This window comes from Eublepharis macularius, chromosome 18 (genome assembly GCF_028583425.1).
Source record: "Eublepharis macularius isolate TG4126 chromosome 18, MPM_Emac_v1.0, whole genome shotgun sequence".
Lineage (NCBI taxonomy): Eukaryota > Metazoa > Chordata > Lepidosauria > Squamata > Eublepharidae > Eublepharis > Eublepharis macularius.
In genome coordinates, this window is record NC_072807.1 from 20,570,880 (window position 1) to 20,715,058 (window position 144,179).

Here is a 144,179-nt window from a genome sequence, read left to right on the forward strand (position 1 = left end):
CCATTACTGACAGAATGCTGGATAAGTGTCCTAACTGTTGAACAGCCTTAAATAAGCCTTATTATTAAGAAGCTCTGGAATTAAAGCCTTTTTTAAAAAGCCTTTTTAAAAGGCACCTTGCAAATCTTAGCGGCAAAGAGTGCGTGAGAGAAAGAGAGGCAGGAGGAAGGGGCTAATTCAGAAGGGGCAGCCTAGCCATTAGAGTGAGGGCTTGGTGATTTGGGGTGGGTTTAAGCAGAAGCAGAGACGAACTCTTGCGGAATGAAACCAAGTAATGGAGCAGAAGAAATGTACACAGCAGAGTTTAGCATTACCAGGTCTATCTGGATTCCTGAAAGCCCACAAATCAGCTAAGAACACTTCTTTTTTAAGAGTCAAAACAATTTCCAAAAGCAGGGTATAGCATTAATGCCACAGTCAAAGCTGAAAGTCTGTCAAAAGAGGGAAGCTATTTGATTTTTTTTAAAAAGGAGTCAATGGAATAGATCTGGTAGATCTCATTCTGCAAACTATGTACCTTACAGGGTTGTTGGGAAAATACAATGGAGGAGAGGAGAATGATATTAGCCACTTTGGGTCCTCACTGGAGAGAATGTCGGGGTATAAATGAAGAAAATAAATTAATAAAGCGGGGCCACCAATGAAAAAGTTCCGCTCCTTGTAGACATTGGAAGCACCTTCAGTGGCCTCATCTCTACCAGGACTCAGCCAAATAATGTATTTCAGTAGTTCTGTTGGAATGGTAGATTCAATATTGGCCTGCCCAGGATAAAATGGTCCTAAAAATATTCTGGTTCATGCTCTCCCACTGAGGCAGGAACCTTCAGATTCAGGCAATTCCCTTTATATCAAAACTCGAGAATCATACAAAGTAACCGGATGAAACCCACTTCTAACACATTACAAAACAGAGAATAAGGAGAACAATTGTAAATCCCTTCTGGAGGGCAATACCATGTTTCTTCTCTCGTGTCCCTGTTTTCCGGTGGGAAAGAGTACAAAGAAAGTAAGACATAAAAAGGGAGTACATCCGAGCATGTAAATAATGCATTCTCCTCCTTGCCAATTCATTGAAGCTCATTGGAACTGGGGGAGGAAGGGGCGTTCCTATTCACATTATTTATTTATTTTTATTTTGCTTCATTTGAACCTCACCTTTCTCTGTAAAGGAGACCCAAGGTGGCTTGCATAATTCTCATTTTATCCTCACAACAACCCTGTAAGGTAGATTAGGCTGAGTGGGTGTGACTGGCCTAAGGTCACCCAGCGAGTGTCCATGGCAGAGTAAGGATTTGAGCCTGGTTCTCCCAGATCCTAGTCTGACACTGTAACCACTACACAAAACTGCCTCTCATGTTGTGGCTTGTAGGATAGACTTTGGTCCCAGCATCTATCTTTAGAAAGGTACACCAGCGGAGAGGGCATGAAATAACTGGGTCAGCTTTGTGAGTTTCGCCATTGCTCCATGCTATGTTAGAAATGCTAGTCAATATGATTCTCTGACAGCTTGAAGAGCTTGGAAATTAAGCGAGCTCTGTTATGGTTAGGCCACCAAGGAAAACTGGGGTTGCTATGCAGAGGAGGCCATGGCAAACCATCTCTGCTCATCTCTTGACTTGAAAACCCCATGAGAGGTTGCCATAAGTGGGTTGCGACTTGATGGCATTTAATCAGGGGTCATTTCGTAGAAAAAGAGCTGGAGGAACTTATTAGCATAACTCATTAGCATAACTCATCCGCATGTGCCTCACCTCTTGCCATCACCGGAAGTGTGTCATTAGTGTAACTGATTTGCGTGTGCCACACCCCCTGACATCACCTATTCTGGCTGTTTTGGACCCAATCCTGGCCATTCAGGGCCAAAATTGGGCCCAAAATGGCAAAAAGGGGCTGAAAATGGCTGAAAAGGGGCCCAAAATGGTCAGGATCGGGCCGCTGCTCAGTGGGAGAGTGATCCACTCCCTGGCAGAGGCCCTATCCAGGCCGTTTTGGCCCCAATCCAGGCCAAAACGGGCCCAAAATGGCTGAGAGTCAGGTGGGCAGGGCCACCTGACATGTGACCTCTTTGGGGAACTGTGTTCCCCCTCGAAATGAGCCCTGCATTTAATTATTATGATGATTCTCCGCTATAAATGCCTTGGACGCTGCTTGGCTGTGAGAATGAACCAGAATAGCTTGAAGCCCTATCCAGGCAGCCAACTGGAACAACCAGTTTAGCAGAACTGGGAAAATAAGCTCCAAGAATAGAAAGCCCTTATAATATGGCATTGATGAAAGTCTGGGGCTTTAAACGAAAGCTCAGAGCTCAGGCAGATGGATGGACTGGAGCTCAGCCTCTTTGAACAGGTTGTGCTGAACTTGGTCAGAAGAAGGGACAATCCAATTTCGAAACTATAAATCTAGCCTTGCGTCAGTAATGAAGGGTCCCCTTTCAATTATGGAGCCAGGGCCAGAGATTGTGTGCCGGAGTAAGGAAATAAACAGGGCCAATACATTACCAGCAATGAACATAAACCACATGTTGCGGGCCTGGAGTGAGATCAATAGAAGCAGCATAATGCAATTTAATGGGGGTGGGGGGTGCTTTATTACAGATTATGTTCTGGGAACTCTGGTGTCGAGCGCAGTTAATAAAATGATTGGCTTAAGTATTTGGGAGATGCCCTTGCCCGCTGGTGGTTTTTTCCATTGGCTCAGAACAGACTGCTCTCTGCGGCTTTAGACTTTTCTAGCTTCAGGCAGCTCTCAAGGGAGCCCTGCATACTGGCCTGGGAAACCCTGCTTATAGCCAATGATTCTGGGCAGGATTTTAGGGCGGCTTATTCTATGCAGGGATGATGCTGGCCAGGACTGGCATTGAGAGCAGTTCAGGAGGGCCTGTGGCTTTGCGATGGCCTCACATTGTGCCCTAGTGATCGCATCCTGCCCCCACTGAGGGATCCTCAGTCTTGTTGAACTGCTTAGAGATGGGCACGAACCAAAATACAAACCAAAATTCATGACAAACCAGGCTGGTTCGTGATTCGCGAACCAGTGGTTCGTCAGATCCCGTTTCTAACAAACTGCCACAAACTTTAGGCTGGTTCGTTTGGTTGGTTTTTTGGTCCATCACAGCAGACAGCTTGGTGCCGATCAATCAGTTTCCTAGGCAACAGAGGATAGATTTCCTGCAGACCTTCTGCTGACCTGGAAGTGACCTTCTGCTGGCCCAGAAGTGACGATTTTCTGACCTGGATGTGACGTTTTCATGAACCAAAGGATCCAGTTCGCAAACCGGGGGGGGGGGGGGGAGGTTTGTGAAATTTGACGAACCACGAACCACATGGTTCGTTTTTTTCCTGGTTTGTGCCCATCTCTAGGCGGCATCACAAAATGGCTGCTGTGGGCTGCTGGAGCCAATCGCAAAAAGATTGGGAGGTTGCAAGTCAAGAATCCTCCTCTGATAGAGGCAGCTGTTTCTGAACAGGTGCTCCCCAAAGACGTTTCTGAACATTTTCTGAAGCACCTCCTGCCCCACTGAGGCATAGGAAAGCCAGCGCTAGCTCTTGTCTTTGGAGGAGAAGCCAAGATGGGTCAGAAAACCCATCTCTCAGCTGCCAATGGGCATCACTGATATATACAGAATCAGAGCGTTGCTTTAATTATCCCAGTGCTGCCTTCTCTGTCAGGTTTCAGGCAGAGAAGGGTCTTTTTCAACAACTGTTTCCTGACAACCTTTTGCTGGAAATGCCACAACTTGAACATGGGACTTTCTATGCACAAAGGACGTGTTCCCTTTGTGGAGCTATGGACCCTCTAAAAGGGTGGTGGTGGTGGTCTAAACATTGACCTGGAACTAGGAATGGGGTTAAAGGGTGCATGCCAAATGGGGACGCTCCTGCACTTTTCATCTTGCACCCGTGACATTCACACAAGCGCACACTGAGTGTGAAAGAGGTGCAAAGGTGTTTTTCAAGCCATATGGGGAAACATTCTCAGTGTCGAGCGTGTGATTAGCAAGAATCCAGGTGTGTTTGTGAGTGTTTAAAAATAACATGGAGTCCTCATTTCCCCTCTTTTTTGGGAGGAAAGCAAGCACCTGAGTGGCAGTGCATTGTTCACCAAGCTCTTAACAGGCATTGCCACCTATTGAGCAAATCAAGAACTGCTCCAGCATAAAATCCCATATTTGTTTTCCCCCCAAAATGTGGATGATAAACCATTCCAGTTTGATTCCTTTTTTTAAAAAAATTTTTTATTGGGTTAGAACATTAATATTTTTACATTACATTACATTCAATTTTTCCCTAATTTTCCGTTTCTAACCCCCTCCCTTTCCCCCCCTTTTGTTGACTTCCAACAGCTTTCCCACCCACTGTCCCTTTTCCCTTACTTCTATTAGTTTCCTCTGTCTAAAACATATCTATATTCTCCATTATATTAAGCAGTACATCTTTAACTCTTTTACTTATTATACATCCAAACTACACTTCTTTAGATAAACAATTTATCCCATTTTCCAATTTTGAATATTTCTATATATCATAAACCATAAAAATTTCCCACATTTAAATCAAACAATTTGATTTGTTCTCTATATATTAATCATTTCTTCTTTTTATAGTATTTCTATATAGCTCATCACATAATCAGTCGTTTTAACTCTTCTATACATTCAGTTTGGTGCATATAAGTCTTATCAAAAAAAAAATATTGTTAATTACTCAATCCTTATGTTTAAACCATTAATTATTCTCTATCAATATTCTATCAATTAACCTTTACATATCTATGTATATATCTCAATCAATTAATTAATCTAACTGCTTATAAATTCACATTTCTCTTCCTCCCCCGGTAAAGTCACCCCTCTCTTTTATACTTTTATTGTACTTCAGTAGTTCTCAAACTGCCACAGTTTTCCTCCCACCTCCCACTTCTTCTCCAGATATTGTTTCAGCTTCTCCCAGTCTGTGTTAAACTGCCCTGAGTCCAGATCTCTCAGTTTTCTTGTCATCTTGTCCATTTCAGCCATATACAGCAATTTGTAGATCCAATCTTCAATAGTTGGCACTTCTTGTACTTTCCATTTCTGCGCATACAAAAGTCTAGCTGCTGCAGTCATATAAAATATCAACGTCCTATGATGGGCTGGAATTCCCTCCATTCCCAGGTTTAGCAGCAGGAGTTCTGGGTTCTTATTTATTTGAAACTGTAAAATTTCACTCATTTCTCTTATTATTTCCCCCCAGAACTGCCTAGCTACCTCACACGACCACCACATATGATAGAGGGAGCCCTCATGCTTCCTACATTTCCAGCATTTATTAGAAGTATTCAAGTTCCCTAGCGCAATCTTCTTTGGTGTCATGTACCAACGATAGATCATTTTGAAAATGTTCTCTTTGATATTAATACATGTCGTTGTCTTCATTGTAGTTTTCCACAAGTATTCCCATGCCTCCATTGTTATTTCTTTATTAAAGTTTATAGCCCATTTCACCATTTGTGTTTTAACTATCTCATCCTCGGTATACCATTTCAACAGTACTTGGTATACCTTGGATATTCTTTTCTTATCTTCTTTAAGAAGGGTCTGCTCTAGTTCCGAGTTCTCTGTTCGTATGCCCCCTTTTGCAGAGTCCGAATTAAATAAGTCTCTAATCTGTCTGTACTGGAACCAATCATAGTTAGGTGATAGTTCCTCTTGCGTCTTTATTCTAAGTTTAGATACTTCAGTTTTAGTTATTTCTTTGTACGTTAAACATTGTTGTTCATTATCAACAGCTCTCGGATCTATCACCTCATATGGAACCACCCACAAGGGGGTTCCTTCCTGTAGATAAATTCTGTACTTCTTCCAGATTATATATAAACTTCTCCTTACAAAATGATGCAGGAACATCGAGTTGACCTTTACTTTGTCATGCCATAAGTATGCGTGCCATCCAAAAAATTTTTTATATCCCTCTAGGGCTAATAGTTTCTTGTTCTTTAATGTCATCCACTCTTTTAACCAAACTAGGCAGATTGCATCATGGTAAAGTCTCAGGTTGGGCAGTTGCATTCCGCCTCTTTCCTTTGCATCTTGTAGAACTTTTACTTTCACTCGCGGCTTCTTGCCTGCCCAAACAAAATCTGATATTTTCCTCTGCCATTTTTCAAATTGCTTAGAGTCTCTGATGATTGGTATTGTCTGTAGCAAAAACATTACTCTTGGTAACACATTCATCTTAACTGCTGCAATCCTGCCCAACCATAACAAATTCAGTCTATTCCATTTGATCAAGTCTCTCTCTATCTGAGTCCATAATTTTTCATAATTATTCTTGAACAAATCTATATTTTTTGCAGTCAGCTCAACTCCCAAATATTTCACCTTACTAGTTACTTCACAGTCCGTTGTTTCCATTAACAATTGTTGTTTCTGCTTAGTCATGTTTTTACATAATATCTTTGACTTCTTTTTGTTAATGAAGAAACCTGCCAAGTCTCCAAACTCCTTGATCTTATCTATCACTTTTGGCATGTTCTCCAATGGATCTTCTACAATTAACATTATGTCATCTGCAAATGCTCTAACCTTATATGAATAGTCCTTTATTTTTATTCCTCGTATTTCCTCATCTTGTCGTATTTGTATCATCAGAATCTCCAATACTAAAATGAACAACAATGGAGATAACGGGCAACCTTGTCTTGTTCCTTTGCTTATCGTCAATTTCTTGGTCAATTCATCATTCACCACAATTGCTGCAGTCTGGTCTCTATAAATTTCCTTAATTGCTCTGATGAATCTTTCTCCCAATTGTAGCTTTTCCATAGTGGCAAACATAAAGTCCCAGTTTAAGTTGTCAAACGCTTTTTCAGCGTCAACAAAGAAGAAACCAACCTCTTTGTCACAACGCTTGTCATAATATTCAATAGCATTGATCACTGTCCTTAAGTTGTCTCTTATTTGTCTGTCTGGCAAAAAGCCTGCTTGTTCCTCCTCTATAACTTCCGAGAGCCACCCCTTCAATCTCTCCGCCAATATCTTCGCAAAAATTTTGTAGTCATTGTTGAGTAGCGATATAGGTCTATAATTTTTCACATTAGTCAGGTCTTGGCCCTCTTTTGGGATCAATGATATATTCGCTTCGCTCCAAGTGTCTGGAATTCTTTGATCCCTGAAAACTCCGTTCATCACCTCTTTTAGGAATGGTGCCAGTTCATTGGCCATTGTCTTATAAAATTTAGCCGTAAGTCCATCTGGCCCTGGCGCCTTTCCTAGATTTGCGGATTGTATTGCCTTACTTATTTCCTCATCAGTTACTTCACTGTTCAACTTATTTCTCCAAGCTTCCGAGATCTCTGGAAGTTTGGTTTTCTCCAAATATGATGCTATTGATTCTTTGGTTACTTCTTTTTTATTATACAGCTTAGCATAGAATTTATAAAAGGCTCTACTAATGGTAGTTTGCTCCAGGTACGTTTTATTTTCTTCACAAATTTTATTTATTATTTTCTTTTCCCTTTTCTTCTTCAATTGCCATGCCAAATATTTCCCAGGTTTATTAGCACCCTCAAAAGCTTTTTGATTCAGTCTTTTAAGGTTCCACTCCAATTCTTTATTACTCATTGCTGTTAACTGTTCTTGAAGAATTTTGATTTCCTGATGTATTTTCTTTTTCCCTGGTCTCTTTTTTAACTGTACTTCTTTGGCCTTTATTTTCTCCTCAATCTCTTGTCTTTTCTCCTCTTTCTTTTTCCTTGCTCTGCCATTTAAGTCCATTAGTATGCCCCTTACAACCGCCTTATACGCGTCCCAAACTTTACTGGTTGGTACTTCTTTATTCACGTTGTATTGTATAAAAAACTTTGTCTCTCTTCTCAATATTTCCATATTCTCACTTTCCTGTAACAAGTCCTCATTTATTCTCCAGGCTTTCCTTTTTCTCCTTTTTCCAAATTTCCACATGATTGGATTGTGATCTGAGCCTACCATCGGCATTATTTCCACCTCCTTAGTCCATAACGCTAAGTCCTTTGAGGCCCAGATCATATCAATTCTTGATAATGTAAGATGCCTTGCAGAATAAAAAGTAAACTGTTTGGTTTTAGGATATTCTCTCCTCCATACGTCTTCGAGAGTCTCTTGTTGAATCAACTCAAAGAAAAGCTTTGGCAATAGTCCTCTTTTCTTTTGTGCTGTTGTAGTCTTTTTGTCTAGTTCCAAATCTGTCACTCCATTGAAATCTCCAGCAAGAATTATCTGGTCATATACAAGATCGTCTAAATGCTTCCTTAAATCCTCAAAGAAGCTTTCCTTTGCACCGTTAGGTGCATAAAGTCCGACTACCAACACTCTCTTTAAATTCCAATTACATTCCACTGCTACAAATCTAGCTTCCACATCTCTCATAACAAATTTTGGCTGCAGCTCCTCTTTTATGTACAACACCACTCCTCTTTTTTTCTTGTTAGAGGCCGCTACAAATTCTTTGCCCAATTTTCCAGATTTCAAATATTTTACATCCTGTTTTCTAATATGGGTCTCCTGCAAACAAACAATATCACATTTTTGTTTTAGTAGCCAATGAAAAATATTTTTCCTCTTATTCGGTGAGTTTAGTCCATTTACATTCCAAGATAATACTTTACACTCCATATTCATGGTTTTGTTGGTAAGTCTTTTTCATTGTCCTTGATAAATCTCTCCATCTCCCGCTCAGATCTGATGCGTTTTTTTGCCCCTCCAAACTCAAAGGACACTCCTTCCGGTAACTCCCATCTGTATCTGATATTCATGTCCTTCAAAGTCTGAATTAGCACTCTATATTTTTTCCTGTCCATTAACACTGATCTGGGCAGTTCCTTCATTATGATAATCGTCTTGCCATCAATCTCCAATGGATCTTGGAATTGTTTTGTCACAATCCTCTCTTTCATGTTTCTAGTTGTAAACTGCACAATCACATCCCTTGGTAATTTCCTCTGGGTTGCAATTCTCGAATTCACACGGTACGCCACATCTAGGATAGCCACAATTTCCTCCTCCTCCTTCCCCAGGTAATCAGCCAACACCTCAGTCATCTGTTCTTGCGCTGACTTCCCTTCCACTTCTGGCAGACCACGAAAACGAAGCTGCTTCTCCATGTGTTTAGTTTCTGCAACTGAAATCCTCCCCTTCACCAGTCTCATCTCTGTTTGTTGCGTGTCTATTAAATTCTCCATCGCGTCTTCTACTGTTTTAACTCTCTGCTGCGTTCCTTGTAATTCACTACTAATCGTTTCCACGCCTTTTTTCACTTCTGACAGCTCCGACTTTACTGTCTGTGTAACTTCTTTGACCTCTTTAATAAGCTCCAATTTCGTGTCCTTAAGTTCTTTCATCATGTCTATAAGTTTTTTGTCCAAATTTTCTATTGCCGATTGCCACTCTTTTTTCGACATCATGGGGCTTGCTTTAGCTCGCTCCCACGAATCTGCTCTCTTCCTTAGCTCCGTGGCGTATATTTAAACGTTTTCCTTTTTTTCAAATGTCCCAATCTTTGCCGAAATTGATTTTTTGTATCCAAAATGTCGGGCGTCTTTTCTCTATGGTTTCTCTATGTTATTGTAATCCAAGATGGCCTACTTCCTCTTCCGCTGAAGCCGCGACCCTTCCCCTTTCAAAAATGGCGATTCCCTACTTCCTGTCCATCGGCAAGGGCCGCTTCCCTCCAGCCACTCTATTGTTGTTACGCACTTCCTGTCTCCCGTCTTCCCACAGTAGGTCTCGCGATGGTGTCTTTTTCCCACAGCTCCAAAACCACAGGTATTCAAAACAATAGTCCGATTTTTGCAATAACTTCTTTAAATTTGATCTCTTTTAAAGTACAACTCCTGCCGAGTCTTCACCTCCTTTTCACTAGTCTGTTGCAGTTTAAAAATCTACTTTCTTTCCTCTCTGTTTTTATCAATCTGTCCCGTTTCAAGAGAGAGCGATCTTTACCTTCTCTTCAACTTTCTCGGGTTGTAATCGCTGTTTCGATCTTAAATTCTCCTCTCGACTTCCCTCCCCGATCGAAGCTTGGGTATGTAGGTCTTATGCCAGCCGAATTGGCCCCAAAACTGCCGCAGAGATTATAGCCGACCCGTCGCAAGGTGGGACCTCAAGGATCGGGGGGAGACTCCTTGTGTAGAGCCCCCCCTCGTCCGAGATCTAGCTCACCCTAGGGTCTTGAGCGTTCTTTGCCTGCTCCCCGCCTGAGAGCAGTCGGCCGCGGGTTATTTTCACCCCTCCGGCCGGTTTAAAACGGCAGTCCGGTCAGCTCCGCAAATGGAGCTGCGTTAGACCTCCATGAATCCCAAACCGGAAGTCCATTCCAGTTTGATTCCTCATGTCTTTTGAGCAGCAAAACAGCTGGCAAGATAAGGAACCCCTTTCCTTTCCCATCATTTCTCCACTAAAACTCATTGCCTCGAAGCTTTTGTTTTGCTTGGTGGGGAAATTTAGTGATACATTATAAGCAAAGCCAGTATCATCCAGGTTGGCTCTGATTGGGAGCAGTAGTTTAAAAACACAGAAAGAAGGAAGTGGACTTCTGTGAACTGATACGCACATATGTAAAAAAAAAACACTAGAATAAAATAAAGTTCTGAAACAGCCAGATGTTCATAATATATAAAGATTGTTCTTGTGGTTTTGTGCAGCAATCATTCTCAACCCTGTGCATTATTAGATTTATTCAGTGGTGTTTTTTGTTGTTGTTGTTGTTAAAAAGTTGCTTCTGGTACTAAAATATAAGGTTGCGCCAATGTCTACAGATCAGGGCTTGGGAGAGCCCCTTCCCCCAAAGGTTCCTATACTCAGTAATGGTGAGTTCTAATACAAAAAAAAAGTCCTGGATTTATTTACTTTATATTCAGAACCCAGGAATAAATTCCTGGCCAGGATCCTAATTACTCTACACTTTCTTGTCGATTCTTTTTTTTTTCTCAGCCAGGTACAGTATATTTTTTATTCTTTTGACAGATTTTCCAACAGGATACCACAACATTCCCCTCTCTCTTAAAAACATGATCAGGATAATATTTGTAATATCAGTAAAACATCTGCAGAAAGTTCTGGAAACATGTTATGAATGATTATAGCTGATGGTGATACTTTCTTCATTGGAGAAAAGTTTTGGTTCTCTTTATGTTCCATCTGTATACAAGACAGTTTTTAGCTGTAGTTATTTTATAAGAGGTTATATACTGAATGTGAAGCTTTGTGGAGATATTTTTAAATCTTAATGGCTAAGAAAATGCATTAGAGATCTGGTGTATTTTGAGTTCAACCAACGTCTACTATAGTAACCATCCACCTCTTTCTTTTGGTCAAGATGAAACATGTTCAAGAGTTGCTATTGGAAATGTTTCACTGTCTGGGCTGTTGAATACTCTCTTATTCGTGTCATGCACTAAACACTTACTTTTGCTTACAGTTTCCAATAGTGCTCTTGTAAAACAAAAATATTGGTTATTAGCAGGGTTTTTTTCTGGGAAAAGAGGTGGTTGAAGTCTCAAGAGGGAAATGAAGAAGAAACACATGGATTTCTTTGAAATAATATTATTTTCAAGCACTATTGCCGAGTATTTTCAAGAGGTGCTGGAACTCCGTTCCACCACATTCCCCCTGAAAAAAAGCCCTGATTATTAGCCATATGACTGCCTCTTTGCCAATGGTTAATTCTTGCAGATTCTGATAAATTAGTTTACATGCTATCCGATGTGGATTCTTCTGTTTCCTATAAGATGGCACTTTTTGCCTTGGCCGCCAGGAAAATTAGAGCATGTTTGGTTTCCAAGAAAGCATTCAATAGAACTGAATGGTAAATTGTGGATTTGATTGAGAATTGAGAAATTTTGAAAATGTCTGTAACCCAGAATTTTAAATTTTTGGTTGTATGTTTTAACTTGTTAAGGCCAATGGCCATATACAAAAAAAATTCTACCTACCTATTTACTAAATAGCTTGCCCTTCCAGCCTATTACAAGATTTCCAGAGGCAGCTTGCAACAAAAACTTAAAACCCCCTACGTTCTCTCCACAAATGAATTTGCTCTGGATTTGCTTTGTAATTATAGTGACTTTCTCTATAGGCCGTTCTGCAGCTGGGTGCATTCCTGTAATCTTTTAATAGCTGTGGATTTTTACAGCTCCCCACAGTTCAGAATTGGGGGTGAGTGGGTGGCAGCAGAGAACCAAATATCTTAAAGCTATACAAAAGTTTTTTTGCAACACCTTGAGAAACCCACATGAAAGGCCCACCAGTGGGTGCGAGTCCTTCTGTCTCAGACCTAATACAGGAATGTGAAATGTTACACACCACCGTCAAACATTCCATATGACACCCGCTTGCCTTTTTAAAGATCCTCCGTTCAAACAAGCAAGATATTTAAGTCTACCTAACAAGGCTGTTTATAGCTGAAATCATTCTATACACCTGGGGCCTACGGACAGCGGTCTTTACATCTAGCTTTACAAGAATCTTTTTGGGGTGGAAATTGTTCTTTATTTTCCGCAAACTGCTCTTCCACTGCTGACCATGTGAGCTGCAATGTAAATTGCAAGGCCAGGAACATTAAGTTACTTGTACCTTTAAACAGAAAGCAATTGTAGGATAAACCCCACCGATTTGGGAGCGTAGGAATCCCTTAGCTAAACTGGCCAATGAGTTTGGTACTCTGAGCAATTACCAAAAAAAAAAAACCCTATGTGTTCTGATTATATATATATATTGTGGGGTATGGAGTGATCCCTGATTGTATGAATTATATTAGAACATGGCCAGAAATCAGAAGGAATTAAGTGCATTAGCAAGACTGAAAAGAAAAATAACCCTATGGAAATATCTTTCCGTTAATCTATGGTGAAGCTACGTTTTAAAGTCTGTGTTACAGTTCTGTTAACCCAATCTTAAGAAGAGATATCGCAGAGCTGGAAAATGTGTGGAAAAGAGCAACCAAAATGATCAAAGGGTTGAAATTCTTTCCAATGAGAGAAGGGTGTAGATTTTGGGGCTTTTGGGTGCAGGAAAAAAAGGGGTGGTGATAAAGCTATAGAAAAGGATGCATATTACTGAGAGAGTGAAGGGATAGGACCTTTTCTCTCTCTCCCATAATGATCAGATTTGAACATACTCATGGAATTTAATGGGTTGTTGATTCAGGACAGGCAAAAGGCATAACTGAAATTCTCTGCCTCAAAGCATATGGCTGCTAGCTTAAACAAACTCATGGAGAAGAAATCCATCAACAGTTATTAGCCATGGTGGCTAAATGAAACCTTCATTCCCAGAAGCAGTATACCTTTGAAATCAAAGGTTCTGGTTTTATAGATCTCAACACTTTTGAGGAAGAATTAAGCGCATTTGTACGTGCAGTTCATATTGGTGACAGAGAGTGCCCTCAAGTCATAGCTGACTTATAGCAACCCCTGGTGGGGTTTTAATGGCAAGAGACTAACAGAGGTGGTTTGCCATTGCCTGCCTCCACAACCCTGGTCTTTGCTGGAGGACGCCCATCCAATTACTAACCAAGGCCGACCCTGCTTAGCTTCTGAGATCTGATGAGATCAGGCTCACCTGGGCTAGCCAGGTCAGGGTGCAATTCATATTACTGATGTTTTAATTTTGGATATACTGTGTGCAAATGTCTGTATGTTTTATACATATTTTTGAAATAGCAATCAGCTGTATCTTTTAGGGAAAATGTTTAGTTGACCACTGATGAAGTCTGTTTTATCAAAACACATTTGGTTCTTTATCTCATATTTGACGCTATGAGAGTTTTGTATGTTATAATGTTTCTGTGTTATAATGTCCTCATTACTGTAGATTTATTAAGTATATTTATGTATTTTGTTTCAAATTTATTGGGTTTACAGCATATATGTATCTTTGTGTACACACACACATCTCAAATTTTCCTGTTTTTAATTTTGGGGAGCTGATTATAGGTTTTTTTCTCCCCTTTTTTTCAATGCCTCGTAGATCTGAGAACAAGAACAGAAGATGGGAAACAATAATAACAACAACATCAACCAAAAGCCTGGGGGAAATGAAACGTTTCCGGGAATCTGCAATAAAAGCAGCAATAGAAAAATAAATCAGGACCACGTGAGAGAATCATCCTCCAGTGTTGCCAAAGGCCCTCTGGAATAACACAGTTTTTACAGATCTCGAAGGCAAGGAGGAGAAACATATTTCTTGGGACAGGGAGTCCCAGCGTCTGGGGGAGGGCACAGCTGAGAAATGTCCTCAAGAGCCCCCTCTCAAATGATTTCTGCTGCAATGTACTGGCTTGTGGAGAAGCTCCTATGGGTCTTGCAACTCCCATGTGTCTGCAAATAATTTTTGATCATTCTGTTACACAGTGTTTCTACGATAAACGAGTCATTTCCAAAATTCTGTCGCACTGTTCGGATAGTCCTCCCTCCTTCCCGTGTCAGCAAACTGCTCTGCTGCTACTCCACCTTAGCAAAAATTCTGATTGTAAAATGAGGGTGAACAGAACGCTCCATCTAGAGGCAGACACAGAATTCGCAGGAAACCTTGTTAAAAACACACAAACACCTGGGATGATACAGCAGCAGAGTATAGCAAAATAACCACTTTAAAAAAGACATCCTTTCAGCATGATTTTTTTTAAAAAAAATACAGATATTAATTAGATTTCTGTGTTCTTCTGGGGCAGAACATAGGGAACTGATGAGATTTTCTGTCTAGATCAGGCAATCAATATATTGGTTGCAAGTCCCAACTTAAGACCTCTTATTCTGTACCCCAGGGGCTTTCTTGGGCATTAGTCAAGACTCACAAAAGGCTCTGGAACTCTAGACCTCTTCAAGTTCTCCCCTTTTGCACCTCTCTATGAGCGGAACTACAAGTGACAAAAGGCGCAGACTGGACATTTGTCAGCTTCCCTCAAGTTTTGATGGGAAATGTAGGCAGCTTGGCGGAATGTTGGACAAGTGACAGTTGAAAAGTCCATTGGACAGCAGTCGGAGAGCCAAGCTGCAAGACCAGGATGCCTACATTTCCCATCAAAACTTGAGGGAAGCTGACAAGTGTCCAATCTGTGCCTTTTGTCACTTGTAGTTCCGCTCTATTATTTACTCGACAGCTTGTTTTCCCCAGGAACCAGGCCACAGGAAAAAACCAAACACGCTACGCTTTTCTTACACATCTCCTTTTAACACATACACTGGGCCATTCACGTGTTAACACTGGCAATATTTATTTACTTATTTATATTTGACTTTTCTGCCCAGTCAGGGCCACCCAGGCTCCTAGCAGAATATTCTAAAATAATCATAAAACCAATGTAAAATCGTAAGTAAGATATGCATATAAAAACTTTAAACACTTAAAACAGAGCAGAAAAGAGAGTCATTAAAAGAATACCAGATGAGACAAAAAAAGTCTTAACCCACCAGCCGAAAACAGTGATAGAAGAGGACAGATGGATAACCCAAGTGAGGCCGTTTCCTAGTCTTGGTGCCATGACCAAGAAGGCTGTCTCTTGGGTTGCCGCCCATCTAACCTAAGAAGGTGGGGTACCCAAAGCAGGTAGGGTTGCCAACTCTGGGTTAGGGGATTCCTAGAGATTTGGGGGTGGAGCCCGGGAAGGGTAGGGTGTAGGAAGAGACCTCAGTGGAGTCTCTCTACATGAGAGAGACATTAAATCTCTCTACACGAGACATCTTACACGAGGATGCTCAAATGTTCGGAGATGCAATGTTAGCAGGGAAGTGTAGTTAAAAAGACAGAGCTGGTAGAGATCACTCCGCAGAGGGTTTGTTAATTTCATTTTTGCATCCCCCCAAAGGGTGAAATTGACAGAGACGCCTCTCCAGGGGAACTTATCTCTCTAGTCTGGAAATCAGTTATAATTCTGGGAGTGGTCCAGGCCTCAGAATATAATTGGAGTGGTGAGGTAGGTTTATAAGGTAGGAGGTAGTCCTTAAGGCATGCTGGCTCCAAAAGGTATAGGGCTTTAAAGATCAGCACCGACCCCTTGAATTGGGCTTGGAAACAAACTGGGAGCTGGTGTAGGTAGACCAAGACTGGTCTGATATGGTGTGTGCTCTAGTCACTAGTGCTTACTGCTGAACAGAAATGCCCTCCCCCTTTTACCATCTTGTTTGCAGGCTGCATTGTGGGGATTTTAATGATTTTAATCATGTAAAGGAGGCTACATGCTCAGCCCACTTACCAGTGCCAGCCATTATGTTCCCCTCTGTTGCTTGGTGGCCTCTAATTTAATTTAATTCTAATTTACCAAAAATTTGCTTCCTGTCCCAATGACTGATGTGGCTTCTTGATGGTATCCATTGCCAGTGAATGACAACAGAAGCCAAACCATAGTGAGTACAGGAAGCAAAAAGAAAACAAAATGTTAAAATAGCAGTGGGGGACTACCATTCCTAGCAGTGCCAGAACCTGTTCTTATATGGTAAGAAGTAAGTTGTGGGATCCTCCAGGGATCTGTATTGGCACCAGTGCTGCTTAACTCGTTCATCAACTATTTGGAGTAAGGGCAGGCGATGACGTAGCCAAGTATGTGGACGTCACCCGATTTTTTCAGGATAGTGAAAATCCAAGGACATTGTAAAGAACTCCAGATGGCTTTTTCCAAATTGGGTAAATGGGAAGCAATATGGCAAAATGATGTACAATATGGTAAAGGGATGGATACTGGGGCACAAAGTCACAACGGATAGGGTCTGAATTGGCTGTTTCTCTCCAGGGAAAAAGATTGTCGGTTGTGGAGGATAGTTGAACAAGTACATGGATTCAATGTGCAAATAGTAGAGTCCAATAGCACCTTTAAGACTAACCAACTGCATTGTAGCATAAGCTTTCGAGAACCACAGCTCTCTTCGTCATAAGCATCTGATGAAGAGAGCTGTGGTTCTTGAAAGCTTATGTTACAATAAAGTTGGCTAGTCTTAAAGGTGCTACTGGACTCTTTACTATTTTACAAAGTGATTGTAGATCTTTTCTGGTGGAAGAACACTCGCCATACTTCTGAAGAGGAAGGTTCCTTCGATCTTGATTGGTCAGAGGGGTAGGATATAATCTGCTATTCCTAGAGTTGCCAACCTCAGAGTGGGGCCTGGAGTTCTTTTGGAATTATAACTGATCTCTAGACTGCAGAGTTTAGTTCCCCCGGAGAAAATGGCAGCTTTGGAGAATGGATTCTATGGCAACTTGTAGAATTTTCTGCCCCAAATTATGTGATAGTTATTGGCTTTAAAAGAGATACCAAGTCCTGGAGGATAGGTCTACCTATGACTATTGACCACAATAACTAAATGGAACATCCATGGTCAAGGGCAGTATACCTGTTGCGGCCTTCCTGCTTATGGGCTATATTGGAAATAAATGTTAGCTCCTTGGTCTGATTCAACATGGCTCTTCTTTTGTTTTTAAAGGTTTTGTGACCAAATTACCTTAAATTGGAGGGGGTGGGGGGAAACAGTATGTAAGCTTTTGAGTTCTCCAGAACTGTTCATCATGCTGGAAGTTTAGAAAAAACAACAACAAATGAATGGCAGGAAGAGACCACCTTTATTTCAAGGGTAGTTTGGCTCAGGAAAGCTCAGGTTGGAATAAACAGCGTCAGTCTTCTAAGTGACCACAAGATTTCTGTTTTCCTTTGCTGCTCCAATGTCCATGGCTACTCATCCAAAACCATTGTGAATAGAACACAGACACTTTTTTCCTTCCCCCAAGTATTCCCAAACAATGGTGGAAGGGGAATTTGGGTGTTTAGGAAGAATTGCCAACCTCCAGGGGGCTGGCTGGCAAGCTCCCGAAATTACAACTGATCTCCAGACGACAGAGATCAGTTCCCCTGGAGGAAATGACTGCTTCAGAGGGTGGAGTGCATGGTGTTACACCCCATTCAGGTCCCTCCCCTGCCCAACCTCATCCTCCTAGACTCCACCCCCCAAATCTCCAGTTTTCCAACCTGGAGTTGGCAATTCTATCAGACACCCAAACATCTAGTGAGGCCTTATTTCCTCCACAATCCCAGCCTAACAGATCTCACAGGGTTGTACGAATAGCATTGAAGGAGAGGAGAACACTGTAAGTCACTTTGGGTAGAAAGGCAGGGTGTTAAGGTTGCCAGCTAGGAGTTAGGACATTCCTGGAGTTTGGGGAGTGGCACCTGGAGAAGGCAAGGTACAATGTCATAAAGTCCACCCTACAAACGAGCAAGAGCCCAGTAGCACCTATAAGACTACCAAAATTAGTGGTATGCTATGAGGTTTCATGAGTCACAGCTTGCTTCTCACAAAAAGCTCAGACCCTACCACCAATTTTGTTAGTCTTCTAGGTGCTACTGGACTCTTGCTCTTTTCTACTGCTACAGAGAGACCAACAGGGCTACCCATCTTGATTTATCACCCTACAAAATTGGAAAGAGTCCAGTAGCACCTTCAAGACTAACCAACTTTACTGTAGCATAAGCTTTTGAGAATCACAGTTCTCTTCGCATCTGATTAAGAGAACTGTGATTCTCAAGAGCTTATGCTACAGTAAAGTTGGTTAGTCTTAAAGGTGCTACTGGACTCTCTTCGATTTTGCTACTACAGACTAACACGGCTAACTCCTCTGGATCAATCACCCTATAGAGCAGCATCAAAAAGAGTCCAGTAGCACCTTTAAGACTAACCAATTTTATTATAGCATAAGCTTTCGAGAATCAAGTTCTCTTCGTCAGATGCCTGATCAAAACTGGGCAGATACAGAAGAGGAGGGGGAAAGAGAGAGAAAAAAGGGAGGGGGCATAAATCACAAGAAGGCAGAATGCAATTAGCATGGAGGCTATCAAAACATTCCTTTGCTTGGAAATGTAAACATTTCCTTTTGGTGTGCAGTCAGTTTGTAGCAGTGAAGGTATCCAATTCCTATGTAGTATAAGCCTTCGATGACCACAGCTCTCCCTGCCAGCTGCATCTGACAAAGAGAACTGTGGTCCCCGAAAGCCCACACCAGGCGTCACTGGGCTCCCCCAGATCACGCCTCTGTAAAGAGAATCTGTTACCTGTGGTAATGTGATAACCATTCATAGTCTCTATTCAGTCCCCGCTTGACAGAGTCAAATTTGCATATGAATTCCAATTCAGCAGCCTCCCGTTGGATTTTGTTTTTGAAAGGTTTCTGTTGAACCACAGCGACCTTTAAGTCTTTGGTGGAATGTCCTGGTAGATTGAAGTGTTCTCCCACTGGTTTCTGGACGTTTCCATTTCTAATGTCAGATTTGTGTCCATTTATTCTTTTGCGTAGAGGTTGGCTGGTTTGTCCAATGTACAGAGCAGAGGGACATTGTTGGCACATGAGGGCATATATCAGGTTGGAGGATGAGCAGCTGTAAGAGCCAGAGACAGTGTAGTTGATGCCATTGGGTCCTGTAATTGTATTCCCTGGGTAGATATAGGGGCAGAGCTGGCATCTGGGTCTGTTGCAGGGCTTGGTACCTGTGCTGGTGACTCTGCTGGCCGATTCATGATTGTAAGTGAGAAGTCGTTTAAGATTGGGGGGCTGTCTGTAGGCAAGGAAAGGTCTTCCACCCAGGGCTTCTGAGAGAGAGGTATCATTTCCGTAACTCCTCATTGGACTTTTACATTGAATGCTTCCGTAGACGGGCTCAGGCTGAGATAATTGACAAACAACAACACCTAAAGCAGAACCTCAGCCGTGGAGAAAGAGAGGCCATAAACAGCCTCCAAAATAATTCTGGCATCGTAATCAAGGAAGCTGACAAAGGCGGAGCAGTTGTCATCATGGATAAACAAAATTATATACAAGAAGCAGAAAGACAACTCTCCAACACAACATTCTATAAAATACTACCTTCTGACCCCACTGAACAATACAAAAGGGAACTCAATAAAATATTAAAAACACTCCCCATGGACATACAAGAATGCATCCATACAGACACACCCCAGGAACCACGACCAGGAAGATTCTACCTACTACCCAAAATCCACAAAGCGGGTAACCCAGGACGCCCAATTGTTGCAGGAAAATGCACCATCACAGTAGGAGTCTCGGGATACATGGACTCTATCCTCAGGCCCTATGCCACCAGCACACCCAGCTATTTACGGGACACCACTGACTTCCTCAGGAAAATACAATCCATTGACAACCTACCAGATGACACCATCCTAGCAACCATGGATGTGGAGGCCTTGTACACCAATATCCCACATGCAGATGGATTGCAAGCCATACGGAATATTATCCCGGACAAAACCACAGCAAACCTCGCCACTGAACTTTGTCACTTCGTGCTCACTCACAATTACTTCGAATTTGGTGACAACTTATATCTACAGGTTAATGGCACAGCCATGGGCACACGCATGGCACCACAATATGCTAACATATTCATGGCGGACTTAGAGCAACGCTTCCTCAGCTCCCATCCACTGGAACCACTACTATACTTAAGATTCCTGGATGACATCTTCATCATTTGGACCCATGGGAAGGAAGCCCTTGAGAGATTTCATCAGGACTTCAATAACTTTCACCCTACTATCAACTTAAGCCTGGACCACTCTACACAACAGGTACACTTCCTGGACACCACTGTACAACTACATAATGGACGAATAAATACCACCTTATACCGGAAACCAACAGACCGATACTCATATCTACATGCCTCCAGCTTCCACCCTAAACATACCACTCGGTCTATTGTCTACAGCCAAGCCTTACGTTACAACCGTATCTGCTCCAATGCTCTCGACCGAGACTCACACTTAAGAGATTTACAACAAGCATTTTTGGGACTACAGTACCCACCAAATGAAGTGAAGAAACAAATTAACAGGGCCAGACTAGTACCCAGAAACAGTCTGCTCCAGGACAAACCTAAAGGAACTAACAACAGAACACCACTGGTTGTCACCTATAGCTCCCAGCTCAAACCGATCCAACGTATCATCAGTGAGCTACAACCCATCCTGGAAAATGATACCTCTCTCTCAGAAGCCCTGGGTGGAAGACCTTTCCTTGCCTACAGACAGCCCCCCAATCTTAAACGACTTCTCACTTACAATCATGAATCGGCCAGCAGAGTCACCAGCACAGGTACCAAGCCCTGCAACAGACCCAGATGCCAGCTCTGCCCCTATATCTACCCAGGGAATACAATTACAGGACCCAATGGCATCAACTACACTGTCTCTGGCTCTTACAGCTGCTCATCCTCCAACCTGATATATGCCCTCATGTGCCAACAATGTCCCTCTGCTCTGTACATTGGACAAACCAGCCAACCTCTACGCAAAAGAATAAATGGACACAAATCTGACATTAGAAATGGAAACGTCCAGAAACCAGTGGGAGAACACTTCAATCTACCAGGACATTCCACCAAAGACTTAAAGGTCGCTGTGGTTCAACAGAAACCTTTCAAAAACAAAATCCAACGGGAGGCTGCTGAATTGGAATTCATATGCAAATTTGACTCTGTCAAGCGGGGACTGAATAGAGACTATGAATGGTTATCACATTACCACAGGTAACAGATTCTCTTTACAGAGGCGTGATCTGGGGGAGCCCAGTGACGCCTGGTGTGGGCTTTCGGGGACCACAGTTCTCTTTGTCAGATGCAGCTGGCAGGGAGAGCTGTGGTCATCGAAGGCTTATACTACATAGGAATTGGATACCTTCACTGCTACAAACTGACTGCACACCAAAAGGAAATGTTTACATTTCCAAGCAAAGGAATGTTTTGATAGCCTCCATGCTAATTGCATTCTGCCTTCTTGTGATTTATGCCCCCTCCCTTTTTTCTCTCTCTTTCCCCCTCCTCTTCTGTATCTGCCCAGTTTTGATCAGGCATCTGACGAAGAGAACTTGATTCTCGAAAGCTTATGCTATAATAAAATTGGTTAGTCTTAAAGGTGCTACTGGACTCTTTTTGATTTTGCTACTACAGACTAACACGGCTAACTCCTCTGGATCTATGACCTATAGAGCAGCTGTTTCCTCCAGGGTAGCTGATTTCTATGGTGTGGAGAGCACTTGCAAGTGGGGGAGATCTCCAGGTATAACCTGGAGGTTGGCCACCCCAGGGGTGTCAATGTCCATCGAGCAAGGAAGGGACTTTTTCTTTGCGTGTCCAGCAGGGGCCGCCCTCGGGCTAGCTGGGGCCGCGCGGCTTCTCCACCGCCCCCAGCCGGCGCCCAGCCGGCGAAGTGGGCGCGCCCCGGCGAGCGCGCCCGGAGAGGCAGCAGCGCCGCGGCCAGTGTCGCCGCGGCCAGGCTGGGGCGAGGCGGCGTCGGGCGAGCCGCAGCCATGCAGCGCGCCGAGTGGGACGAGCAGAGCGAGCTGCGCGAGCTGAACTGCCGCCTGCGCGACTACGTGCTGCGGGTGCGGGCGCTGGAGGAGGAGAACGGGCGCCTGGCGCGGGAGCTGGCGGCGCTGCGCGGAGAGGAGCACCGCGCGGAGCGCCTGCGGGCGCGCGAGGAGGAGGTGGCCGAGCTGCGGCGGGCGGTGGCCGAGCTGCGGCGGGCCGGCGGGGAGGCCGAGCTGGAGCGGGAGGCGCTGCGGCGGGAGCGGGCGCGCTTGGAGGCGCTGGGCGCGCAGGTGCGGGAGCTGCGCCTCCGCCGCCTGGAGCCCGAGGCGGGCGAGCTGCGGCGGGAGCTGGAGCGCCTGGCCGCCGACTGCGCCGCCCTGGAGGCGCTGCTGGAGCGCCTGCGGGCCGAGCACCGGCGCCTGCGAGAGGAGCAGCGGCAGCAGCAGCAGCAGCAAGTAAGGCACCGGCACCCCTCGAGGCTCCTCGCCCTGCCGCCGCCGCCCGCCCCGAGCCAGCGGGAGCTGGAGGACTCCTTCGCGCTGGTGCTAAGCTGGAGCTGCGAGCAGAGCCTGGAGCGCTACGAGGCCGAGCTGCGGGCGCTGCAGGAGCTTGAACAGCGCCTGGGCGCCGGGAAGGAGGCCGAGCAGCTGCGCCTTCACAGCGAGCGGAGCCGCCGCCACCTGGAGGAGCTCTGGCGGCAGGGGCAGGAGCTGGCCGCGCTGGGCGAGCGGCTGGAGCAGGAGCGGCTGGCGCAGGTGGAGCGCCACGGCGCCCAGCGCGGCGAGTACCAGGTAGGCGGAGGGAACGCGGGGCTGCAGTCTGGCTCATGGAGTGTCCTGGAACAGCGCGTTGGCTTGCGTTCACGCGGGTCGGGTAATGCGCGTTCGGTGCGCATTAGTCGCCCCGCGCAACCCATCGCTCTTGAGAACGATCGCTAAAGTAGTGTTGAAAGTGCTTTAGCTAATGTGTGTGAAGGCCGGAAGCCGGATGCTGGCTTCCAGATGGCTCTTGACCTTGTGTTTCTGAAGTATTTTTAATCGCCTTGTGGTTATCACAGCAGCCTGGCTAATTATGCCGGTAGTATTATCACTATGTTGTGGGGGCTGCGGCCATGCAATTAACTTGTTCGATGCTTTTGGCTAAATATGCTGCTAAACTGTGTAATCCTTTGGAGTGTTAACTTCAGTTTAAATAGATGGGTTTCAATGGGGTAGCTGAAGTAGGGCTGTACTGTAAAGAGGGTAGTTGGTTGCTGCCACCCTTTCTTTCCTGGAGGAGCTCTTCTTCCTTCAGCTAATCTGAAGCAACTGCATAACAATTTGTTATTTATTACTTCATTTATACCCCACTTTTCTCCTCATTGGTTAACTGAATTAGTTTGTATTGTACAATTTTACATTTTATCCTTCCAACAACCTTGTGAGGTAGGTTAGGCTGAGTGTGACTGGCTTACGGTCACCTAACGAGCTTCCATGGCAGAGCGGAGATTCGAACCTGGCTCTCCCAGATCCAGGTCCGATATCCTAACCACTGCTCTGCAGTGGCACGATATTAAGCTAAGTGTATAACAATTTAGCATTTACTTAGTGTTTTAGATATTTCTAAGTACTTTAACGCTCACTATCTCAGAAAGCCTTGTAGCAACCCTGCAAGTTTGTGGTTCAGATTATATTTGAATGGCTGGCTTTCCCAGTGACCTTCCAAGCATCTCCAGTGAACTAACTTTAACAGGTATCGGGTTCTTTTTCCTGCTGTGTGACAGGAGGGCACTTTACCTATTATACCTGCTTGTCAAGGTCAATGGAAGCTGCCTTCTTGTTCGAAGAGAGTGACCTCCTACACTAGTGTAAACTTGCAAAGGAGTCAGCCCCACTGAAATCAGCGGGACTTCCTTTTGAGTAAGCGCACATAGGATTGGGCTGCATGTTAATGGAGCTCAGGCATCAACTGCTGTTTCCAGATCGGTTTTCCTTGGGTAATAGTTAAATGTGATGTTTAGGGAGTGCGTAGTAGGTTATTATAGTTTATTATAAAATTCTCATTAGCATTCTTTTAAGAAAACCTCTTTGGTGTGGTTGGCGCTGCCCTGTTTTCCTTGGGCAAGCAGAACTGCATAATATTTCTGGACAGTGTAAAAAAAAAATCAGGTTCCTGTTTTATTTTTCTACTAAAACGAACGTTTGGAATCCTCAGCCACAAGGAACTGAACCTGTTGTTCTGTCCTAGGGAGCATCTTTTCCGACCATAGTGGCTTTTCAAATTCACACAGGAAAATGGTGTCTCCTTGGCAGATCGAGCCTTGATGGTCCAGTAAAACACACAAAAGAAGATTCCACAATAGTTCACACTTGGTTTTCACTGCTCAAGCAAAGAAAATGATGTCCTTGCTGGAGAGGGAAAATAAGATTAGTTGAGCGCCACCATCCCACACCTAATAACGGCACTGTCACGTCTGAATCTCGCATGGTGGCAGCCTGCCCTGTTGTTCCTTCAGGGCTTGTCACTACAATGAAAGTATGTGCTGACAGCAGGGCAGAATGGCCACCTGTGGCATTGTGCCATGTGGAAAGCTGGGGCAGGGCATTTATCCAATCAACTAAAAAGTGGGACACCAGGGGGTGTGGCTTTGGTTCCTGTGGGACCTTACAGAGGTCCCACAGGCACCCTTTCGGTGCTGTTAAATCCACCTAACGGGGAGTTGATGGTCACCACGCTTGAAAGGGTCACTCTTCAGGGGTTGGTTGGTTCACACAGGCATGGCCATCTTTACCCTTGATGGCAGCATGAATGTATGGATGGGCTCCCATTACAAAGGTGATGGGAGAACATGATTTGCAATGGTTCAGTCACTTATTGGCCTGAACACACATGTGTGAATTCAGGACACGGGGATTTGGGGCTGCACTCAAGAGATGCATCTCCCCCGCCTCCATTCTCTGCTCTGCAAATGTACAAAGGCAAAACTGTGCCTGTAAAATGTTAGGGCTCCCCCCCCTCTGAATATTGTAAAAGGCCAGAGTCTCTTTTCCTTTTGGACTGCGAATTGAATTTATTGTATATGGCCACAGGCCTTCGCAATCCAAAACCGTTCATTAAAAAACAACAAAAAATACAAGAATGCAAATATAAGTACATGCATATAAATAAAATTACTATAAAATGCATTTTACCTAAAATGTAGCAGTAGCAGTAGGTTTAATTGTATATGGCCAAAGGCCGTCACAATACAAAGTTTAACTTGGTACTGTGACCTAAAATGTAAACGTTAAACAACATTAAAACCAAATGGGTTCTAGCAGCTTATAGGACAACAATCTATTTCAGGTGTTTACTCTCCTGGTTACCACATTTGCCCTTATTTTCCTAGCAGCCAGGGCGTAGAGAGCCACCCTATTCGAAATAAAAGGGTCTGACCTTTTGGATCGTGGTCGCCTTACTTTGCCGTGCTTTGCAACTATGAGACGGAGGAGAGAAAATCAGGAACATATGAGCCCTCTAAATAAGACTGGAGCGGAACATCCTCCCCTCCTTGTTTGGCAGGTATTTGAAGCCCGTGGTATGAGGAGCGGAGGAGGCTGGGAGCATCCGAGCTAGCCAGATTAGATCTGAGCATCTGCTCGTCCCCTCTTTATAGGCATTTGAAGCCTCAGATAGACCTTTGACTTTCCACTCTGGGTGTCCTTGTAGCCCATTACCTGTTTTAAGATAGTACGCGGGGTGGGTGTATATTTTTCTTTACATGGTTATTTTTATATACATTATAAGCCTCTTTGAGCCTCCCTCAGTGTGGGAGAAAAGCAGGGTAAAAATAGCTTTAAAATAAATAAATATCCTTTAGGTTTAAAATATTGCCCCGTGATTACACACCACACACTGCCTGCTCAGTTATACAGGCAGCCTAAGTAACTGCCTAGGGCAGCCCCTGCTAAAGAGTGCTTTTCATTTCAGAAGCAGGCCTTTGTTCTCGTGTGTGAATGCTCTGCAGAAATTGAGAGGCTCTGTACACGAGATGCCTCAGCACATGTTCGTCAAATGTAGGGAGAGACAATGTTAGCCAGGAAGTGTAGTTTAAAAAGATGGACCTGGCAGAGATCGCTCCTCAAAGTTTGTCAATTTCATCTTTGTCTCTCTCAATTTCACCTCTCCAGTCTAAAACTGTGTGGGATCGCAACCAGAGGGCGGTGAGGAATGGAAATGGGCTGGAGCTGCCTTCCAGAGCCACGCTTGGACCTGGAGAGGTTATAATGGGCTGAAGTTTCCCTTCTGGCATTTCACAGCCCCTTCACACAGCTCCAGTGTATAGCAAAGCCTTGGCTCTGCTGCCAGCTCCGTCTTTTTAAACTTACCTTCCTGCCTAACATTGCTTCTCCGGACACATGTTCTTCCTGTGTCAGATGTCTCCTGTAGAGAGACTCTGAGAATTTGCCCAAGAATCCTTTTGCACCAAAAGATGACACATCTGGCATAAGGTGGCCATAATTCTTGAGCTGACTGCGTAAGTGCCTGCTCGGTATATCAAGACCACTACAGGCTACCAGGGTTAATAAAGTTCATCAGTCCAACCTGCAGATCGGCGAGTGCAGCCTTTTCTCTCTATTTTCTATGGGCAGCATTACTGTTGTTCCTAGTTAATTCACAGCCCAGAAGATTTCTGTTGTTTGTGCTCATCTCATTACTGGTTTCATTGTGAGCAAAGATTATGGGAGGCCTTGGGTATTAGAAAGAGGATGGATTTGGTGTGCCTGGATTTTCAAAACGGCGCTCTTCCCTCAGTGATTTGCCGAGGTGGCAGATTGCCGCTGAACTAGACTGTCACATTTTAAAGAAATAAAGTAGGACAAGGGCCCCGTGACTGAAACGCAAGGCTTAGCCGCAGTTGTTGCAAATAATGGCTTGTTGTTTAACTCTGTTTTAAGAAACAGAGTTTGAGGGTGTTGGCAGAGTGCAAACAGAGCAGAGACATTACGCTGTGCTGATTAAAGAGGCTAAAAAGTTTATTTAAGAAATACATGCTTGAGAGTGAAGAAGAGAGATAGAGATAAAGTCCTGACTATCTGACTACATCTTGGAGAAGAGTGAGTGATTAGGCAGGAGAGAGAAGAAGCAGGATATTGCCCTGTTTAGCCCAATAGGAGACAAGGAAATGACCCCCAGGAAACAAGAGAGATGCTGCTCTCACTGTCCTAACTAAGTGATCCTTGCTGCCCCCTGCATAGAAGACTCTCCTTCCCTTCTTGCTGCTGCAGTACACCAGATGTTGCAATTTCCAACAGAGGGAAGGCGGCATGGTATAGCCTGATCTCTTCAAATCTGAGAAGCTAAGCACGGTTGGTACTTAGACAGGGGACCACCAAGGAAGACGCTACCGAGGAAGGCAATGGCAAAGCACCTCTGCTTCTCACTTGCCTTGGAAACCCCTTGTTGGGTTGCCATAAGTCAGTTGTGACTTGATGGCACTTTACACACACAAGAATCAGAAGAGTTTAGCTTCCCGAGCGTCATCTTGCCTTCCTCCAGAGGAGACACCAGCACGGGAGGGAGGGGCCGTGACTCAGTGCATCTGCTTGGCATGCAGAAGGTCCCCGGTTCAATCCCTGGCATCTCCAGTGAAAAGGACCAGATACTAGGTGATGTGAAAGACCTCCACCAGAGCCCCTGGAGAGCGGCTGCCAGTCAGAGTAGACAATACTCACCTTGATGTACTGTATAAGACAGCTGCGTCTGTTCATGTGTTCTGCTTCTCAACCTGAAAGTAAAGGCAGGAAAAGCATCTTGCCCATTGGTGTGCTTAACGCAGTTTGAAGCTTAACCATGGGTAACAGCATCTATCTATCTGTCTGTCTGTCTGTCTGTCTGTCTGTCTGTCTGTCTATCTCATTTATGGTCCATCCCACTGAGACTCAAGGCAGATTACACAGTGTGAGATTAGTACAGTCAATATCAAAAACAGTTCCATAAACAATGGGTAAATAGATACAAGTTCACAAAGACATAGCATTCGCAGGAATCCAGTACATCACAGTGTTGAGGTCTATGGTTCCTAACTCATTAGCGGATCATCTGAGACCCCTCCCTACAATACAGCCCTCCTATCTGAGTAATTCCAGTGTATTTGTAGAGGTTAGAGCGTTAGATGAAAATTTGGGAGATGATCGTTCAAATCCGCATTCTGCCATGAGTCTTGTTAGGTGGCTTTGGACCATTCGCTCTCTCTCTCAACTTATCCTACCTCACAGGGCTGTTTTGAGAGTAAAATGGAGAAGGAAGAACGATGTATTTCTGAGCTTCTTGGAACAAGGGCTGGATTTTTAAAAAATGTACTGGATGTTTATTTGCTTACGAAATTTATATCCCGACCTTCCGCCCGATCAGGGCCACCAAAGTAGCTAAAAATTGAAAGCAAAACATTTTTTTTAAGAAGGCAATACCGATTAAAGTCAAAACTAAAATACATACGTAAAGATGCAGAAATGGCCGTTAAAACAAAGAGCAGGGACGAGGGGACGCAGAGGGAACACTGGACAAAACGAGCAAGTCTTCACTTGAAGGAGGAACACAGTGGTAGAAGACATACAAATATACAAGGGGCGGGGGCTGTCCAAATTTAGTCCCATAAGAAAGTTGCCAACTGTCAACCCTCAGGCGCAGGGCCTCAAAAGGTGACTGTAAATAGGGTTGCTAGCCAGCTCTTGGTTGGTAAATTCCTGGAGATTTGGGGAGGGGAGAGGGATATTGGATCTTTCTGCTAGCTTTCCCCCATCCCCTCTACTCCCTTCCCCCAAGAATCAGCTGGAAATTTGGCACTGACTTCCGTGAGTTTTGGTCCTCTTCAGTAGCGTTCCAAAAAAGAAGGCCACACACCGACTTGTCCCATTAGCATTTGAGCACAAAGCTATCACGGAGAATTAATGAAGTCGTTCCGATCTAGCCAAGTGGAAGGAGACAAAATATTTTCTGTTTGCAGAGCTGGTTCCACCCAACCTTGACTTCTCAGTGACCACAGAATGTATCAAACAAGCCAACTGGAGATCTCCGGAGCCTATAAGTCTGGGAGCAAGCCGAGCCCTTAGGAGTGAATATGGGTGCAGGAGGAGAAAGGGGGAAGGAGGGAATGTGGCAGCTCCACACACTTCTCTCTCTTCTTTATTGCTGGGGTGGTGGCAATCCCAGAGTCTCCTGTCCCAGCTGACCAGTTTGAACCTCACAGCTCACCAACAAAAGAGTTGTAGCCAAGTCTTGGGTTACAAACCACAGTTTGAGAACCTCTGGTTTGACCGCAAGAAGGAGCTGATAAATAGTCGCAGGGCAGGCGAAAAATGGAAGCAGAGAAGCTGTTCGAAACCGCGGTTTGCTGGTTGTATGTCTGAAAGTTCAAACCATCATTTGGATTTGAGATATGGTTTAGCATGAGCAATTGGTTGATGCGGTTCCTGAGTTCAGCCGGGGCAGGATTCCAGAATATTTACAAACTGTTTCTGGAGAGATGGCAGTGGAGGAGTCTGTTGCTCTGGAGATCTTAAATGGGATGAAATGCTTAGCCATCCATTGAGTCCCTTCATCTAAAGTGTCCTGCTGTTGAACTGGCCCTTGAGTGTAATTGTGTTTCCGATGACATTTGACAGCCTTTTGTGTTTTGGTTTAGATGATAATTGAAGCCCTGGAAGAAGAAAAGCGGTTCCTAACTGTGTCTATCGCAGAGTACCTAAAGGACTACCACGAACTCCTGCAGGTGAAAGCAGGTCTCAGCCTTGAAATTGCAACTTACAGGTAAGGGTCATAAATTACCAGCACGTAATGCCCTTAACAGTTACTTGAAGCTTCTCTTAAACTGCAAGGGGCTCAGAAGATCATAAGGGTGTGTGTGATGGCTTCCTTACAGGAGGGGCAGCATTTATCCCTCCTTTGAAGACTCCATCAGTCCCCCCACTTGTTCTATATAATTTTTGGTTTAATCCCTTTAAAACTTGGAAACAAGGATCATGTACACACAAGCAGGGGACACACAAGGGATATGCCAGGAGCATTTCGTTTTCCCCCTCCCCACTATTTCCTCTCTCTTTTTCCCTGGCAGCCTCCATAGCCTCTCCGCTGTTCCTGCTTCTTTCTGTTCTTCCCACTCACTAGCCAACCTACTTTACCCACTCCCATCATCAGCTATCCTTCCACCCCTCCTCCTGGCTAGGCTGAACCTGTGCTGTGGCCATCGCTAGGCCTGTCAGCACTGAGTCTTTCTTAGAGTTGCCAGGTCCCTATACCCTTTTGCCTGGAGTGGGAGGGGGGATCTGGCACTTCCCAGGAATTTTTTCTTTGTGCAAAGCATGTGCATGCTTCCGTGATGACATCACTTCCAGGAAGTGACTTAAGCATGGCTGCAGCTGGTATGATAATGTCACTTTGGGAAGTGGCGTCGTGCCCTGCCTGGTGTGTGCTTTCCTGGGTTGCGTGTTGTGGCAGGCGAGGGCTGGGGAGGTTGCTACCTCCCACCGATGGCTGGCAACAAGGCAAATCCCCAGGAGATTGCCTGCCATTGGCAGACAACTGGGAAGCCTAGTCTTCCTCCATGACAGGTCATGACAGGAGAGAGGAATGAGATTTTTTCCAGGGCTGCTTTGGCCTCCAAGTTACAGAAACCAAGGCTTGGAAGGCTCAGCAGTATTGCTGTGGTTGCCTGGCAACATCTAAAATGGCCACTGATAACTCAGTGGGCGCTTGATTCTTAAAGTTGCAGGCATTGTTTCTAGCGTTCGGGGAGTGGGGGGAGATAATCCCCTAACGCATTTTTTTTAGATTTAAGATTTTTGTGTAAATCTGGGACTTTCTTCAGTTTTGAAAAGAAGCCCCCTGTTCTGTTCCTAGCTCCATTTTGCAGAACTGTTAGTCATATACTCTGTAGTGTGGCTCGGAATTAGATATAGATAAGCAGGAGACCCACATGGGTCTGGGGGATGGGATCTCATTTTGCTCTCCCCTGCTATTTCCTCTCCTTCCCTGAAAACCGTCATGCCCTCTGCCCTTTTCCTGCTGCCTTCTGTCCTTCCCACCCACCAGCCAACTTACCTTTATTTCCCCCTGCATGATACCAGCCACCATATAGACTTAACTATTTGGACTGGACCCAGTTGCATTGCAGGGAGCCTGCAAGGACTGAGACCCCTCCCCAAATCCCACCCTCCCCAGGCTCCACTCCCAAATCTCCAGAAATTTGCCAACCTGGAGTTGGCAGCCTTGGCTCCGGCCCTCCACCTTCTTTGATCCCGTGGGAGGAGACTCTAGGTGCAGACAGGTGCATTTGGGTGGGTTCCTGGTCTGCTATGTTCAATGAAACTCGACTGGGAGCGTGGTGTTGGAGAGGAGGGTGGCCTTGCCCTGGAGTTTCTGGAGTGCACGAAGACGTGGGCACAGAGGGAACTCAAAAGCGCAGGAGAAGGCTTCTTCCCAGGCGGAGCTGAGACAAGCCTTGACACCCTTTCTCTCAGCCTAGTCCACCTCACAGGGATGCTGTTGTGAGGATACAGTCATGACCTGCATATGTTGCAGTGAGCTCCTTAGAGGAAGTGTGGACTAAAAATGTACTTTATTAGATGGCTTGTCTGTTTCATTTTCGCCTCAACTTTCCGCCAAAGAAGAACATGGCTCTCCCGTCCTCCGTTTTATCCCTCACAACAACCCTGCTATAGGGCTGAGAGAGCGTGACCAGCCTTTACCCCCCAGTGAGCTAGCGAAGATTTGAACCCAGGTCTCCCCAGTGTAACTGCTGTACCATACAGACTCCCTACGATGAGGCAACCCCATCATTCCAAAATAATAACACTGATAACATGGGTTCTCATCCAACCTGAGGTGTTATTCTGACAGAAATGGAAGAATTCACCTGCAAAATATGTCCTTTTTTCCTAGATGTCTTAGGTTAGGATTCGTTAAATGACATCAATTTGTCTGCTGGCTTTTAAATAATAAATTAAGAGGTTCTACTGTAACAACAACAACATTTGATTTATATACTGCCCTTTAGGACAACTTAACGCCCACTCAGAGCGGTTTACAAAGTATGTTGTTATTATCCCCACAACAAACACCCTCTGAGGTGTGTGGGGCTGAGAGAGCTCTGGAAGAGCTGTGACGAGCCCAATGTCACCCAGCTGGCTTCAAGCGGAGGAGTGGGGAATCAAACCCAGTTCTCCAGATTAGAGTCCAGCACTCTTAACCACTACACCAAACTGGCCTTCAAACTGTGCCTTCAGAGCTGAAAGTCTGTTTGCTATCAACATTTTCCTTCAGGGTTGGTTATTGCCTTTAAAACTGTCGGTTGATTGGGAACGTATTCTGTCCTGCCCTCCCTCCTGGGAATGGAAAGTTTCCAAATGTTTATCGTCTAGTTAGAATGCCATTGCTGCCTGTAAAGTTTTCAGAGTGGTAATGGATAGCTTTTAATTCTTCTCCTTGCCTCCCCTCCTCTCTGTTGGCATCCCTCCTGATCTCTGTGGACACGGTTGAAAATAAAAATCCCTGTCCTCTTGAAGTCAAGAGTAAAAGTCTTCTACGTTTACCAAAAAAGAAGAGTCCAGAGATCAGTAATTCTTCTCTCCCTCAGTCACATCTTGGAGTGAAAAGATAAAACATTGATGGTTTTTACCCTTCCCCTTACCTTGAAGATTAACAAGCAGTGCTGTCCTGAGAACAGAACTGAGTAGGATTCTGAGGAGACCCTCTTAAGATTGCTTTCTGCTAGTGGTTGATACTGAATGGACCTCAATTTTTTAGCACTGAATCCTTCTGAGCTAACCAAAACCAGCTGTAGAACACCTACGTCTTTTCTAAGAATAAATTTTAGCAGTCGTTCCTTGAATTCCCGCATTAAGGAAAGCAAGGCCTGCGATTCCCTGAAACTTTTACCTTCTAACAATTGAAAACTAGTCTTGTACTTTTCAATTTTCATCTTGGGCAACCCGCAAAATACATTTTCCCCCTCCTACCAACCATGAGAACTAGACATTTATTTATCTATCTATCTATTTATTTATTCAGTTATACCCCACCCTTCTCCCCCATGAGGACCTAAAGCAGCTTACATCATTCCTTTCTCCTCCATTTTGTCCTTACAATAATCCTGTGAGGTAGGTTAGGCTGACAATGTGTGACTGTTTACATGGCGGAGTGGGGATTCCAGATCCTAGTTGGTCTAACCACTGCACCACATTAGCTCTCAAATGTGTTCCTTTTATTCCTTTAAATAGTTTTTATATATTGCAGGTTCTTACAGCAAGGTGCAAGAGAAAAAAGAACAGTGCATAGAAAAAACGGAGGGGGGAGAGAATAAATAATTGCGGCAGCAATAATAACAGTTTAAAAAGTACAACATTATATAGGGCTGAAACAGATATATAAAATTATCAGTTTGCCTCAAAGGACAGATTCACACAGTCGTGCTTTATTTTATTTTTTCCCACCGTACTGGTTTGCGGCGCAATGCATCTGCACGAATTTTCAGCTTCATTTCGCAGCAGTTCCAGCCCTTCCAAAACTACTGCCCCCGACTGAGGAAATGACTTCAAAGTGTTTTTATCCTACTAAGAATTTTCCCTGTTGACTGCGCGCCCACCAGTAACCCACAATGCCTGCATGGAGAAAACCTGTTGGCGACAGTGACCTTGGGATCCATCCCAAACTGAGCTGCTGTCCTTAACCGTTTTCCCTCCTCTCCTTTAAAAATCTGTTTCAGTGGAGAATTTGCCATTTCGGGTTTGGGGCCGGCTTGTTTTCAGCCATCCTGCTTTGGGATGCCGCTTGCCGCTCTTGCACTTTGCCATATACAGTGCAGGGCTCGGAGCTTATTTTTAGTGACTTCATGCGTTGCTGCAGCAACAAGGCAAATTGTTGTTTTATCGGCAGCCAAAAATCCCCAGTCAAACTTACTCGCATTCCTCCTTTCCATCATCACAGTTAACGCTTTCAGTAACTTCCTGCCAGGAGTCCAGAGGAGGCCAAACTTAAGCTTTCCCAGAGCAGTACATGCAGTTCTTCGGGGGGAAACCGGGGAAGGGCGGAGGAAGACTTGGTTGGGTTGTTTTAGACTCTTGGAGAAAAGAAAGAAATTACAAGCAGACAAAACCGGCAATAGAGCTGCTTAAAAAGAAGAAAGAACCACAAACCGTATGTTTTAAAGAAAGTCACACAAAACAAGTTGGCTTTGAGATGCACGGAACTCTTCCTTGGGCTGGATACAGCCAGTGTGGTGTAGTGGTTGGAATGTCAGACTAGGATCTGGGAGACCCAGGTGTGAATCCTCGCTCTACCGTGGAAGCTTGCTGGGTGACCGTGGACCAGTCACATACTCTCAGCCTGACCTACCTCACCAGGTTGTTGTGAAGGTAAAATAGAGGAGAGGAGAACGTTGTAAGCTACTTTGGGCCCCCGCTGGGAAGAAAAGCAAGGTGTAAATTAAGTAAATAAATTGAAATTTATTGTAGAAGTAGACACAATCTTAGGGCCTAACTACCTGATACATTTTTCCCAGGGACATCCCCCGATTGCATTGAACAATGTGGTTTGGGACTTCCCTGCTTCACCTGCTTCAGATTGGGACCAAGGGGGCAGGAACTTAGGCCTCCCCCCATGCCATTTTCCCAACCTGAAATGGCCTTGGGGACCTGCCGTCTGTACCACAGGGGGCTGCAAGTATACTGATCGGACTACATGTCAGTTTCCCCAGTGGAGCAGCTTCCTGGGCAGGAGAAATGGAGCAGCTCCTCTAAACCTTCTTTCCTGCCATTCCGGGTCCAAATTGGCCCCATGTGTCTGCGAATCACTGAGGCCCTTGCACATGCCTGTGATCTGACACAGGAGGGCTGCCCACAAGCTGGAGAAAAATGCCCTGTCCCTTTAACAGGGGCTTAGTGGGTGGAAATGAACAGCTGAAGCCTTTCATGGCACAGAGGTAAAGAAAATCTCGTTAAGTCTCTACTAATTGGACGTGACATTTTTTCTTTCTTTCCGGTTTGTTGGCAACCCTACGACACAGCAATGTACACAGGGAAAACATGTGCTAAGTCCTCATGAGTGCCTTTCCATCCTCCTAGCGGATGTTGGTTGGGGGTGCGTTTCTCTCTGTAGGTTTTGAAAATAGGCAGAGATATACAAGTTTCTCCTTTTGAATGTTTCAGGTGGGTAGCCATGTTGGGCTGCAATAGAACAGTGGGCTTTGAGTCCAGTAGTGCCTTAGAGACCAAGATTTTCAAGGTGTAAGCTTTTGAGAGTCAAAGCTCCCTTCTTCAGATAACCTTATATCTTTAGATACCTTATATCCTGAAAATCTTCTTGGTGTCTAAAGTGCCACTGGACTCAAATCTTCTTGGTGTCTAAAGTGCCACTGGACTCAAATCCTTAACTGCTCAGAATGGTAATTCGTCAAACCAGCACTTAGGTTTTATCTGAAAATTAACTACTTTCCAGTTCTCGAGTTTTTGGATATCTTCTTGAACACATGATGGGCAAGCATATACTATATCCAGTATAGCTTTCAGTGTGCTGATATCCTCCAGTGTCAGTAGAAGTTAAACCCTCCGTAGTTTTAAATGTCATTCCTATTAACCGTTTCATAACATGTGTTTTTTTTAAATGGATATCTTGGAGTTTCAAAGTGCTATCTGTCTGAAGCAGCTTTCCCGAGTTATCAGTTCAAAACATTTGGCTCAGGGAAACTTACAATGTGATTTCAGTCGAGTTTCAGCAATGGAGTGGCTTAATATTCCTCAACAGAAAGCCATGTAGTACTCTTTTTATTAGGACCAACTCAAAATGCACAAAACTGCGCAAGCTTTTGAGTTCTTCCAGAATATCTTGTCTGGATGGATTTAAAAAAAAAAAAGAAGATATTTGAGGTTCTTAAGGCCTCCTGCTTGTTTTGTATGTAGAATACCTGGAAAACTTAAATTGGTTGGGTGGTGCTGGGCAGAGCTGGTTTCCAGGCGTGCTTGTTTTAACCTTCTGGGAAGAAGAGAAGGAAGGGAAAATGGTAACCTCTGTTTGAAAAACTAAACACTGGTAGATAATTAGTATAACAACAACAACATTCGATTTATATACCACCCTTCAGGACAACTTAACACTCACTGAGAGTGGTTTACCCAGGGTGTTGTTGTTATCCTCACGACAATCACTCTGTGAGGTGGGTGGGGCTGAGAGAGCTCTGAAAGAGCTGTGACCGACCCAAGGTCACCCAGCTGGCTTCAAGCGGAGGAGTGGGGAATCAAACCTGCTCTCCCGATTAGAGTCCCGTGCTCTTAACCACTACACCAAACTGTGCCTGTAAGCACCAAATGGGACACATAAGTATCTTGCAAGGTTGCAAAGGAGTAGTCATGTTAGTCTTTTGTAGCAAAATAAGGTGCCGTGAGCGTTTTTAAAGACTAACACTTCTATGTGAATTTTCGTAAGTCACACAGAAAGCGAGCTGTGACTCACAAAAGCTCATAGTGAAATAAACGCTGTTATTTACGGTGCCCCAGGAATTTTCTTTTATTTCCCTTTTAAAAAAAAGTGAACAGTAGAAGGACAACGTTGAGTAGTCATTTATTAACAAAACTGGAAATTAATTTAGATGATGTCTAAATGAATGGACCCATTCAGAACTCAAGGTTTACAACAAGCGATTGGGAAACTTCCACATTGGTCGTTTCAGGTTGGTAATCCTGTTGACGTACAGTAGAAGAGCAAGATTCAAATCCAGTAACACCTTAAAGCCCAACAAGATTTCCAGATAAAAAACCCCACCCACTTTCTAAAAACACTTGTGGGTGCCTGGAAAGGTGTCAGCAGGTTCCATGGCATTATGATGGGGATTCCTGAAGTATTCTGTATTCATTTAAAATTTCTCTATCCTCCCTGTTAACTCCAGGAGAGCAGGAATGTTCCATATCACTGCCGTGTGAAATAGAAACCCTCTCCCCTTCTTCCTAATTAGATTTGTTTTTCTGCTTCACAGAACTCTGTTAGAAGGAGAAAGCAGCCAATGGATTCTTTTATGGGAAAAAGAACACGGAAGAAAAGCGCCCCAAGGTACGGATTGGTAACTTTTGAGAGAATGTTTTTTAAAAGGGCCAGGAGAAAGGAAGTACATATATAAGTTGAGCTTCATGAAACAGCCCGAGAGCTCTAACTTTAGAGCAACAATTCCCTTGAGGTTTATAGCATGGAACATGATACACAAAAAGTGGACATTGAAAGATTTTTCTCCATCTTCTGTACCAGGTGAATCTGGGCTCACCCGATGAAAACAACTGGCAATAGATTTGGAAGAGGTGTGGATTTCTCTACATGATGCACAGTTTGCTTAACTGAATTGGTTACCAAAAGACAAAGTAAAAACCCTTGGCTGGCTGCTTTCAAGGCAGCTATGTCAGCCATGAGCGATAAATGGAACCTCCAAGTTCAGGGGCTGTATACCTCTGAATACCTGAGGAGTAAACGAGAGGGGAAGGTGGCTGCTGTCATGTCCTGTCTTTTGGAGGATCAGCCCCACATTCAACAGTTACACCTGCCCGAGTCCATTAATGTCAGATTTTCAAGTTAGCTTACGGTGGTGTTGTTCACAGCCAGCAAGGTTTTTCTGATGTCCTTATCCTCAACTCTTAATAACTTTTTTGGATCCTCAAATAACTATTCGCAAAAAAAAAAAAACCTTAAGAGATTACAAGCATTTTTTAAAGTTTCATAAACGCAAAAAAAAGAAATGGGGGGATTATGATTTCTTTTTAATGCTATTCATGGGACATTAACACAGTTACCCTGACTGTTGTTCTCCAAGAATGATAGAAGGCTGAAAGTATAGTGAGATACCAAAGTACAGAATAACTGTACTGTGTGATACTAGTTGAAGGCCCAGCTTCCTGCCATTCATTCCCAGCCATGCAGAAAAATATTTCCTTCTAATTTTTAAAAAAGACAACTTTGTAATTCTTTTTAAAGTGATGGTAGCTCTCTCTCCCCCCCCCCAAAAATGGTGTAATGAAGACAGACTGTGTGCATTGCTGCCAAGGAGGGCAGTTCTTCTCTCTAACAGGAGGAGAAAAGGAAAAAGGGGAAATTAGCCAATCTGAGAGTCTCTCTACACAAGACATCAGACACGTGAAGAACACGTGTCGGGAGATGCAATGGTAGCTGGGAAGGGTAGTTTAAAAAGACAGAGCTGGGGCAGGGCAAAGGCTTTGCTATACACTGGAGCTGTGTGAAGGAGCTGCAAAATGCCAGAAGGGGAAACTTCAGCCCATTATAACCTCTCCAGGTCCATGCCCAGCTTCAGAAAGCAGCTCCAGCCTATTTCCATTCCTCGCTGCCTTCTGGTTGCAATCTCACAGGGTTTTAGACTGGAGAGGTGAAACTGACAGAGCCTTCTGGGAGGCAAAGATGAAATTAACAAACCCTCTAAGAAGCGATCTCCACCCGCTCTGTCTTTTTAAACTACGCTTCCTGGCTATCATTGTCTCCCCCTACACTTGACAAACATGAGCTGAGGCGTCTCGTGTAGAGACACTCTGAGTGCCCTTACAGCATTCAGAGGGAAGAGATATTTAAAGTCAAGAAGATTATATGTTTTAAGTCCTGGCTGAGGGTGAGGGGAATTTATCAGGACTGGAGGAAGAGTTTCCTCTGATTTTCATGATTCACAGACCCCTGCCTTAGTTAGCCCTTTTCAGTCATTACCATTTTACCAGTCGAACCTCACATTAGGGAAAGTCACACTATATGTGATTCTCTCCATATGTGTGGTTACAATTTTGTGTGAATAGGGCAACACCAATATTTTTCAGCTTTGGTACACATGATCAGAAACCCATATTTTTGAGACTACATGTTTCTACATACGAAAGCTAGAAAATAAGAACGTTGCCCTATTCACATATTAGGGAGGAGCCGTGGCTCAATGGTAAAGCATCTGTTTTGCATGCGAAAGGTCCCAGGTTCAATCCCCTGGTATCTCCAGTTATAAGGATCAGATAGCAGGTGGTGTCAAAGACCTCTGCCTGAGGCCCTGGGGAGCTGTTATCAGTCAGAATAGACAAGACTGACCTTGATATAGACCAGCATCTGACTTCATATGAGGCAGGTTCATGTGTTTGTGCACACAAAATGGCTAGTATGTATATAGTATCTATGTAATGCCCTTGCCTGGACTGCATGGTAGGAGCCCCAAAAACCTAATAACTCAAAAGGGCTACCGTGAAGAAGATTGACCCCTTAACTCTTACATTGCCATCTTAAGAATAGTTTCATGGAGTAGAAATGGAATTATTGTTAGGAATACATGCTCTGAGATGCACATTCTCCCATGCCACTTTCGCCCCCAAACCTTTCCATATAGCACAAAAAAGGAGAAGTAAAAATATCTTTCTCCTGCCGTGGGTTCAAGGCTCGACAGTCTTGCTCCACGAGAGCTCACCGATCGGGGATGTGGTGCTTGGCTGCTGAGTTTAATTTGTTTATTTAGCTGTATACACAGTCTTGAGCTCATCTAATGGCTGTAAAAGGAGTGGGACATGGAAGTGTAGAATTAGCTGCTAATATCCAGTAATAGCAGGGCTTCCTTGTAAATTGCTGCTAACAATTATGAATGGAGTATTGCATTATCCTGTATGCGTAGACATGTATCATTGGGTTATTGCTTTGCAAGTGCAAATCCTGCTAACTTTGGTGGTCTGACAGTCAGGGTCTTGTTCCAAAGCGTAATGAAATGATGCCTCCTGAGATTAGACACTGGTCTGTGTTCATTGCCCGTCTTTCGTGCAGATATGCAGGAATCAACGTGCTTGGCTGCAACACGGCAACCGTTTTATTATATATAAATAGATTTAGTTCAATGATGCGATTAAGCCTACCGTGTTTTATTGTGTTAGTACGTTACTTAAGTACATTGTGTTAAGAGACGTGATTTTCATTTGTTTTTATCTACTGGCAGGTGTCCGAGATGTACTTCATGAGTATAGCAACCGCTACTCAGCTTATCGACAAGAGAAAGGAAAGAGAGCTTTTCCAGCAATCCAAAATGTTGACACAAGATATAAAACCCCGATCGCAAATATGAGCAGCTCTGCAGTTTATTCATCTCGAACAAAACCCAGCAGAATTCAGACAGCTGCTCCTGGGAAAACATTAAGGAACGATGCCCTCTGGTTAGAATACCGTCCTTCAACAGCTATTAAAAAGGACACAACTCATCAGAGAACAGTGACAGACCAGAGACAGGTCCGAACTTTTATTCCATCTTCTGTTACTAGCCGAGAAAGGGAATTTCGGCAGAGAACATTGCCAGAAAGCAAGAAAGCTGAAGCTGTAATTACAGCAAAAGAATCAACAGAAGTCCAGAAAGGTACAACAATCACCAATACTTTTGAGAATGCCAAACCAAAAGTAATGGGTGTTTCTACGACATCTTACAATCTGAATTCCAGTTCTAAAGAAACTAAATATGAGAGAATCCAAGAAGGAACTGATGCTCAAGTGAATGAACAAATCAGGGAAGTGAAGGTAATGAAAGAGGAGAAACCATTTTTGTTACCAGGAAGAGATGAAAAGGAAAGATCAGCCAGGAAAGTGACTGAACCTGTCCCAGCAAAGACGGAAAAGAAATTGGTTGGAGCTGAAACAAAGGTTAGCTTTGAAAAGAAGATGGAAGTTAAACATGGGACAGAGGAGGAAAAGTATACCGTGAAAGAGCCAAACCTCAATTATAGTAAAAAGAAAGTCAACCTTACAGAAGATGAATCACCCAAGGATGGAAAATATGTAAAATGGGAAGAACGCATTAGAGTTGATACATCAGGAAAAGATTTGCCATCGGATATAAAGATGGATAAAAGTAGTTCATTTCTGTGGGAAAAAAATGTGACAACACAAAGCCGAGAAGCAGCTGAGATACCCGTCCTTTCTGATGTGCATAGTCAAGATCAACTGTTTAAAAATAACAAAACAGAAATAACATTACAAGAGTCAAAACCTTCTGTAGGTAAACAAAAAGTTGACGCCACACCTAAGTTGTCCAGAAATATCCCAGAAAGAGAATTGAACCAAGAGAGAGTAAGTAAAGAAGGAAGCCCTACAATGGATACCTTACTTACAGAAAGCATAGCAGAAAATATTGTATCTGACATTCTTAAAGGTTTTGTGCAGAAATCTGATTCGGGTCTTCCCCTTGATACCAAATTTACTTTCTTGGAAAAGAAAGTTTCTGAGGACGGAAAAGCAAAGTCTGAGGTCACTGTGCAGTCTACAGTTCAGGAAGACCTGAGCATTTCAGACGAATTTGATCTGGGACGTTTCTTAAAGAAAGATGTTAAGGGAGTGGGAGATACTAAGGAAGTTTTATCAGACGCTGTGTTAGAAGACATCATCAGTGCTGGATTGAAAGGACGGGAGGGCCAAGGAAAAAGAACTGTTCAAGTTGAGATAGTTGAGGAGCCGGTAGAATGTGCCGCTGATGAAAGAACAGAATTTCCAACACCATTTGAAGTGGAAGAGGCGGAAGATACATTGCCCGGTATGGCAGGACATCTTTACTACGGGGGTGAGGAGAAGGCTACCACAAGCGCTGCTCAGGATCTTAAACGACAACAACCCAGTGTGATTGTGTCTCATGTAGAAGAAGTTTCTGAAGGGGATGATGTCGTTGATGAAGGAAAATATTTCGTATCAACTCCAGAAGAACACCCCTTGATTCATGAGAAAGATGACAGCTCCGTATATGGACAAATCCACATTGAAGAGGAATCCACGATTAAGTATTCGTGGCAAGATGAATTTCTTCAGGGAGCTCAGAAAAGGGTCAATGAAGGCATGGGTTCACCAGAACTTATATACCAGGTGATGGGGGGAGAAGAAAGTGCCTTTGTTTCCAAGGACGAGCCCCCAGTGGAGCACATAGCACATGCTGAATCCATCGTTATTGAGAGAGAAATTAAAATACCACACGAATTCCAGACATCAATAAAGAGTCTGTTTTCTGAGGAGTCGAAGGACCCTAAACATCAGCTGAAAGAAGCATTGGAAAAGCTGGAAGACAACCTTCCAGAAAGCGTCAAACAAGAGCTCTCTGCACTAACCAAAGAGGGCCAAGCAGAATCAAGCAGTTTGGAAGTCGATATTAAAAAAGTGGAGCAGACCAAAAAAGGGGGGTTGGTCACTATAGTTGCCGAAGTCAGCCTGTCCGAGACACTAGACCTTGACCAGTTTAACTCAGGATATCTTGGCGAAGGCCTTGCTGTTGAGAGAGAGTCGCCAACACAGTTCTCGGCTACATATGATACTGATGAACACATGAAGCCAGAGTCAGAAAGCTACCATGATGGTACACGTAAACTTGAAATAATAGAAGTTGCTTCCACACCGTGGACTACGCAAGCGGTTTCTAGCTCAGCTAAATTAAGCAGCAGTGGCGGAGTGAAATCTCCTACCAGTGAACGAGTTGTCAGCGAAGGCCCGGTTTTCAAAAATTTGGGACTTGACAGCAGAAGCGACCCGTCTCACTTGCAAGGGCCATTCGATATTAACAGATCTGTTCGGCAAATTATAGTCGGCCCGACAGAAATCCACAGAACGGAGGAAGTCCTGCATGAAGGTCCTTTTTCCAAAACTCTGGAATTTGGTTCAGGTGATTTTGAGGCAGGAGGAGCATCAGCAGGCGTCAGCCGATCTGTACAAGAATTCACACTTGGTCCTGAAGAGACTCAAACAGAAGAAATAACGTATAGAGGGCCTGTTCGTAAAACAGTGGGAGGTCCTGAAAACCCTAGTCAGGCACAGTTTTCAGCTGATAGTAAATCCACTAAGCTTGTCATGTTGGGCTCAAAGCAAATTATTGAAGAAACAGTTTTTGAGGGGCCGGCTTCTGACTTTTCGCTAGATGATAATAGCTGGGTGCCCTCTCAAACGAAAGGGCTGGAGGAAACTGGCAGATCGGTGAGACACATTCGAATAGATCCGAAAGAGGTCCGTACTCAGCAAGTAGTTTATGAAGGTCCTCTTTCTGAAGTTGTAGAGCACAGTAGTGCTGGTGACCGTATTTCAGTTAATGAGTCTGTGAGGCACATTAAGGTGGGACAGAAAGAAACACAAGCCGTGTATGAAGAATCTTCTACTACGGAAACTGAACCTAGTCATGATCTGGACTGGCTTCTCAAGGAAGGGATGCTAGATACTAATTCCACCGTCAGACATATTAAGGTCGCTCCCAAAGAATCAATGACATCGGAGCAAATTATTTTCAAAGGGCCCATTTCCAAACAACACTTAGAGTTTAGTGAATCTGGACAAATGTTCTCTTCTGAAGGGTCAGCAAGGCACATTACATCGGGGCAGAAGGATATTTGGAGCAATGAACGTGTTTCATATCAAGGTTCTGTTTCCGAATCTTCTGGTATCAGCTCTGCCGGGGAAGATACTTTAGAAACGGAAGGGCCTACAGAGATCAGTCGGTCGGTCAGACATATCAGACTGGGCCCTGTCGAAACTCATGCAGAACAAATTGTATTCCAAGGCCCTATTGGAACTGTGGAGCTTTCGCCAACAGATGGACCACCAGAAAACAAATCTCTTGGGCACATCAAGATAGGACCTAAAGAAACATCCTTTACCTTTCAGATGGATGTAACTAATGTAGCAGGAGGAGGACAAGAAGCTAAATTTTTGTTATCAAATACAAAAGATCAGCCGGAGGATGCAGCCAAGGGTAGCGAGAGAGAGGCCCAAACTGAAGAAAGATCAGAGAAGTCAGCATTCAATCGCACTGTTCAGCTGCAAAGGATGGTAGACCAAAGATCCGTGGTTTCTGATGAAAAGAAAATTGCTCTTCTCTACCTGAATGAGAATGAAGAGGAAGAGGAGGAGGATGGACCTTGGTTCTGAAAAGAAGATTTTCATGCAATGTTTACCCTATGTGTTTGCTGTTAATATATAGCTGACTAAACAACGGGACACCTTCGTAATGCTGAAAGATTTTGAATATATTTTCTTACACAACAGCATACTAATATATTTTTGCAGGGTTCCTCGAATGCAGGTGTGTTTGCTTTTCAAGCCGTGACATCAGATTTTCTTTGACTAATGTTGTGATGTCTGAAAGCCTACCTTCTTTTCAGAAAGTTGCTCCCCCCTTCTCAGATTGTATTTGAGTATCTCTCTTTTTAAAAAATCAATTTCATTTCAGTTATAAAATAGCAGGTTGCAAAAACTGGGGATGAAGGCACAGTCGTGCTTCAAAATCTATTCATTCTACAGTAGTCATGTTTAAGTCCGTCAGGATAGATTTCGAATGAAAGTGTTTAAGAGTTGCAGCCAAAAAGCTGTGACTGGCTGATTGGTTTTCAAATGCAACAGGTTATGCACGATTTGGGGATAACGTTGTATGATTGCATATTCTACACAGGAAGCTGCCTTATACCAAGAGTATAATCTACTCTGGTAGGAGCTGTCCAGGGTTTCAGTTAGAGGGTTTTCTTGTTATCTGCTCCCAAACCCAGGACCTTCTGCAATGTAAAACAGATGCTGTACCACTGAGCCGTGGTTCCTCCCCTGTTGTACAAAACCTGCTCAGAATTAAACATGAAACATAAATAAGCATTGACTAGTGTTGCCAGATAGCCTGCCAGCCCTGGTAGTCACTCTACTCATACATTTCAGAAGGAAATGACCAAATGAATAAAAGAAAGCGGGAGCACAAAGATGGGGTGATACAGTTTTTTGGGGGGGAGCCTTATTTTTAACACATGCACACACGTTATCTAGTTTCTTCACCAGAAAGGAGATTATTAGAAGCATGTTGCAGAAGTATTATTAATACCATTTTTATTAGGATATACTTGCCACCTTTTATACGGACATTGCTGCTGCATCCTTAGCTGTAGCCTGACAAATTAAATTGGTGAATTTTTCCACCGATGCTCATCTCCGTTTCTGTGTGCACATGGAGTTAAGCGCTCAGGCTTGGAGGAGCTTCCATCTGGTCAACTTGGATGTCAGGTTGCTGCTGAAGTCATGGGGCCAGTAAAAAGGGAGCTGCCTCCCTCTTTACAGTGTATCTCACCAAACACTTTGTCTGCACTGTTTGCATTCATTGCCATGAGGTTGTGGTATAGCAGCACTTAAACGATCTCCCATGTATCCTGTATTAGAGCATTTTGTATCCATCTCCCACAGGCCATGTAGTCACAATAAAGGGTGTTAGAGCTTTTTCTTTTTTAAATACACACAATTAAACCCAGTCCTCTCTGCAGTGGTTTCTGGCCAGCAAAATACAAACAAATGCACAAGGTGCGTCCAAAGTCTGAATTACTTTATTTGTATTTTTCATCTTGCTGATACGCAGCAGGTATTGAAATGCACTTTAAAAATGTAAGCTCGTTCAGCTAAGCGATTTATAATTTGTGAAAGTTGGGGAGAAGAGCAAAAAAAAAAAAAGGAAAGAAAGAAAGAAAGTCCAAACAAGATTGCAGTTTGGGATATAAACGAAGCAGATCTCTGCTGATCCAAATCGAGGTTCCGTATAGTTCAGTCTGTGGGATCCATTCGAAGCAGTGGATTGTTCTTTGACTGGCAATGACTCTGCAAAGGTCTTATGTGAAAGTTTTGGCTGGTCCTGCCATCTGTGATCCTTTAACAGGAGGTGCCAGGAATTGAACCCGGGACCCGGTGTGGCCAGATTATGTTCTGTGTTACTGAGCTACGGTTCTTCACAGCAAGAGCCTATGTGGGGCAGAATGGGTAAATTTTGTACTTGGGACGTTTAAAGTTGGACATGCCATTGTGGATATAAACTTTTAATTTTAGGAATATTTTGTTTTACCGTTTGAGTTTTTTACATCTGTAACTGAATCAGTTTTCATATAACCCTATCAGCATGCGCTGGTGCTTACTTGATTTTTTTAAAAAAATAATCTGGAAACAGTACAGTTAACAAGTCTAAGAGGCCGCACATAGATTAAAAATTCTATATTAGTATATATCAAAATGCACTTCCAGTTTAACAGTTGTGTTCTAAATAGCCTGAAGCGAAAAAAAATAATAGCGTTGTCCTGAGCAATCCATAAACAGGGTTGGATCAAATGAATTCATTTATGGAAGATGAACCCTATAGAGTTTTGGGGAAATTATTTTATTCTATATTTATATGCTTAAGGGGCTTACCTCAGAAGTAGAGCACTTTTTTCCCTTTAATGCTGCAAACTTAGGCATGCATTGGAAGTAAATTCCGTTTCAATCCTTGAGGGTTTCCTCCAAGGCAGTGCGCTTAATACACTTTACAGTAACACAGGTCCCGGTCCAGTTTAGCCATAATGGAAATTGCGGCTAATTTGTTCTGTTTCTTTCAATAGTACTTCAGTCACAACTAACTATAGCTGGATTGGGAAGTGGTCTTGAAATGTTAAGTTTTCTGTGCAAGTGGTGTAGAGAGGGAATTTGTTTGAGTTCTGTGTGAGAATGGCAGCTCTTTATACTCTACGGATTGCTAGAGCAGGCGATTTTAAAGGCATCAGATATGTTGAAATGGGGTGGGTTATTGACACGTGGGACTTAAATGGCCATTTTTGCCCCAGTCAGTTACGATGTGTGTGTTTCCTGTAATGGTTTAATCTATTGTGAATTTGCACTTTTTCCTGTCAAGTATTAAACATTGGCAATTAAGGTGGCTGTTTTTTCTTTCTGTATATAAACATTAGGTTCATTTCAAAACATGGTTTTTATCTTTTTGCCCTCTGCTGCATGCCGTACAAAGAGAGCACAAGTCTGCACACATCTGCAGTCCAGGACAGATTTGAGCACAAATAAGCAAACAGTTTGATGTAAGTCTGTCTCAGATCTTGGATATGAACAAGACCACATTTATTGGTTTCCTTAACTCATGGCTTTCTCCCTACAGATAGAAAAGAGCAAGAGTCCAGTAGCACCTATAAGACTAACAAAATTGTGGTAGGGTTTCAGCTTTCCTGAGTCGCAGTATCTGAAGAAGTGAGCTGTGACTCATGAAAGTTCATACTCTACCACAATTTTGTTAGTTTTATAGCTGCAGAGCCAAAAAGAACAAACAGTTCAGAGACTAAATATATGAAGGCGTGCTAATATCTCAATAATCACATTTCTCCAATAACCAACAATCGATTTTGTACACAAAGTCCATTCAATATGTAGTCATAATTATTAGTCCACCAAAAACCTTCTATAGTCGGTCAATCCAATGTCTTTTCTTTTTGTATATGCAAAAGCAAAGTAAAAAATTGACTTCAATGCATTGAGCTTGACAAGCGCTAAGCTATTTTGCATATACAAAAAGGCTGGTGAAGAAGCAAGGAACAGCGAAACGGGGTACAACCAATGCCGGCGCACCCGTTGCCAACCCCCCTCCGGGAGCTTCCATTGGGAGTGGCTCAGTCGTCAGGAAAACCGTGGACTGCTTATTAGCATCTTAAGCAGCTACAATGGTTCTTTGCCTACAAAAAGAAAAAGAAAGGACATTGGATTGACTGACTATAGAAGGTTTTTGGTGGACTAATAATTATGACTACATATTGAATGGACTTTGTGTACAAAATTGATTGTTGGTTATTGGAGAAATGTGATTATTGAGATAGTAGCACGCCCTCATATATATAGTCTCTCTGAACTGTTGGTTCTTTTTGGCTCTGTAATTTGGAGACTGGCCCTCTTATTGGTACATTAGTTTTATAGCTGCTACTGGACGCTTGATCTTTTCTACTGCTACAGGCAGGCTAACATGACTACCTATCTTGATTTACCCATACAGATACACACAGAAAGTTTGGGTTTTTTTGGTTTTCTACAAGTACTTCAGTTGTTTTAGGATCTGCCTATAATACGTATGCAGAATATTCTACCCAAAGAAGGAAATAGGAGAGCTGGTTGTTAAGAAAATAACTTTCAGGACGATACTTGCAATGTTGTCCTATTTCCTATTGCAACTTCCTTTGAGCCTTTCTACAAACAGGAAACGGAACTGGTTTCTACCTGTTTTCCTGCTGCCTTTTGTTGTGCTTGGAAAAGTGCTCACTTCTCTGCCTAGGGGGATAGAAGTGCGCATCATCGGTAGAGTGGGTGCAGAGCTTTCATTTGAAGTGGCAGTGGAGAGTGTCGTAAAGTTATTAGCTGACTTGTGCCGACCCATTATGGGGTTTGCATGGCAAGAGACTAACAGAGGTGATTTGCCATTGCCTGCCTCTGCAACCCCCGTCTTCGCTGGAAGTCTCCCCTCCATTTACTAACCGAGGCCGACCCTGCTTAGCTTCTGAGAGCTGATGAGATCAGGCTCACCTGGGCTGTCCAGGTCAGGGCTCATTTGATGTAGACATGTAAAAATAAGAGAGACCACTATCCTGCACACTTGAAGCTTCTTTATAATTGGTGACTTGGTTCTTTGTGGCTCCCACCTTATCCTGTGTTGGCTGTATTGACTAATATAACAGTTCTCCAAGGCTTAGGGCAGGTGTATCCCAGCCTTGGTAACTGAGATTCTTTATCTGTAGGTTCAGTGCAGGCATTCTGACATGCAAAGCATAAGCTGTGCTGTCATTCTCTTTGTCCTCGATTGTTCCTTGCCAGCAAAACCAGGAGAACTAATAACAGAAGGTCAATCAACTGCTGGTCGTCCTTTCCCTTTTAAGGAGCCACTGGGCTTGTGGAGTAAGTGGGTTGATTGTATAAGACAGTGTTTTGCTTTTAAATACCGAGATAAAAGCAATACGGAGTCCCATTGCATTGTGTCACAAATTTCCTTGAGACGGGAGGGAATCTACAATATGATTTCAAGCACCTTTTTTGGTAACATTAACACACGGCCGAATTGCAACTGGGTTCAGTGTGCCTTCCAGTATCTTCCTTAAATCGTGGACACAGCCAGAGAAGGACAAGAGGTCAAAGGTTTATCCTTGCTCCTAGTCTGCTAGCGCTAGTGACCTTGGGATCTTTACAGTTATGACTCATCTGACTTTTCCAGAAGGCGTGTTTGTGACACACACTACCTAGCAAACTAGCTAAGGGGGACATGGATCTTAAAATAACAAGAACAGCTGTAGCAACTGATCTGGATGAAAACTCCCTTGGATAGTCTCATTCAGTGGCTTCTGTGTGTCGTATGCTTTGCAAAACAAATAATGCTTTTGTAACTCAATTGTTCTAAAGAATACTATTGAGCTGGTGCCTGCTGTAGTGGTGAGAATGTTGGACTATAATCTGGAAGGCCCCGTTTTAAACCCCCACTCTGCCATGGAAGCTTGCTGGGCGACCTTGGATCAGTCGCAGCCGCTCAGCCGAACTTAAAATGGATACAATGCAAAGCAAGAGGGAAATGACGCCAGCGAGGCAAGCAATCAAAATATTATCCATAATAATAATATACATAAGCAAAAAAGTAGCAATGTAGGATATATACAATATGTGATTTATAAAGTGTTCTGGAGGCAAGGAGAATGATGTAAGCCACTGCGGGGTCCCACTGAAGAGCAAGGGTTCAAATGAAGGTAATAAAAATAATAGGCCAGCAACAGAAAAGCGGCCTATAATAATAACTGTGCTTTTATATTGTTGTTCTGCACAGATTAGTGCCCACAAATTCGTGTACAGTCAGTGCTATTTTTATCCCCACGATATACAGCTGGGGAGCAGGGACTGAGATAGGGTTGCCAGCCTACAGGTAGTGGCTGGAGATCTCCCAGAATTGCAACTGGTCTCCAGGCCACAGAGATCAGTTCACCTGGAGAAAATGGCTACTTTGGGGGGTAGATTCCATGGAATTATGCCATGCCAAGGTCCTTTCCCTCCCCAAACCCCACTTTCTCCAGGTTTTGCCCCCCAAATCTCCAGGAATTTCCTAACTTGGAGCTGGCAACTCTAGGCTGAGAGGAGTGGCTTACCCAAGACTACCTACTGAACTGGTGGCAGTAGTGGGAGTCATAACAGCAAAGTGTTCATTTGCAGCCCAACCATTTAACCACTATGCTACAGCAGTCAGTTGTTAATCTTATTTGAAAAAAGAAAAGATCTGCCTGTTAGTTGGAGAGATTATTTAACGGCACAAGTACCAAACATATGCAATCCAATTAAGGAGCCGAAGAGCTGCTATGTAGAAGAGAATGGGGTGGGCCAGCATGGAGAGGCCCTTAGGCTCATGTTTATTGATTTCAGAGCTGCACAGTGTATCGCTGTATTTGACAGTAAACTGGCTGGTGACTGTGAATGAGCAAAAGGGCAAAGCCCAGGCCACCCATGGAAAGAAATAGGAGGAACTCCCAGCTCTGCTGAAATGAACGGGCTTTTTAAAGGAGGAAAAAGTAGGGAACCTGAGACAAGCTTCATGAGGGCTAGAAATTGTATCAAAACGTTGAAAGCAGCTGAAAATCTGTGAAAGGAAACACCCTCCTAGTCAAGCCCAGAGATTCCTGGTAAATCTTGGGAGTGAGATCGCTTCCCCCTCTTCCAATTCCTTGCAAGAAGCTCCCCATCTTGTATATGTGTGAATCCCCAAAAAGTGATCAGAGAAGGTGTGAGTTAGCAGTTGGGGTATTAGATTAGGATTAGGAAGACCTGGGTTCAAATCCCTCTACTACCCTGAAGTCCTCTGGGTTACCTTGGACAAGTCTCACGTACTGTCAGTCTGACCTACTTCACCAGGCTGTAGAGAGGATAAAATGGAGAAAGGAGAACCAAGGGATGAAAGTGCACTAGGTAACGCTGTGAGTGCAAATCTTGAATGGGAGATGTAAAGTGGTGGTACAGGAGGAACTCAGTTCTCAGTGGCTCCCATTAAGTTCTATGGGACAAAAAGTAAATGGGATGAAGCCAGCAAGACTTGGGGAGGGGTGTGGCAAGCTTACCTTATCCTAGAATACAGAGGCAAGGGGGTAGGCTTACCCCACCCCACCCCACCCAATGGTTTTCACTCAACAACAAAGCTTGTACTATCTTCCATAAAAGTGAATGGTAACCATCCTCTGGTGAAAGTAAAATGTGCCCTCCCCATGAGTGGGCCAAATACAAAGACCCAGTGCATGTGAATGCTGCAAATAGGGTGGCCAAGACGTTGGGGGGGGGGAATGTCCTGTCCCTTTTACAGGCTTAATGCGCAGAAATGGGGCAGGTGAAGCTTTTCAAGTCATGGAGGAAGATGTCATCTGGTAAATAACGTCCCATTAAGCCTCTATTAAAGGCACAGGATTGGTTTTTCTTCTGGCAGTTGGCAACCCATGGCAGAGTCAATTCCAGTTTTTTGGGGGGGGGGCATCCCCACCCATGTACTTTCCCCCACCTGTGCCGCCTCCTCCTGCTCACAAGCTTTCCTTCTGCTGCACTCACAGCTACCCACACTGCCTGATGTCCTTTGCTAGACAGTGCTGGGCAGCGCATGTCACTGGAAGTGCTGCCACAATGGCTACCAGGAGCATTGCTGTTGTGCGCCACCTGCATGCTCTTCCCCAGCTGGGCAGCATGTTTAGCAGGGTGAATGGCCAGTGGAAATCTCTTAAACAGGTGGGGGAAGGGTGGGCAGCAAAAGAGGTGTGTGGATGGGGGGGGGGTGGCACTGGGCCCTGGCAACTGCCCTGCCTCAAGACATGCTAATGCCAGCCCTGACCTTCGGTGCGAGGTGTGTACGGTGCCCCTTCCCAAAAAGCCCTGTGTTGGATGAACCCAGGATCCTCTTCTTGCTCCAGCCATCAAAGAGCAACATTCTGTGTGGCTGAGGGATTGTGATTGGCCCAAGCTTATCCAATGAGCTTTGAGTCTGAGGGGAGGTCTCTCCTCCCCACGGTCCGATTCTATCCACTGTGCTGCACCAGCTCTCCTTAGTTGCTCAATCATGAAAGTGTCTTGTAAAAATAAACCTGGACGTATCTCCTTTCCGCCTAGCAACATAACACAGAAGGCATGCTGCTTTCACCGGCTGTAGTGCTTTGACCGTGTACAGCCTGATCTCTTTAAAAGCTGAACATTCTAACACATCGAACAGGGAGTGGCCGGCCCTTGGATATTCCAGCACTTACCTAATTGATGCTATCTTTGGAATTCAACAACTTCACGCATATTGAAGATAATATGGCTTTTAAAAATAAGCCTGCTTGTAAATTCTTTCAAGGAAGGTTCAGCGCTGCTAATGAGACACCAGTTTAAAACTCTCTCTATATTAGCTTTCAGTTTTAGAATGGGTTTTTTCCCCGCACTTTTTAGTTTCATCCTTCTGAAGCTCAGATTAAGATTCGTGAAGTAACAGTGCTAAAGGGAGCAAGATTAGCGTCCAGTAGTAACTTAAATACTTACAAAATTTCCAGGGTATAAGCTTCTGAGTGGAGCTCCCTTCGTCAGATGCTAAAGGGAGTGGCTGTATCCCTAATTAAAAGCAACTGTGGTTTGAATTGACCTCTTTTTCTCTCCTGATTACATTGTCCAGTAGCAAAAATGGTTGAAAGTACAATAAACAATTCTCTTTTCCTCCCAGTCTCCTTTGAAAAAGGTAATCTCAAGGAAATGGCGTGTGAGTGCAGGGCGTTTTTTCAGGGGGGCCGCGGGGGAACGGAGTTCCGGCACCTCTTGAAAATACTCAGCAATAGTGCTTGAAAATAGTGATTTCAAGGAACCCCATGTGTTTCTTCCTCATTTCCCTCTTGAGAGTTCCGCCACCTCTTTTCCCAGAAAAAAACCCCTGTGTGAGTGTGTATAAAATGCCATCAAGTCACAGCTGACATAACCCCATAGGGTTTCCAAAGCAAGAGACTAAAATAAGTGGTTTGTCATTGCCTGCCTCTGCACAGAGACCCTGGACTTCCTTGGTGGTCTGCCATCCAAGGACTAACCAGGACTGATCCTGCTTCGTTTCGGAAATCTAACACAACCAGGGCGCCTCCACAAACAAGCAAGCAAGCACACCAGCTTGTGGTAGTTGGTGTGTTTGCTTGCTAGTTTCGGAAATCTGACAAGATCCAGCTAGACCGGAGCATCCAAGCTAGGGGCAAACAAATGGAGCAGGAAATAAATGTATTTATGCTGATATGATGGAGGTAGCATCTTTTTTTATTCTGCAAGTCAATCTGTTCCTCCCCGCCCTGCACGCAGGGTTCTTGTACAAATGCCATTTATAATCCCTCTAGACTTCAGTAATGCGGCGAAGAGTTTTGCAGGTTGAAAGCCCAGGAGGTGAGTATAAAAATAGGCATGCAAACTTCAGAACAACAAACGTGGACAGGGAGTTCCAGGGACAGCTGTAATACTTTAAAAGGCTTCGTGGAGAAGAGAGTTTACTCAGCTTTGGGCAAACTGCCCTGCAGACAGGCCTGGTGCTCTCTCTCCCTTTGTCACAAGAAGTCGTTTAGAGAGCCCACCAAATAATGTCTGATATACTGAATAGTCATAAGCCCGACGTGTCGGGCTTTCCATTGGAATGATACTGTTTGTAATTCACACTCAGCTTCACCCCGAAGTTTTGAGACTTCCTTGAAAATCAGGATAGCTGACATGTTCACAAACTATAGACTGCCAAGCACGAGCTACATTTTGTCAGGGACCCATTTTAACTGTTGAGGCTTCTGTTAAAGGTACAAGTTTTCTGGCTGACGTGTAATAGTGAGCAGAAAAAGAAAATATTAAAGGGTTTTTTAAAGTTTATGCTGCTTTCTCTCAGCGTGGGATTCAAAGCAACTCACAATCCAACATTTTACCAAACGAAAACACTGACAAACTAAAAAAGCAGTTTAAAACCAGGGCAACAAAACAGCCAGATTGTCATGAGGTGGGCAACAAAAGATGAAGGGATGGGGGAGGATTTGATTTTTCACAACCCAGTACAAGGGCATAAGCTTTGCCTGGTGCCTAAAAGAGCACAAAGAAAGGTCGTTCTAGAAACGCTTGACAAATATTCTTGTATTCTACAGGGAGTGACATTACCCTTCCTTCCATGTCTCAAAAAGGCTTCTCTATGGAGGTTGTGACAAAATTTATGTAAATTCAACTAATTGTTAAAAGGTTAATTAATTGAAGATTCTTTAATCACTTGTCATAGTATAGAGATAGGGACCAAAATGTGATATCTTTGGGTGCCCCCTTTCTTTCATTTCTAAACATTGAAGTCTTGGAGGTGTCCCAGAGTTGAGACTTTCTGGTTGTCTTACTGGCAGGAGAAGTTCTCAACCCTTGCATAGCAACAGACTGTCTTAACTAAGAGCCAAAACAGACGTGACGAATTTCACGTGTCGTCCACGCGATTGCACTTACACGTGTCTCCCGCGGGTTTTGCTGTAGGTACATGAAGAAGGGAAGAATAAATAAAACTCCTCTATGAAAAACAATGGGCGTGTGTTCTGCAGCACTGAATACTTATCTGCTATTCACAGAAGTTATTTCTTCCTGACATTTTCTTAGTGTTCCTCTCCCGCTCCCCCACACAAAAGGACTGACAATATTCCCCTGACAAGGAGTGGTAGTTGTTTTTCTAATAAACTCTGGAAGGTATTACGCAAAAAACATCTAGTGTGGACGCTAGATGTTTAAAATGATTGAAACGGTACAGGGCAGAATTGACAAGAAAGGGGAATTTCAGGGAGCTTTGTGGTTTTATTTGTATCACCTTGGAAGTTCACAGTACTTCATTCGTTTATATCATATTACAAAACAGTTGGAGCTCTGCAAAGCCAACTCCAACAGGGTGTAACTTACCTACATTAAAAATGTCACTTGCCCAGCTCTGTTGTTCAGCGTAGGGAGTACTTTTAAACTTATTAAGTGTCTTGAATGCCAAATATGTGCCTCTCTGCCAACTCTCTCCTCCTGCTCGGAGCCAGTATGTCTCCTCTCTGAACACCAAAGTTTCAGTTGCCAGCTACTTCTCTTCAGCATTTATACAGCTTTCTGAGAAAAGGAATAAAGTCCAAAAAGTTAAAAGCACAGGCCTGGAACCGCCAGATGTTTAAGCCATTGACAATGGTCTCAATTTGTTTTTAAACACTGCAGTGGAAGTGATTCCTCTCTAGGGAACAGCCAGTATTCATTCTGAGAAGAGCCAAGATTCATTTAGTCAGTCAACAGACACAAAAGAGAAGGCAGCAAAAAGAAGTGTTATTAATCGAACTACTTAGGATCTATGTACTTTTTTTTTAGTGCTTCACAATACGCCGTTTCAAGAATCCTAGTAACGTTCCTGTAAGGTTAAGTCCATAGAGACAATGGCGCACAACAGTGTCTTTGCTCTATTTTGTACGGTGTGCACCACCGATCACAGCTTGCCCACCTACTATATTGTAGCACGTTATTTCTTACTTTCTCACTGCTGGGAGCAGGGCCAACCCCACCCAGCAGTCAGAGATGGATGGATTCCCCAAGTCAAACTGAAAATCGAGAGGCATGCGTTCCTTTGGTATTTCTGTCCCTATGCTTGTTCCCACTCTCTGTATCCAAACACCGTCCCAAATCTCAAACTATTTCTCACTGAGGGTAGCCAAGGCAATAGACAAGGGCCTCGGCACTGCCTGCTAAAGAACTACATGTCCCCTTTTGTTTATTTTGGAGCCACAAGAAATCTCTCTTGTGTACCACAAACTTAAGTAGCTATCTTATACCCATGGGTAAATCCGGAGTTGCTTGCTTAAGAAGAGCATAGTATCCAGGCCAGAAGAAGTAAAAGTTTCATTTTGCTCTGCACCAGTCAGCGTATTGGATAGAGTCCAGTTCTGGACACCAGAATGTAGACAGAGAAAAACTGGAAGAGCAATTAAGATGGTTGGGGGTCTGGAAACAGGACTTACTGTGGAGGAACTGGGCATGTTTAGCTTGGAGGACAGAACACTAAGAGGAGACATGAGAGCCCTACAGCTTCTGGCAGTCACATGGAAGTGGGCAAAGCATCACCATGGTATGGTGGTTAGAATGGCAAACTAGGGCCGTTTCCAGACGGCTTACCTGCACCCGGGACGTCGCGCCACATTTCGGATCGTGCCGGGGAAAATGCGAAATATCGCGTTTTCTCGCGCAAGTTTTGCGTGACATCGTGCAAAACTCGTGCGAGAAAACGTAATATTTCGCATTTTCCCCGGCATGATCCGAAATGTGGCGCGACGTCCCGGGTGCAGGTAAGCCGTCTGGAAATGGCCATGATCTGGGATACCCTGGTTCAAATCTTCACTCTGCTATGGAAGCTCATCGGGTGACCTTGGGCCAGTCACACTCTCAGGGCTGCCAGCTCCCGTAGAGAGCTTGCTGGACATTTGGAGGTGGAGCCTGAAGAAAGCAGGATTTGGGGAGAGGAGGGACTGGATCCCAGCAGGGTATAATGCCATAGAGCCTACCCTCTGACATTCCTGGAGATTTGGGGAATGGAACCTGGAGAGGGCAGAGTTTGGGAAAGGGAAGGGCCTTAGTGGGGTATAATGCCATAGAGTTCATGCTTCGTAGCATCCATTTTCTCCAAGGGAACTGATCTCTGCTGTCATCCTGGGAGAACAGTTGTAATCCTGGAAGACCTCCAGGCCTGCCTGGAGGTTGAGAACTATAGTTTTAGCTACCTATAGAGTTTCTGGGGATAAAATGGAGAAGAGGAAAGAATCATGTCTGCTGCCCAGAACTCCTTGGAAAATTAAAAAAAGAACTAAATAAATAGATAAGACTGGTTCTCTGCTGCCAGTTTTCTGCTGCTGCAGTGGGCAAAACAAAACCTAACAGCCTATAGTTACAGGATAGAAGATTTCACTTGAACATTAGAAGAAACTTCTCCACAGTCAAAAATAAGACAACAATGGAACCAATTATCGGAGGCTGGGGTGGGCTGTTTCTTGACGGATGTTTTCAAGCAGAGGATGGTTATCCATCTGTCAGGATTCAGGAATGCTCTACCTTAGGATGTCCTGCATTCGTTTATAATATGGGTCCCCAACCTTTTTGAGCCTGGAAGCACCTTTGGAATTCAGACAGTGTGTGGTTGGTATAGCCACAAAATGGCTGCCACAGAAGGCAGAGCCAGCTGCAAAATGGCTGCCACAGCTTACCCTCAGTCTCACAATAAAGAAGGTCATTGTGCTGTGGTGACAGCTGTAGCCAAAGCAATGTTTCTAAAAAATCTGCACAGCCAATCAAAACTCCAATAGTTGGGCAAAAGCCTTGCCTGGCCCTGTCAGCTTTCTGAAAACACTTGGGCGCCCGAAGTTACCAGGCGCCATGACACCCACAAGTACCACATTGGGGACCCCTGCCCTATAACATCCATGTCAGTTCTAGGATTCTATGATTCTACAACTTCATGGTGGAGGAAGATTTGTATCAGAGGTTCCCTGGTCCCAAGCTCAATCTTAACCATTATGCTGTATCCCCCCAACTACTTCATTACTATGCCAGGAGTGCAGAAAACAGGGATGGTTGTTTCAGAGTCTGCAATTCACGAGGACGCACTTGATTCTGCAAGCATGTTTTGCTATCATCTTCAGCTTCTGATTCACTGAGAAACAAGCACTATGTTTAGGCTTGGCCCTTGGGGTAGTTTCATTTTAAGGAGCTTGCATCTGTTGTCCCAAAGCTTCTCTAAAGGTCGCAAGTTAATTTAGTATCAGAAGCTCCAGGCAGGGACAATCAACACCTTTAATGAACATGCTGCCGAGTATCCCATTTAATAAGTAATAGACAGCTCATGCCTTAAAATATGACCGCCCCCCCAGCACACTTAGACCTGTTTCACAGTCTGTACATAGAGCCCCCAGTCAACTAACTGAAAGCCACTGTGGTATAATAGTAAAACTAGGATCTTGAAGACCCAAGTTCAAATCCCCAGTCTACCATAGAAGCTGGCTGAATGACCTTGGGCCAGTTACACACACTCAGCTTAACCTACCTTACAGGGTTGTTGTGAGTATAAAATGAAATGACAGAACGAGGAAAGCCACTTTGAATCTTCAATGGGGAGAAAGGCAGGGTGTAAAGTAAAATAAATTTATTTCTACATATCCTGGGATGTGTCCCTTGCATCTTTATTAATTTGGACATTCTCGTCTTTGACCCAAGAAAAGCAAGCAATAATATAAAGAGCCAATGTATTAGTAACTTATTAGGAGAGGTTACTTTGGTTGTGAATATCCAGGTCCAACTTGTCCATCAGCAGTGAACTTCACAAGATAGTTGAGTACATATCACTCTGCCTAACCTACCTCTTATGGCAGTTAGTGGATTAAAATGTGGCTAACTGGAAGCTAGCTTCAGAACAGGAAAATGAAATGCACCAACTTTTCTCAGCTATACTAAGTTTACGGAGCTTTCAACAGATCCTGCCATATCGAGGAGTTCCTAGTGGACCACTGTTCTAGAGAGCCACAAGCCAGGCAGATCTAAGGCCCAGTAGATCTACCAGCTCACACGGCTCAGGCCCAGCCAGTGGTACCTACAATGGCTTATGGTTGCCAATTACAGGTGGGGAAATTCCTGGAGATTTGGGGGTGGAACCTGGGGAAGGTAGGATCTGGAGAGGAGAGGGATGTCAGCTAGGCAGGGCTCATTTTGAGGGAGAACGCGCAGGAACGCAGTTCTGGGAGTTCCCCAAAGAGGTCATATGTCAGGTGGCCCCGCCCACCTGACTCGGCCATTTTCAGCCCGTTTCATCTTGGATTGGGGCCGAAACAGCCTGGAGTGGGTCACTGACGGGTGGTGGACCACGCTCCTGTTCAGCAGCAGCCCAATCCTGACCATTTTGGGCCCCTTTTCAGCCATTTTCAGCCCCCTTTTGCCATTTTGGGCCCAATTTTGGCCCTGAATGGCCAAGATTAGGTCCAAAGCAGCCAGGATAGGTGATGCCAGGGGGTGTGGCATATGCAAATCAGTTATGCTAATGACACATTTCCAGTGATGGCAAGGGCCGTGGCATATGCTAATGAGTTATGCTAATGTGTTATGCTAATGAGTTCCTCCAGCTCTTTTTCTACGAAATGATCCCTGCAGCTAGGTATAATGTCATAGAGTCCATCCACCCTCCAAAGCATCCATTTTCTCCAGGGGAGTTGATCTCTGTCATCTGAAAAGCCAGTTGCAATTCTGGGAGGTCTCCAGGCCTCACCTGGAGGCTGGCAACCGTTCAATGGTTGTCAGATCACTCGCTGCCTCCTCCTGCACAGCCAGTACTGCATAAGGAGGTAATGTGATCCCGGATCTGAGGTGAGTTACAGTGGCTTGTAGACGGGGGCGGGGGGGGGCAGGGTTGCTGCTTGACTGTTTTAACTTCCCAGTCTAGCCCTGCTGCTCACTTAGAGAGATCAATAAACAGGAAGTGGCTTCTTAACGTGTATTCCTCAATTAGAAGCCACAGATCGAAATTGACTGTAGGACATCAGGACATGCAAGACCACCCCACCCCCCAACCTCCTTTCAGGGTGGATGGGAAAACATACATCCCCACTCTGTCTTGCAATGCCCCTTGCCATCTGCTGAGTTCATTGTGTATGGAATATTTTCAACAGAACGGGAAATCTCAAAGATCTTTCCGTAACATCAGCACCTATCTCTGGTAGATGGTGGTGGAGTGTCCTCAAGTCACAGCAGACTTATGGTGACCCCTGGTGGGGTTTTCATGGCAAGAGACTAACAGAGGTGGTTTGCCATTGCCTGCCTCTGCAACCCTGGTCTTCATTGGAGGTCTCCCATCAATTACTAACCAAAGCTGACCCTGCTTAGCTTCTGAGATCTGCAAGATCTGACTCACCTGAGTTATCAGAGCAGAAATCTGCACATCCAGTCGAGGTATGACTTTGCTCAAACCAGAAGAGATTAGCTCCCCAAACCAGGATTATTTTCTCTCTTGGGACAGCTAACCCTAAGCTTGCGTTTTGTACTTTTATATTCTATATGTGTTTGTTAATGCCTGTATATTTTTTGTTAAAATTGCGAGGGCCTTTGTCTAGGAGCAGTAAATAAACTATGCCAGTTATTCAAACCTTACAACATCTTTCTTTAAGTGATGTTTTTTCTGGACCAGGGCAACTAAATATGAAACTATTACTTCAATTCTTAGAAGAAAATTTGTGCTGGGTGAAGTCAGACTTTACTACAGCAACATGTCAAAAGCTTTTTCGGGTCTCGGGCCAACGTATTTCCTATTCAAATCTGGGACATTTATTGACAGCAAGTGCTGCTCTTGAGTTGCAACCTCCAGTGAATATATGTATTAATCAGGGCTTTTTTTCAGCTGGAACGCAGTGGAATGGAGTTCCAGAACCTCTTGAAAATGGCCATATGGCTAGTGGCCCCGCCCCTTGATCTCCAGACAGAGGGGAGTTTAGATTGCCCTCCATGTCACGGCACAGAGGGCAATCTCAACTCCCCTCTGTCTGGAGATCAGGGGGCGGGGCCACCAGCCATGTGACCATTTTCTCCAAGGGCAACCCACTGAGTTCCACCACCTCTTTTCCCAGAAAAAAAAGCCCTGGTATTAATTTCTCATTCCTTTGATACTTATACTAAGATTATACAAATAATCTTCGATGCAGAGCATGCAAATGATTTACTTCGTGAAAAAGGAGAGCATTGTGAACAGGGGGAAAAAATGCAAATCTTAAGTTATGTGTAAGCAGGTTTATAAATTTCTTCTTGGCTACAGCCTGAGAGGTTCGAGATAAAAAATAACCGTATATATTCAACCCAGTCTTTTGAAGAACAGCACTTTCTCCTAAGCTCTCTGCTGGCTATTGCGGCAGGAAAGCATAATTAAATAAAGATTTTTCCAGCGCCTGCTGCTATATGCATCCAAATACTTTTAAAAGCACACAACCTGAAGCAGACTTACCATCAGAGTGCACAGAGGGAAACAATTCCTAACAAGGTTGCCTGTCTCCTCCTCCATTTTCTGCTTTGGCCTTTAAAGGTTTACAGTGAAATTCACTTTGTCATCAGAGATATTTCCATGTTAATATCATTTATGTAAAGTCTGTAAACAAATGGAAAATGTCTTGCAGTGAAAGCCTAAGCAGAGTTACTTCAGTTTAAGCTCATTGAAATCAACGGGCTTTGACTGGAGTAACTTTGCCTAGGATTTCACTGTTGGATGCTTTTCTGGGCTGGGGAGAAGCGTTAGTGTAAAGTTCGACAGTGGCTGTCTTTACCGGCTTGCCAAGCCTGAGATTTTCATAGTGCAACCAAGTTCTGTAGAAATTAATTAAAAGTAGACCCTGAGCAATATGCAAAAGAATACGAGTTGGATCCGGACTAAAATTTCAGTTAATGGAAGGTCGTTTTGATTAGTGGGATGAAAGTTTTCTGCCTCCCCCTCCCCTCTGGTTGCTGTTCCTGGGGGACAGAGGACAATTCAGGGAACTTCAATGTGTTGAAGCAGAAGGGAGGAGGGTGCAAAGTTCTGTGCTGATCCTAGCAATGCCTTCCACTAACAGAAAACATAGTACATAAATAGTCTTCCTGTTATGTGGCTGACCCTGTGATTAGGAATGCAGAGTGGGCATATTTAAAAAAAATTATGAAAGTGAAAGTGATAAATGATCTGCTAAGGAATGCTACATCCATGTTTGGGTAGTCATTTAATTATTCTTCTTTAAGAACTTGGAGGGTTTGAAGGCAAAGGTGTAGAAGAAACTGAGTTGGATAACTAGGTACATAACCCTAGACTACCACCAGCAGCCCTTTATAATCTAAGAGGCCAAGCATATTGCTCTTTGGTAATGTTATTGGCTCTACATTTCATGCTCTGTGAAACTGACCTGCTTATAAAGGACGGGCAGGGTACGGCTCCGGTACATTGCTAGCAACAAGCACTCCTGCAGCCCTATAACATTACATTCTATTTAAAGTTTTGTGATTCTTTCTTTCTTTATTACAGTCAGCAACCAGAGAGGAACGAGATAAAAAGCGACCAGAATTTAGCATATATAAAATACAGCAAGAGTGTAACAAATCTAGATGTGGATACATAATTTCATAACAAACACTAACTTGCAAAATTAAAAGAAGTCCATCAGGACCAACCAAAAACTAAAACATACTAGTGCAATTCTACTAAAAGGCCAGTATATGCCAACTAACATCTAATAATTTAAATCAGGGCTTACTACAAGTGGAGATAAGGGTTTGCACAACTCCAGACAAAGTATGGCTAAGATGATGTATTAGATACTACAATCAATTCTTCATCAACATTGCCAGGCAAGTTTTGAGATTCAATTTTTTTGTGTGAGTTTTGTGATTCAGTTTTGAATGGTTCTAAAGGCCTTTTTAACAGTTTACATCTTCCCGCTCCCCAGGAACGCAATATCGTTTTCCCTTTCCACACTGAACACACATGAAGCCTCTGTATACTGAATCGGACAATTGGTCCATCAAAGTCAGTATTGTCTGCTCTCAGGCAGAAATCTTTCACATCTCATATTGCCTGGTCCTTTCAACTAGAGATGCCATAGACTGAGCCTGGGACATCTTGCCACGGCCCCTCCCTCGACATGGTATTTGCTTTCCACATTCTAAGTCAAGGATCAGTTTTTATATTCTTGGGGGCTACCCTGCCCTATTCTCCAGACACTAGTCAAAGGACAAGAGAAATTTACCACCTAGCCAGCATGGATGATCACTCCCTTCACGGATGCCAAGTGCATGCTATCAGACAGAGGCCGTTTTCACACGTCTTACCTGCTGCCAGAACATTGTGCAAAACACCTGGAAGACAGTGTCTTCTTGCGCAAAATTGCACCAGGAAGATGCTGTCATCTGGGAGTTTTGTGTGAAATCACGTCTTCCTGGTGTGATATGGCACAAGAAGACGCTGTCTTCTGGGTGTTTTGCGCGATGTTCCAGCGGCAGGTAAGACGCGTGAAAACGGTTTCATCACACAATTAAAATTTGAGAGGGCATCTGGGAACCAACGAAAGTTGCTTTGGGGCCAGATACGGACAGCAGCCACTGTGTAGCATCTCATTCTCAATGACCAGCTTGAAAATAGCTACCAGGAGGGATGTCTATACAGTTTGTAAAAGGTCAGCTGAGTGTTTACTGTAATGCCTCGTGCATCATCTGAATTTTTAATCTCCAGAATTGTTAATACAACTACCAAGAAATCCTTTGCTCTCACCCAACAAGAGATCTCCAAGTCCTGTGATTGAGAGAAACAAGGAAAATTGATGGCCTTTATAATTTCAGCAGGGAAACCTGATTTGTTTAGCGCACTGTAGTGGGTGAAAGCAGACCACACACATGCACACATACATGCATAGCCTGATGAAGAATTCTGGTGAATTCTAAAGCCTGTATAATGTTGGGTCATTTTGTTTGGTTCTAATAAAAGGTATTACATGTACTGTTATGAATTAGCATTCAGCTATTTGCAATGATTTCCTACATAGCCATTTAAAGTCTCTTACTTTTTATTTTCCAACTTTTCAGACTAGTATATTTGCACACATTTTTAAAATTAGCCAGCTGCAATTGTCTGCTCTGTGGGAGAAAAATCCTTCTTTAATTGGCCGTAATTTAGCACAGAGTAACCTGGAATACTCAACGCAGCACTCTGTGTTAAAATAATACAGGTATGGTATCAATTCATCCAGGTAAGGAAGGTGGTACAATACAATATAGGGCAGATGTGGGCTGGAATATGAGCCTAAAAGACTATGAGGTTCTGTGCCTTCAAACTTCTTCTTCTACCCAGTTTTGAGTCCAGTAGGAACTTATCAACAAGTTTTCCAAGGTATAAACTTGAGAGTTCACCTTCCTTCGTCAGACACTTTGACTCTTGAAAGCTGGGAATCTTTTTGGTCTTTAAGGTGCTACTGGAGAATCCGTTCTTGCCCTTCTCATACTGCAAACCAACATGGATATCCGCCTGAAACTTTCTTCTACCCAGAAACTGATGCTAACTATTAGATATGCAAGATCGCCACCTGCTGCTCAAATAGAGTACCGTTTAAAATGCTGGGACACTTGTGAGATGTGAACAAACATTAATAGTTCAACAAACTTAATATTCATTTAATGCAGAGGAGTTAGCCGTGTTAGTCTGTAGCAGCAAAATCAAAAAGAGCCCAGTAGCACCTTTAAGACTAACTAACTGCATTGTAGCATAAGCTTTCGAGAATCACAGTTCTCTTCGTCAGATGCATCTGACGAAGAGAACTGTGATTCTCGAAAGCTTATGCTACAATAAAGTTGGTTAGTCTTAAAGGTGCTACTGGACTCTTTTTGAATATTCATTTAAGCATTTCAAGACCAACACAAATTATTAATAAAATGATCTGGATATCAGCACTATAAATAAAGAGGCATTATATTGTTCAATTACATGGAGATGGTATCTGCCTACAAACAATAATGATTGAGCAAAAAAGAATCAGAAAAAAGAATCTGTCCTCTTTCCCCTGTTGCAAAAAAAATATAAGGGAAAGCAATTGTTCGAGTGCATTTAAAGTTTCTGTTTTACCAACTTATGGTTTATTAGGGAAGAAAGGAACACGCCACTGTCCCCAAAAACATGTTCTTTTTAAAGCAATGTAAACTCTGCTATGGAAGCTTGTTGGATGACTCTGGCCCATCAGTCACATTCTCTCAGCCTAACCTCCCTCACAAGGTTGTTGTGAGGATAAAATGGAAGAGGAGTTAAACCCATTTGAGTTCTCCTTGGGCAGAGAAGTGGGGTATAAATGAAGAAAATAAATCAGTACTAGAAGAAATATATGAACGAACACTTCTTTTGAACGGAATAAATCTTTTTTAAACTGAAAATTACATTGCAAAACAATAATATAATATAATATAATATAATATAATATAATATAATAGTTCATGATCATAATCATATAATTATATTAATAAATCTCCTCAAGTCTTAGCCTTTTCCAGGCTCCTGATCCTTATATTTAAGCTACTAAAAGCTTGTCAGGTTTAAGCCATCACAGGTTCTTTTTTACATAATAAAATCCCTGAAAGAGACACAGGCGCTGAACTCTCGCGAGATTTCTTCTCCCTCTCTCTCCCCCCCCCCGGCGCCGGCCCTCTCGCTCCAACTGCCAATCAGCATCGCCCTGCGCCCTCCGCCCCGTGACCCGGATGTTGATATCCTCCGGCCCTGCCGCCTTCCTCCCCTCTCAGAGGTTACCGATTCGGCGGTTTTGGTTTTTTCGTATCTTTTTTTCTTTGTTTCTAATCTGGTTGCGAAGGTGAGTGTGAGGGTTTTCTTTCACTGGGGGCGGAATTTGTTGCGGGGGGAGGCTGGGGCGACAGAGGCGGCTGTGGTCCCCCGCTGCCTTTTGGTCGTTGGGGGCAACGGCACCGTTTCCATGGAGACGCTTGAAGGCGCGGCAACCTTCTGTGGTCTTGTCCTACTCCAGTGACGTCACCATACCGGGCTCCTTTATGGCGCCTGAGAGGCGATGGAGGATAAAGATTCGAATAGGTGGGTCTTTGGTGGGCGCAAACAAAGGGAGGGGAGGGAAAATATGGGGAAGAAGAAGGGGAGAGGCGGGGTGGGGCCTCAATGGCCATGCTAGGGATGGGGGTGCCCAGGTATGACCTTAGGGCAGTCACTTGGAGAGAGCCACCTAGCATGTATAGTGGTTAAGATCTGGGAGGATCCAGGTTCGAATCTTCCTCTGCCATGGCTGCTTATACCAATCTCTACCTCACAGGGTTTTGAGAATAAAAGGAAGAGGGTGAGATAATTATAAGCTGTAGGTTCCCACTGGGGAGAAAAGTATGGTATGAATGCATCTTCGAGCCTAACTTTTTTTAAAAAAGTGTTCTGAAATACAAAATATCTACTGTACAGATTAATTTTCTACTGGGATAGGAACAGGAATAGTTGTTAAATTTAATCAGTCATGAAATCTAAGGCCTTATCAAAAGTTTTAAAAAGTGCGTATGGTGTACCTGCAGCAGGTTTGTATTCTTAGCTACTGTAATATGGTAATGTAGTTGCGGGGTGGGGGGCAAAATTGCATGTTTTTGCAGTTAATTGGAAGGTACTTTGGAAATTATTGCTTGTAATGTGTATGCTTGGCTTGCTTTGGTCTCTGGTAAGCAGGCTTTTTTGCATTACTTTGAAAGCCTACAAAGCCTCTTTGACCATTGTATGAATGGGTTGTATGAATGGGTTTATGCTTATCCCTAGCTGTTTTCCAGCTGCCTCCAACAAATCTTGTATATTTCCATCCATTATATGTTTTACCAGACATAGTAATTGTGTTGACATCCATTAATATACTAAACCCTTGTGAACAAGTAAGATGTATCTATATGCCATTAAAGGTACTTGAATTGACTTGAAGTAAGATGTATCTGTTCAGATATTTGTCTGCCCTCCCTGTAACAGTTGAGAAGAACAAGGCTTCCGAGAAAGAGCAAACTCACCCTTGTTTGAATACTACTTATCCTTTGTTTTCTCCTTTTTAGGGATGATCAACTTCGGCAGCACCTAGAGTTATAATATGGTGGCTGGGACGGTCTCTGCCATGGCTTCGGAACTTTGTAAAACTATCTCTGAGGCAAAGCTCGAAAGGCACAAGAATTTATTCTTAAATTACCGAAATCTGCATCACTTTCCTCTAGAATTGCTGAAGGATGAAGGTCTGCAGTACTTGGAGCGACTCTATATGAAGAGAAATTCGTTGACCACTTTGGTATGATTTTATAAAAATAACTCGCAAAATGCCCACAACGGGTAGTGTGTGTGTGGAAGCTTTAATCACTGAGCTCAGCATTTTATTTATTTTTTCTTCTGAGAAGTGAACGCACTACTATGTGCTGTTGCCCGGATGCAGCCTTACAGTCTTGGTGAGAAGTGGGTTCTTATGAACACCACTTTGTCCCGAGTTCTGAGCCTCAAGGGAACTTGCAAACTGGTGGGCCACTGTGTGAAACAGGATGCTGGAGTAGATGGGCTGATCCCTCAGGGTTCTTCTTACGTTGTCTGTGAAACCGGAAGGAGATGTTAATAGAGTGATGTTGTGTTCCCACTTACTTTTCTTGGGATTCCTGTCTTTGTATGTGTGCTGCCTCCACTAAGGATCAAGTATCCTAGTCTCTCAGCTGTTTGAAAGAAGTGCAGTGTGGTATGTCTTCCAAGCATACTTTCCATAGAGCAGTCTTTGAAGAAGTTTAGCGGGTCATATTTCGGTGACCAAATCTGTTGCCTTGCCAGGGTTGTCTCGCCTTTGCTAAGGCCATCAGTTTGCTTGAGAATGTGGAGAGAATCCTCAGAGAGGTGATTTTCAATGTTTCTATTCTGACTCCTTGTGGTTCTTAAACTGCCACGAAGGGGCTTAGTCAATGGCAGGTGCAGACTATAAATTCCTTGTTTAGGAGCACTCTCTCGCTTTAGCTTGCCTCTTCTGACAAAAGTAGTTTTTAGACCCCAAGAGCAAACTGATTTCTGCACAGTATCAAAAAACAAGAATGAAATTAATGTGATACTTTGTACGAAGACCAACCAAATGACACAAAACATTGTGCGAGCTTTCCAGCCCACCAGGACTTTTCATCAGGTTTCAGTGTTATAAGATGCTAAAAGACAGAAGTGTGGAATGCAAACATTTCAGGCTAGTAGGTCTATAGGCCGTGGTGTAAGCTGGGAGTCATGCTGGCTTTCTTACTGAGGTGCCAGCAGACTTAAGAGCTTTATTTTATTGCTGTGGTGTAGAGTTACAGCATCTCTTCTGGAAAGCTCAGTTCAATAAATCTCCATTTCTTTATTCTTTCACATAAAAACCATCCATATTTGAGTACAGTAGCACCTTGAAGGCCAACAAAATTTTAGGTGAAAATCTTGGACTTCGAGGTGGTACAGGACTCAAATCTTGCTGTTCTGCTGCAAATCAACATGATTACTCACCAAAAACCTTGCAAAGTCCATCCAAAATATCCTATATGCTGAGTGAGATGTACAGTTCCTTTGCAGGCTGAAAATAAACAAGAAAAAATGAATAGAGATGCCTGATGAAGAGTCCTGGTGGGCTCAGAAGCTTGCACAATGTTATGTACAATTTGGTCGACCCCTAATACAAAGGATTATATGGATTCTGAATGGACCAGTATGGTTGCGCAACATTTCCTGGCCAATATTAAACTTCCACTTCCTGGTCAAGGTTACTCGAGAGTGGTGGCGTTACAATTTCGTGGCTTTCTGGATGAAACTGATTATCTAGCTCGCTTTCATTTCAGTTTCCAGCCAGGATGTGGAACAGAAGCTGCCTCAGTTGCTGGGCAGCTGACAGGCAGAGTGCAAGTCGGTACCATTTGAACCTCTCATTAGTATCTCATTGGTATCTCCCTGGTATCTTTATGGATCAACCGGCCAGAGTGGGTTTGGGAGAGACTGTTTTACAGTGTCTGCAGCCCTGTTTGGCTGAGATGTCAGCAGGTGTTCCTGGGGGTACCACTCCTTTATCCTCTAGCCTTTAACCTACTGGGGGGTTCTGTCTTGTCTCCTGTGCTCTTTAAAATCTGCAGGGAACCACAGAAGACTCCTCTGGGGTATGGCGTCATCAATATCCAAATCCAAAAATGTTTATTGCGGTACATAACCAGCGCAATAACAACCTACATGAATCTACAAAGTACATAAAAGAAAGGTGTCAGTATCAATTAGAGCTTAAAATGAACATAAAAAGACATAGGCTGTAAAAATGTTTAATTTTGTGCTATGATTAATCAACCAGGTGGATTTACTGGTATAAATATGTAAATATAAAATTTAAAGTTAAAAATTGAAAAGCCAAGCTTAGAGAAACAAATAAAACATGGATGACACATTGGTCTTTTTCTCATTTTCATATGAATGTAAGGAAAGTGAAAATCCTAAGGCTGTGGTTTGGATCCAGACTGAATTTTATACTAATGGAAGGGAGGGGGGGATGTAATTTCTGCCAGTTTCCCTAACTGACCTTTCTTAACATTCTTGAAGGTCTCCTGTTTTCCAGGAGCAAGCATTTCATAGTCATCAGTGGACTGCACGAGGGAGGGGGAGAAGCAGGAAGGTGCCTTCCCTTAGCTGAAAAGCTGCCAGTATTTAGAGGAGATGAAGAGCCGGATGTGAGCCAGCGAACTGAGGCTTAATCCAAATAAGGTGGAAGTGAAGTTGTTCTAGGGGAAAGCCCAGCATGGAGTGGGGTTATTGCTTGATGTGGATAGGGGTAATGCTCTTAAAGCAGTTACTGTGCAGATTCAGGGAGCTCCTGGATCTTGCCCTCTGCTTGGAAAAAAATAGGTTGCAAAAGTCAGGGATGTCTTTTTCCAGCTTGGGCTGTTTTACCAGTTGGAGCCATTAACTGGAAACCACTGGCTTAGCCTCAATCACTCATCAAGACTGGACTATGGTAATACAATGTCTGTGAGACTGCCCTTGAAAAGTACAGCTGGTTCAAAACATAGCAGCAGATTGCTTACTGGGACTTGTCGTGGGGATCATATCCTCCCTGCTGCCAATTACGCCAACTACATTTGGCATCCAGGCTCAATTTGAAATGCTGGAACTAACCCTGAAAGCCTTTATTGGCCTTGGCCCAAAGTGTCCTAGCAATTATCACAGCTTAAGAGCTCGGGGTGGCCTTCTCTGTGTGCTGGCTTTGCAGGGGATGAGATTAGTAGGCACGTGGAAGGGAGACTTCTCCATGGTGGTCCTGAAGTAGTGGAACACGCCCCCCCCCCCTTGGGAACTCAGTTGCAACCGCTTCCCAATTGATATCCTTAGTCAGTTAAGGCTCTTCAGTTCCAGAGGATCTTTGAGGAGGGCTAAATTATTTCCCCAAAGCTGTGCTCTTTTTGTGCAAGGTCTTTTACCTGGAGAAACTTCCTTGGGTGTTTTATTGATTAGTGATGCGTTGCTTTGGGCGGGAAAGGGTTATACTTACGATGCTTATAATACCCTAAGTTACGCTTTGAGCTGTCGTACGGTTTGCTGGTCGCTGCTGTTTATTATTGGTAGCTATATTTTTATTTTCAATGTTTTATGTTCTACCGGAATGATTTGAAATAGAAAGGTGAATATACATCTTGCAAATAAACAAACATGTTCATTCGTTTGCTGTTTGGAGAGGGAGGAAGTGTTCAGTAACTGAGCCTATATACTCATTTTTTATAGTTCAGTATAACATCTGAGCCATGGTGGTAAATCTAGGGCAGCTGCTTCTGTTTATATTCTCATCCCTGATGCTTCTCTGGAGTGCTACATAAATGCTTTAACACAAACTCCCCAGTAGGTGGAAACAAAAACTCCGGGTTCCGCAGTGTGGCAGACTTGTATAACTTCTGTGTTTCAGAATTACGATGGTGTTTCTTCCTGCAAATGGTTCTGCGATTGCTCTCCTGACGAGTTCAGTTTCAAAAATGGCAGGAAAATGCAGTAACCAAAAAGAAAAGAAAAACTTATCTGGAGAAATATGGCTGAAATATCTATTATATCGGCCCCACCTGGAACGATATTTAAAGGGCTAAGCTAAATGCAATGCAATGTAATGTAGCCCCTCCTTGCTCACAACTTTTTTTTTTTAAAGATGACAGTTTAGGAAGAAACTGTGCTGTTTATGACTGGGAATGTGAGAAGTGTGTGCTGCACAAATACAAATGAGGCTGCTGCTCCATTAGCGTCCTTCCCCAAACATCTCGAGCCTGGAGGCTTTCAAATCAGACCTGCCCTGGAGTTAAGTTCCAGCACTGCGTTTGGAGGGAGTGCTGCCAGAAATACTGTGGCAATCAATCATTTTGTGAAATAGGACCCACACGGAGTCTCGTAAAGCAAAACCACCACCTTGAGCTTTCACACGGAAATCATGTGACATAGTTGCTGTAACACAATCTCTTGTTTAAAAGATCTCTTGCTTTGGAAGACCTCCATGTTTAGAAGGCAGCTGGCCGAACACAGAGAATGCATTACAGTAATTGAAAAGTGTTAGCAAGCTGGTCGGCCATTAAAGTAGCTGCTATGATTTGATTGTATTGACCAAGGGCATTTATCTGCCATACGTTCTAAGGAAAACTGAATTTTTGTGCACTCACACACAAACACACACAGAGTATACTGAATCAGCCCCTTGGTCCATCATGGTTATTAGACTGACAGCAGCTCACATCACCTCATGCCTGGTTCTTTTAACTGGACGTGCTGGGGATTTAACCAGAGACCTTCTTCATGAAAAGCCCTTCCACTGAGCCACAGCCCCTTCCCTAAATTGTATATTGTATCTTATATATCATGTCTGTCGTAGCATTATCAACCTATGCTGCATTTGGGGAAGATAACTATCCTGCACAGTTGATTGTGTGTGTCATCATACCAGTTAATATTTTGACGCTTTGATTTATTGGAGTGGACCATATTCAGAGTTCTACCAGAGCTCTTAGCTCCAGTTTGGCGTCTCTCTATCGCTAATATTTTCAGGCTTTTTTAGCAGGTTGACTTTATTGCACATTCCCATTTTTGTCCGTTGTGATTTGTTATGAATACCAAATGGAGTACTGGACTTAAAAAATTAAAAGTTTTGTGCCCCATTTGTGACCTGAGGATGAGTGTGCCTGATCTGTTTCATTGTGAATCCAGCAAACTTATTTGTTATTAGTGACTGATGCTTTGTCTTTTGAAAACTAAATTAAATTTAAAACTCTTTTTTTAGCCAGAAAACCTTGCCCAGAAGCTCCCAAATCTCGTCGAACTGTGAGTGTGCAATACTTTTTTTTTTGTTTACAGTAGAACATTTGATTTAATCATGAAATGCCATTTTTTTCTCCTGAATAAGATGCTAAACCATGTAGATGAATATTTCTGTTGTTTTCCTTGTTGCAGAAGGGCTGGTCTGCTTTGGCCTACTCTCTTAAAGGATGCTTTTCCATGACCTAATTTTGTTTGTGTGCTGTGTCCACTTCAGGGCACCATGTCTCTTCCTAAGCAGTAGCTTGGAGGCACCATCAGATCGAACACTTCCTGCAACTGCAGTAGCTAGTCCGTTTGCTCAGAGAACTCACACATACTTTTTTCATCTGCTTGCACCAGAGTGTAATATTTGTTACCGCTTTAATTTACTTCATTTATGCCCCGCCTTTCTCCCCAGTGACCCAAAGTGGCTTACATCCTTCTTCTCTCCTCCATTTTATTCTCACAACCTTGTAAGGTAGGTTAGCCTGAGTGTGTCTGACTGGCCCAAGGTCACCCAGCGAGTTTCCATGGCGGAGTGGGGATTTGAACCTGGGTCTCCCAGATCCTAGACCACCTTTCTTTGCACTACACCACACTGACTCTCCTTTGCACTAACTCTCGAGGCCTTTGTTGTAAAGTGTGACTTTGAAGTACAGCACATTTGTCACTTTTGCAGGTTCTCTGATCACGAACAAGAATGCTGTTTTGTGTTTTGGTTAAGAATGTAGAAACTAATGTGCTGGGTGAGACGAGGCTCCGTCTAGTCCAGTATTCTGTTTCCAATGGCAGTTAGTCCTGTAGTAAACATGGTTTGAAGATGATGGCCATATCCTGTATTGTATCCCTAGCATCTCAGAGAGATACAGCTTTTGGACTTGGAGGTTCCATTTGGCCATTGTGGCTAGTAGCAGCTGGTGAATTTGTTTAACCTGTTGCTAAGAATGCTCACAGCATGCGCACTTTCAGTCATGTGAGCACTGCAAGGAGAATCTTTTCCCCCTGCCGCTACTTTCTGCGATCGAGTTCTGAGCCAGTAGTGACTTGAAAGTACCAGCAGGCACCTTTAAAAGATGCTAATGAGGTCCCAAGAAAATAATACATGAATGTTTGCAAGGAGGGTAGGTCAGAGAAATGGAGACCCTGTTCAAAGCAAAACCTGAACATGCGTTTATCATCTCATGCTCTCTAACTGATTGCTTGTATTTTTTATTAGACTGTAGATGGCTGAGATCTTGTATGGAAGGATAAATAGCAGTAGTGGAAATGTATTTATTAGGTATGAAAACCCAATTGAGGAGCCAGGGTGCAAAAATTAAATTTATGGTGGTTGGGATGAAATTCTCTGCATTACTTTTCAGTGGGCACACAAATTTTGAACTGTTAAGCAAGTTAATGTCAAGGTAACAAAGTGTGAAAGAAATTCATTATAATCTAAGTTCATGCTTTTGGAACCTTTTTCAACATGGAAAATATTGCTATATGCTTTCAGATTTTGGTAAGCATTCCCTCTTCTGCTTGAACACTAGAAAAATCTTTGACAGGTGATTAATGGACCACTCAGGTTTCAGTAGCTGCTTACATCCTGAATTCTTGAAAAGAGTCAAGTAGCACCTTTAAGACTAACCAACTTTACTGTAGCATAAGCTTTCAAGAATCACAGTTCTCTTCGTCAGATGCATCTATGCTACAGTAAAGTTGGTTACTCTTAAAGGTGCTACTGGACTCTTTTTGATTTTGCTACTACAGACTAACACGGCTAACTCCTCTGGATCTATGATCCTGAATTCTCTAGGTTTTAGCATGAACAGGCTAGAAACCTCCTAGGCATCAGTTCATTTGGGCAGCTAAAAACTTAATCATGTCTTCTGGGAGTTTGGAGTAATATTTCCAGAGAAGAAGCTACTCTAGAAATGCATAGAAACTCTTGATGTTGGACAGCCTCTGCTTCTTTGTTTTAGTGAATTTATATGCCACCTCTCCAGAGAATTGCTTAAGGTGGCTTACAAATAAAAATGCTGCCATAAAATCATAAAAAACAACAGCATGCATTATCAATATTAAAATAAGCCAGTAAAACCAGCATAAATTAGCCTAAAAAATATCAATAAAACAGTGCTGAGGCTAGAAGCAAGCCATAAAATAGCTAAGGGTCTTTTTTAAAAAAGCTTTCGTTAAAGCCTGAGTTAAAAGATCCATTTTGGCTTAGGCACAGAGAGCCGAGCTTGGGAGGCCCATCTTTAACTGGCAGGCTATACATTCTTTTTGCAATGCTGATATTTAGGAATGTCTTTTTAAAGTTTACATTTCAAGGCCTAAATGCAAGTAATTGCACCAGTAGTTCTGCATAGTGCAGTGGCAGTTTTAACACATGAACCTGAAAACGATGATCTGTGGAAGACCTTTTAATTGAGAACAGGAGCAAGCTCAGAAGAAACAAAAATTCACAAAGACACACACAGACAAAGATTCACAGCTGTGGACTCTTAATTCTGTCAGTATAGGAAACTGACAAGTTGTCAGTGACATACACATTTTTAGCACAGGTTAAATACCTTTGCAGATGAAAGAACTCTGATGTAAGGGCAGTAATAATTCTTCTTTTATCTATTGTGCTCGAATCAGAACTGTACAATCACTTGTTTATCTAACCACGCTGTCGGTTTGATCAGGAACTCTGCATCTCTAGTTTAGGACAGAACATGAAATGTGCAATCTCTGGAGTCATATGTGACAAGTATTTTACAGGATAAAGAACATGTTACAAAAAAATGAAATGTGGCCACTTTAACAGTCACTGGGCCTCCAAATTGGTTTTTTGCACACCGCAACGTCCCTGTGCTATATGGGAACCTGGTTTTGAAACTCATTGATGTGCTAAAGGCAGTTTTTCATGGACCATGCATGTGTTGTTTTTTAAAGCCCCATGTGGTGCACACAAGCCATTTGGCATATGTCTGCTGTAGTTCTTTGAATCCTGGCAGAGAACATCCAAGAACTCTGACTGTTCATTCTGCCCAGAGCTGCCAAATGTCCCTCAGTTTGTGAATTTGTTGTAATTCCAGGATTTACAAAGAAACAGTCTCCCTTGTTGTCAGCTCTGTATGCTTTGTCCAGCGGGCCCTTGTTTTAAAAAAATTGATCTTGCAGTTCTGACCGAAGATTGCAACATACTTCATTCTGCCAGCCGTCAGCGTCTAGTTTGAAGTGTTCTGAGTGTATCTTGTGCTCTTAAGTGTTTGCTCATATTCTTTGGTTTGAATGAAACGATTTCGTTTGCAGGTCGTGCTTACAAATCTTAATTATTTTGAGACTTCTCGCAGAGCTCCACCTGAAGGGAATTTGCAGAATATTGTTCAAAAATAGTGGTAGTTGCAAGTATTCACCACCAGAGAGCATGCGATAAAAATTTATCAGTCCTACAATAAGAAATAGAAGCCGAGAGAGCCAAAGAACCACATAATTAATTTTCTGTGCCCAAAGGGCCTTTGTGTTTGTTTTTCTCAAACAGCAAGTCTGTGTTCCACGTGGCAAACTGTTTTTGAAACTTGGGGTGGGGGCTTACAGCATCAGATTGTGAGATGATAGGCCGGGGGGAGGGGTCCGTTGATCAAAGGAAACAGTTGTTAAAGGTGCCGTATTAGACACACCCAGATCTTTGGGGCATGTTCGAAATAACTGTGTCGATCCTGGCATTAACTTGTCTGGTCTTGTTGTCTTCGAGTGGATGAACATTTTTGTGAAATGCTATGTTAGGTCTCTGCCTTTTTATTTGATTTTTTTTAAGTGTACAGTCTGTTAATAAATATTCACCTAAGAGTTTTCTGAACATAGAAATAAAACCGGGGGAGGGGGGGAGGTGTTTCAAGCACTGAGAAGTGCCTGTTTCAAGATACAGAGTCCTGTTGTGACATCTCAGTAGTCTCCCTACCAGTTACCACCACCTATATGTGGTAGGACTACAAGTCATATTCGTTAATGCTGGAACTCATCGTGTATCAGTTTTTCACCTTGAAGTTTTTTCCAGACAGCCCTCTTGTGGCAGGGATTCATATGGAGCCCCTTCTTATGAATTTACTTATTTCTTTACGTTATTTACAGTCTGTCTTACTCACTGTCTTACTCACTGAAGCAATGCTGAAACATAGCATAAACATTTAAACATGGCATGTTAAACAATGCTTGATATGTTAACAAAGTTAACTGTTATATGAATATATTTACATCAACTGATAGTATAATGTTGTATAGGCTGCAGTTCCTATCCCTTTACTGAAGCATCTTTCTGAGCCATGAATGGGTGCACCACAAGCATTTCTGGCACATTCCCACCAAGATACAAGGCTGAAGCTGGTTCCAGTCCCCCATTTTCCAGTCTGAGTTAGCATAATCACAAAAACAGTTTCTGTGTTCATTCCTACCATGAGCTGACCCCCCCCCCCACACACAGACACACACACTCACACAAAGGTTGTATAAACACATTGATCTTAGAGTCTCTCTACACAAGACATCAGACACATGAAGAACACGTGTCGGGAGCAGTGGTAGCTGGAAAGGGTAGTTTAAAAAGACAGAGCTGGTAGCAGGGCAAAGGCTTTGCTCTACACTGGAGCTGTGTGAAGGGGCTGTGAAATGCCAGAAGAGAAACTTCAGCCCATTATAACCTCTTCTGGTCCAAGCCCGGCTCTGGAAGGCAGCTCCAGCCCATTTCCATTCCTCACTGCCCTCTGGTTGCAATCCCACACAGTTTTAGACTGGAGAGGTGAAATTGACAGAGGCTTAGGGGAGGTGAAGATGAAATTAACAACCCCTCTGAGGAGAGATCTCCCAGGCTCTGTCTTTTAAAATTATGCTTCCTAGCTAACATTGCATCTCCCCGCACTTGACAAACAGTGAGGTATCTTATGTAGAGAGACTCTGAGCCTGATTTGCAGCAGGGGTTAGACTGCAACATGCTTATAAAATAAATTTTTACATAGCACTTGCTTGGCCAGAGTGAGTGGTAGGGGAATCCAGTGGGGGACAGATTGTGCACCTCTTTTCCAAATAAAAGACATGATATTGTCTACTTCTTGGTTGTGTACAGAGCACCCTGTTCCCAAATGTGAAATTGTTAATCTAATCTCTACAGTGTAAATTGGAATGCAGAAAAAAGCTTGGATGTATGGGACTTGACACTGCTTTAGGCTGAGTGATCTAAAGTGCGTGGAAAATGTTAGCTGTAGTTTTGTTGTTTAAGTGTTACCTTTAAATAAAGAAGGTCCTCTGCTATTCACCCTCCACCCCCAAGTCTGAATTCCAACAAAGTGGAATTTGGTGGCTTTTTTTATTAGCCAGCCCTTGAAATTAACAGGTGGTATGTTCTCTTCCCTCTTTCAGGTATCTCCATTCAAACAATATTGTTGTTGTACCTGAAGGTAAGTGTCTTACTCCATTCAAGTAATGTCTGAAATGACAGGTGTTAACTTTAGAATATGAACCCTTAAGGGGTGACTTTATACCACCAAGTGTCTAAGCTCTGATTTGCCTAAACATGGCATACTTTGCTTCTCTTTAGAGGGTTGGAAAAATCAAAGTGGAATTTATCAGTAAACCTGCCAGAGTCATGGAGCTTTGCGTTTAGCTTGGGCATGACGAATGATTTTTAGTAATCTTTTATCAAGTACATCTGTCTCCATTCTTTCAACAATACTCGGCTATGTAAATTACTTGTTCCTTGCTCTGAGCACAGCATGCAAGTCAAAATAAACAAATGAACCCTGTGAGGTAGGGCAAGATTCGAGTCTGGTAGGATCTTAAAGACCAGTAAGATTTCCAGGGTGTAAGCTTTTGTGAATCAACCTTCTTTCATCAGTTACCAGATCTGACAAAGGGAACTTGACTCTCGAAAGCTTTTACCCTGGAAATCTTGTTGCTCTTTAAAGTGCGATTGGACTTGAATCGTGCTCTTCTACTGCAGACTTACATGGCTGCCCACCTGAAACTATCTTCTTGTGAAGTAGGTTTTTGCTGTTCTTGTCAACGTGGGGGAACCCACTTTGAGACTCGGCCAAGTGTTATTAGCTTCCTAGAGTGCGAGGTGGCCTAATGTACTATCGAGTTCAACCCCATGCTCATTGCAGGAAACCCAGAGCTCGAGCATTGCTGACAGAAAGCTAATGAAAGGTGTTGCATGAATTTTGTTCTTGTACAGCCTCAGTTTGAAGTCATCTGGTAAAGTCGAGCCTAGCCCATGCTCAGTGGATGGTTCCTTTGAGTTTTGTGGCTCTGTTGCACTAACTAGGTTTCAAAACTTGACTATTGATAGAGCATAAGACAGCCGAACTTGAGGTGCCAGTATTGACCTTCAAAGACCTATATAATTTGGGACCAGCATAACTTAAGGACCGCTTATTCCCATGCAAACCTACCTGACCAATATGGTCATCTTCTGAGGTCCTGCTTCTGGTGACCCAGCCTTCTGAGGTTAAACGTGGCAACTGGAGACACAGCCTTCTTGGTCATGGTACTGAAACTGTGAAACACTTTCCCCCGGGAGATTCATCATTCCACTCAATCACTGTCTTAAACCAATAGTTTTTGTCTGACTTTGCTTCTGTAATCCCTCTTTCCTGCCCTATGTTTTTAATTGCTCGACCTGTGTAGTTTTTATATCTACATTTTACTCTTGGTGTTAGAGTGATTTTATAATAGTTTTATAACTGCTTTAAATTGTTTTGGATTGGGCAGAAAGTAGAGTACGAATTCTGTGAATGAATATGTCTCACTTTCCGAACAAAATGATGTGGGACTCCTGAATTTGACTGCAGGAAAAACCGTGGGAAAGTAATAGTAATGAAAGTTACGGTTGGTGACCAGTCCTGCCTTATGTTCAAGCCACTCTTACGTCCCTAGCATGTTCAACTGGGACACTATGGTTTTTGATACATTTCAATTTCTCTCTGAAATATTGTGCAAGTTGAAGGTGCTGCCTTGGGTCATATTTATCCTGCTTTTATTTTGAAGCAATAGGCTCTCTGGTTAAACTGCAGTTTCTGGACTTGAGTGACAACGCACTCGAAATCGTGTGCCCCGAGATTGGCCGCCTGAGGTCCTTACGTCATCTTCGATTAGCTAATAATCAGCTGAAATACCTGCCGGCAGGTAAGGAGGGCTGAGAAACTTTACAACACGTGCGACTTGTGTACACTGAGTTAGTTGATAATCTGCCGTACGCATTTCAGTTCTGCGAGCAGGTCAGCCGGTAGCGTATTAGAAAATGTTAGGTAAAGGTTGCTAGGCATCGTTGTAAAAATACTTGTTGCGGAATAGGTTTCCTTCATTGCTTTCTAAACTACAGCATAAATGTAGAGGTGGGTAATTTTTTAATGCCGTATGAAAATAGTAGGACGCTTATTGAAGGGGAAACATACTTTCTGATCATCGCTGAGAATGTATGCTTCAATTGCTGCTTCAGTTAACCTTTCACCTATAACAGAAAAAGCAAAGCGTGGTGGTAGTTTGTAATTAGAAATATATTTATTTACTTTATTTGTAGCCCACCTTTCTTGCCAACACTCAAGTCAGATGACAAAATATACAAAAAGATGCAATCTCATAAACAATGCAATACGATAAGGTTTACAGAATTAGAAAGCAGTACGAACAACAAACTGTCTAAGGCAAGATATACTGTAAACAAGGCATAAATTGGATTACAAAATATATAACATGGGACAAATTGCATAGATCAGGAAATGTGTAGTAGAAAGCTGATTAAAAATTGCTGCTTCATTTTTTTTAAAGTCTGTGTGTTTTTGAACTTCTTAAAATAATTTACCTTGTACTTCCACACTATGAAAGCAAGATTCGTTCAAAGGAAAGCTAACGTTGTATATAGGACTTAACACATGACTCCAGGAAAGGGAACTTTGGAAAAGGATAGTTTATATTGCAGAATGATTGACTGCATGCTAACTAAACTTTGCTTAGGAAATGGCCTTTAACGTTCATGGAAGCTTCGTTTATTTCCTCCTCCTTTTATATGAAATGTGGAGCATTACACTACTTCCTCTTGTGTGTTCAAAGCTTTAAGGATGAACATTTCTTGCAGCTAAAAATACCACCGTTTGCTAGAAGGCCTAGCAAAAGGTGTGGCAGTGTGTGAAATGCTGGAGCAGAGTCAGCTTGTCCAAGATGCTTTAATCAACACTTTACCGCCCCCCCTCCCGCTGCCGCCATTGCCTTTCACGCAGTGCATATTAAATCTTTTCTAGCCTTTGATAATCTGTTAAGAAATTGACTCTGGTCTATTTCATTGAGTGTTGGGGTGGGTGGATTGTACTTAGTGTTCTCCGATTCTACGGACTCATTTTGAACAGGTTTCTTTTTTTCGTGACTGCAAAGCCTGTGAGAATTTGGCTCATAATTCCTCGTTTCTCTTTTTATCAAGATCACGGATGGGATGGATGTTGTTGTTGACAGCTGTCTAAATAGCTTACAATGTGTTGTTCATTCAGCTTTAGCCAGTGCTCGTTAGCGGGGTCTGTAGTGCAGGATCCATGCAGATTTAATAAGATAAAGTTTATCACTGCAGTGATGATGATAGCTCCTTGGGTAAGAGTGCTGACGATGTGAAACGATAGTCATTTCAGTGTTTACATTGTATCTTCCCACATTAAGCCTCATCTTTGGTGGCCTGCAGTAGCCAGCAGAGAAAATTTGTTGGTTGTGATAGCTCTGCATACTCTTCCTTGGTCACCACTGTATTATAACCACCTCCAACAGTGGTCTTTGGAGTACCTTTGGTTTCATTGCTGTTAGGCTTCCTTTATGCTGGCATGGAAGAATTGGTTGACACGGTCAGAATGTTTAGAGTTCTCCAATCTTGAATTGCTTAAAGGTTTGCAGTATGTACCATGGCCCTCTGCTTTAATACCCCCCATTTTTTGTGGCTGGATGCCCGTCCTGTTGGTAACACTCCTTTGCAGCAGGGGTTCAGGTTCCTCCATTATTAGCGCTGAAGTGGCTGCAGGAACCAGTGTTTTATGTACAGTCCCGCTTAAGGTTTTATATAGCACTTCATCTACATTACCTTTTTATTTAGAGGATTTGTATCCTTTCTGCTCTTTGAAAAGATGCTTGAGGCAACTGATAGCTGTCAGAGTAAATACAATACCCCCTGCAACAATACTCGTAATGTAGCTTTGCTTCTCTATTGTAGATGGGGGAAGCGAGGGTGAGAGCTTCTGGTGACGTTGGGGAGACTTGTACCAGAGTATGTGGTCCAGAGTACTCGACCTAAAAGCCATTTAGGGCTTTCAAAGCTATCGCCACCACTTTGAGCTGTGCCAGGAAGCAAATAAGCATTCAGTGAAATTCTTTTAATACAGGTAAAATACAATCACAATAACTTCGCTTCGATTGGTTGGCAAACAACTGCTAGTGGTCCCTGGCCCCAGGGAGGCCCGCTTAGCCTCATCCAGGGCCTTTTTGGTCCTGGCTCCAACCCGGTGGAACATTCTATCCAATGAGACCAGGGCCTGGCAGGATTTGTTATCCTTCCACCGGGCCTGTAAGACAGAGCTGTTCCGCCGGGCGTATGTGGAGGCTGAGCTGGGCCCCTACCGGCCAAATAGAGGTGAACGCCCTCCCTGCTATAGGCATCCACCACCAACCTTTCTTTTAACCAACTACGCAAGGAACCTTAATAAGGTGGATTGGTGACGGACTGAAATTGATAAACTGATTACTCCTGTGCTGCCTTCCTTGTACTTTTAAATACTTTTATTGTACTGTTTTTATATTGTTGTAAAATTTTAAAATTTTAAATGGTTATTAATGTGCTGTTTTATAGAATGTAATCCGCCCTGAGCCTGGGAGAGATCTAGGTTCAAATCTCTACTCTGCCCTGGAAGCTCACTGGGTGGCTTTGGGCCAGTCACATGCTCCCTGCCTACCAAGGCAATTGTGACGATAAAATGGAAGCAAGCAGAAGGACGTTGTAAGCCACTTTGAACCTCTCTTGAGGAGTAATGTGGGATATAAATATCTCAAATGAAGCTTCCAAACCACCTTAGAAGCAGCTCCATCTGAAATGTAATGCAGTAGTCTAAAGTATGGATTGCCATGGCCTCAGTGGAAGGCCAAAGTTGGGCAAAGGAGCTATGGCGGAGGCCCATGCTTCCATCGGTGAGCACGGCTCCAGTATCATCCCTCAAGCACTGAATTTGCTCTTTCATGGCAAGTCCGGTCCTGGCCAGTCTGGTTCTTTAATCCTTCATTGGCAGTGATATGCACCAGTGGAACCTCACTCTTGGCTCAGTATGTGAGCGCTGCTGTCACTTGCCCTTGAAATCAATGTCATGATCATAGATCTTTATTTTTAAATTAGATCTGATTTTTAAATTAACCAATATTGAGCATAAATAGAAATCGGCATTGGTTAACTTCTGTTTAATGACTCTTTTGCCATTATACTATTGCTTAAATACCACTGGCATAATCACAGTTGTCATTCAAAGGTTGTTGAAGAGGCGAATTGCTCTGTTTAAGAGTCGGGCTGAGTCTTTGTTTAGCCAACACCTCCTGCTTTTTGGCATGCTTGCGATGTAAATCTTCCCTTTGATAAATACAAAGACATTGTCAGACAGTTATTAGATCATAGGATTTGGCTCTAGAAGTTCTGGCTTAATTCCAGTCCCTGCCTTTCATTCAGCATGGCTTCTTTTACCCATCTTTAAAGTGTTGCACAAACTGTATACATCCCACAAACTAAATCTTAAAAAATCCCAGACCACTAAAAGTTCAGAAATTAGGCTAAAACTGAAACACAAAGTTTCCCATGAATATGAGATTATTACACTTGTTTTTTCCTTATTATGTTTCTGAACCTGCTGCTTGTAGACCCAGTCATTACACCGTCTCATTCAAATCATCCTGAAAACTTGAAATTTAAACTCTCACAAAAAGCATTACCTGGAGATTATGACTTATTTAAAATGAGGGAGCTCTTTCAGGCAACTCTGGTGATGCTAGGCAGTAGTGGGAAAAACTGTTGTAGAGTTCAACAGTTGTGGCACTCTCTAAGCTCAAGTTGGTACAAATGGTTAAATGATTCTTGGTAAACAATAGTTGCCTAATTTACTCGGTATTCTATTCAGCATTTTGGATGCTCGCATCTAGCCATAAACTGTGCTGTATCATCTCCTAGTCTCCAAGTGCTTTTGCAAAGGTATAATGCGGATTCTTTTTTTCAAAGTATAACCTTTAAGGCTGGTAGCATGACATGTGGCTACAGTCAACACATAGGTGAGCAGCAGCCATTTGGTGAATTTAACCCTTTGTCTAATTAGCATCTTTTTGTGCAATTTTGAATTTACACATTATTTTTAGAAAGAGGTCAGGAGAACTATGTAATACACTATTTCTGCTTATTGGTCTTTGGAAACCCTGTGCTAATTTTTTTTTTAAAAAAAAAAACAGCATTACTATCTTTGAATTCTTTTCCTGTCACCAGTTTACAACATGTTCTTAATAGACCACATAGCCAAAAGGAAAGCTGGGGTATATAAATATTTTAATTATTTAAATAAATAGACAAAAAGACTTATCCTAGGACTTGCTTTGCTTTGCCTTTTTAATATCAAAGTTTTGCCTTCCTAATATGAGCTCCAGATCTACCAAGAGGCAGGCAGTACATGACTGCTAGGTAGAATGTTTTTTCCCTTTCGGTTTGTGAGAATTGATCCAAGCCTTCTGCGGAGCTGCATGACTCACTGTATGAAGCAGACGGGCACTAATGCAACCATCATATATAGAGACAGAGATAGAGATAGATATTTTACATCTGTCTTTTGGCATCTCTAATACAGCTGGTGGCACAGGTAGCTTTGCTTCCTCTGATGTGCTAAGCCTGAAATGATAGTAGGTGTTATCAGTGAGCGGTCATGTGGCATTTGGTTGTAGTGGCCTCTCAGGAGCCTTAAAACATTTTTGTTGTTCTGAAAGTATTCTTTTGATCGTGCCTAATTACGTGCAAAGAGCATGCATGATAACTTGCTGTTGTAATTTGAATAAGTTTCTTCCTGCTAGCTTTGGCACTGTGCATTCAGGTCCTTTCTTTCACAGATGGCATTTACAATGTTTGCATAAGGATCATTTCATTACAGCTCACATTTTAAAGCTGTGTACTCTTTCAGAATTATTGCCTTGATGGTGTCTTCTGACATAGCTCTACGTGGGTGATGATTTTATGGTTTCTTGTTGCAGACAAAGGTCCTGTCAAGATTTCATCTTTGTTACAAATGGAAAAAACTATCAAAGTTCTTTCATCTAAGTTCTTTTAAAAATCTTGGAACTGTGTTCTGGCAACTAGGTTTTATAAAGAAAGTACGAGTATGTCAATAAGCACAATAAAGTTACTGTTAATTTTTTAAATGTCTGACAAGATTTGGAGGTTCTTAATCTTTTTTTGAGACACATGTTGCTTATAAAACTTGCAAGTTGCAGCACCGTGCTGTACAATTTAATTAAAAATGGGGGGTAGTGTTTACTCAGCAAACATTAACAGTTAATTTTAGATTTACTGAATGAAAAAGCTTTATGTTTTGCCAACTTTTGATGTAAAGTGAATTAATTAAACAGAGTTGGCAGTGGCTTGTGTTCCCAACCCACTCTGTGGTAAAGCTGCCTTTCAAAATGCCATTTACATTACTTGGGGGTTTAAGAAAACAGAATTGTTTTTCCAGGTTCTAAACTCTAGACTTCAACTAGGCCACCTCAGAATTAATGCCTTTATCACCATAACTTTAATGGGCTCCAGCTAGTTGTGCTGACCCTGAGCTGACTGTGATAGCGTCCTCAAGATCTTTGTTTACAGATTTTCTGTTATTTGACATTATTAATACACCACTTCTTTCCCTCAAGAGGAACAAAAGTGCCTTGCAACATCATTCTCCTCTTTCCCATTTTATCTCCTCTTTCCCATTTTTGGGAAAGACTGATTGGAATTAGAGGAAGGATAATTGGGAGAAAAGAAGGCTCCGCTCTTAGCTTTGCAAAGCGGTACAGTACAACCCTATAAGGGCCGGGCGTAGCCATGGACAGCAGTCCATGTGCAAGCCCTCTGCACAAGCCCTGGTTCACAATATATTCTAGGATTTTTTTTAAAAAAAAACCCCTAAAGAGAAAGTTAAGGCTCTTGCAAATTAACTCTTAAACCATGAAATAGGGAGACTACAGTTTGCAGAAGAAGAATTAGAGCTAAAAGATCAAGGGGAAGCATGGGTCCCTAAAGATTGTAAACATGAATGATATGTGGAGGCTTAAATTGTTTCTACTGCTTATATGGACATAGGATTCTTACCTCCCTATTAGAGATGGGCATGGAACAAAAAACCCCTGAACCACGTGATTCGTAGCATTCTACAGAACATCGAACCACGAACTGCCAACCTTTTCCCAGTTCGTGGTTCATTGTTCTGTGGCATTTCAATCGCCCTGCACCGGCTGCTGAAGCCGGTGCGGGTGTTTGAAACAGACAGCCCCTTCCATCTGCTACCTGGCAGCAGCAGAAAGAAGCTGTCATTTCACAGACCCCGTGCTGGAACCAGTGGGGTGTGTGTGTGTGTGTCTGTGAAATGACAGCTTCTTTCTCCTGCTGCCAGGGCTGTCAGTTTTACAGACCCCACACTGTTCCAGCATGGGGTCTGTGAAACTGACAAACTGACAGCCTGGGCAGCAGGAGAAAGAGGCTGTCAGTTTCACAGACCCCACGACGGTTCCAGCGCAGGGTCTGTGATACTGACAGCCCGTTTCTCCTGCTGCCCGGGCTGTCCATTTCACAGACCCCATGCTGTGGGTCTGTAAAACGGACAGCCCGGGTTGCAGGAGAAAGGGGCTGTCAGTTTCACAGACCCCGCACTGGAACCAGCGCGGGGTCTGTGAAACTGTCAGCCCCTTTCTCCTGCGCAGGGACTGTCAGTTTCACAGAAACTGAAACTAGCGCGGGCTCTGTGAAACTCCAAACCCGGCCACGGAACGGCTGGAAAATTCGTTTGTTCTGTAAACACGCATTCCCACGGAACGCATGTTTCAGTGCAAACGAACCAGCCATTCCATACGGAATTTTGTTCCGTGGTTTGTTTTGCGCCCATCTCTACTCACTACAGATGCTAATTTTCTGCATTTTCTACCCCTAAGCATTTTCCCCCCTGCTCAAATCAAGCTTGATTACATTTTGCATTGTACCTTTACATCTTTGCAGCATCCCTTCGACCTTCTGACTAGGATATAAGGGCTTAGGGATCTCCCTTCCTACTTGTATCTGATGAAGGGAGCTTTGACTCTTGAAAATTTATATCCTGGAGATCTTGTTGGTCTTCAAGGTGATACGGGAATCAACCTTTGCTCTTCTGCTTATGTGATGTGGAAGTTAAAGCAGAGATTTCCTTACAGCTTCCATGTTTGGTCTTTATTGAAAAGTTTGTAAGAGCCTGAAGTCTTTTCTTAAACTGAAGACCTCTTAATTCAAGAACGTCAGTCTTTTCTGAAAAGGAAGTCCATTGAATTGCAGGAACCCCTCCTGTGTTAAGATTGAGGCTGGCAGTGGCAAAACATAATTTCAGCGTAGTTCCGTGATGCTTGACATTTGTGCTGCTGTCTGAAGTCTTCAACACACTTTGCATATATTATTTTGTTAATCCTGAAAAGCAGGCTGCTTTTCTCTGAACTTGAAAAGAAATAGGTATAGATAACTAAACCAGGCATTTAACAGCCCTGCAGTGTAATCCTGCGTTGCCCCTAATCTCCTTCAGAGGAGCAGTGCTAGGGCCAAAGCAGGCAACTGTTACGATTGCTCTGCTCCAGCTACCTACATGCAGAAACGTGTCTTCTGACCGCTCTAAAATGGAAGCGGTTTACTGGCACAAAAATGGCTGACGATTACAAAAATGTGTTCCTTAGCCAAGGTTTTTTAAACTGGTGTTTAACACTGAAGTTTTTTGTCTGGTTTCTCTGAAATGTGGATAGCTGCTGCACCACGATCAAGGAGATTCCATAACTGAATTGCGCATTAATAGGACAAATCATATCAATTTTACACGATTTTGCGTGTGTATCTTGCTTCCGAATGGCAAGACGTTAAGTCATGCAGCCTTAACTATATAGCTTTTCCTCGGGGTATACTATATGGTGGAGGATAAGAACATGAGCCCAAACTGTGGTTGTTGTGGGTTTTCTGGGCTGTATAGCCGTGGTCTTGGCATTGTAGTTCCTGACGTTTCGGCAGCAGCTGTGACTGGCATCTTCAGAGGTGTGGCACAAAAAGACACATCTCACACTGTGACACTGAGAGATCTCTGTCTTTTGGTGCTACACCTCTGAAGATGCCAGCCACAGCTGCTGGCGAAACGTCAGGAACTACAATGCCAAGACCACGGCAATACAGCCCGTAAAACCCACAACAACCATCGTTCTCCGGCCGTGAAAGCCTTCGACAATACATGAGCCCAAACTTTTCAGCATATGGAAAATATGTGCCAGTTCAGTGTTGAGCGAGCTGTTGAGTTATTCACACCAGGGGCTTTTCTGAATGCTCACAGCAGGTTTTCTGGGTACTCGGCCTGTGAGAATTGGATCTGCTTTAAGGCTTCTGTAATTCTGCACTTGAGGGAATCGAACTGAATGGTGCCTGCCTGGTTTTTATTTCTGCACCTAGAAAAACGCCCCGTTTCCGCTGCAGGCTATCTAGGGGAAAACCACGTCAGCAGTTTCATCAGTGGGCCTTTTCTTTTGTGCAGATGTATTAAAAATTAACATTGGGATGTTAGAGGGGGTTATAATTGACTTCTACCTCACCCTGTACTTGTCCATCAATGATTGGATGGTATTATTTGAGCTCCAAATTTAACAAAATTTCTGTGTGTTATTTGGCTGGGGCATTCTGGAGGGAAACTTTAAAACTGTAACTTAAACAAAATTAGCAGCAATGTTACAAAATTGTTTTTAAAAGGTGGCAGGAGCGGGGAGGCTCGTGTGTCTGAGAAGACAATGTACTTCATACTGCTGAGGTTAGCGTGCACAACCGACCCATAAAAAATAATGATGACTTTTTTTTTTAAGGATGAGGGCCGAGAGTGGTGGAGGAAGAAAGCAGGGGGAAAGGATGTGGTTACACATTGCTGATCAGCCAGTCAAGATGCAGGAAGATAAAGGGGAGGGCAAAAGAATCAGGGCTTACACTGACAAAAACATTCTGCACTTCAAAAAAGCCATCTTTTAACTTTGCTGTAAAAAAAAAAAATCAGGGTATGAGTGCAAGAGAAAAACTGCAGAAAATCGAAGGAGAAGGATTCTGCAGCAGATGCAACCTTTCATCATGCAGAATATGGGAAGCAATTTGGAGTCTGAAACGAGGTATTTTGACCGTGTGTGCAGAACTCAGGGGATAAATCAAAGCTGTATGGGCTAGAACCAACAAAAAAGCCCTGTGTGGGAAATGCCCAATGACTATTCTACACTATTCCTCCTGCTACCTTGAAAGACAGAATGGAAGAAGAGGTTGTGCCATCCTTCTGTATCAAGGACCAAGGTGTATTCCTTTTTCTTTGACTTCATCATGTTTCCTAGCTCCAAAGTAAGCTTGAAACTAGTTGAATTTTCCTGACTACTTCCTTCTAAAGAAACGTTTTTTTTTTTTTTTTTTGAAAATTTTTTATTGGGTTAGAATCCATTATTTCCACATTTACATTCAATTTTCCCCAATTTTTTCATCTCTAACCCCCTCCCTTTCCCCCCCCTTTTTGTTGACTTCCAACAGCTTTCCAACCCTTTGTCCCCTTTCCCTTAATTTTATTAGCTTCCTCTATCTAAAACAAATATATATTCTCCATTATTCTAAGCAGTACATCCTTAACTATTTTTAACATTATATGCCCAAACTGTAAGCCTTTGTTTCTATCTTAGATAAACAATTTATCTCAATTTTTCAATTTCAGGTATTTCTATATATCATAAACCATATAGATCATACATTCGTTTATGTCAAACAATTTGACTTATTCTCTCTATATATTACTCATTCTATCTTTTTATAATAGTTCTATATATCTCTCCTCACGTAGTCAATCAATTTGACCCATCTATATCTTCAGACATTCAGTTTGGTACAAATCTTGTCAGAAAAAAAAGAAAATATTGTTAGTTAATCGCTCCTTATATTTAGTCCTTATAATTAATTATTTTCTCTATGTTCTGTGTGGGAAATGCCCAATGACTATTCTACACTATTCCTCCTGCTACCTTGAAAGACAGAATGGAAGAAGAGGTTGTGCCATCCTTCTGTATCAAGGACCAAGGTGTATTCCTTTTTCTTTGACTTCATCATGTTTCCTAGCTCCAAAGTAAGCTTGAAACTAGTTGAATTTTCCTGACTACTTCCTTCTAAAGAAACGTTTTTACAGGACTGCAAAAAAAATTCCCAACTGTTCCAACTTGCTTTCCATTGCCAGAACATTCAGTATCAGTTTTTACATTTGATGGCAGTATGGCAGACGTATAGATGTTTATTTATTTTATTTATATCCTACCTTTCTCACTGAGACCCAAGGCAGATTGCAGAATGTAAGTCAATGCAGTCAATAAGATGAGACATCTGTAAACGATGCAATAGGACTAGGATTACAGAAATCTGAAAAATCATAGAATATTACATGTGATACATTCAACAACGAGGAAATGGCATTACGTAAGTATAGAAATGTGGTGAGAACAAGATAATACATACAGCAAACAGAGAATGCATATTGTATGCAGTGGTATAGTTCATAGACCCAGTCCTTTTATACAAGCACCAAGTGTGTGCAGTATTTGTGATAACAAAATATACCGTATGTAGGCATAATCAAGACATTAATGAAGTCTGCTGGGCTGTCCTGATTTTGACTAGCTCTGGTCTGATTTACTTTCTCCATTACTTAGAACATATTGCACTTTTTAAAACTGTAGGCCTTAAATACTGAAATGTCATTCAAATTGCAGTTGTGAACTTAGCCATCAAAAGATGTAGATAAGCGGTAAAAGAATAATGTAAAAATTATTGCAAGCCAGTGTATACAAATAAGAATTTCCACTAAAAGATCTGACCTCTCTGAGTCTTATTTTTGTAATGAAAAAATACCGTGTGCACGCTAAGGCAATTCAGTGAAGGCTCTTCCTTAAACCACACTTTGCATATCATACGGTGGCTTTGCCTTACCGTTCTCTGAAATGGACTAAATTGTCTTTAAAATCATTCATAGGAAACTTGCACATTGAGTGTGGCAGGCGAAGCTGAATGAAATACCTTTTCTTCCTCATTTGAAAGTACTTCACTCGTTTAGCCAACCGGATAAGTAGATGGAGCTTAATTTCAGAACAGCATAATTTATGGACCTGGGAATGAGAGGACTTCACTTCTAAATATAGAATCTTGTGGTTATGGATCACATAAGTTCATCTCTTCTGCTACCATTAAACATATAAATCATGCTATAGTTTTTTTTCATCACTGTGAGCATTTATAAAATAACCTAGGAACGATAATTGATTACCGCCAAGCCTGTTTTTACTTACCAATTTGCTTTGCTTAATTGGGGTCCACAAATGTGCTTGAATGAAAAGTTACATTCTTTTTCTCCTTTCCTTCCCCCATACCTTCCCTTTTGACTGCCAAGAAATACAACATATGTGTTTAGCATTCATGCAGACACAGATCCTTCTGAAATGCTTCCCAGCTTCCCCCTCCTCAGTTAAAAAATTCCTCAGTGCCCTACTTACTAGTTCCATTCAGAAATAAATATTGGGCATTGCAGCAATGTTTTCACACAGGATTGGTGCTTAAAATTCTTTTTTTTCTCCCTTGGATAAGCTGATAAATTTCCCATTGCTTTTATATACTTTGCTAATAGCAGTTATATCCCAGTTCTGGCATTAAAGGACATAGTTATCTCTAATGCAAATACATTGCCTGGGCTTGGCTTGGAGTTGTAGCCTTTAATTTTGTTCTATATGTGTGTCGGTGCACTTGAGTACAGCTGCATGTGCCAGTAAAGATTAAGTATCCCAGAACGAATCTGGCTTTGAAAACAAGATCTGATCCAATGATGGTGACCCTTTCTGTCTCACAGTTGGCACAGACACATCCCACTCGACTTTCCTAATTTAGTAACAGACTTTAAAATATGCACGACAGAACAGGTTCGGTATGCCAGGCACACTTCCAGGGTCAGAGTGTTTTTAAGTAAATGGACTTGTGGGGATTTGAGGAGAACATTAAGTTACAGGAGCAGTTTCCTCTGCAGAATTTAAAGGAGTGCTGTGCTGTAAATAAGGCCCGTTTTAAACACACATGCTTGCTTTCAAAGAATAGCATCTGATTGGGAGCCCATGTGGTGTGGCCGTTGGCGTGTCATACTAGGATGTGGGAGGTCCTGATCCCCCACTCAGCCATGGATGCTTGCTGGGAGACCTTGGGCCAGCCCCACGCTCTCAGCCTCTTACTTCACTGACAACTTAATGATACTGCTCATGCAGCCTATTCGGCTCTGAGCAGTGCCACACTAGAATTAGAATTAAAAGGAAAAAAAATTAATATATTGATTGATAGTGAATATAAAATGCTGAGGGTACTATTTTCACTATCCTGAACTACTTGGAGAAAGTTCCAGAGGAGTTATTCATGTTAGTCTGTAGCAGCAAAATTGAAGAGTCCAGTAGCACCTTTAAGACTAACCAACTTTACTGTAGCATAAGCTTTCGAGAATCACAGTTCTCTTTGTCAGATGCATCTGACGAAGAGAACTGTGATTCTCGAAAGCTTATGCTACAGTAAAGTTGGTTAGTCTTAAAGGTGCTACTGGATTCTTGGAGAAAGGTCATCCTAAAACCAGAAGTTTATTCTTCAGCAGAAAGAAAGAAAGAAAGAGAGAAAGAGAGAAAGAAAGAGAAAGAAAGAGAAAGAAAGAAAGACTTCTTCCCTTCTTTTTTTGTTCCATTCTTTTGTTCCATTTTATTCTCTATTTATTCTTTTGTACTGCTGTGTTACCTATGCATGCATATATGCAAACACACTTTTAAAAAGCTAGTCCAAGTTAACACATCTTCAACTGTATTCCAGAATTGTCAGTTTATTCCTTGGGAAATAAGATTGTTCCTGTCCTGAGAAGTAACTGTTGTCAGTTAAAAGATTTTTAAAAGTAGTGACAGACATAAGTTTCCTAATATTATAGGAGGACTCATAAGCATGGTGAAGTTAGATGTTTAAGAGTGAAATCCTAAGCAGAGTTATTCCAGTGCAACCCCATTGAAATCAATGGTAGACTGGAGTCATTCTGCTTACAATTGCACTGTAAACCATTCTTCAATTCCGAATGTTACCCTTCTTGATAGCTGCCATTCTGGGGTGGGGTGGAAGATTTGAGTCTCCTGACCTTTAACGATACTTCTCATGCCGTAGTGAGCCAGCAGCTAAAAGACCAGAGAGAGGGAGGTTACGCTGTGATACTTAACTTTAAAGAATATTAACTTGTCATGGCTGCTTTGATCATTCCCCCCCCCCCCAAGAACACTGTGATAAAATTTAGACAAAGAGCTCCAGGCTCTAGTATCAAAACAGTGTACTGTGTTTCTCTTCTTATTTTTGTGTAACAGATACATTCACTTCTATACACAAAAAAATCTGCTAGCGAGAAATAATTAGGCATGACATGCGTGACTTAAAATGAAGGTCAGTGGGGATAGATCCGCCCCATGATAGATTTTAGTTTAGTACTTATCTCTTTGCTTATCCTTTCATATAAAGATATCAATATGATATGTAACTATATACATATATAGGCCGTACAACTTATATAGAACACTTCTTTAAACAATACTTTGATTCCGCATCCTTTGCTGTTTTGTGCTTCATAGGAATGGTGGTGTGCTCTCATTTTGGGTGATGAATTGAGGCGACTGTGGGACATTAAAGCTTATGGAGGCGGCAGACCATTTTTGTGTTTGCCGCTGACTCACCAGAGACTCAGCTCTGTCCCAGTAATGTGCCCGTGTAATGCCAGCCGCCCTTTACCAGAGTTAGAGAGAGAGGTAAAATGATAATGACCTAGATGTGAAGGACTGAGAGGGAAATCTCTGGTCTTGAAGGGGGTTTCTGAGGTTTCCTTGTTCGAATGCAGCCACCTGTGCCCCTCAACAAGCTCTTCTGGATTCCAGTTGCCATTTTTATACCAGTTTCTGGGTCACTTGGGAATTATCCCTTCTGCCTCTTCGACCATAATCAGAAAAGCTAATTTATTCTCTAATATGTGTTCTGTTTGAAGTTCTGCTTCTTCCTGTTCTCTTTTCTTTTACACAAACTGTATCTTCAGACATCACAGTAAACCATTGATTTTAATGTGACGCCTGAATGCAGTCTTTCCAGCAGTCTGAGGTTTGAGCGAGGATACAAAATGAAGTAGATGGCCACAGAGAATTGTTGTCTGTATTACCAATATAAAAGAAACGGAGGCACATGTTCTGAACCTTAGCCTGATGTCCGAATGCAGCTATATTGATAACTAAATGCATAGTCTTTGGATAAGAGTCCACGAGGAATGATATAGTTCATCTCATGACCCTGGATCTTCTATACGTTTATTTGGCAGTATGTCTCCTTGCTTTCAAAGGCACTTCCCTTCTCATGAGTAGGCTTAAGATCACATCCTGAAAGCCAGCAGATGCCATTCTGCCTGATCTGGTGAAGTATCTGAGACTTGATATAACCAGGAACGAAAGGGCATGTTTAATCCGGGAGGTCAAAACGTCTCCTTGTTAATACAAAGGTGTCTTCCCAATACGTATAAGAAACAGAGAGCGGGTGCCTTGGTTCCCAACCCTCACCATCCAAAACTTATTTAGTAGGTGGCAAGATAGCCCTTCCCCATTATCAGGACGGGGGGGGGGGTATGCGCAGAACATTTTCTAATGTTATATTTTCCACGGAAAATTTTCTGCTCCACGTATGTAAATACAGTTTCCATTTATAGTTTGTTGTTAGAGCTTTTATGCTGCATATCAGTCATAGAAGGGCTAAATGTCGGATATGAAGCATGGACGAACCCCAGTGTTTGTATGTGGTCCAGATGTGTTTGTGCTCTTTTGCCAACTTTATTTAAATACTTAAATTATTTAAATTAGAAATAGAAAATGTGTCATATGACATTTCCCCAGGAATCCCACAATCACCGCTTGTTACAGCTTTTCAATGGGAATTAAAAAAAAAAACCCTCTGGCTAATCTTTGCTTGAGAGGAGTTAAAATTATGAGTAACAGTCAGCAGAGAAGCCGTGTAGACGGAATCTCTTGCGCTGTGCAGGTCTTGCAAATGCCCAGAGAACTTCAGCAAAATGATTTTTAAAGGAAAAGCAAACGTCCAGTGCTGCGGTCTGGCATCAAAATAGTCTGGGGAGGGCTGTACAATTTTGCAGAAGCCCCCCCCCCCCAAGTCCTGTTTTTTCTCAGCTGTCCCAATCCTTTTCTCAATCTGTGACGTTCGGGCAATAGCCTCTGGTGCCCCCCTGGGTTCTGCATAGAGTTTGTTCCAGGGTAGTCTAACTTTTTACATGGTACTCTTAACTTTTTACAAACTACACAAAATACAAATGACTTATAATTGGATCTATTTTTATTCTGGAGCAGCCATTGGCGAATAGTGACATGGGAGGAGTTTTGACTGTCTTTTAAATAATTTTTAAAAATACAGGGCTGATAGTAAGGCTACTAACAGTTTTGACCAGGGAAACAGGATTGGTGCTGCAATCATCATTGGACACCCTCCAATACACACTTTCAAAAGAAAAGAGAAATTTGGGGGAAACTGATGGTAGATCCCAGTTCTCGATCTGCCTGAAAGGTTAAGGGCCGAGATACACAAGATGCCAGATACCGAAGATGGAATATTCTGTACTTGTTTTCAGGATGCTGTGTGGCAGTGTAGGCTCTTTTTTTTTTTTAAACATACCCAGGGAAATCTTCCTGAGTGACAAAGGGCAAATTGGTTTCATCCATAGCATTGAGGGAAGCAAACATACATCGTTGTAAAGTTTGCACAATGCATAATCATTTTCTCTTCTGGGGAGGGATCCTTGGCTGCTAAACTCTCGCGTTTGCTCCTAATCTCACACCCCAGGGCAACTTACTAACTCGCACAGTTGTTGTGGTTGCACAAGCATAGGGCTGTCAGATAATCAGCAGTTTCACCCATCAGCTGTTAAGGGGGGGGGGGCCTAAATCTCGCTCCCTGCTCTCCCTTTTGGATAACTGAGATGTCCTGTAGCTAGTTTTCGGAGGGTTGGTGGTGGTACATGCAGTTGGATTTGCTCTGAAAACATGCAGTTGACAAGATGAACACTCTCATTAATGACTGGGGGTGAGGTTGCAGCAGACAACGCTTTGCCTCTCCCTCCATTTTGTCTCCTTCCACACAGTCATGAAAATACCTGACATGAGTGGCAAGATCGGGGTAAGGTTCCATATCAGCAAACCCTTAATGGAGCTAAGAGACAGCTGAAATGGTTTGTGGTGAGAGGCCGTTGCTCAGTGACAGAGCACCTACTTTGTATGCAGAAGGTACCTAGTTCAGTTCCTGGCATCTCCGGTTAAAAGGATCAGGTGGGTAGGTGATGGGAAAGGTGTCCACCTGAGATCCTGGAGAGCAGCCACCAGTCGGAGTGGCCAATACTGATTTTGGTCTGGTTCAGAAGAGGTGATTTCAGGTGACATGAATTCTGATGGCTTCATTGCCTCCCTTTTGCTTCTCCAAGAGCTCCAGCACCCTTGAAACCCACATGGCGGGTGGGGAAAAACTAAACCCGTACTGTCGCTCCTATCTCTGAACTTTTGTGCTCGCTACAACTGCACCTGTTAGATCCCCATGTATCAAGTAGCTTCCCAAAGGTACCAGAAGTTCTGGAAGGAAAATGATGGCAGTCTTGCATATGAACAGCTGAGCCTCCTAGTAGTCGTAGCTGCTGCTGTAGGCCTTGCTTATAGTTGGATGCGAGTGCATAATGGATAGCAACGGAATAGGTATTGCTTGTGAATGAGCATCGTCGGAGGGAGCAATCGGCACCTGGGTACTTTTCCACACAGGCTAGTCCTTGCCCTTCCACTGAGTGTGTGCTGACCTAGCAATTCCCCCACCCATCCCCAAGTGTCCATGTGTAGAGGTCGGTGATGTTGAAGTTAAAGCTCTCCTGCAATGCAGGGAGTTGTATATCCAGATGCTGCCATGGGGATAGCATCTGGAATCCTGAGTACCTCTAAAAGATCTAAGAACCCAAATGTTACTCCTCTGCCCTTCTCAGGTGTGTTGTTTAGCCTCAACTGGCTGTGGTTTGTGCCAGGCACCCCACCACCAAAGTCCCAGCTTGTATGTTTGAGGTTCCATACACTAAGAGTGAAGAAGACTCATGTCGTGTGTTTGAATGAGCGTGTCAGGGTTGGTTGTAGTCCTGACAGGTCAGCTGCAAAGTTTCTGAGTCATTTCAGGTTCTCCGTTGACGCCAGTGGAAATAGTTATTGCCTAAGCTAGCTGTTTTGCCAACATAACGTTACACTGTTAGGGGCAGGGCAGGATGAACCTCTAAGCAAAGTGTTCTTTGTAAATTCTGTGCCTTCCCACCATGCCCACAGTTGCAGTAGTGTTTGCATGAAGCATTCCTTTGTCACTAGTATCACGACACTGGCGTAAAGCCGTCATCCTGCTGTATGATATTCCTCCGGCTTGAATGGATTTATCTGTGATCGGGTCCTTGTACAGGCCGTGTAATCTCAAGTTGGGGTGGCCTAGTTAGTTCTGACACACGCCTTTGTGACACGTGCCCTTTGAAGGGGAAATGGAGAGATTCTGGTTACTGCTCTACTGGATGAAAAACAAAGCTGAGCGGTTCATCTGTCCCTCCCTAAGACTTGGAAAAAAATACCTTTTGCTTGCACTCTGGAATTTGCCTGCACCGCCTCGGGAATCTTGCCACTGTGCCAACTGTAGCTTTGAAGGATTGGGGCTATTTTTAGTAGCAGAGGAGAAAACCATATCTGAAAATAGCTGGGTTCTTACTTGCCAGTTAGTGGTTTTGGCATTGCGGAGGAAGCTCTCTCCCCCATCCCTGCCGCCACTACTGGCTAAATTCTGTGCATAAACAAGGCCATTCATGCCTTATCCCACAAAATGGCTAAGGTTCTGCAAATCAGTTGAGAGGGGAGAGTGTAATGTCATAGCTCATCGTTGAGAACTAATGAATGAGTAATTGGGTGGGTCTCTGCAGAACTGCCTGCCTTCACGTCCAGCTTTTGTGTGACTTGGGGCAGAATGTGTACCTTTATCGTCTGTGTTATGCTGCTTAATTTGGCAATGTTTTTTCTGACCTTTTTCTTTCCCCTGATCTTTTTTGCATTCCTTCAGCTCTGTTCATACTTAGCTTAGCATTTCCCTGCTCCTTCATCTTTGATTTGCTTACCATTGCGGATAGACCAAAACGATGGCTCTCATCAGCTGTAGCATTTTTATTAACATCATAGAATCGTAGGGTTGGAAGATACCTCTAGGGTCATCTAGTCCAATCCCCTACACAATGCAGGAAATTCACAAATACTTCCCCCCACATACACATCCTGTGACCCTTACTCCATGCCCAGATGATGGCAAAACACTGTCAGAATCCCTAGCCGAACTGGCCTAGGGAAAATTGCTTCCTGACCCCAAGGTGGCAGTCGGCTTTACCCTGGGCAAGTAAGAAGGGGTCATGAGAACTAAGCACTGATGCAGCCCTTCCTGCCCTCCCTCTCATCATCTGCCTAGGGTCACAGAATAAACACTGCTGTCCGGTGGCCATCTAGCCTCTGCTTATAAACCACCAAAGAAGGAGAGCCCACCACATCCTGAGGAAGCCCTTATCGTGGTGTCTTTTGTGTCTTAGTTGCCCTTTGCCAAGGCTCAAACACTGTTCTCATCACTTCGGAAATGGGGTCTTTCTTGTCTGCCAAATCTTTGCAACACCCATTCAGTTCCCACCTGCTGAAACGCTGCCTTTTTTTTACAGGAAAATCAAAAAGAGTCCAGTAGCACCTTTAAGACTAACCAACTGACGAAGAGAACTGTGATTCTCGAAAGCTTATGCTACAGTAAAGTTGGTTAGTCTTAAAGGTGCTACTGGACTCTTTATGATTTTGCTACTACAGACTAACACGGCTAACTCCTCTGCATCTATTTTTTTACAGGGATGCTGTGAAGCAGTTGTGCTTGATGATTGTGGTTTTCCTCAGGGTTTATGGATGTGGTGTTTGAACTTCTTGCAGGGAGTGGGGGGGTGGGGTAGGCTTTATTAAATTTACAACCACTTGTGCTGGATTAAAAATACATTAAGGTGCCCCAAGACCTCCTGAGTTTTTGCTTTTGTTCTTGCTGGAATTGACTGTCCCAGCTACTTCTCTGGCATGAGATTAAAATGACCTCTCCTTTTTCACCATGTGCCTTGAGCGCAGAATGTGGTTAACTTTAAGAATGGTGTGGTCTCTCAGGGTCTTGCTTCCTTTGGTTTCCACCGTTACCGACCTTCATGATCTACCCCAAGTCTCAAGAGGAGTGAGGAAAAGAGGCCATTAGCAGGACTTCCGGATCTACAGAACCTTCTAGCCCCTTTGACACCCCCATTCTCAGTCACCTTCCTTTGTCTTCACTCTTTTCTAGTTGGTTTTTCTCCTCATTATCTACCTATCTAGTCTCCATCCTTCTAAGTCTTCCCTCTCATTCTCCTTCCAGGCTAGAATCCAGCCAGAATATGTTGGCTCTTAATATCCCTAAATTGCATCCCTGACTTCTCCTTTTCTATATTGGCCGATGGCCGTATAGCCACTATCAAAACAGTATGGTTCTCTGCTGGGCTATGGCATCACAGCTTTTAAAAAATGTTTCTGTATCTTGAACAAACTTGAAGTAACTGTGTATCTCTTCGAAACAAGCACCCATTTCTCTTAGATTCATCACACACACACACACACACCAAATCCTTGTTTGTACACCAGTGCCTCGCTTCTTCCCTTACCAGGGCCGCTGGAAACAATCTTACTTTAATTAAGATGTGATGGCTGTGATTTTATTGCAAGTTTTGTAGCGTTACATAGCGTTGGCAAGGTTTGCAGTAAACTCATGAGAATTGATAAGAACGTTTTCATATTAGTTCTTGTTCTTCCCCCTCCCTGTGGATATGTAGCTTCTCTCTGCACCTCTCTTTCTCCATTGTGTCTAATGGAGCTTCAAATTAACATAGGCTTTGTTTACCTGGTGGCAGGCCCGCATCATAAAAGAAACTGGTCCAACTTTTGGAACAAGTCTTCTAAAAGCTACTACCGAGTTACAGAAGCATTTTTATTTATGAAAGCCCAGTTCCACTTTTCGTCAGAAAATTTCAAAGGGGTATTCAAAATTGTTACAAAAATACTGTGAATGTCAAAAATGACTAAACCCATAATATAAAAATTGTTTATGAAATGGAGCATAACAACAACTAAGGGAAGAGATCTACAGAATCTCAATGCTTTCCTTTTCCAAAGCTACCTAAATTAGACAAACTTTTCCTAATCTATGGAAGGTCAGCGGAGATAGCCTTGAAACTTAAGTATATCAAAAGACTAGAGAGATTATTGTACGCAAGTAATATTTGAGACCATGTGTAATGGTCCTGCCGTCTTAGTGGTCATGTAGATTATTCTTTTGTCATTTGGGGCCCATCTAGTTCTTTGCAGCATGTTGGTTCCTATGGTAGCCCTCTGTCTTCCTCTGATAGCCACCACAGATACCAGGAATGGAGTTGGGTGGTTACATATAGTGGCAACTACGTTATTTAAAATGCTTTCTTTCCCACTTTGTGTTGCACTTCAGTTTAGCTGGTATTTGCAGTGGTGTGGAAACGTTACACAGGGATACTTGCTGTTTTGGTTGCAGAGGTTGGAGACCTCAGAGAGCTGCAAACACTGGACATTTCAACGAATCACTTGATAACTTTGCCTGAGAGGCTGCATCTGTGCCTCTCTCTTCAGTACCTGACGGCCGACCGGAACCATCTGTGGTGTGTCCCCCGTCACCTCTGCCAGCTCCCCAGTCTCAATGAGCTCTCCATGGCTGGAAACCGTCTGGCATTCTTGCCACTGGGTAAGTGTTGATCTTTGTTCATATATTAAAAAGTGGCATGGCGTTTTGCTCTTGTTCCAAAGTTATTCCAAGGGATTTTTTTTCTTTTGACCAATCAATATTCCTGCTCTCTGCTAGCAACAGTGTTCTTAACTAGTAGTGTTCCTGCTTGAACCATCTCTTGTTTTGCTGCGGTAACTAGAACTAAATTGTTAGAACTAACAAGATTGGGTTTAGATTTTTGAAGGGTGAAGATTTCATGCTTGTTAAATTGGGGTGCCCATAAGAACGCAAGTGGTGCCCTGGTGGAACAGAACGGTGGTTCATCTAGTCCAACTTCCTGTTTCCCATAGTGGTAAACCAGCTGCCCTGAAAGGCCAGCAACTGGGACATGGATGCCAAGACTTTTCCCCAATATTAATATTCAGATCTAAAGATGTAGAGATTCTCTATACTCACCATGTCTAGTAATCCTTGATGAACCGCTTCTCCATGAATCTGTCTGATCTCTTTTTAAAGCCGTCCATGTTCATGGACATCACTAAATCCATTGGCAATGAATCCCACAGTGTAGTTAATCATTGTGAAATAGATTACTACATTTCGTCTGTCTTGAAACTATTGCCCGTCAACTTAACTTTGTTCTCCCCCCGCCAAAGTTGTCATATTTCTGGAAAGGGGTATATTGTCTCATAAACTTGTGTAATGAGAACAGTTTGGCAACCCCATTTTTAAAAATGTTGGGATGGTTACTGAAGCCTTCTGTTGAGCTTCCTCTGGGGAGACTATCATGACTTCTCAAAGAAAAAAATAAACATTCTGCGTGGCCTTGGGTTTAAGCTGTCTAGCCTGGTGAATGGTCTCCATGAAAGCCCTCCTTTCTTGCCTTGGGATAGGAGAGACTTCTTCAGAGAGGGCGATAACCATATTTTGGTCAAAATGGTCCCAGGCATACACAGAAGCTGTCTTGCCACATGTTTGTAGTTCAAGTTCCGCAAGGCAGGTCATAATTATATCTACATTTCAAAAAGTCAACTGAGATGTTAAAAGGAGGGAAAATATCCTTAAAATTAGATTTGGTGGCTGCTGGGATCTATAATAAATGTTCTGATTGAGGTGAATAAATAGATGCATCTGTTTAGACTCTGGCAAATATTTTAATATAATATATAATTACACCCACACTGTTTATTTTATGGCCACCGATGGCATCTCTTGATGTAGAATGATGCTTCTTGGCAATTGAGAAGCTAGACTTAAATCATGTTCTTCTGAATAGGGCTTTGCACCTTTTAAATGTAGCCATGTTGGGAAGGCAATGTAGGACAGAGGTGGATGTTGGTATATGACAGTTTGAAAGCGGTATCTAGATTAGAACTGTTATAGAATGAACAGCCCAAGATGGCACCTTTATAATGGAATGTTTATTGTGGGTGTCCTCTGCTTTTACTGCTTTGTCTTTTCCTTGTAATTCCACTGTCTGTATTATTTATTGTTTACCTGCCTTTGTTTGTTTCTTCACATTGTTTCCTAGTTTCTAAGGAACTAGAATTCACTATATCTCTCCAGATTGAAAGTGATAGATCATGATTCTAATTCTTCCTTATAGTTAAACTGCCTGCAAATTAAAAACAAAACAAAACCCTAGCCCACCAGGAGGAATAAGTTCTAGCCCGGTCTCGTCATGTTGTGCTGTTTTTTTGCTAGCAGTGAGCATTTTTATGTAGGAGAAGATTCAAGTATGTCACAAATGCACACCTGCCACACATGCTGAAAAGTTTGTTCTGTCATTTAATTCCTACCTGATCCTGCTACAAGTTTCACTGCTTGGGTCTGCAGTATTCACATTCACCAAGATGCCTTTCTTCTGACTAACAAGGGAAAAGCAGGTTGTGCTTGACTCATCTTACAGGCACAGAGCAATTTAGGGCCATGCAAATTCTGGGAACAACAGAGAGATACCAGCTCATGGCAAGGAAAACAAAATTTAAATCACCAAATGGTAGCGAGCAGGGCTTTTTTTCAGCAGGAACACGGGGGAACGGAGTTCCGGAACCTCTTGAAAATGGTCACATGGCTGGTGGCCCCGCCCCCTGATCTCCAGACAGAGGGGAGTTGAGATTGCCCTCAGCGCCGCGTGGGGCAATCTCAACTCCCCTCTGTCTGGAGATCAGGGGGCGGGGCCACCAGCCATGTGACCATTTTCTCTGAGGGCAACCCACTGAGTTCCACCACCTCTTTTCCCAGAAAAAAAGCCCTGGTAGCGAGTATCCCTTCCCTTTGAAAAAGAAGAGAAGGAAGACCCACAAGGGAGTTAGCAAAGGGAGATTATATATTTTGCAAGACAGAAGAGTGAGTTCGTTGCTCTTAGCCATTTTGTCTCAAGCCACAAAGGACTAAGCCTTTAACCCAGGGACTCCATCTTGCCCACATGTTTTTGGGACGATGAGCGAAGTCTCAATTCTGAAAGTAGAACTTTTCTGAAGAGTTGTAGCTCCAAGGAGAAAGTGCGTGTCCTTATTTTAATATCTGTTAGGGACAAGGTTAGAACAGAGTGGGAAGAACAGAGTGGGAAGGACTGCGTTTATTCACTTTTAATATTTTTTCAGTTTTGCTGCATAGCGAAATTATGTGTGCTTTATACTTTTATTAAACCTTTATAACTTGAATGCAGAAAGTCTAATTTCTGTACTCATACCAGAATTGAATTGCATATGCTCTGTTTCAGCATTTCTTCAACTTTGTATTGGATTTTTGCTAATGTAAAGTCTTTGCAAACTTGCGTTTATATACCCTGTGGCATTATTTACTGAAATGTCCTTCCAAGTACAGTACAGTATTGACTGTACTAATCTCACGCTCTGTAATCTGCCTTGAGCCTCAGTGAGAAAGGCGACTACAAACGACATAAATAAATAATAAATATCCCCCAGGAGCAGCATTTTCTGGAGACCAGCAGGAAAGGGTGAGGCAGGAAAATTCTGTTCTACCATTGGGAAATTGACTCTGGTTCCATCCTGTTTGCTAAAATTGCCGAAATGATAAGCACCGTAATGAGCATTGAACTTCTGAGAGCATGACCGTAGGACATTATGGTTAAAAATCCTTTCACAGTAATGTTCTCTTGTGGTTTTACATGCATGCAGCGCTAGACAAGTTGGTCTAGTGACCCCATGTGTGGTAAAAAGGGGGGTTATCCTCTTACAGTGTATTCCTCTCTTGTACATTTGTTTTTGCAATAGAACATCATTTGAGACACACAAGCGTATCTGTTCCATCTTCAGCCATGTGGAATGCATATGCCAGCGCCTTGAGGTTAAACGATGGGTGAGGGGAAAGAAGAACTTGAACCAGGGTTTTGTTTGGGACTCAGTAGCAGTTGGTTGCTTCTAGTAGAAAGGCTTTGATCTTTCGCTCTGGAACTGGGAGAGTGGAAATTAAAAAAAAAAAAAAAAGCTAGTGCTTGAAAAAAGCCACATGAAAAACTTTCTTTGTAGTTACAGATGGGCAGCTTCCTTGCTCTACAAAGTCCAGAAGGGAAGGCATTTAGCAAAGAGCTTTTAGCAATGCTTATTGCATGATCAGATGCTTAAAAATTAACGGCAGTGGAGGGTGGGAAGAGCTTCTCATAGCTACTAAATGTTTAGAAAATCTTTTTGAGTTTCTGTACGGCACTGTGATTTGTCTTCGAGCGGTTTAGGTGAGAGGGTGGCAAATGCTGGCACAACATGCGCCTCAGTGCTTCTTGGCTGCTTGAGGGCTTGTCTGCGCAATGCCTTCTCAGTAGAACAGAAACGGAGCATTATTCGCCAAGACTCGCAAAATGATTTACTCGCGCTGTATTATGCAAGAAAAAGATTCCGCGCACACATCCTTATTTGAATGTTAAAAGAAAATACGAAAAAGTTGTAAACAGCCATGTTGGCCTATGCAAAATCCAGAACAAGAAACAAAAGCCATGTGATACCTCTTATTGGGGCCAGCTGAAATGACACAAAAGCAAGCTCTTCATCAGGGCAGATGTTCCAAAAATGTGGGAGGGAAACACAGATTTTCCTAACAAAATACTGTCCTGGAAAAGGAGCTGTGCATTAGGTTTTAACTTGGACAGTTTAGACTGAAGTCCATTAACATCAAACACCCATGCTATATTCGAGGACCTGTTCTCATACTGCTCCCCAAATTACCATTCCATTCATGCGTGCTGGCAAGGCTAGTCCACAAGAGCCCCAAAGAAGGGGAGGCACTGTAGGTCCTGCTGCCCTGCCCCAGTCCCCTTCTCCCCAGCTGATTCTGCAAAAGGTCAGAATTGCTGGCTGAGTTAGAATAGCTCCCTCAAAGATTTGCTTTACTCTGAAAAGATATGCCTTCTATAAACGGCCACTTAGGACCGACGTCCGGTAGCAAAATTCCCACTACTAGGAATGGACTCTCTTCTGATCTTTTCGAAGAATGTTTTCAAATCAAGCCTGCAATTGATATACTTTTTTCTCCACCCCCCCAAGATGCACACAGTTTTTTTTCCCTTTTCACTAGTAGCGTCTTTGGCTGTTTTTAATCAAATAATAGCATAGTGGTTAAGTGGTTGGGTTGGAAATCAGCACTCTGCTGGTTCAAATCCCGCTACTGCCCCAAGTTCAGTAGGTGTTCTGGGGTAAGCCTCTCCTCTCAGCCCCGGCTCCCTAGTTGTATTGCGGGCATAGCAGCACTGACTTTGTTCACTGTTGTGCGGCACTAAATTGCCTAAAAGAGCAGTATGTAAGTACAGTTGTTGTTGTTACTGTTATCCTTCTTGGTGAGAGAGACTCAGCAGCTTGCCTCCGAAATATAATCCCTTTGGGAAATTTAGAAGAATTCCTTTCGCTCTATCCTTTCTTCATCGTTCCAGGATGTTCTTATGATGTTTCCTGAGAGAGCGAGCACACCCATTGCGGCTTCCCAGGGAGAAATGGAAGAAAGGCTTTGGCTTGCATGAAGATTTATATGGGAAGGATTTTGTTTTGCACGGATCCCATCTGTTTCAGTGACAAGTCTTTGGACAGTTGCCATTAATACTTGGAGTCCCCATTGACTCAGAACTTAGTAGAGTTTTTGGGTTTTGGTGGTATGGTGTGTGCCTGTATATATTATAATTTCTATCGGAAATGTGATTCCTTCGTTCATTTTTTTGTTTCCCAAATCCAGATTTGGGTCGTTCCCGAGAACTGCAGTATGTTTATGTGGATAACAATATTTACTTGAAAGGGCTCCCTTCTTACCTTTATAATAAAGTCATCGGCTGTAATGGGTAAGTGTTCAGATTAAATTGTCACCCACCTTCTTATTTGCTAAAGTTCCCCACAAACACTGCCTTCTTCAGAAGGAACTTTGGATGGTTTTTATTAATCCTTTGAAGAGATTACATGGATTGCTAGCTGCCTACAGTTTACTAAATTTCCCACATTAATTTTCTGAATGTTCATACTTTTAACATTAGCTTTAGTATTTCGTATTTGTAAGCTCCTGGCTGGCTATCCTCTTCATTGATATTCCAGGACATTTGGAATGATAATGCTTTGTGTGTAGTTTGGTGCCAGTGGAATAAAAATCTGACTTGGATTGTGTATTTCATAAACCATTTTTGAAAATGCGGTATCAACGCTGTGGATTTTTTCTAAGACACCTCAGAAATTATGTTGCTGTGTAGGCTCTTTTTATTATTTGCATTGACAGTAATTTGTGGCAAAAATGAGCAAACAGAATAGCAAGCTTTTGTTTAAGTTTGGAGTCATCTGTACCTTAAAAGGCTCTTTTTTCTGTTTGCTTTTTAGACACACTTGGCAAAACTTAAAAGCATGTGTATTAACAAAAGTGGTTGTGGCCGGTATACCCTTTGGAGGCCTGAGTTGTCTTTTAGAAGGTGATGGTGTTACTGGAGCTTACACGGGTGCCTGCTGTTGGGAGTGGATATGTTTCGAGTAGCAGTCAAGGAAGTGGACTCAGTCCCAATTTCATGAGAGTATTGTCAGTGTACATCAGAAAGATCACTTTGTGTTCCTTTCTGTTGACTAAAACATTGTACGTTCTCTAAGGACTGCCAAAAGGTCTCGACTGTTCACGTGCTTCATGTTCTCCAGTGCTTGCTTGCTTTTTGCTACTGCAAAGCCACAACTTTTGGAGGCTAAAGAGGAACAATTGTTAATTTAAAACAAGTGAGATGTAACAGTTACAGCCAGCTATTACATTTTTGTGGCAGCTGCTTACACTTTTGATTGGTTTTTGTTTGGGGTTTATCTCCCACCGTATCTCTTAAACTTGAAGCCACCTGTGGCAGTGTTTCCAAATACAAACACGTCATTCCTCAATGGGATTCACTAGCTAGATTTCTTACCTTCTCCTTTCTGGAAGATGGAGGACGTTGGTGATCGATCTCTGTAGTGGCTTGAAAACGAGCTGCTTCCCCAAGGCCTTGTGAGTTTCACAGCTGAACAGAGAGTTGAACCCCAGTCTCTTGTGTCCTGCTAAAACCTTGTCAGCGTTGCTTCCATTTAAACCATATATGGCTCTAGCATGGGATAACGTGATCTTCACCTTGGGATAAGCCACTACTGCAAGAATAGTTTTGAAAAAATCTTTTCTCCATTGATCTGACATCCATTGAGGCTAATGAAGATTGACTCAGTCTTTCCATTTTGGGGGGTTAGCCACCACCTCCCCACAAAAGATAACTTTCTTTTAGAGATTCTGTAGCCTGGTCCTCCTCAGTCTTGATGTGTGATGTTGAGAAGGAGTTTTGTTTAACCTGCAAACTAAGAATTCTGCCCTACCCCATCTTAGATCCTTTCATCTGAGATTTTTCCTTCTTTCTTGAATCCTAAAGGCAAACATTTTAATCTCGTGGTTTATTTGTTGGTTTTCCATGGAATCCAGGGAAGTCTTTTAAGGGCAGCTGAGGAAGGTATTTCGCAAATCTGTAGCAATTCAACAGTACTTATTCCAGGATAGTTTTGTGTTTTACTTTGCCTAGCAGGTTGATGGGTGGGAAATGAAAGTTTGACCTGAGCAGCTGGAGTCCGGGGGTAGAACTTGTTGGGTTTTTCAAAATCTACATTTGAGTCACGTTGTAGTGGTAAAGCTTGGATTATTCTGATCTGTTAGGGTTTGGCACGCCTCTTCACACTAAGATTTAAAGTATACACTCAAGAGTGGTTAAGTTGTACCCCAAATTGTCACCAAGAATGCCCCAAATGTGTTTAGAAACCCAGATAATATAATTCTTTGTAATGTATTTTAAGTGTTTGTGTGTTTTCACAGCTTTCATTAATGGAGTCTGTGCACATTGGTCTCCTCTGGTTTTGTGGTAGGGGATGTATTTTAAGCTATTTTATGTGTGTGAGTCCGAGAGCGTTTTTAGAAAAACAGATCTTACCGAAGGAAGGCTCTTGGATAGATCAGACAGTAACTTTTTATGAAACGTCATTCCCTTGAAACAGTTCTCTTTTCCAAAAACTATTTCTCCAGCTGTGGTTCTCCTGTTCAGAAGTCAGAGGCGAAGCTTCTCTCCTTTTCTTCGGGACAGCTGACCGTTTTTCTCCCAGCAGAAGTGAAGTCGATAGGAACCCATTTGGACCCTGTCCTGCCCCTGCAAGAGCTGGCCATGAGGACGCTGCATAACACCTTCTGCGGGTTTTTCAAAGGTAGCTGAGCCACAATCCCGTTCCTGCAATTTTGCACGTCACTGAGCGCCTGAATGGGTGGATTGTCAAACCCTAATTCCTTCCTGCACTTCTTACAGTCTAGAGGAGCTGTACCAGGAAAGTGAGAACGGAGGAGGAGGGGAAATAAAGCTAGGAATGGGAGAAGGCAAGTTGGGGAAAGCTTGAGAAACAGATAATGACACAGGAGCATTGAATGTTGGGGAAGAAAATTCCATGGTAAGGAAACTGACAGGGCAGACTGGGAAGTTAAAAACAGCGGCTGCAGGGGCTGCTCATTTCACATCTGGCTAGCAGCATCTATGGTTGGTGTCTGCTTACCTAAGAATGTAAGAGGAGACCTGCTGGATCAGACCGGTGGTCCATCAAGTCCGGCATCCTGTCTCACACAGCGGCCAGCCAGTTAACTCCGGAGGGCCAACAAACAGAGCATTTTAAAAAAAAGTTTGGGCTTTGCCCTGGCTTTCAGTGATGATCTTGCAAATGCAATAGAACCAACGCACGGCATGCCCTTCTTTCACAGCACGAGCAAGATACAGCCCCAAAGTCAGGTCACGATAGTTCATCTTATTGGCGAGATTTTAGTAGAGAAGAACGACCAACCAAATCTTAGCAAGCAGCGTTTCTTCTCTTCCGCCCCCCCCACCCCCCCGCCCTCTTTCAGTGTTTCATTCCCCAAGACACCATCAAAACCTTTGTGGTTGCGTTTTTGCTGTTAAAATATGCAACAAGACTTTTAACAGGCACCAGGGGTGTGTTCAGCTTGGTTAAGAAAGCCATGAATAGATTGCCTTGGAGTCGTGATCAGTCTCTCTGCTTTTTCCCCCTCTCCCCTCCCTCCTAGATTTCCAGTTCCTGACTCCGATCTCATTACCCAGAAGCCTCTCGGAATTGTTGCACTGCCCCCTGGGACACTGCCACCGCTGCAGCCAACCCATGTTTACAATTGTCTACCCAAAGCTCTTTCCCCTGAGAGAAACACCAATGGCTGGATTGCATCAAGGGTAATTACAGGGGGAGATTACCCTGGGGTTTCAGCTAGAGGGGAATGCATCTACATGGGGCTAGAAGCACGTGCGTGTGCGTTGTTGGTTTTATAGTGACCTGCTCATGAAAGTCTTTCCAAAAAAGACATTTATCTTTGTTCCTAAGACTTCTGTTGTTGTGTTTCTTGCAGCATAATTGGTTGATTTAATTTTATTTGCAAGATCGTTACCCCACCTTTCTGCTGTCGTTAGGGCCTCCAAGGCAGCTAACAAACTAAAATAGACAAAGTAAGATCCCATCTTAAAAACCATTAAAACCAACACACCAACCCATAATTTTAAACCAATTTAAAACCAGAACTTAAAACGAATACAAAAAATAAAAACAACTGTTAAAACATTGGGGAGGAAGGAGAGATCATTGAGGGAATGCCAAGCGAAACAACAATGCCAGCCTTGGCCTGAGTCACTCTGGTGGCGTGAGGCAGCCCGAGCACAACTGCGACTCCCAGCCCCCCCCCCCTCTCCTTGCTGACTCTTCTTTACTGATGAGCACAGGGGGGGCAGAGACCTGGCAGTTAGCTTCATTGCTGAAGAATAATTTACAACTCCCTCAAATGATTTTCTGTTTCTTGCAAGTAACATTTGTGCAACTGGTTTTTAAGTCCCTCCCAGTCAAGTCGGTTTCATATGTTATTTACCGTTTTTATACCCCGCTTTTCTCCCTGATGGGGACCCAGAGCGGCTTACATTGCTCTCCTCTCTTCCTTTTTATCCTCACAGCAATCCTGTGAGGTTGGTGTGGTGCTAGCCCGAGGTCACCCAGCAAGGGGATTTGAATCTAGGTCTCCCGCATCCTAGTCCGATATGCTAACCACTACACCACACTGGCTCTACACCACGCAGTGCACTAGCTGCACAGGTCCATAGCGGTTTCATTTGCATGCAAGTTTCTTGCAGCATCTTTCTTGGAATATGGGGGCGGGGGGGCGGTGTTGACAGAGAAGGAGCAAAGGGCCCTTTGGAATTCATTCATTTGTGCTTCCCTATATGAGACCAATAGGGAATTGAGGTATAGGAGGTATAGGAAAGGTACTCAGATCAAATGTTCTGATTGTTTTATTTGCGCATTTTACACACGATGTTCAAATGTGTGATCATGCACCCCGACCCCAGAACCATGAGGACGAGAAACTTTTTTTCCCTTTAAGTTATTGTCAAAGTTCAAAAGAAAGCTCAGGTTTTGACAAACTTGGCTTCATATCAGCACTTTTATCTCCTTTAAAAAAAGAAGCAGCTGTGCATGTAAAAGGAAAAGTGGAAGGCAGCAGGAAAAGAGGAAGCCCTTGATACTGGTGGTGCTAATCTCACACTGTGTAATCCGCCTTGAGTCTCCGTGAGAAAGGCGGACTATAAATGACATGAATAAATAAATAAAACAATATGGCTTGCCTCCATAAGAGAAGCCACATCCTCCAGTTTGCAGGATCTGAGCAAGTCTGTTAATGGTAGGACGTTTTGGAGGTCTTTCATTCACAGGGTCGCTATTGGTCGGAGGCGACTGGAGGCACATAACAGACATGTAAAAAAATAAGAGAAATGATGCCCGGCGGTACCATTGGGCACTGAGTGACATTAGCAGTTGATTTGCATCCCTTTGTAGCTCTGACTTTGTGGCATTAAGTGAAGAGCAGCTGTAATTCAGAGACCCTTGTGGCAGTTGGCTGCTACCCCTCAGGTTGGAAATACTGAACATACGAAACTGTCTTATGCTGAAGCAGACCCCATCAGTATTCTGCTCAGCTGGCGGCGGCTCTCCAGGTCTTTCATATCCCCTGCTACCTGATCTTTATCTTTTTTTTAATTGGAGATGCCAGGGATTGAACCTGGTACCCTCTGCGTGCCAAGCAGATGCCCAACCAGAGCCATGGCCCTTCCTGTGATAGATTTACAGAACTTCAGCCCTTCTTTGATAAGGCTTTTCATCCTAGCATGAAAAGTGAAATGTGCCCACTTAGCTACATGATTCTTTTTGTGCAAAACTCAAAAGGAGGAGGGGGAGGAAACCAGAAATCCCGGCCTTCCACACTTTGCCTTTTAATATTTCAGGATTCAGTTTTCCTTACCAAAAGAGGGGAAGGGGGGATATCTTTTCTTTCTCATTGAGTCTGAAAGTCAAGTACTCCTCTTCCTCCTGAGGAGGAAATATTTGAAACGCTTCTTGTGGGGCGATATGCTTAAATGAATGCAAGAAGATAGTTAAGGGGTAGCGCTTCACCAGCAGTACTCTACCCTGGTGTGAAAGGTGGCTTTCAGTCGAAACACACGAGATGAAATACCTAGGTTCAACTCGTGTTCTCTTACCTAAAGGTTTGTCGGGAAGTGTAGGCATCCTTGCAGCTTAAAGTTTAGCATTTACAGAGCAGCAGAGAGGAATGTGCGGGGGTCTTTGCAGCTTAAAGTCTCCCGGTGCAGCCAGGCGTCACTCTGCAGGGCCAGGCCGGGTGAGGGGAAGGGAAAATGCCGTGATGCCCCTTGAGAGTGGGAGGAAAGGCGCCCCACGCCTGCACTTCCCTCCTCGCTGCTCTGTAAATGCTAAACTTTAAGCTGCAAGGACGCCTGCACTGTAAATGCTAAACTTTAAGCTGCAAGGACGCCTGCACTGTAAATGCTAAACTTTAAGCTGCAAGGATGCCTACACTTCCCAGCAAACCTTTAGGTAAGAGAACATGAGTTGAATCTAGGTATTTTGTCTCGTGTGTTCTGACTCTATGTTTGGCCATGTCTGCAGTGCTGGGAACGTGCCACTAGCAGGTGCGCAGGTGAGAGCTCCTATATTCTCAGCCTGAGCTGCTTCCCTGCAGGTGATGGGGCAAAGGCAGGAGAGAAGGCCATGAAGGCTATATATCTGATATCTGACTTGAGTTACAAAGGACACTCTGGAGTGTCCATCCCTAAGAATGGGATGAGTGCTTAGAAAACAGTTGAGTGAGATGTTCTCTGGCAGAGATCCCATTGAAATTACAGGAGCAATGGGGCTCATTGCAGGACAGCTTCCCAGTCTGACTGTGCCCTTAATGGGCTCCTTGGAAGTCTTCTAAGTGGGCAGTTAATTTCTCTCTTTGACACAGCATCAACTCTAAAGCCTTTTCAAAAGAGCAGTCAGATGATCCCAGTAAATGACGTGAATTTGTGCTTGGCTTCTTTTCCACTACCAATTCTCTAAGCCTGTGCCATGATGTTTTTCTTGTCTTCCGGCCCCCTCAGTTCCCCAAGCAAAAAAACAAGAGGCTTTAGGGAGTGAGAACAACATGAGCAGCTTAAAATTTGGACAACAGCCGGATGGTTTTCAAAACACAGCTTCAGAGAAGTCCTCCCCTTTTTCTTAGAAAGCTTTCCCCTGATCGCAGCAGCCAACTGTTCACTTAGCCTTTGTGTGGCGAAGGCCAGCTTTATAATGTGCCTGGCAGCTCCTTGGTTGCCACCATTCCATGGCCACTTTCACCCACATGGTTGCGAAGACTCATGTCATTTTTGTGCCATGCTGGCACGATGCCCAAATGGCATGGACTCTCTGTGGCTGACAAGTTCCTGTTCCTGAAGTGGGGCGTGCAAACCACGTAGCGAATCGTCCTGGGTGTTCGATAAATGAGTATTGAGTGCTCTCTGGCATGAGTATTGCTACACTCACAGTAAAGTCCCGTGCAGAATTACAGTAGAAATTTGTTGATTTCAGTGGGTTTAAACTGGATTCATTCTGGTTAGGGCCGTGCTCTGATTCTTTTAAAGGCTGGCTGGATGCCATGAGGAAGAAACAAATACCAAATGCAGATACCTCCTTTCTTTCCTTCTTGCATCTCATTTATCAGAGATGTTTCCAAACTTTGCTCTGCTTGCAAATTCACAATAGCTTTTGTTACCCCATCAACTGGTGGGTTTTGATTTCCAGCAGCAGATCAGAAAAGGAATACATGTCATATGTTTTTATGTACATATATTTAATGCTGTATACAAGGCAGGAGGAATCTGGAGGCATGATCAAATAGCTAGGTAGATGGAGGTGAAATAACCTGTTCAGGTCAAATTTAGGTGAAGGAATTGCAAAAGTTGTCTAGGCCAGTGAGTTTACAGCTGCAGCGATGCATCTGTTGCCCTTTTTTATTTATTAGGTTGTTTTAATAGCTACTAATCCATGCATTGTGCCTGACGCAGCATTCAGAAGTGAAAGTTCTCTTGCTTAATGAACGAGAAAGACGTGAGCCAGTAGTTGGGAAGAGCACAGGATCCTTTGGGGACTAATTTATGGGGAAGGCTTTCCGTTTTAATGGGGTTTAAACTTTTCTCATGCAAGAACCTAGACTTGGAGTGTAAACAAGGGCAGCTAAAAGGGGAAGGGAAGCTGTGTGTATCATACAGCATAGTTAGTAGCATGTCCCCCTAAGATTCTGAGGGCAGGATCAATTCACCCAATATATTCTTCATAGCTATACAACAATAGCAATTGTAGAATTTTACTTGAACGCTGTATGTGTTGATGGAAGAAAACCATTGTGCTATTTATTTACTGACTCAAATGCTTTGTGTACTTAGTTTAATTTCCCCTTTTTTTTTTTACTTTCCAGAAAAGTTCTGTTATGGACCAGAGGCAGTGTTTTAATCTTCAGCCAATGACTACTTTCTTTCTCTCCCCACCTCCCCCTTGCATCTCTCTTCCAGGAGGACGGCTGTGAGTTTTGTGGCGTACTGCTGTTCCACCCAGTGTCTGCAGACTTTTGACCTACTGAGCTGATAAAAACCTGCTTAGGAGCCTTGCCAGCTTCAGCCTGACTTCAGCTGTGTTTCCTGATGGTACTAGAATACTCTGTGTGTGTGTGTGTGTGTGCGCGTGCGTGCGCGTGTGCCAAAGCAGCAAGAAGAGGAGTACCCAGCCAGGAACACCAAGAGCCACTTAAATCTGCGCCCCTATCAAATTTGGATGCAAGGCAGAAACTCTTTTGGAAGTATTTTAATGTTCCAGCATTCGAAAACGTTAACACCTTCCTGTCCCTCTTTGAGGCAGCGTCTAAACAAGCAATCAGACAAACAAATGGCCCGTGTGGAATACTCTAGGATTCTGCTTATATTCATACAAGACTTGTATTCAAACTAGGGTCAGACATTTCAATGTGAGAAACTGATTTAACAATATATTTGTAATACTTGTAAGTTCCTTTGTGTGTGTGTGATTTTCCCTCTTGGCTATGTACTGCTACCCACAAGAGAGCAGCCATTTAAAGTAACGAGTTTATTTTTGCTGGCAAGACTGTTGCCTTTCCCCCCCCTAAATATTAGGATCTAATATTTTCTCTTCTCTCCCCCCCTTGCCCCTCCCCAAACCCTGACCTTTTGACAGTGGGTGAAAAATGTAAATCTTTTTCTGGAAAATTAGAAATTCACCGCGCATGTGAAAGTTATCATATTCATGGGGCCCAGGCAGGTACCGATATTAAATGAATGTTTCACTTGTAGGTGATCCTAACTTTTCGTCCTGTGGAGGTAAAAAGGATCTTAAAAACAGCAAAAGGTTGGCTGGGAAGGCTGTGTACTTAATTGGACTTGCTGTGCACTTATGAAGGAGTTACGAGTCATATGGAAGTGAGTAGTGCTTTAAGACATAAAATGGTACAGTCTACAATTGCTGCCGTTTCAAAATTTGAGTTGATTCCCAACCAGCTTCAGTCAAACATCCTGACCTCAGAGGAGGCCACAAAAGGGAGGCCAAAACAAACTCATTTTTTCCTGATATTACCTTTTTAGAGGGCTGTGAGGCTGTTTTTAAAGATGCTTGGGATCGAAAAGTACCTTGAAAATATTCTTCCTGCCCTCTGAGGATTTTCTCTTGGAAACTTTTCATCGCACTTAACAGCACAAAAGCCAGAGAGAAGCCCCAGAAGGAGGAGGGGATTTGCCATTTTAAGTTTGAAAATAAGAAAAAAGCAAAACAGAGTCCTGCTTAGATGGTTTACAGATACATGTTAATGCATTGCTGTCATTGTAGTTAAGAACCACAAATTTGTTGTGGTTTTTGACACACAAGGCTTTTTTTTTTAGTAGTTAATGTGCTGAAAGATCAGAATAATCTTAAAACTGCATATTTAAGGCGGTTGGGAACATGCGTACTGGGGAGGCAGACACCTTCTATGTTAGCGGCAAGGGCAGACATGTTAGCGTTGCCTCGAAGGGAGGCATTTTTAGTGTGGTGCTGGGTGCCAAAAATCTTTCTTCCCTAATGGGATTTCTTCATAGGTGATTTCTTTAAGGGAAGAAAGGAAGCTCCTTGAGCTCAAGCAAGACCTGGTTTGATTTTACTATACAGACCAATACGGAACTGTATCGTCTAGAACCCTAGCAGACAATAAGTGGGAGCACCGTGCTTTTAATTCTCTCATTACATTGAAGCCACGTCAAAGAACAGGGCTTAGTTGTGACTCTCTTGTACAGAAGAGGGTTTTTGTAAAGAGGAGCCAAGCTGCCTCTTGAATTCTTGCCGCTAGCATCCCTAGAGCACTGGCTTAGCCTTTTCCTTTCTCTCCTGCTCTCCCAGGAAGTGGGGAGCACCCCTCAATGAATCAGGGGGGAAGAAGATATTCCCCCCACCCCCTGCAGATTGACTGCCGGCAGTGCTGTTCCCAGAAGAAGATAAAATAATACCAGTGAAGCCCTACTGGCAGAGAGATAGGGGTGGTGCCTTCCCTGCAGGCAAGGAACCATTTTTTTTGGCTTGGATTCCTCGGATGAGCAAGGAAATGTGAGTGGTGAGCGGCCACTTGGGTCTTTCCTGCCTGTTGGGGTGGTGGTTGTAGGGGAAGGGGGTAAGACCTCTGGGTTTCTGAGTAACAGCTATGATGCACCCCTCAGCTCTTATGATTTTGTAGGGCTTTGCTGTTTTGGGAAAGACACTACAACCTCAGATTTGAAGCTTGTCTTTTGAACCACAAGTTTTTTGAAATGCCTCCACGCTGGAATAAACGGAAGCATCCTACCTCTGTCTGTGTGTGAGGGGGTGTCTCCTACTTTATGCTTTCATGTCTTGTTTGCTTCTGTGCTTTCAGGCACGTTCAACTTGTCCTATGAAAGTAAAAATGTAGGAAAGAGTCAGATTCCTGCAGCCGAAGACTCACTTAGCTCGAGAGAATGACAAGATTATCACCACCTTTAAACGACAGCCAGCATGGCGTCATGATCAGGCTAGGCTCTGAAAGCCCTGGGTTCAAATCCCCTTTCTGCCATGTAACTCAGTGAGTGACCTTGGACCAATCACTGTCTGTCTTGGCCTTACCTACCTGCCAGGGTGGTTGTGAGGCTGAAATGGAGAATGAAGAACCCTGAGCTCTTTAGAAGGAGGGTGGGATGAAAATGTACAAGATAAAGAGCAATAGAATCATGCACAGTTCTGTTGGACCAGTCCATTGAAAGAGCTGGATAATGTCATGCAGCAACTTATGCGCCTTGAGTAATTCTCCTGTGCTTATTACGGAAGCATCTTCAGAAAATGCGGTCGCCTCCAGGCTGGTTCACATGTGATATACTAGAAGTGCTTTTTCGATGTTGTCGTTTACAGCAGAGACCCAATTAGTGTTTGAGGTCCTAAGTGTTGCTGTCAGTGGTGCATGTCCCCTCTTCCTACTAATTAATGATGAGCCCATAATGTGCAGGTGGAATGAGTTGTGATAGGCAGTAGTTTGTGGGCCATCGGGAAGTGAACTGCCAGATGGCTTGGCACACAGTTGATGTGACCAGAGAAAACAGTTCTGACTTCCTTGCAGAGGAGACAGGCCTTGAATACTCAATCCCAAAGGTAGCTTTTTAAAGCTAACTTTTAAATCAAATATATGTTTGATCCTTTTATATTCCAATAAATCAAGGACCTTTAGATATGACCACAAAATCCCAGCCCTCACAAGTAGTAAAGTATAGGTCTCTGGTTAGTATCGAACTCAAGTTGGATTTGGAAGATGGCAAGAAGAAAGGTAACAGGTATAGCTTTGCAACAGGAAGAATGTTTCTGCTGGACGCCTGTGACGCAGCCTTCGAAGGCACAGGTGCCCTTCCAGTGCACAATAATGGCAACTCTTTTGCAGCTGATGCCTTTAAGTGAAATGAAAGTGTGAGCCAGATGAAGTGTTAGGCAACCTCATTTCCTCAGACGTGTTTCACTAACTGCGTTATACATTAATGCCTCCTTGGAAATTTAGCCACACAGCTTAAAGAGGTTCAGATGGTCCAAAGGTGGGTTTCTGCTTCTGATGGGCTAAAATGGCAGGAGCTACTGAAGAAAACCACCTGCTGCAGCTTTCGGACAGGCAGCCTGCTCTCTTGTTTTCCCAGTCATTCACGCTAATATTTCCATCTCTGGTCAAACGCTAAGCCGGCCAAGAAAATGAAAAACAGTTCCTCTGTTCGTGGTTGTTTTAAGCGTAAGCGAGTGGGGAGTAGGTTGTGATGTTGCTCAGGCTAGGGTAACGACATCTCCCCCATGTGAAGGCCTGCACTGTGAGCTGGTTGCTCTTTGAGGCACACGCTTGCCCTTTAGTGCCACAGCAGCAGTCGGCGATGCCCGCCAGTCTGAGAATAGCTTCTTGGCTCCAGTCAGCAATTTAAGACACGTTGGCCTGGCCCGACCTGGGGAAACAGACTGCCAGTCGAGCTCATGGGAAGGCTCCAGAGTGTTTCCCTGTCCAGCTATCTTTTTGTGACTTCGGCTTTGAGGTAAAAAGAGAACAAGCTTGCCCCGCCGTACCATGAAGCACCATGATGCTGATGCTTCGGACGACGCCTTCTGCACCACCTCTGCGTGTCATTTTTTAAAACGAGAAACTAGCAGGAAAGATGAGGTGTCATTTTGACTACTCTGTTGCTAAACAGTTGGAAGGCAGATACTGTGCTGTTCATCAACAGCCAAACATTTCTTCACTTAAGCCCCAAATTTGGTTCATGGCAGAGCGTTTTTGCTTGTTTTTTGAGAAGTTCCAGTACTCATAAGGTTACACGGGTCTCCACCAATCCCCACCACCCACCCAAATGTAGGAAAGAGTCAGGTTCCTGCAGCCAACGGCTCACTTAGTTTGAGAGGATGGCAAAACTCTCACCACCTTTCAATGACAGCCAGCATGATGTAGTGATCAGGCTAGGCTCTGAGAGCCTGTGAGGGTCTGCCAAGTAACTCTCAGAGCCAAACTACAAGTGACGCCTTACACAGGTTGGATGCTTGTCAGCTTCCCTCAAGTTTTGATGGGAAATGTAGGCGTCCTGGTTTTACAGCTTGGCTCTCCATTACAGCTGCAAGACCAGGATGCCTACATTTCCCATTAAAACTAGAAGGAAGCTGACAAGTGTCCAACCTGTGTCAGGCGTCACTTGTAGCTTGGCTCTGTAAGACTTCACCGCATGAGTCCAGGAACTGCATAAGTTAAACCATTTTATTTGATAAGCTACTAGTTATTCCCTATTACAATCCTTGCCAGGAATGGCAGTGCTCTACAAGCACATAACGTATATAAGAAACAGTTAGCTAAGTTTAACAAATGAACAGCAGGGCACAGTCGGGAAAATGTGTGAGAAACTCCAAGGCCATGAGGCCCAGCTTCTCAGGCGAAAAAGTAACCGCGGGCTGAGAAAGAGATAACAGCAGGCTGTCACATTCCAGGCAGAGAACAGCTTCTAATATCAGAGTCACACAGAATCAAACAGGCCTTGCAGAGTATGACAGGAGACATCCTGACATCGCCCTGGGTTCAAATCCACTTTCTGCAATGTAGTTCACTGAGTGACCTTGGACCGATCCCTGTCTGCCTCGTCTTTACCTACACGCCAGGGTGGTTGAGAGACTGAAGTGAAGAACGAAGAACCCCGAGCTCTTTGGAAGAAAGGGGATGAAAATGCATGAGACAGAATCAGGCCCAGTTCTGTTGGACTGTGCCAGTAGTCAGTACTGGTGAGTACTGCCACGCAAAAAATAAAAAGTTCTTGGTAGCCCAGTTCCAGGATCTCGGGGACTGTGTGTTGAGAGAGACTCTTCTTTGGCTGAGGCCATGTAGAGCTGTTTGGAATAGACTATGGTGGGCTTGATACATCGGACTAGATGGAAGGCCGCTTTATCTGAAAGTGCTCTTGGCTTCCTGGGCTTGGGGGTCTTTTTAGAATCAGTGACAGGAGTAGGTGTTGTTTCTGAAGCCATGATTGTTCAGTGCTTCTGGCTGTGCCGGTTTCCACTCGTTCTTGCTGACAGCTTAGCCAAGAAGCAGGGTGTTTGCACCTTGGCGCTTGGTGCAGAAGGACTGATTCCAAAAGGCTAGGCTGCAACAGACCGGGATCTGTTTCTTCCCGTAGATGGGTGGATGGAAAACTTAATGAGAATCGCAGAAACGGCGAGATACCATATGACATTGTCCTTGCCAGCTTTCCAGCAGGGGAGCAAAGGAGCTAGGCCTGCAGGGGGGTTTGAAAGGGCATTCACGCCCAGAAAATAGCATTTGATGAGTGGATATCATGCCCAAGTGTGTGGGGTTTAGTCTTCCTTGTTGATCTTTTCTGCTTTTCAAAAACCCAGCTTTTGACAGGTTATGGTTTACACTCTCATTAACTGAGATGAATAGAGGTATTCTCTTAAAGAGAGAGAGAAACTTCTGGTTGCTTTGAGCAATAGGAAAGCAAATGATGAGCGAAACTGCCACAGTTCTGTTAAGGCAGCCTAAAACCAAAGGCAACATTTTGGTCAACCCGGATCAAAACGGCCTTTCTGCTTAAGAATCCATAAATGCCAAAATGTTTTAAAATGTCTGAGGAAGGGGAGGATGCACCAGGGAAACATGTTCTGCTTAGTGTGGTTGGGCTCACAACCCGTATGACAATTCCTAAAGTTTTTAAAGAATTGCATGCAAGGGAGAAGTTGGAGAACTGCAGCTTTTCCCTCCAGAGAATGACGACTGAAGCTGTACGTGACCACACCCCCATCCTTTGCTCCATGCTGAAAAGTACAGCCCTCAAATAGAGTGTTTGGGTCCAGTTCCTAAATTAAACCTTTAAAAACACAAAGATACTATTACTGCCACATAGGTAGCCATGTTGGTCTGTAGTAGAAGAGCAAGATTCGGGTCCAGTAGCACCTTAAAGACCAACTAGATTTCCAGGGTAGATTTTCCAAAATGGGCAAGAATTCTATAGGAAGTTAAAATTCTTGCCACGATGACAGAGGCAGTCTTTTGGTACCCTTAGAAGGCAGGAAGCATAGCTGTGTAAGCACAGTATGATTTTTAGCACCCCAAGAAAGGCAGGAAACATGACGACAGCACCGTCCTTACCTTGGTTTTAGGCATCGCTCCCCATTTCATGCTCATTACAAGTACGAGCACTCACAGCAAGTACGAGTGCTTAGTGCAAGAACAAGACTGTACTAATAATACTTGGTGGAAATTGCCTCTGTATAGAAGTGCTAACCAGGGACTAGGTCTTTGAGAGAAAATGGCTGAACTTAGGTTCAGGACTGTAAGTGTTGTAAGGTTTGTGGCCTAGCCAAGGAATATGTTTGCAGAGCTAATCGAAGACACCTGCAGAGCAATCTCAAAGTTCCCCAGAAATTTGACCTTGGAGAGACTGTTCTCAAGAGCTCTGAGTTGGCTTCTTAGTTTTTCACACAGTTGTAATGCCAATTCAATTAACAGCTTAGCCCTGATTGGTTCTTGAGTTGCCAGGTGATTCTGAGACCCGAAAAGATGGCTTCTCTGCTCACCCATTTTTAATCAATTTCATCGTGACGCAAGTGTGCAGGAGAGAAGCTGAAAGCTCTATGCTATTCTATCATCTCAGCATGTCCTTATATCGAATGGACTAGGCATGAGAGCCAAGTATCGTTCTATGCCAAGTATCATCCTAGGATGGAGCCCTTTCTTTCTAACAGATGGGTAAGATGTACAACAATGGAAACCACTTAAAGATACGTAGTTAGCTAACTCTGAAGTTTTAGATAGGCAGTTTTAATATTTAGCTACATTAAGAATTTCTTGTTTTAATGATTGTTGCTTGAGTAAGAGTGCTTCATGCTTTTGGAGACGCTCCTTAATTAATAAAGTTATCTTTTACTAAGCTGAGTCTGGAATTTATGTCTGGTGTGCGAGAACACCCCAGAAACGAACCCATGAGTACACTCAAGCCTGGCCTTTGGGAAAGTAAGAGCTTTCATTCTTAAAAATAAGGTGAATGCATCCTGCCTGCCTGGTTGCTGGAGTGGCTGTGATCAGGTCCTGGAACTGGGAGACAGCTGGTGGGTCCCCTATAGACTTGTTTGTGTGTGGTGTGGGTGTGCACTGAAAGAAACAGACTACTGGTGTGTGCAATCAGCTTTAGTAAAACATCAGATCTTGGTATTTGTGTGAACTGTAACATTTACATTCAGGGCTCATTTCAAGGGGGAACATGCCGGAACACAGTTCCGGCAGTTCCCCAAAGAAGTCACATGTCAGGTGGCCCCGCCCACCTGACTCTCAGCCATTTTGGGCCCATTTCAGCCTGGATTGGGGCCAAAACGGCCTGGATCAGGCCTTTGACGGGTGGTGGATCACTCTCCAACTCAGCAGCGGCTTGATCCTGACCATTTTGGGCCCTTTTGGCCATTTTGGGGCCAATTTTGGCCCTGAATGGCCAGGATTGGGTCCAAAACAGCCAGGATAGGTGATGTCAGGGGGTGTGGCATATGCAAATCAGTTATGCTAATGACACACTTCTGGTGGTGGGAAGGGGTGTGACATATGCTAATGAGTTGTGCAAATGAGTTCCTCCAGCTCTTTTTCTACAGAATGACGCCTGTTTACATTAACCCATAAGACAGAGATGCTAAGAGACTTCAGAGCAAAGGATGGAAGAATTACACTAGAACTAGCACTATAGGCAAGAGAATGGGAATTACAGCTTAACATGTTGGCACAAATAGTAAATCTCGCTCAGGTCTGTTTTTCAAGAGTGAGACTGCTGCTTACATAGAACTAAGGAAGACCTTCTCAAGCCAAGAATGATGAATGGAAACAAATTCTCCCAGGAAAAATATATTTTCTGTTGCAAGATCTGTTTTACACTGCAGGTGGGAGAAATTTCCTGTCAGTTCTGCTGTCTCCTTGCGTTCCCTCCCCCAAATTTGAACTCTGCTTGAGTTCTGTGAAGCAGACCACGAGGTGCCAGAATAACTAGTATTAACTGATATTGTTAGTTTTCCTATTCATTTTTGTTGTCATAATGAATAAGATGGTTTGATTTTCTTATACATTAGATAATAAATATCATTAATAAATTAGGTAATGATAAAATGCTGAATTAATGGGAGCCGCTTCCAGGCTTTCCTCTTCTCACAAGTCGTCTCTTCCGTCTGCATATATTGTTGTCACTGGATCCTCATTCGGATACACTGGCCCAAGCTGGCTTCTGCTCCTGTATGAGATTTACAACCTTGCGGACATCTAAAACTAACTAAGCTTTACTGGAAACTTGACTCACTTTGCCAATGTTGACCACAGAAGGAAGGCCCTGTGGCTGAAAGTGCTTCGATTTTATTTAACCTCTGTTAGCACAGGAGAACAGCGAAACCTGCTCAAATATTCTGCCAAGCCAGGAATAGCTGACGGGGCTGGAAAAGCTGATTGTAACCATGTTTACTTCTCACCTGTTCCCTGGACTAGACTGTCCCTTCATTGCTAGCCTGTTATATTCCCTCAAAAAAAGGCCAGACTTTCAGGGCCCTGTTTGGCCTTCCTGTTGTTGATTTCTTGCTCCTAGGTTTTGGTCACATTTTAAAAGTTTTGTTTTTATTAAATACTAAATACAGTGAAGTAACATCTTTTCCCAACATCATCAACCTAGTTGACCTTGCGGATGCTTTTAGAGTTTTGAGAAAAGTTATGATGACTGCCGTGGGTGGGGCTGCAACCAACCCGAAATGGCTGCCATGGGAATGTTGGGAGTTCCAAGCAAAGTATTGTCCTATGACGGAAGTAGCTGTTTCTGAATGGGTGCTCCTTGAAGTCATGAAGATAATGTCTCTTGACTTCTTCTAAAGCACCTCCCACTCCAATGATGTAGAGCAAAACTGGAATTCTCTTTTTTCTTTGGAGCTGAAGCAAGTGAAAACTATGCGCCACGCTGAGGGTCATTGAATCACCCTATTTGTAGGTTCTGCCTGTTTTTCAGTGATTCCTCCCCTTTCCTTCCCCCTTCCCAATATTATTTATTTATTTAATTCATACCTCACCCCCCCCAAGGTACCCAAAGCAGCTCACATCATTCTCCTGTTCCCCATTTCATCCTCACAACAACCCTATGAGGTAGGTTAGGCTGAGAGAGACTGACTACAGACTAACACGGTTAACTCCTCTGGATCTTTGACTTGCCCAAGGTCACCTAGCATGTGTACATGGCAGGGTGGGGAATTGAACCTGGGTCTTCCAGGTCCTAGCCCAACACTCCCATGCCCACCACAAAATTTCTGGCTATGGCTTTAGTGCCAAGATAGCTAGTGCTATCTTCTCAGCAATGGGTGGATAATTCCGTTCACTTCCTCTGTGCCAGTACCTGGGTTAGGCTCCCACCTGGAAATTGGGCCTTCACCTTTAAATGCCCTGAGCAGGTTGCATAAAACTTTGTCTTCTTCCCTGCATTTTGCTGCCTTTTGACTCCTATAATAGGCACAAAATGTGTGCCTCCTTTTCTTTGCCCCCCTCCCACCAACATGCCCTGGGGCCCTTCTGGCAGAGTTGTGTGGAATGCAGCCACCCACTCACTCAAGAGATTTGCCTCCGGTGCAGAACATGTTCTGCTAGTGCCTTCTGATCTTGCCTTCTGTCTGCCAGGTGGGAGGTTGAGATGTTAAGTGTCATCACCCCCCTAAGCCTTGAATGGGTTGGCCACAGAGAGTACTGTTCAGTATCCCCCTTTCACCAGTTGGACAGCAGAAACATTTAGCCAAGGGAAAGTGGGTTGGCCCACTGGCAGGTAGAGTCTGACGTACATCTGATGAAACCGTGTTCGAATCCAGGCGCATTTCAAGCTTTCCTTGATATGGAAATGAATGTGAGAGGGAAGGGGTCTGGCTTGGAAGCATGTTGAGAGAAGTCAGGAGAGGAGACTGGAATGTGTGTTTTGCAAATGTGAGTTTAACAGTGCTTCAAGCAGTGGAACTGCTTAAAGAGAGTGCAACCCGATCCAGAAATACTCACTGTAATGAACTAGAGTCGCCCAGCATGGCTAAGATCTGGGAGACCCAGGTTCGAATCCCCACTCTGCCACGGAAGCTTGGGCCAGTCACGCACTCTTGGGCTAACTTAACTGGTACCCCACAAGGTGGTTGTGAGGATAAAAAGAGGGGAAAAGAACAATATGAGCTGCTTTGGATCCCCATTGAGGAGAAAGGTGGGGTATAAATGAAGTCAAATTAGTTTCGTATAGCGCCTCAGAGCCAAGCTACAAGTGACGCCTGACACAGGTTGGACACTTGTCAGCTTCCCTCAAGTTTTGATGGGAAATGTAGGCATCCTGGTCTTGCAGCTGTAATGGAGAGCCAAGTTGTAAAACCAGGACGCCTGTATTTCCCATCAAAACTTGAGGGAAGCTGACAAGTGTCCAACCTGTGTAAGGCATCACTTGTAGCTTGGTTCTATGTCTTCAGTCAGAGTTTTAATTTACTGGTGCTTCCCACTCCAAAACACCTACTTTGAACATTCAGTGTGTTATCTTCCTTTTTGTGAACAAGGGGTGTGTGTTGAAGAACAGGCCATGTACTCCTCGGCAGCGCAGCTTCCGTGGTGACAGGCCATGCAGGAGTTTCTCCAACAACAACTTGATATGGAAAGCATTCCCTCAAAGCAGAAAGTGTGAAACATACTGACATGGCTCCAGGAAAACATACCTACAGTTTTAGTGTCCGGGGACTGGTTTTGAGGGAGGAAGATTAGAAGGCCAAGTCTTACGCTTCATGAACCCTGATTGTGGCGGATCAAACTTTCTATTTTTCTGACAATTCAGAGAAATATGAAATGGTTTTGTCAGTGTTCGCGCTGATGGTACAAAAGGATCGTCACTTTGCCAAAGAGAGAAAGAAAGCTAAAAACTGAAGGGGGGGAGTCCCTGTTCCAAGCATATCCAAACTCACAAAAAGAAACTAAAAATGGTTATTATAAGGTCTTTGAGGATCAAAGTTTTCTATTGAGTTTGGGCAGCTGAGGGATGAAAACGTTTCATCTCCTCTTATTCAGAGCTTAAAGTAGGGCAAAATATGGGAGCTTTCTAATGATCTTCGTTTTTAAAAAATAATTACTTAAGGAAGGTGGTTCCTTCGGTTTCTTCTTTCGCCCGCCCGTCAACGCCTGTCCTTCGTGCAAAAGGCCAGACCGGATTTTGAAAAGAAGAAAGAGGTCAGGTTTGTGAACCTGTGGTTCATTAGTGCCCCTTTGATATAACAGAACAATGGACCGTGGCATTTTCTTTGTAGCTCGGTCTGTGCTCTCTTGCCATGGCCATGTTTCCGTCTTAATAATGCACTGAGATCTTTTCCTTGGGGCTGATCGTCAGTAAAAACGCCATCCCAAGTCTAGTTCAAAGTCCAACCTGTAGTAAGCAAAGGCAAGCCTTTAAAGATCACCTTCATAACTGTCTTGAATATGGGCAGTAGGAAAGCAACTCCCCTGTCTGGCAGTGGCCCGTTCCTGGCCATTTGGGGCCCAAATTGGACTGAAACGGGCCCAAAATGGCTGAAATGCCCGGATTGGGTCCGAATCGGCCTGGAATGGGCTGCTGCCGGGTAGGAGAACCCTCTCCCACCCGGCAGCGGTCCAATCCTGGCTGTTTCGGGCCCAAATACCCACCAGTCACGTGGGTATTTTTAAGAGGTGCCGGAACACAGTTCCACTGTGTTCCAGCTGAAAAAAAGCCCTGATGTTAGGACTTCATTATTTGTAACAGAAAAAATATTCAGCAAATGTTGTTTCTTGTCTTCTCCCATGATGTTCATAACCTGTATTATCACTTTCTGGCAAGGAACTCTGACTGATATTATTTGAGAAGAGCCAGAAATGTAAACTATGCCAGGGAGCACAGCTAAGTTGGAAATGCCTCTGCCCAATCCAGTGCTGAGTGAAATGAATCCTGCCAATGGTCTTTCTCACTGGCCAGGCAGGTACAAAGTCCATCTCCAGCGGAAGAAGCATCTTTTCCCACGATGTTGCATGTTTCTCTTTGGTTGATTTACCTCTCCAGCAGAAATGTTCCTTTAGGTCAGCACAGGAATTTGGGAATCACTGGTCTTGATATCTGAGGGTCAAATTTATTCATTTACACTCTGTGGTATATAAATCGAATGTTGTTGTTGTTGTTGTTGTTGTTGTTATAGCAGGAGGTCTCCCATCCAAGTACTAACCAGGACTGACCCTGCTTAGATTCTGCGATTTGATGAGATCAGGCTAGCCTGGCCATCCAGGTCAAGGTGGCCACTGCCTTGAAAATGAAACCCCATCCTCAAGCCATAGTTGACTTATGGCAAGCCCTGATGGCATTTTCAAGGCAAGAGGCCAACAGAGGTGGTTGGCCATTGCCTGCCTCTGCAACCCTGGTCTTCGTTGGAGGTCTCCCATCTAATTACTAACCTAGGCAGACCCTGCTTAGCTTCCGAGTTCTGACTAGATCAGGCTCACCTGGGCTATCCAGATCAGGGCACCTTGCTTCCTTACAATTACTCTATTTACTCAAATGCAAAATTAGGACTTTTTCTAGGTATGCCATAAAAAGAGGGGGGGGGAGTCATCCGCATACAAATTATAGCTATGTCCTGTTATTTAAAAAAAATGTGTGTAATTTTTGTAGGGGGGTTGTATTACATTTAGGGCTTTCTTCCTTTCGCATAATTACGGCATCCCAAATCTTTCTTCGACACTGTTTCATCCATGAATTTCTCCTTCATTTCATAGCCACCATTTTTTTTAAAGGTAATTTAACTGACATAGAGATGATGTCACAGGTAAATGCCGGTAGGTGCCCATTTTGGTACTCTAACCAAATGCCCCTTTTTAATTTGAAATAGATAGAATTCTTAGACAAGAGCCCCGTGGCACAGAGTGGTAAGCTGCAGTACTGCAGTCCAAGTTGTGTTCATGTCCTGAGTTCGATCCTGGCGGAAGCCGAGTTCAAATAGCTGGCTCAAGGCTGACTCAGCCTTCCATCCTTCTGAGGTCAGTAAAATGAGTACCTAGTTTCCTGGGGGTAAAGTGTAGATGACTGGGGAAGGCAATGGCAAACCACCCCATAACAAAAAGTCTGCCAAGAAAATGTCGAGATGAGACGTCCCCTCATGGGTCAGTAATGACTCGGTGCTTGCACACCTTTACCTTTACCTAGAATTCTTAGAAATTTCAGTAGTAACTAGGTTGCTGACTCATGGGTATTCTTGATTTGCTATGAGAAGGCACATGATCCACAGTTATCAGCAGATGGAACCAAAACCACCAACCACAAAACAAAGTGGGCATAATAAAAGACATTATACGCACTTGCATTTTATCTGTAATGTTTTGCCGTGAACTTCAAGGTCAAGCGTTTTTCAAATTTACATATTCATAAAGTCTATGCTTGATTGATGAGGCAGAAGGTTAAATAGGATAAATTAAGGAAAAGGAGGAAAGAAACCCTTACTGTTCTCTTAATTAGGCAGAAAGTAACTTTAATCTCCCTGCTTGTAATTCCAAATTTAAGATGTATAACAAGGAATTGCAGGTCCATGATTAAGAAAGGGCACGACCAGACAATTAAAGAACATTTTTTCCTTAATGCATTATTACTAAAGAAAGCCTTGTCTAACACCAGTGACATTATATTCCTGTCTGTACACAATGAGAGGAAACAGGGTTTCCCTGCTGTAATGGAACAACTAGGTTTGGGGACTGGAGCTTTCAAAATACAAAGCACAGAAAAGTACACATCCTCCAAAGAGCAGAAGGGACAAAATGACCAAAACGAAATGACAGGCAATAGAAATACCACAATGAAGCTAGTACAGTTTGGATTGTGTTGCTACTGCTGTGATGTCGCCGGTGATGTCCAATAGGTGCTTGTCCTTGTACTGTGACCATCATCCACACAGCCTTTATGCTTGCAGTATTAAATCAGGGAGGGGAGGGGAGTTGAATTGCTTGTACTAAACAACTTCAAACACAGGAGTGGAGTAAATACCCATAAATAAAGTAGCATTGTAGGCTGTAGATAAGCAAAAGTGAGCAACTGCTGCTGTGTGTGTGTGGGTGTTAAACCCAGGGCTCATTTTGAGGGGGAACACGCAGGAACACAGTTCCAGCAGTTCCCCAAAGAGGTCACATGTCAGGTAGCCCGCCCACCTGAGTCTCGGCCATTTTGGGCATGTTTCAGCTTCGATTGGGGCCGAAATGGCCCAGATCGGGCCTCTGATGGGTGGTGAATCAGTGTCCCACTCAGCAGCAGCCTGATCCTGACCATTTTGGGCCCCTTTTTGCCATTTTGGGCCCAATTTCGGCCCTGAATGGCCAGGATTGGGTCCAAAACAGCCAAGATAGTTGATGTCAGGGGGTGTGGCACACGCAAATCAGTTATGCTAATGACACACTTCTGGTGCTGGCAAGGGGTGTGGCATATGCTAATGAGTTCCTCTAGCTCTTTTTCTACGAAATGACCCCTGGTTAAACCAGTCTGCAAAAGCTCATCTGCAAAGTCATATAAGTTTAAAGAAAACCAGCATGCCATTAGGCTTCTTTCCTGTACCAAACTAGTAAAACGTCCCATCTTCTCAGCCCTACGCACTAAACTGCAGGGTTTTTTAAAATAGATTGAAGTAGGTTTCCTGATTCTTGGCTTCAAAGAATGGGCCAAAGAGGGAACTGGGGCAGACTCCACCTGCAGGGTTGAGAACGCAGCCAAAGCAGAATGAGATGAGAGAAGTAGAGAGTGGAAAGAAACAGGAATTATGGCAGAAGGTGGTGGATTAAGATGGACCATGGCTGATTCTGGACTTGGATGGTTTTTCAGACCCCTGTTCTGGTTACCCGACCAGACATGGCTTTGTTGGTAAAATACAGACTGGATGGTGATTCTAAGAATGGACTCCGAGGAAACGGTCTTTCTTCGCATACCGCAGTCTGTATGAAGATAGTTTCAGGTCAGTGGCTGTGTTAGTCTGTAGAAGAGCAAGATTTGGGTCCAGTAGCATCTTAGAGACCAACTAGATTTTCAAGATGTGAGCTTTCAAGAGTCAAAGAACCCTTCGTCATGTGTCTACCAAAGGGAGCTTTGACTCTCGAAAGCTGACACCCTGAAAATCTAGTTAGTCTCTAAGGTGCTACTGGACCTGAATCTTGCAGTCGGCTGTTCTCTTCTGCTGCTTCATAGTACAGACAGTTATGGCAACTTAACAGCTAAAGGACAAAATAAACAGGTGAGGACAGCCTTACATTGCTGTAAACCCCAAGACAATTTGCCCCTTTTCGAAATTAAGTGTCTGTTTAAAAACAAAACACTGTTTCTAAGGCTCAACATGTTCCCATACAGTAAGTCCTGCAAGCAATGGAACTGCTTGTTCTGTAATGCACTGCATTTTCACACACCGCATTCTCCCTGTGGCTGCTGACATCCCTTTTTACAATTGTAGCAAAGTTGTTTATTATCTATCTATCTATCTATCTATCTATCTATCTATCTATCTATCTATCTATCTATCTATCTATCTATCTATCTATCTATCTATCTATCTATCTATCTATCTATCTATCTATCTATCTATCTATCTATCTATCTATCTATCTATCTATCTATCTATCTCCCGCCCTCCCCGCAAGCGGGCTCAGAGCGGATTAAAACCGAAGATAAAACATACCAGATAAAATCACAATAAATAAGTTGTGCCTGCAGTCCATCATGCGAGCATGTTAATGTACTAAGCCTGTCTTAAATTCAAATGGGCTTTCTAGGAAAGGTAGGCATCACGTTGGAACTAAACACCCAGGAAAATTGCCAGCCTGATTAAGGTATGCAACCTGTTTGAACATATACCTTTGCTTTCATTACCCAAGTTTCAGCGTCTCTGGGAGACCAGGCATTTTCTGGAAAGGACCCTGATTTCTGACTAAATGGAATAATGCTTTTCAATTGCAGGTTTATCTGTCCCTTGCGCTTCTGAACTGGTATTCCGTGGAATATTTGTTTTCACATTTTCCCTCTTCCTTATTTTTTTTTTGAAATGTTTAAAAACTTTTCCTGTGATTGGCTTAGAAAGCTGTGACCTGGAATCTGCTTAAACATGAGAGGAGAAGGAAGAGGTTTTCGGTGCAGTGCCCTACTTTCCTTCTTCCTCCCAAGGGTATTCGGCTACGTTTTAATGAAAAGAACGGTTCCTTGAAATCCCTGCCCGCTCGAACTGTTTTTGGTGGTTGTACTAATGCTGCAAATGCATACAGTTGGGGGCTTTTAAATCTCCCTTTTCTCACAGGGAGAAGCTTAAAACCTTTGGTCAACTTACTAAGAAACATGTATTTTAAAAAATGCACGATGTTGGCATGGGAGTGGTGGTGACTCTTCAGTGCTGGAGGTTAAACCCCCCTTGACCTGTTTAAAAGAGTCGCGCTGACATTGTACCGAGGGAATCCGTTCCGGCACGGATGAATACATACTGATTTTATACAGAGAGGCCATCCGTGTTACTCCAGGTAGTGATTTCAGAGGGCTATAGTGCCTGGGAAGAAAGAGAGAGGAATGCAGAAGTCCACAGAAACGTTTTGCATCACCCTGGAATGGGCAACCTTTTACTGTGTGGCTGCTGCAAACTCACCAACGGTGTTGCTCAAATGTGCCCTGTATTTAGAATCTTTGGAGCTTAACTCTCCCCAGACTGGGTTCTACTTAAACGGCCTGAAAAAGAGAGAGAGAGAGAGAGAGAGAGAGAGAGAGAGAGAGAGAGAGATGGGGCTTAACTTGTACAGTTTCCAGTTTCCAGGTGGTAGCTGGAGATCTCCTGGAATAACAATTGATCTCCAGGCAACAGAGATCAGTTCCCCTGGAGGAAATGGCTGCTTTGGAAGGTGGACTCTGGCATTATAACCTCCTGATCTCCAGGAATTTCCCAACCCAGAGCTGGCAACTCTAGGCTTAAGTCCCCACTTCCATTTTGCCAAACTGAACTGGCCACAGGAGGCTGCAGTTTGCCCCAGTGTGTGTGTGTGTGGGGGGGGAGGATGTATACTAACCTGACAACTGGCTTACAAAGTACATAATTTGGTTTGGGTGTGAGGCTATTTGATTCAAGTATCGGCATGGGTGCTTCTGTTCCTGGGGCAAGGGAGTGGTTATGGCTGTTGCTTTCATTCATGGAAGAAGGCAGGCTACCCCATAGAAGGCAACGCCAGGCCTCACAGCTGTCCCCTTCTGTTTCTTGTCATTGGCATCACTTGTACGAAACCCGTCCTGTTGCAATTTGTCTAAGATAACACAAGTGTCAGAAATGTTTCCAGTTCAGGACTGAGCTGTGCCTGGCTTCCTCCTGTGCAACAGACAAAGAACAGGCTAGATTAATCAGCAAGGTACCAGCAAGCTGCAAGCGCAAGAATTTGTGAAAAATTGTGTGCCAGTTGAGTTGACCTGTTAAAAACCATGTGAGATTGCCAGGGCCTTCTAGTAAGGGTAGAAAATGGAAGTTTTGCAAAGGATGGGGGATGCCAGAGTGCATATATATATCCCCAGGGAATTCTCTCTTTGCCGTGGGCTTCATGAGACAAAAGCAGACACGGCAAGAGTATCCATGCACAGCGCCTTGTTCTATTCAGCGGCGCTCGCTATTTTGTCGAGAGGCATTCCTTGTAAGAATGTGCCAAATCACAACAAAAGACCAACGTCCCATTTTGCGTTTTGTGTGGTGAGGGAAGACACAGGTGGATGGAAAAAGAAATTGGTCCCGGCGGGCAAGCTGATTACAGGTATTGCCTGGCAAGGCAGATACACAGGTCGGCGCTCTCTCCTGGGAGGCTGCGAAAAACTAGGTCTCGAAGAGATGGCTTGGTGTGAGACACATCCACTCTCTGGGGCAAACACACCAGTTTCTGCATCTTTCGTGGGAAGTTTCTAGGAAGGTTAAAGTGTAAGGCTTCCCCCTTCTTTTCTTCCATGCTGGGAAAAGCTTAGTTTGTTTAATGTCTGTTACACCTTGTGTAAATGGTTGATTATTTTTTTATATCAGGAATTATATATATCAGGAAATATATAATAATTATATATGGTGAAATGCCTCAAGTGCTGGCTAAGCAGAGGAACAGTAAATATACAGCAACAAAGAGATCATCACAATAACTTTGTGTGTAGTGAAATTGATGGGAAACGGGTAGGAATTAGAAGCTCTGCGCCTTGCTTTAGAAGAAGAGCGTTATCGGCTCTGGCACAGTTTGAGTTTATGTTTCCGTGCAAGTTTTCAAGGCCCAACGGCAAGGCCGGAAGGAGAGAGCAACCCGCAAAGGAAGGTCCCCTTGAGATTCTGTCTCATCTCCCCTGTGCTTGGAATCTCAGTGCCACTCAAGTCATGCCGGAACTGAAGCCAGGAGATTTTATTTATATATGAAATCATTCATCACTCTAATTAGGTCTGCATCAGAACTGAGCAAGCCTCCCTTTGACTGTGATAAATTTAACCTTTCAAAGGTGATAAATTTAACCTCGAGAATGCGTACGATAGCATTAGGTACAGCTTGTCTGAAGGATGTGGTGGAATTTGGTTGCTGCTGGTGGCAGCCAAATTTACCTTCTCACATGGCTCATCTCAGGCAGGAGATCATGGGGGTACAACAGACAGCAAATCAACAAGCTATTTAATTTATTGTTATATTTTTAGCGCTTGAGGAGGGTGGGTCTGCTTTTTGTAAATTTCAGGCACTTGAATGCCTTGGTTCATCTTGGGGTGGGGGTTTGATTCCCCACTCCTCCACTTGAAGCCAGCTGGGTGACCTTGGGTCAGTCACAGCTCTTCCAGAGCTCTCTCAGCCCCACCCACCTCACAGGGTGATTGTTGTGGAGATAATAATGACATACTTTGTTAACCGCTCTGAGTGGGTGTTAAGTCATCCTGAAGGGCAGTATATAAATTGAATGTTATTATGATATTATTATTATTGTATAGCATGGTACAGTGCTTAAAGTGTTGGACTACAATCTATGTTCAAATCCTCACTCTCCCAGCCGGATACTCTAGCCACTAGACTATACTGTCTCTTGACGCCATTTTTCAAAACAGGTGCTTGAATTCAGACTAGTTTTTTAAGGTAAGGTTAAGCTTGAGAAAACTTATGACTGAAATTTCTAAAAACGATTAAGCAACAGGGAGGCTGCAGTGACTGATTCCTAGGGAGGTGTGGGTGGGGCGGCACGTTTGTGTATGGACCTGGACTTGCAAGACTACAATAAACCACACATCATAAACAATTTAGAAAAATAATAAAGCAAACTAGTGGAGAATGTGCGGGAGAGGAGAAGCTGTGGAGCTTTGGCTGAACGGGCGATGCACAGTTTGTACAGAAATCAGATTAAAGGGGAAAGCTGCTTTATGTAGTGGGCAAAAATAATCTGGGGTACTTTGAGCTCTTTTGTTGGCTGTGCCCAAAGACCCTGTGCGGGTGTTGTTTGCTGTAGAATCTTTGCTACTGTTTTTTCAGTTTGCAATTGTTAATGCTCCAAATTGCACCAAGAGATCTTGCTAGTCCTGAATACGCCACTGTTGGAGGGAAGGGGGCAAGATGCAAAGGGTGAGATTCTGTGCCTAGCTGTCTAGGACTGCAATGTGCAGGCAATTAACGGGTTAGATGAATTAATTCCAAACTTTTTGATAGTCTAAAAGAGCTGCTCCTGATTAACTTAGAAACGTTTTTTTAAATCTTTTTTTTAAAAACTAGCAAGATTTGAGGCTAGTAGCACCTTCAAAGAGTGTCTGAACTTAAATCTTGCTGTTCTACTGCAGACCAACACAGCTACTCATCTAGGGTTGCCAGCTCCAAGTTGGGAAATTCCAGGCGATCTGGGGGGGGGGGTGAAACCTGGAGAAAGTGGGGTTTGGGGAGGGAAAGGACCTTGGCATGGCATAATTCCATAGAGTCCACCCCCCACCCCCCAAAGTAGCCATTTTCTCCAGGTGAAATGATCTCTGTGGCCTGGAGACCAGTTGTAATTCCGGGAGATCTCCAGCCACTACCTGGAGGCTGGGAACCCTATCATCTGAAACTGTTTTTTTTAATGTTCACTTTATTTAAAAGTGACTTAGAATTAGTGAGAAACTTTTTCTCCCACCACAGGGAATATCTACTCCGAAATCTGCTCCATAGTATTCTTAAAACAAAAAAGTATTTTATTCATATGCAAATTGCCGTCAATTTCCAATCAAATCCTATGCTTGTTTACACGTAAGTCAATCTCACCGAATCCAATGGGATGCCCAAGTAAGTGTGCATAGGACTGCAGAAGTAAGTCAATTCAAAGTTGTACCATGAATTTATTAGAATGTCTTTTGTTGTCCCTTGCTGAAGAGAAGGGGCCAGAATGAAGGTATGTGTGTGTCTGTATCTGTGCATGGAAAACAAGGGAAGTATAGCTGTGAAACACAAAACAGATTTCTACAAACTTGTGTTCCTGTGAGTACAAGTACACACAGCAGATGCCAACCTAAATAAGCTATAAAGATATAATGTTTGGCAGCCCAGGCATACCGTTGATCCAGCTGGAAGAAAAAAAAAGGAATTCTGAAGGGTGGGAGGAGAGAAAGAAATAGAGACAGTCACTGTCAAAATTAAGGGAAGTATATTGGCAGCATGGCAAAGTATTTTAGTCTTGACAGTGTGTGTGTGTGCGTGCACGTGCATGCATGATTGTTGTAAAATATAATACCTTAGCACAATGATTCTCAGCCGTCCAGTTCAAAGAATTAAAAACATCCTGCTTCAGGCTTTCTTTCTACCACATGGACGGAGCAAACAGGGTAGATCAAAGCATGTCTTTCCCAATCGGCTTAATTCTGTTTCCTGTCCAGGATTTATTGGGGGGTACGTGTCTGCCCACATTTCCTCCTGTGACCTACCCAAGTTTTTGTGCTTCTACTTCAGAATTTCTGAGACCGTGGCCAGACAGCTTCCTTTGGGGCTGAGTTAGCACTACTGGAAGAGGGAGAAAGGTCCTGTGAGGTTGTGTTCTACTGCAGTTGGTGTTCTGGACAGAGCCTCACATGAAGAGGCTGTTATATATCCTGGTAATGATCAGTCATTCATTCTGGAAACACTCTTAGCATGAAAGGTGATGCTGGAAAGTGCTGTCAAGTCATACATGACTTATGGCGACCCCTGCTGGGGTTTTCAAGGCAAGAGACTTAACAGGGGGTTTGCCATTGCCAACCTCTGTATAGTGAACCTGGTCTTCTTTGGAGGTTTCCGTTCCTATTATTAACCAAGGCTGACCCTACTTAGCTTCCAAGACCTGACGAGACTGAGGGCCAAGCTACACATGACGAATGACACTTGAACGGCAAGTGGATTGAGTGGAGGGCAAGTGAACAGGGAGAAATACACTTGCCGTTCAAGTGTCATTCGTCATGTGTAGCTTGGCCCTGAGCTTGCTTGGCCAAGCAAGGTTAGGGCAGCATGAAAGTTTGTGCATCCTTAAAAAAGGATTAACCTTGTGAGAATTACCCAGAAGATTTGTAGACAAATGATTTGCAATATTAGCACGTTCAGCTCGAAACTTTTTAAAAATTTTTAGGTTTAGGCTGCAACCCTGTAAGGACCTAGTAAAGCTGCATAGACTGCTCAGAATCCTACTCAGGTCTTTTTCAAAGGGCTTACTCTCAAGAAAGTATTCTTAGGATTGGGCTGTTAGAGACTTTTCCTATGCAGAGTTACACCTTTCTAAGCCCATTTGCTTAAACAGGGTTAGAACCGGGCAACCCTAACAGTGAAATCCTAAATAGAGTTACTCCAGTCTAATTGAAAATCAATGGGCTTAGACTGGAGTAACTCAGCTTAGGATTTCACTGTAAGAATAGTTGTATAGTCACAAAATATTCATCCTGTCCTAGTTCCCCCAGCTCGTTTGCCTGTGGAAATTTAAAAAGAGGGCAAAATGTATGTTCTGCATTGCTGCATGCTGGCCTAATAGTGGTGGTGGGGAGTGCCCTCAAGTCATAGTTGATTTATGGCAATCCCTGGTGGGATTTTCATGGCAAGAGACTAACAGAGGTGGTTTGCCATTGCCTGCCTCTGCAACCTTGGTCTTTGATGGAGGTCTCTCATCCAATTACTAAATAAGGCCGACCCCTACTTAGCTTCTGAGATCTGAGAAGATCAGGCTCACCTGCGCTATAGTAATCATAAACTATTGTTAGAATGTGTTGATGCCTATGAAGTTTGGCTTGCTATTTCCTTGGTTGGGGTAGGGGGATCCCCCACTGCTGACCAGGGCTTACTTTCGCCACTTGGCTGGCCAGTGGGAAATGGAAGGGATTGGGTAAGAGGACATCATCAGCATCCCAACATACTGACATCACTCCCATCTGCCTGGAAGTGACGTTAGTATGGCACTTAAACCATAGAGTTTTCCCCAAATGCAAGAGTGTCCCTGTCATCTCCCAGCAAAGCACTGGTGTCATTTCTGGGAATACGGGTGTGATGGCAGCATGTTGCTGGTGATGTGATGGTACCGGTGAGCACCCCCCCCCCCAGAGCCTGATAAATCTCCCCCTGCGCCCCCTCAGTTGCTATGGGGACCTGGCAACCCTATACTGGAATTTGATTTATCGCCTTTTGCCCAAAAGAGCTGGGTGCAACTTGACGCCAGAGTCATTCTATGCCGTCATGATCGGGACGTGCCGTCACTTCCTGAGAAATTTTCCCTTTCAATTTTTTTTAAAAAATCGGTAGATTTAGACAGCGGGTTGGAAAACTGTTGGAAGTCTGAGATATAGGGGGGAGGGGAAAGGGTGGGGGAATATGGAAATGAGGGTATTAATCAAAAAATTGTAATATTAAATTTTACTCACCCAATAAAAATCTTTTTATAAAAAACACACAATTTTTTTAAAAAATCGTAACATTCAGCCTGAGGAAGAGTTCTAGTGAACTCGAAAGCTCGCACACATTTATGTGTCATTTGGCTGGTCCTAATAAAAGGTGTTACAGGGATTGTTTTCTAATAGTATCTACTCTTACAAAGAGGGCAGGGGAATGAAAGAGCTGGATTTTTTGAATGCAGCGTAACAGGGAACAGTGACGCTAAGTTTTATAGGCTATTCTGAGCCTTCCCGGTTTACCTTGCCCCCCCCCTTGCCCCCCCCCCCGCCACCGAGTGTGCCAGAGCCAGAAAGTCAGCCCTCAGAAGACATTGTGTGGAATCTGACACTTTCTCTCCTGGAAGAGAGAGCCAGAAAGAGACCCGCAGCCCAAATGCATTATTTATGAGCCGAAGACAAGGCCGGGGATGCTAACGAGGGCAAAGTTATCTCAAGGAGAAAATGGCTCCGGCCCTGTGCCGTCAGCTGCATGTGCTTCCCTTTGGAAAGAGATTGGTATTTCCATGACACTTTCAGACAGCTCATAAAACCGGCCCAAGCTATCAATCCCCTTTGGCTCGGGGCAGCAGTGTTTATCTGGGCCGATTCTATGCTGTCAGAAGCCTCTTGCCCCTCGATAAACACACAGATGATGCTCCTTCGGCTCGAGGAAAGTCATTTGCGGCAAATATTTAGAGGTTGTTGCAGAACTATCCGGCAACGGTTTGGTGTTTGTCGCATGAACGTATCAAGCGAGTCAGGCGTGGGTTGCTGCCTTTGCTTTCTCGCGCACGGGTTGTTTGCTGTGGTTTGGATGCTATCAGGAAGCGGGTTGTGTGATTGCCACTGGCTTTGCTTGTGCGCCTGGAACAAACTCTGATATCCCAGCAGGCCAGTTACAAAGGCGAGGCGAATGTATTTAATTTGCAAAACCTATTTGGAATTACTGAAGGCGCATTTCCCCCTGGAAGTCTAGGCCATAATTTTGCCCCAGGGGGTACAAAGGCTCTCCCCTCCTATAAAGTACAGAGGAGTGAACTAGCAAGATAAAATTCCAAGGACCCTGTTACCAGGGTGGACTGGCCATGTATGTTCCTAGGAAATTTCCCGGTGGGCAGTCGGTGCCCAGGACCAAGCAGAACTCAGCAGCTCTGCCAGAGTTGCAGGGGGCAGCTTGGCTCAGCCCCTTCCCATGGAATCAGCTCTCCTGTCGTCTCTTCCTGCACTGCAACTGGTGGGCAGCAGTGCCGAGAAAACAATGGGTGAACCACACCCATTGTCCATGCTGCTGGCAAGGTAGCCAACGCTAGGTTGTGAATTTCCTGGAGATTTTAGGAGTGGAACCTTTGGAGGGCAGGTTTTGGGGAGGGGAAGAAACTCAGCAGGGTACAATGCTGTAGAGTCACCCACCAAAGCTAGGGTTGCCAGCCTCCAGGTGGTGGCTGGAGATCTCCTAGAATTACAATTGGTCTCCAGGACACAGAGGTCAGTTCACCTGGAGAAAATGGCTACTTTTGGGGGTGGACTCTATGGAATTATGCCATGCCGAGGTCCTTTCCCTCCCCAAACTCCATTTTCTCCAGGTTTCACCCCCCAGATCTCCAGGAATTTCCCAGCTTGGAGCTGGCAACCCTAACCCAAGCTGCCATTTTCTCCAGGGGAACTGATCTCTGTAGTCAGGAGGTCATTTGTAATTCTGGGAGATCTCCAGGCCCCACCTGGAGGTTGGCAAGCCTCACTGCTGTCCATGTTGACGCTGTGTGGCTTGCAGTGCCACCGAGGTAACTCAGCTTGGCTTGCTCCAGGCCGTCCCTGCTGGTCACCTGGACACTGCCCAAAGAGCTGGGAAAGTCAAGTGATTTATTTTCATACAATGTTAGGATTACATCTGAACAACTTGAAAAGTGGACTTTGAGGGAATTTTGGTCTGGAGGTCCACCTTAGCTCCCAGTAGCCCCAGAAAAGGGCTGTACAATTTTGGGTGGCTCCCAAGTGAAAACTATTTCCTTAGGACTGAATGGAATGAAACATCCCGTGTCTCTGTTCTCCACCCCCCTGCTTGCTGTTCCCAGTTTGACATCACCTCATTGATTCCACGTCAGGCTTCATTAACCATTATTGCTTTTCCTTAATTCAGCTTTTACAGTGCTTTAGAGAAGATGGCTATTACACATGGAGAGCCCCATGAGAGATAGCAGTAGCAATTTAACTAAAATGGAGGGGGGCGGGCAGAATGAGATGTCCCTGAGATGTTGTTTACTGACGATAGCCAAATTGTCCAGAGAAGCATTGCCAAAGAGGGTTGTCTTGGCTTTTTTGTCGTTGTGTAGTATACAGTTCCTCAAACTTCTGAGAGTTCACACTTTATTTCCTACCTCAGAATTAAAACTTGGGGGCATGCTTTGTTCTTATGCCCCAAAAGATTTCCTTGTGGAACGTGTGCAGGTCAAACTATACTTGATTATTATGACTGATCTGTGGCTTTCAACACAACTCTATGCCAACCATATAGAAAAAAGGGGGTAAAAGAGGGGTAAGAAGGTGAAGGCTGTGTAAGATGTCATCAGGTCGCAGCCAATTTATGGCAACCACATAGGATTTTCAATGCAAGAGACACTGAGGGCCAAGCTACAAGTGACGAACGACACTTGCCTGGCAAGTGAATAGACTCATGTGTATTCCTCCCTTGATCAAGTGGAGCGCAAGTGAATGGCAAGTGAACAGGGAGGAATACATGTGAGGGCCAAGCTACAAGTGACGAATGACACTTGAATGGCAAGTGTATTTCTCCTTGTTCACTTGCCCTCCACTCAATCCACTTGTCGTTCAAGTGTCATTCATCACTTGTAGCTTGGCCCTGAGTCTCTCTACACAAGATGTCTTACATGGGGACGCTCAAATGACTTACTTTCCGTGTGGTCTTGTATTCAAGTGTACTCTGTCTCCCTAGCGGTGCATGTGTATCCACAATGGGAGAACGAGTGTAAGATCTTTCACTTGATCCTTCTTATGTAGGATGTCTTGTGCAGACAGACTCATTCAGAGATGGCTTGCTATTGTCTCCCTCTGCATAGCAACGCTAGACTTCCTTGTTGGCCTCCCATCAAAGTACTAACCAGGCCCTACCTTGCTTAGCTTCCAAGAAATGACAAGCTGAGACTCACCTCAACCGTTCCTGTCAGGGTCCACCCAGAGTTCCCACCAACAGATAGAAAATAGGGACATTTGTGTAACGCTCCAGTTCCCATGACAACGATCACTGCCCGGGCATCCCCCAATATTGCACATTATCGACAGCTGTACTTCAGCTGCTGTATTTCTTTTTTATCTTTGTAGAATCCTGTCCTTCATTGATTTTAAAGGCAAGAAGGTTAAAGTTATGTCCCTTTTCAAGCAGAAAAACCAAATGGAGGTTGAAGGGTCAAAGCCCCCCCCCCCCACTTCCTTGTATGGCCCGAGGCAGATTGAGGCTAACTACAAAGGGAGTGAGATGCTCCATCTCCTTCACCTCTTTCTAGACCTTTTAAGAATGGACTGCGGAGTATGCCCAAAGCTCCTTTGCAGCTGCATCTTACAGATCAGTAATGCCCACCAAACTTGATTTTAAGAAAACTCGTGTACCCTAACTGACCTCGTCATGGAGACTCTGACCCGCTTCTAAAACATCATAGGACAGGAGTCCCCAACCTTTTTGAGCCTGAGGAATTTTGGAATTTTGAGAGGGGGTGCTTGAGCACCAAACCGATGTGGTTGCCACAGGAGACAGAGGCGAATAGAATACCTGCCTGCTCAGGCCTTCTGGGAAGAACGAAAACCTGAAGGGGAAATGTAACGAGACACAGACTAAGGGTGGCAATACATGGTACCAGGGGTCATTTTGTAGAAAAAGAGCTGGAGGAACTCATTAGCATAACTCATTAGCATATGTCACACCCCTTGATATCACTGGAAATGTGTCATTAGCATAGCTGATTTGCATATGCCACGCCCTCTGGCCACCTATCCTGGCTGCTTTGGACTCAATCTTGGCCATTCAGGGCCGAAATTGGGCCCAAAATGGTCAGGATTGGGCCACTGCTGAACAGGAGAGTGATCCACCACCTGTCAGAGGCCTGATCTGGGCCGTTTCAGCCCCAATCCAGGACGAAACGGGCCCAAAATGGCCGAGAGTCAGGTGGGCAGGGCCACCTGACATGTGACCTCTTTGGGGAACTGCCAGAACTGCGTTCCTGCGCGTTCCCCCTCGAAATGAACCCTGCATGGTACTAAGTACCTAGGGATGCTCAAGTGAATCTCATTTCATGTGTTCCCCCTCTAACTTTCCATGCATTCGCTCGCACAATATGCTCCACGTGAATATATGCACGCGTTCAATATCAGTTCCTCCTCAACTGCTAAAAGTATCCCAGTTCCCCCCTGCCTCCTACATCTATTAATTGAAATGCAGATCTTGACATTTTCTCACACCTTAAAGAAATGCAAATTGGCAAGTCAAAGGAGCCTACAGTTCTGGTTCTTGCATGGAAAACAGAACTGAGTTGGAGCTCTGCCCTCCGGACTCATTTGCAGATGCAAATCACACTAAGGGGGCTCCCGTGAAAGTGGCAATCATGTGCACCGAGCAAGAAGTGCCTGCACGTGAATTGAGGACAATGCATAAAATCTTGCACTTGAGCATCCCCGAAAAGCCGAGATACTTCCCAGTCATCCTGAACCTCCAGTGGAAAACCCTTTTATTTGAATAAGGGCAGCCAATAACAAGCCCTGCGTTATAATGGCACCACCCACTTTCTGAAAAACTCAGTGGGTGCCATGGTGCTCATGGGCACCACAATGGGGAATCCTGCCATAGGGCTTCCCAGAAGACGATCCAAAAATGTCCAAAGTAGTGCATCTCCAAATTTTTAATGCGTTCATTGCAAACTGGGGAATGAACAGTGTATTAGCAATCAGTGGGGAATGCATGGACCGATGAACTACCTGTGTCCCCCCTTTGGTGTTTTTTTAAAGCAAGGAGGAAAGCTGAATGGTCTAAAATCGTCTTTAAAATGTATCTTGGTTCACAATAATTTCATTGGGAAAGATCAGTGGGCAGATAACTGTGAGTAGCCCTAATGAGAGCTGTGATGCGATCCGCAGTTCTAATAGTTTCTCAGGTAAGAACAGCACAGGTGGTCTTTGATAGCACACGCTGTAACTCTAAAGGTACAGCTGGTCTTTCTGTTTTATCGGCATGTGGGAATTTTGAGACTGACTCATTGCCCGATGTTTACTTCTCTCTCTCTCTTTCTTTTTTCCTGTTTTTGTTCAAGAGAGGCAGGTAGGAGGCAAATATCATCTGTGTGGTATCAAAGGATACACATCTTATAGAATAGGAAAGAGCCCAGTAGCACCTTTAAGACTAACCAACTTTATTGTAGCATAAGCTTTTGAGAACCATAGCTGTCTTCGTCAGATGCAAGAGAGCTTTGGTTCTCGAAAGCTTATGCTACAATAAAGTTGGTTAGTCTTAAAGGTGCTATTGGACTTTTTACTGTTTTGCAACTACAGACTAACATGGCTAACTCCTCTGGATCTTATAGAAGGTCACATTTGGGTGAGGGACCTCAGTGCTGGTGAATGTGTAGGTGTACTGCAAACTCCCATCAATGTAAGCACATGGAAAACTCTGTAGTATGATGTTAAGAGTGTCAGACGAAGACCTGTGAGACCTGGCTCCATTGTAGCTCATTGGATGATCTTGGAAACGGTTAACCCCTCTCAGCCAAACTTATCTTATAGTACAGTTGCCAGCCTCCAGTTGGTCTGGAGTTCTCCCAAAATTATAGCTGATCTCCACACACTACAGAGATCAATTCCTTTGTGGAAAATGGCAGCTTCAGAGGGCAGACACTCTCTACACTCTCTCTGTCTACACGAGACATCTGACATGAAAAACACATGTCGGGAGAAGTAATGTTAACCAGGAAGGGTAGTTTAAAAAGAGAACTGGTGGCAGGGCAAAGGCTTTGCTATACACTGGAGCTGTGTGAAGGGGCTGGGAAATGCCAAAAGGGAAACTTCAGCCTATTAGAACCTCTCCAGGTCCAAGTCTGGCTCTGGAAGGCAGCTCCAGCCCATTTCCATTCCTTGCTGACCTCTGGTTGTGATCCCACACAGTTTTAGATTGGAGAGGTGAAATTGACAGAGCCTCTGGGAGGCAAAGATGAAATTAACAAACCCTCTGAGGAGCAATCTTTGTCTGCTCTGGGTTTTTTTTAAACTATGCTTCCCGGCTCATGTTGCAACTCCCTACACTTGACGAACACGTGTTGAGCCATCTCATGTAGAGAGACCATTTGATATACCATATTCTGTCCTCCACAGGCCCTCCTCCAAATCTCCAGGAGTTTCGCAGGTTGGAGTTTCTCCAGGAGTTTCCCAGGTTGGAGCCAGCAACCCTGCTTACAGGTTTGTTGTGAAGGTAGAACAGAGAGAGAAGAACCATGTATGCCGCCTTGCTCTATTGTCAGCATGATCCATATTAGACAGATTCATTTAAAAACGATGAGGTTTTTTTTTTACTTACAACAGTCTGCTTTTCTTTAACTTGCCAAGCAGGAATAGGCTGCATCACTATGTTTACCTGCCCACAGGTAACCAGTGCAGCTGGCGCAATACCGGTGTTATATATGCTCTACTACATAAGTAAAGGTTTATTGTATTTATCCATACAAATCACAAATTGCGAAGAGTAAAAAAAACCCCATATAATTAAGTAAAATTGATGTAACATAGAACAATAAAATTTAAAACTAAATGAAACCAATAAACCATTTTTCAGTTGACAAATTCAGATAGGACAATAAAAGAGTACATAATGGATAAAAACAGTAAAAATCCTGAAAATTCAGTCTTAATTGAATCCCTTAAGAACCGCATTAGCCTGTATTTTTTTTTTGCAGCCAGGGCGTATAAAGCCATTTTATAAGATTTATTGCTATCAGAATCGGCTAGTAAAGCTACAATCTTCTCAGAATCCGAGTGGGTATGGAGGTCGGACAGCACTACTAGGCACTTCGGTGATGACAGACGCTACTGCATTTTGGATCAGCTGTAGCTGCCGAATCAGACTCAAGGGAAGCCCTGCGTAGAGCTCATTACAGTAGTCTAACCTAAAGGTGACCATTGCCTGGATCACTGTAGTTAAGTCATGGGTCGAAAGATAGGGGGCAAGCTGCCTGTGGCCTGTCAAAGATGGAAAAAAGAAGACCTGGCAACTGCGGTGACCTGATTGTCCATTTTCAGGGAGGCAT

At 43.6% G+C, this 144,179-nt stretch overlaps 2 protein-coding genes across 4 annotated transcripts; both read left to right on the forward strand.

The window, feature by feature from the left end:
• Positions 1–22,283: 22,283 nt before the first annotated feature.
• On the forward strand, positions 22,284–46,988 carry SYNM (synemin). The gene is made up of 4 exons (XM_055002264.1): positions 22,284–23,113; positions 29,965–30,089; positions 37,303–37,376; positions 40,273–46,988. Exons 1-4 carry the CDS (start codon positions 22,322–22,324, stop codon positions 44,211–44,213), a joined length of 4,932 nt encoding a protein of 1,643 aa, XP_054858239.1. The 5' UTR covers positions 22,284–22,321; the 3' UTR covers positions 44,214–46,988.
• Positions 46,989–65,382: 18,394 nt separating this feature from the next.
• On the forward strand, positions 65,383–115,852 carry LRRC28 (leucine rich repeat containing 28). 3 transcript variants are annotated; one of them, XR_008598545.1, is made up of 11 exons: positions 65,383–65,470; positions 66,702–66,928; positions 71,915–71,955; positions 77,314–77,351; positions 78,940–79,077; positions 99,929–100,135; positions 105,299–105,401; positions 107,615–107,790; positions 108,653–108,812; positions 113,511–114,428; positions 115,378–115,852. XR_008598545.1 is itself a non-coding variant. In XM_055002623.1 (10 exons), exons 2-10 carry the CDS (start codon positions 66,737–66,739, stop codon positions 113,581–113,583), a joined length of 1,128 nt encoding a protein of 375 aa, XP_054858598.1. In that variant the 5' UTR covers positions 65,383–65,470; positions 66,702–66,736; the 3' UTR covers positions 113,584–115,852. The 3 variants fall into 3 exon arrangements, 2 of the variants coding, with proteins under 2 accessions (XP_054858598.1, XP_054858599.1); XM_055002623.1 differs by having other exon boundaries at positions 113,511–115,852; XM_055002624.1 differs by lacking the exon at positions 108,653–108,812 and having other exon boundaries at positions 113,511–115,852.
• The last annotated feature ends 28,327 nt before the right edge of the window (positions 115,853–144,179 follow it).

Bases quoted from the DNA above. Each gene is read 5' to 3' on its own strand.
- SYNM (XM_055002264.1), top strand. From the start codon at position 22,322: ATGCAGCGCGCCGAGTGGGACGAGCAGAGCGAGCTGCGCGAGCTGAAC. The intron at 23,114-29,964 runs GTAGGCGGAGGG...GTTTTGGTTTAG, and splicing joins CCCAGCGCGGCGAGTACCAG to ATGATAATTGAAGCCCTGGA. The intron at 37,377-40,272 runs GTACGGATTGGT...ATCTACTGGCAG, and splicing joins CGGAAGAAAAGCGCCCCAAG to GTGTCCGAGATGTACTTCAT.
- LRRC28 (XM_055002623.1), top strand. From the start codon at position 66,737: ATGGTGGCTGGGACGGTCTCTGCCATGGCTTCGGAACTTTGTAAAACT. The intron at 100,136-105,298 runs GTAAGTGTTGAT...TCCCAAATCCAG, and splicing joins TCTGGCATTCTTGCCACTGG to ATTTGGGTCGTTCCCGAGAA. The intron at 107,791-108,652 runs GTAGCTGAGCCA...CCTCCCTCCTAG, and splicing joins CTTCTGCGGGTTTTTCAAAG to ATTTCCAGTTCCTGACTCCG.